Below are 107,632 nucleotides of genomic sequence, written 5' to 3' on the forward strand. Positions count from 1 at the left end.
TGCCCCCTCCCACCCACTATAACACGTACATGTGCATTACAACACATGCCAAGTGATAAGAGGCTTTTGCACACTAGGATATCTGGGGCACTTGAGGCAAATTCATTTATCCTTAAGCACGATAGCAGAAGAAAAGTTTGGGAATCAAAGACTATGGCTGAACTACTTCTACCCCAGTTTTGGCTCTAGTCCCTCTCCCTGGAGATTATAAACCAAGAGTATCTTCCAGATACGACTTTTATGACGTGGCTGAAAATTTGCAGACATCTTCATGAACATGTTTTATAAGCCAGATAACAGCTACTACTTAACTCGCAAATACCGATGTCTTTTCAAAGGAGCCACGAACAGTGCTGCTAAGCAGCAGAACCATTCAGATACATCTGAAGAGCAAGGCATTCTCTGAGGCTTCTGCTACAAGTGCTCAGTTCAGTTTATTTTCCCCTCTGCTTGAAAACAAAGTTATAAGGAGACAATTCTAATTAGCTTCTGCAGCTTTAGCTTTGTCCAAGCTGTGGACCCCGAGTTAATTCGATTTGTCCTCAGGCAGCCAATGCAATTTGGCTATCTTTTTCTTGCAGTCGTGTTATTTTACTTTGACACAACTTTTTCCCTTGGGGATTACAGATGGAGGTCTTTTTTTGCCCTCTCTTGCCAGCTTCAGCTCTTTCTTAACTTCTTTAAGTCCCAAGAGTTGATTACTTACTGGGGTGTTATTATTCCCTAGTGCTGTGTTAGGGCTTATTTCTTTACAAGTCCTTCAAGCTTTGGACAGAACAAAGGTGCTGTTAAAGGTGCTCCAACCCAAGGGGACAGCAAACAGGAGAACTGAGTTTAGGATGCTTTTATCACCTAAAAGGTGATGTCTCTTCCGACCTTAATGATTCTACGACTAGATTTGGTTGGATTTGGTTGTACTTTCATGCTGTGTCTGGAGTTTGCTAATAAAATAGTAACTGAGAGTCCAAATTGTCCCCAGGTTGGAGTTCATAGTCGTAGTTACCTAATACTTGAATGGTAAAAGCATCCTAAAAAATAAAGTGCTATCACAGGGTTAATTTTCAGAACCTTACTAAAAATTATGCAATGGATTTATCACAATTGAGTGCAACCGGTTTTGTATTTCAACAATAGGTTTATTTTAAGAAACATAACATGACATTAAGTAAAAATGCAAAATTGTGCAATTATGGCAAAATGTTTAAAAATCCACACATTTGCCCTCATAGGACTACAGTACTTCTTACTAACATACCTGAGCACTGAATGTTGGATGCCATTTCTAAACAGCCTTACGAACAGGGAGCTCTTCAGTTTCTTGTAGAACATACAAACACTGCATGTTTGGTGCACCAAAATTGCTTTTAGTTAGCCTAAGTTTTACTGATAGAATCAAGTGGAAATTACAAAATGCTTCCTTCTAAAGTAATTAATAATTCTGAAAGAGATTCACGCTTATGTAAATCCTTACAATGCTAGAAATTAATTTAATAAAAGGGCAGTAAATGAACGCAGAAAAATACTAAGGGGGGAAAACGTACAGGTTACTGTTTAAATATTATCAGTACCTTTGGTGCAATTATTTCTTTTTCTGTGCTGTGCAAGTTTACTTAAGCTTGACTCTAAAGCAAAAACTTTACCAGGAATCTGACTTTCAGCAAAATGTAGAAGCATTTAAGAATTGGCAAAATCTCACAGCTACGTTACTGTCTCAACAAACTCCTCATGCAAAAGATTCGGTATATTCTACTCCCACAGCAAGTTCCAGGATTTAGCTTTTTTTATAAAAAAAAAAAAAAAAAAAAAAGAAAAAAAACACATTACAGACTTGGATCACACCCTCAGTTTGAATGGTTAAACAGAATGGAGATCTTCGTACTTTAGTGCAGATAAACAAAATTAACAAACCTACTGCAGAATTAACCACAGCATATTGTACTTCTACACATCACATGACCAGTCAATTGCTAACTCAATTCTATTTCATAGTTTCAAGTAATATATTGAAATTTGTTCTACTAAATAAATATAGAAGATTGTCAAAAAGCAGCAAGAAGTCTTGTAAATATTCAACCAAGCTTAAAAAAAAAAAAAGAAAAAGTTACATAACACTTTGCAAAAGAATGGTTTTACACACAAATGCAACACTGTTAGGGAGGGTGCTTCAGAAAGCTTGCAGCTAGAGGCCTACAACAGCGCAAAGAGCTAGCCAAGGACTAAGGATAACTTGAAAAATGAAATTAGTTGAACTTAAAAAAAAAAAAAAAAAAAAAGCTCTTATTCTTGGCTATGGATATATATAAAACAGTATCCAGAAGAAAACTAAACAAAGAAACAACACACCTCAACACTGGTGTATAATGCAGCCTTAGCAAGTATTGTCGACTTCAACTTTACTTCAGAAAAAAAAAAAAAAAATCAGGCGCTCGCATTTGAAAGAAGCAGTTTGGTAAATCTCTGGAAGATGAGGTATGTAATGCAAAGAGGCTTTTTTTTTTTTTTTCCTTTTCATTTCACAGTTTTGTTGTTGTTTTGTTTTTGCTTTTCTAACATCTTGTGCAAGAATTAAGAAACAGAACCAGGCAAGTATTTCTGTAAATCAAAGGTTCCATTTGGGAACAGACAAACCACATGGCAAATGAACATTGTCCAAATCCTCAGCCATGCCAGGGGGATAAACATTAATGAGCTAAATATTTGGCTTACTCAAATATCAGCTGCTAAGCCAGATAATGGTAAGAACTTACAGCCAGCAGTGGCCACTGCCATTTCAAGTTAACTGGTTTACCGCGGTCAATTTGAGAAAATAGAAAGAGTAAGATAACGCACACCTCTAGCTCTGGAAAAATTAGACCTGTAGCAAATCAAACCTGGCAAACTATAGCCAGTAAGTTTTAGGATTTCTCTTTTCCCTTTTACATCCAGTTTTCAACTACTCAAGTAGAGGCCGAACTCTGTAATTATTTACTTCTGCAAAAGTAAGGTAAATGTTTAATACATAGAGAAAAGTGTTGCAATATATTGAATCCCTATTCTAAATTAGCATCTAAGATTAAGCCATGGACACTTACTGTCAATTTCTCTTTAATACACTGGGTAACGAAGACAGCTCAGTAGTGCAAGTTTTCACATTATAGATCAGAATGAATTAGAAGGTATCTGAGGGCTTGATCACAGGAAGAAAAAGATGATGTGTAAAGTTAAGCCACACATTTTAAAGTTACTGGAGCACATGCTAACACTGCACATAGCACTGCACTTTAGTGGAGACAAAATGAACACTCCACAAAAAAACTTCAATATTATTAAGGCCTTATCCTGTCACCATTCTGTGCAAGAATACCACTACAGTAAAAATGTTATGTTAAAAAAGACAATATGATGACAGAACAGGGCCTGAAAACAGACACACACTCCATGAAAAATAACAGGCTGTCTTAAACAGTAGCATAAGGTTAGCCCATTTCAGACAAACAAGTATTAAAAATGTACTAGCACCATCAACTTTTGGGTTAAAGCCCTTTATGGGATGAAAATAGATTTTAAGCAGTGTTAAAAATGTTTTTGTTTTTCTTGCAGCACTACACCTAAGTGGCAGAAAAAGAGGTGTTGGGATTTGTTTTCAGTATCTTTAAGCTCAATTTTGACAAAAATCCACAGACGGAAGTGGTACAGCAAACTGAGCAGGCCTCCTTCCAGGGCAAAGGTACTCCATGTTCCAACTCTGGCTTGAGTTTTTCTCCCAAACTGTAGTGCACAAACATTACAAACATCTTAGAAGACTTCAAAAGCAGTACAAAAAAAAAAAAAAAAAAGATCATTATGAATCAGGATCTACCATTCCTCTATGTAATTTCAATCTAAAATTAAAAAAAAAAAAAAAAACACCAAAACACAACTTAGTGATATTGCCTCAAATTTTACCCGTATTTAAAAAAAGAGAAAAAAGAAAAGTCACTTCAAAACAGCTTGGACATCCTTAGCTACTAATGCTAGATTTTCTTCCACTGTAGTGCATAGTTATCCTGGCTCTTCCACTTAATTTGCTCTTACCACAAAAACACCCCTCAAGTATGACATGATTAAGTGTTTACCAGAAAAAAAATGCTGATAATTGCACTTTGTAACCTCCTTCTCATTTCCCAGGAAAATATCAGTAAATATGAAACTGAACCAGTAATTCCCTCCCCAGACTGCAACCTTTAAAGAGCACCCATCCCCACATACAAAAAAACAAAAAACAACCTATCTGTTTCAGCTTACAATAAATACTGAATTTCTTTGTTTTCTTTTAAGACATGTTTTCTCTAGCATCAGATTACCACTGAAAGCACTAAGGCCTGTTACTGAAAAAAAAAAAATTAAATAACTTTCTGAAGACACTGCGGATACAATTTAGCAACAACACATTCAAAATGCCGGCCTAAATCCCAGAGCCTATCTGGAGTCTCGTATACTTTTTGCCATTGGTCAGTAACCTCATCGTACTGATAGAGCGAATTCTTCCTGCTGGTTCTGAAAACGTGTTCTTCAACAGTGACTTGAGTAGCTCTGACAAACAGGTGGAGTTTGTTTTTGAGGAGTACGAGTTTTATGTATGGATTAATGGATTGATCACACGGGAAGTCTTTTTTTCGAGTCCACTTATTCTGTTCAATGTCATAGGCCTCTACGGTAAACATACGTTGATGGTTTCCACAGGTTCCAGCTATGTAGTAGATGGAGTCATTGTACACAGTTGCCAAGCCTTGGATTCTAGGCACAGTCATTGGGGTCAAAAACCCCCAGTAATCCTTCTGAGGATCATAGCAGAGAAAAAATTCTCCTGCAAAGAGAGAGGAAAAATAAAACATAAAACTGATGCTTCATTTCCGTAACAGCAATTCCACCGCTACTAAGCTTTCAGTTAGGGTCTTCCACACACAGAAACAGCCTACCAATTTTTAAAAGCCCTGATCTCATGACAAAAATCTATCACCATCTGCTTTCTTCAAAGTGCAAAAAATAAGTAAAAGCTACTTAAGAGTTTCTAACCCAGCTGAGGAGAGTTTGAAGCACACCACAAATACTGTGTTTTACATGTTTCCCAGCTCTCTTTTACTACCTCTACACCACGCTTAAGAGTTTGACTCAAAACCTCTCAAGATTCCAGTCTTCAAACATCCGATGTATTTGTTTTGTTCTTTAGTATCTTCACAAAATAAGCAGCATCTACAGACTGTGGAAAATCTTGGAATTCTGTGCTTGAAAGTTGTCAAATCTGAGCAAATAGCGTATCTTCTACTACTCAGACTCTGAAGCCATTTGTATCACGTCCCTGGTTACACACTTGAGGTTCATTTGTTTAAAGGGATTTTAAACAATAGGTTGATTTGAAATTAAAAGGTTGATTTGTTTACAAGGATGCCAGGTGAAGACTCGCTTGAAGCTACTGATTCATCACTACTTTCGTGATCAGATAAGGCACCTCTTCAGTTGGGCGCACAGAGTAGTGCATGCAGACTGTAGACATCAAAGTTCAGATGCAAACTTGATAAAAAGAACATTGACAGAGCCCACCTTGTCTTTTATGAATCCCAGGGGGAAGAAAGAGTTAACATTTGCCAAATATTACCCTAATTCAACTTCTATATAAATTTCACATTGATATTTTTAAGAATATAAACTATGCTGCAGTATAAGCAAGCACCTCAATTTTGACAAAAATACAGAAATTATAATAGAGCTAAAGGGTGGAATATAACTTAAAAAATTAAGTCTTAATGCATTTTTTGATTATTCATTTTGGTTCCCAGTATAATCTCCTATGACTGATGCTTGCACTCGTTTGTATTTTACAACTCCCATCAATTCTTATGGACTACTTCAAACTTGTGAGCTTTCTCTGTGAGAATTACTTAGAATTAACTTTTTTATACACTACTCGAGTGCAACCCAATCAAGGTTTTTATCTTCCACACTCAAATGGAGAATTTGATTATTTTCTGTGGCAAATTATTTAATTCGCTGTTTAACTCAATGTTTACTTAAATAAGCTACTTCCTTGGGCTGTCATTAAAACCACTGAAACACAGAATAGCGCAGCTATGAGCTGTGAAAAACAAAATGCATTCTTATTCTATAGGTTGTAATACCTCTATAAATGTTATCCACTTTTTAGCAGTTCTAAAAAATACTTGAAGAATGAACAAATATTCTGTTAAAGACTCCTCAGTGCTCCTTTTTAAACTATCTAAAGCAGACAGTTGATGCAACAGGAAAGAAAGATTGAGAAAACTTATTTTAACACAATTTAATTTAGAGCCACAACCAGAGTCAGATGTAATATGAAAGAAGAACAACACCTGCAGGTCTTGTGGAAGCCCTCCGACCTTCCTGAATGGCAGGGACTCAACAAGAAGTCAGGCTGACTTCTGATAAATAACAAGAAGTTTACAGTATTCCTCCGCATGTTTCTTTCCTGTGGTCCAGCTTTGCATGGAGATGGACCCAAAAGAAGGGGAGTTGGTAGAGAATCCAAGACCCCAAATTCTGCAAGTGTTTACACAGAAATGAGCCTAAAACAAAACTAAGATACTCCCTGTCCCAATCTTTCTTTCTGCTTCTTGGGACTCTTACCACAGCCAGTCTTGGCACTCTTAAGCATGGACTCCTATGGAGCTTGGGCACACAGAAATATGTATTGTATACAATCTCCACAAATCATATCATTTGTTCTTCCCTTTTTTATTTTATCCATTCCCATAACAATCCTTTTTAGAGTCCTAGAAGATATAATTCCCAGTCTAAAATAACCACAAGCATCTTTTTCATCACACCGCTTTCATGTGCGTGTACATCTTGGTAATAAATCATTGTCAACATACTTACTTTAATCTTTACAGGTCATTCTGATATAAATCTTAAATATGGAACTATCACTGCTGGTGCTAGAGCTGTGCTAAGTCATTAATTTAAGAATCAAGATGCAATAAACCAGTAAGTCTGATTATTTATTGGAAGATAGGATGGAAAGACAGTGTGAGCTAATTAGAAAAAGAGAAATTGTCTTCCTTAGTTGCCCAACTCTGCTTTTTTGAAGTCAGCTAGGTAGAGAAGGAAGACCTACTGTGGCTAATCAATTTTTACAAGTCACCAAAAAAAGACAAGACACCAGGAGTTTTCACAGGTTCAGCTAAGTAAAATGCTAATTGCTTTTTCATGACAACAGCTGTTCTTCAACATTAGTGCATTTCACTCAGATAAAGAATACAGCATTTTCATTGTAAGATTTAGTGCTAAGTTGTTGACTTAGAACACCACCAAAACTGCCATTTGTGCAAGAACTCAGTACAACAACTTGATGACACATTCCCAAAACGTGAGAACTGAAGCAGCACCCTCACTGCCCTCCCTGGCTTTTCTCCCGCTCCGTTGTCCCAGGGCTCTCTTTAGATTTTCAGAAAGATTTGGGTTTTCTATGGCGCTTCTAAGAAGAGACAGTTGGCTTAAACCACCCCCACTTCCAATCAAACACCGCATAGTCAGTCAAGGCACCTTACCCTGTAAAACATAGATGTTATCCTTATATTCCACAGCACTATGAAACTCCATTGCTACCGGCATTGGACAGACAGCTGTCCAACAGTTCTCCCGGCTGTCATAACACTCCACAGACTTGAGAGAGTTTCGCCCGTCTCCTTCATAAACACGACCACCTATTGCATACAGTTTACCACAGCAATGAACCAATTTGCAGCCTATTCTGGCTCGCAACAAAGGAGCTTTCGGGATCCACCTATTGCCAGAGTGATCATACATCCAGAAATCACTCTCTGCTCTGTGGTCAATGGAGACCTCACTGCTGCTTGGTCTGTAACCACCCGCAATATAAATATCGTTATCAGGAGATACAAGAATTCCAACCTCCCTCAAGTCATTTGGTGGCTTGCATAGTTTAAACACTCTCCCTGTGACCGAATCTAAACAAGGCACTGTTTGCTTCTTTCCTGAGTGTTTGTGGGCAGCATCAAAGCATATGATCATTTCAGAAGCAGTCATTCCAAGCCGTTGTGTATAGCCATTGGCACTATGTTGTCCCTTTTGTACACAGCTTTTGGCCATAGCCTGTGCAAACATGGGAGGGATTTTCTCTAAAAATGTCTCTTCCAACAGAGGCATACGGATGCATTTGGCAAATATTTCTGGAAGGTGCACTTCTCTCTTATTTTGTTCATGCTCAAACCACCTTATAATGCTGTCATAAACATGTTCTTCTTTGTCTACATTTAAATCATCACTGTCGAGTATACTTATGAGTTGGTCTTTTCTCAACTGAAGAAACTCTTGCTCTTTGGTGACACTCAGAAACTTTTTACGAATGTAGTCTTGTGATCTGTCTTTGAGTTCCTGATGACCATAGTGATCAGCAAAGATAAACACCCCAATGGAGTTCTGTGGGTCCAAATGACTGATCATGTATTTAGCACACTGGTCTTGTATGGAAGGGATCTGGAAGATACTAGCTGCAGTGAACAAAGCTTGAACGTTGGCCTCTGTCAGCATTACTCTGGAGGTATATGCATAGTTCAATACTAAATGCATTGACTCTGCTTCAACACCAACTATACGAACTTCTTTCTGGGTACTCTCTGTAAGGCCGCTAGTGAACATAGATCTACAAAAGAAAAATATTTAGCAGTTTATTTGTAATTACCTTCTAGCTACAGGTCTAAGAAATCATATCACACAGCTAATCCCAACGCGCCTGCCCTTATATCCGCACAAACGCATTTATCACTGATGTTACACTGCTCTGGTTGGGAGCCTAAATTTTAAATCTGTTTTGGACTTACTGAAACAAATACAGCAAGCTGGAATTTCTTGCTTAATTATCTCACTAATCCCATTTTAAAATTCATTCATTTTACAGGCAAAGCTCTTGATATATCCAAGACTTTGCATTCAACTTTCAAAGTGTTATTTCATATGCATATTCCAGCATGACGGAATATACAATTTTTAAAGGGAAACAAGTAGTTTAACTATACTGTTATTATATAAAGATACTTTTAATAGGAGAGGGCTTTGTTTTTAAAATTGCATGAGATTTTGTCCAATAAAACTCTCCTTTGATAAATGGACACTGATAATTCCTTGACATTAAGAGAATAAAAAAATTTGTTTACTTGATGTACTATATCATCAATAGTCACATGGAATATTAGCATAGTTGTGTTATTTTTTATTGTCAGTTAATGAAAATAACTTATGATTCCACGTTTGGCCACCCCGAGAATAATGGACTCTTGTACCTGAAATAAGGACTGATTGCAGCAAGAACATTCCTATGACAGGAGAATGTTTTCCCATGATCCACTTCCACCACAATATCTGTCAGTTGTCCTTCATCATACATGGTTTTAAGCTGTTGAAGAATACTGCAGGCATGGAAGGGGTCCATTCCACCGCTGACTGTGTTTGAAGAAGGAATTCCATTCAGTGTTTGTGAAAACTTACTTGGTTCTACAAAACAAAATTGAAACCGATTAAAGAAAAAAAGAGAGAAAGCACACCTGAACAAATGAGAGTTAGCACAAATTAATGTTCCGTACCCCCTCAGCGCTGACATCCATCAACAGCGAATCTAACATTCCCTTGAGCAAATAAAGATATAAGAGCATCTAAGGTTGTTCCCCTTCCACCCCCTCTTCCCCAGTCTACCACATAGGTTAACCTATAAAATGTTCTCCACTAGTTTTAAGAAAAATACAAAGTGTGTGTGAATGTTTTATTAGGTATCACGATGCTGGCTGACTTGTGGAATGGGAAGAACAAAGAATGTAGAAGGGCAAACCAAGCCCACAAGCTAAGTCACCATTTCACAAGTCTGTACGCATGTGTTTAACTTTACACTGAAAAAGGAACTGGCTCCCAACTTCCACAAACGATGACTAATGGAGTAGACTCATGAAGAAACAGTAAATATGTCCAGCAACAAAGCTATTAGATAAATTCACATAAATAAATGTATGGCTACACGTTCTTCTTTACGGCTAAAATGTAATTATCATTTAGAATTACTCAGGTGTGAAGGTACTTGCATATAATTGTGACAACACACAAAGTGGAGTATAAGCTTCTATGTAACATGTGATATGCTTAATGAAGTAAATCCCAAAGTGAAAATTGAGCAATATCTCAAGCACAAAAATCTGTTTCGTAATAGCAACAAGATTTTTACGCAACAGCAACAAAGGAGAACTCAAAAGAAAAACATTAGGTGGTAAGAGCTGCAAGTCAGGTAATGTTGCTGACTGCAATGCTGAATGCCTTAATTTCGGGCGACAGAAAGGGGAAAAAACAAGCAATGAGCAACAGCGACTAGGAACAGGAGATTTAAGCTCTAACACACGGTGGCATAGAGCAGTTAGAGCTTCTCTTGCTCTGAACTCAGACACAGCTTTCAGCACAGTCACAATTAGGTCAGTAGGGATCTGCTGTGGGGCACATTTTTCACAGCAGGCTTGGGGCCAAATATTGTCAGAGCCTCTTCAAATAACTGTTAGGAAAATCCTTCAAAAAAAAAAAAAAAGAAAAAACACCTTTCTTTCAAATAAAATAGCAAGGAAGGGTAAAATTTACAACAGGGGGGTTGATCAAAGTAACTCAGCTCCAGCATTCAAAACTCGCTGATTGTGAGGGAAGAGGAGAATTTGTACTCGTACTTTTTTTCAGAAACAAACGTTAGTTGCTAGTGAGGAAGTTCCAAGGAAATAAAATACTTTGATACTTGGATGCCAAGCTTTCCTACCTAGCCGAGCCTTGACGTACAGTGAAAGTGTGATGCAGCTACCATTGCAGAAGAGTTTTGTTTACTTCCTAACATTAAAAAGGTCCAAAATGTTTTTTCTCCAGCCCTGCCTGCTGCACACGCAGCCAAGCCACCTTCCAGCACCCCCCAGGCCCCGAGGCTCACCCCCAAACCCCAGCCCTTCCACTCACCAGGCTCCCCCCTGGGGAACCCAGCTGCTCCCTCTCCCCACCTCCCTTCCCAACGTTTTATCACCCCTCAGGGCCTTACCTCCGCCCTCCCCACCCCCCCCACAACTCCCCACGTCCATTTACTTCCATGACACCCCCAAAACCCAAAACCCAAAACCCCAAAACCCAAACCCACTCGGGGGGGGTCTACAGAACCTCCCCCTTCCCCCCCAAACCTCTTACCCTCCCCCAGCTCCCCCCCTGCCCTCCCTCAGTCCCCCCTCCCTAATTGCCCCCCCCACACCCCCATTCTCCCCCTTACCTCCCCCCCCCCATTTCCCCCCCCCACCTCCCCCCTTACCCCCCCCAGGCCCCTCCCCGCCCCTCATCCCGCCCCGTGCCCCCTCCTCACGCAGCCCCCACCTCCTAGCGCTGCCATCCTCGGGGCCCCAGCTCCGGCAGCGGGAGGGGGGCGGCCCGTGAGGAAATGTCACCTGCGCCGCTTCCTCCGCGCCGCTTCCTCCCCGCCGCCCTGCCCGCCGCGGAAGCCAACCCCGCGCCGCCGCACCCCCCAACCTGGGCCGCGCCGATTGGCCGGCGCCCCCGCGGCACGCTGGGAAATGTAGTCCGAGGGGACCCGAAGGTAGGCTCTCTGCAACTCGGGGCGCGGGGCGCGCTGGGAGATGTAGTTCCGCCCCGGCGCGCTTGCGCGGTAGGTGTCGTTGTCGGGATGGGGAGGGGAGGGGGGTTGTGGGCTCGGCTCGTCGCCTAGCAACGGGGAGGCGGGAAGCGCGGGGCGGGGCCGCCATTTTGGGGCCCTGAGGCGCCGTGCTGAGGGAGGGCGTCGGGGCTCTGTGACGGGAGCCCCGCAGAAATGGCCCCGCCGTGTAAATAAATCCCTCACAAACGCTGCTTTGTGCTGCCCCTGTCCTGCCGCTCTTAGAACAGCTCCCTGAGTCCCTAAGGGAGAGGAAAGCTGGCCCCCAGCAGGCCGGGGTCGTTGGCTGCCATGGGCACTGCTGGAAAAGCGGCAAGGAAGAGAGAATACCTTACTGGTGCCACAGGGCAGGGCAGTATCATGAGCACAAGGCCCAGAGCTTTTTAGGGCTTTAATCAGGAATGTAATCAGCCTGCAAGCTCATCGTGACAGCAGCCTTTTTTTATTATTATTTATTTTCCCTGTCTTTGTGCCCCCAGTGTGCTAAACCCAGGCAGATCAGCTGTGCTAATCTGTGGAGAGAGCAGCTGGATGGCTCCAGCCAACAAGCGACCATTTTGTTGGCAACGACCTTTAACACCACAAAGCACGTTCCTTTCTCTATCCCGGTGGCAAAGTGGTCACTAGTCACCAGCTGGCTTCAGCTTTCTGCCGTGACTAGCCACCGGTTTCAGTTTTGATAATTGAATCGTTATCAGAAGTTTGCTGTGGAAGAAATAACTTGGTTTTTTGTTTTTTCCTTTATGAAATGCGGTTAACAAAAGAAAAATTACCACGTACTGGAAGAATTCAGAAGGAGAACATATTTTTTATGTTTTAAATCAAAATAGATTCAATACATCTTTGCTGTTCAGCTGCGAAGCTTGTTTACTTAAGAAAAAAAATGCAAACGCACCAAAAACAATTTAGATAAGAGTGTTTGAAATACATTTCCCTTTACCTCTCAGCGCCAGCATACAATGGGTATGTTACCAGTGCTCTGAAGCAGATGAATTTAAAGGCAAGAGTTGTACTGCTCAGTGTCATCTGACTGCTTCATACCTGGATTTGCTTTCACTTGCAAGGAATAGCTTTTCCCTAGTTTAGCAATTATCAGTGGTGTCCAGGTGCTGTCGATAATAACGCTGCACAACACAGGAATGATAGAGGCTCTGATGAAGGAGGTGTAAAAGAAAATAGAACCGCACGTCTGCAAATCGATTCTGCAGTTTTCCAATTTCCCCATTCAGCAATGGCATGGCCTGTGAAATTGTCCCGAGAAATATAAAATGAAGGGAAGGGAGAACACCACCACTCTTACCTTTTAGCAAATGATATTGCCTGATGCAGTTCATTTCCTTTGGTGTGGACACTTAGGCTGGCCTGGATTAGTGTTCAAAATGCAAGCAAAAGGGAGAATGTTTTTTAATATAGGTACTGCATCGAACGGGTACTTTGGCGTAAAAGTGTTCCTTGAAATGGCTTACCTTTGTAAGGTTTCTGCTGAAGGAAATAAATTGCCATATAAACATGCATAAATATTCTTTAAGAGGCATTGATATCAGCGTTTTCTTAGTCTAAAGTCTTTCTCAAGTGTAACAATGCACCATCATCCACTCCTGACACTCAGCGGATTTAGCACAAGGTGGCACACCCATGGGAATGCAGGGGCCAAGCATTTTCACCCAGGTGTGAATATTATTTGTCGTCTCTTTCTGAAGTGCAAAAAGCAGCAGATTGCCATGCAAATTGCTCAGAAATCTAGATTTTATAAACTGCGTTTACATTGCATGCAAATGTTAGAACCCATTCTTTCAGAAGTTACAAGATGCTGAGTTCCAGCTCCCTTTATTTCTGCTGCAGCTATTTCTTTCTTCTGTGTTTGCCCGGGAAGCAAGGCAGGCCCGGGATTCGAAAGTAGAACTATAAGTCTGAAAATTGGAGTTTTGCCTTAGTGCTGACACGAATTCACTGCACGCTGTTGATCAAATCATTTGATTGAATAGATTTTGGCTCCCCAGGAGACAACGGGGAGTTGTAAAGCCCTTTAAGACATATTGATATAAATTCCTTTATCGCTATTGTAATATTTTTTGCAGGGTGTTTTTGTTTCATTCGTTTCAGTTCTTCTGTCCAGCAATCAATTAAAACTGATGATAGCATTTAAGATTTTTCAAGAATACAAAGTGTCCTGGACATTGAGGGGCTAGACTTTCATTTCTACTTCAGTTTCACACCTAATTTATCACTTCTGCAGATAACTCTTGAAAACATACAGCTGAAAGCTCGTGGTGAAAATGTTGCTTCCCAATTGATATTCCAAAGCTTAAATTAAAAAAAATAAATAAATAATAAATTAAATCATATTGACTAAGAAGGAACACAGAGTCCAGGTCTGGTTTTTATAAGTGATTAGGAACATTGCCCTTTTTATGAACCCAGAGCTGGCACTGCTTGTTCTGGGATTCTTGCCTTCAGAATAAAGAATGTCTTTGTCATGAGCCCAAGCAAGAAAAGAGGGGAAGAAAAAAGTTTCAGGAGAAAATGAACAAAACATACACTTTTTCAGATACTTGAGAACTTAGAAGGTACCAAGAAAAAAAAAAAAAAAAAAAAAAAGCTTGACTGAACAAGGAAGTTATTGAAAACTTCTCCCTTCTTCATTACATCTACAGAACAAATTAATTAGAAAGTTTTGGTTCATCTACCATCAATACAAGTACCAAGAGAACAGCACATCTTCCGCAAATTGTTTGGTTGGGTCATCTGACAGGGACCTGCCCAAACCATCCCCGGTGTTCCTGCTGCACAAGAGGTGATGCAGAGAGTGCTTTTGGGGATCCAGTTACTGTTTTACAATATTGAGAAAGATTTTTCATTTTTTCTCCTGCTGGCAAAATGAAGACAATAGAAGTAGCTGGACCAAAATTTGAAGAAAAATATGGATTCAAGCAGCTTAAAAGAACACAACTTCCAATCCATATGAATTGATTTTCATTCATACATTTATTTTATGTCATGGTTAGTTGAAAACTTTTGAAAGATGTCACTGCATCCTCGGCTTATTTCTTGGCCTTCCCCATAGGGTGCTTTTCACTGAAAGGTGGAGGACATCACGAGAGGAAGGGCCAACCTCCCCTGACACACAAAACACAGTCCGAAGAAAACCAGAGTTTGCAAAAGCTTGACAGGACTTTTTAGTTTTCACAGCAACATTTTGAACAGTCATTTTTTCATAAATGTCTTCAATTAAAAAAAAAAAAAAAAGCCAACTGTCAGCAAAATTGTTCAACTATAGAATTTAAATACAGTCCTAGTAAAAATGGATAATATCACATGCCGTCCTCAAAATATGCCAATTACTAATGTTGACAATTGCTCAGCTATTTGTACGTGTTAATTTGTACCGCCAATCTGTGAGAAGTAATGCAGCCGATACCACCACACTCTGAAAAAAAAACCTCATATTTTAATTGGAAAAATCTTGATATTCACTGAGGAACAATCTAACCTTGGAAAACAATCTTTTACCAATTTGTCTTTAATGCATAAAACACCGCTCATTTTCTGCGGTTCTTTCACCGAGGGGCACATTAATTTAGTTGCACAATAATTTAATACATCGATACATTGATTGAAGCAGAGAGTTTTTTATTTAGCGGTTCCAAGAAATAACACATTTCTTGCAGAATCTTTAAAAAGACACTTCTTGCTGCAGTTTAAGTAGGGGGAATTGCAGATCATTAGAGGAAGTTGCCCTTCAAAGCCGATTGATCATACCACACTGAGCACAGTGGGCTTTACATCAGAACAGAGCGAAGACTGGCAGGGGGCAATTAATGGGGCAGATACTGGAGTGTCTTTTCTGATTACCCCATACTGTACAGTGGATTTGGCCTCGCTGAGACAGGCTGGTAGAAACAAGAACCCTGATGAGATATGGCTCTGCTAATGTCAAGAAGTGCCACTTCCTAGCAGCAGGAGCAACTTTATTGAAACCATCTGTTGTTTTGGAAGATCCATGCGCACACACATACGCTTCCTCCTCCCAAAGCGTTTAACCTTTCTCTTCAGGATGAGTGAAATCGCACAGCTAATCCCTCCTTAATCTCAGAATAACAGGCCCTACTGTTTTTAGCAGCTCCCAGAAAATTTGCCTGACTGGTGGTGATTAGGTGATACGACAGTGATTTAAGCAGGGGCAGTCATTTCAGAACAAAATAGCCACACGTCCACTGCCACCACAAAGTTTCGCAAGGCTTGGGTACCTGTGCAGAGGTGAGAAATCCATACCCCACTAGATCTGCTCTGCACGGGGGACAGAAAAAAAAAAAAAAGTAGGGCCAAGTGGGCTGTCTGATAACCCCTTTTGCCAGCGAACACGACCCTCATCCATAGGGCTTTGTGGCCACTGTGCAAACTAAACGGTGTGTAAGGGCAACGTGCCCCTTCTAGAGCAGGAACAGGCACTTCTCTGGGCTCATCTCTGGGACCACATTTCAGCAAGAGGTTTTATCTCATCACCAAACCCTTCTGGCCACCACAGGGCCCTGCATTGGTGGAAGAAGTGGCGGAGATGGGATGCCTTCTTGGGGCCCTTTCTCTCCTCCATCAAGTTTCGCTCCTGTGTGTGTGCCTGTTACAAAAACCCTCTAGCTCGTATGGAAAAACCCATACAAGTATCAAAAAAAAAAAAAAAATTGTCACTGAGGGCCTGGCCAGCTCCAACAGTTAAGAGATGGCTCTTTAGTGTGACAATATAAATATAAACAATTCAGTGGTAGGAAAGATGTAGGCACTCCCCTAAGACTGCAGGTGGCTAGGGAAAGCAGAGAGCAAAAATTAAACTGCCTCTTCTGTCTGGAACAAGCACAGAAGGTTGAACAAATTAGTTTTCCTTCCTACCTGGGGGAGGTGGCAGAGCTGCAACCACACTTGTTTGTTTTAAGGGAAAGTACAGTAAAATAGCATCACTCAAAGCCATCCTACATCCCTAGGCTCTTCAGAATTCATCACTCAAAGCTTCCTTTTTTTTCCCCTTCCAGTTCCTTCCCCTCTCTCCAGTAATTCTTGTTTTTAAAAGAACCTGAATATAGGGGAAAAAAAAAAACAACCCCCAGAGCCACAACTGGAAGGAATGCATCTCATTATGCTTTCAACCTAAAGAATATTGGTAGCTTAATATACTGGAGTTACTCCCATAACTTCAAGGCCTGTTGCCATAAAAAAAAAAACAAAAAAAAAAAACAAAAAAAACACACTACTACTGGGGTTGTTTGGTATTAAAGACTCAGCAAGTCAATAGGGGAAGGTAACAACAATGAACAACCCTAACATCCTTGAAAGGGTAATGGAGAGTATTTATTTTTAAATAAATCCCCCTGTATTTGAATTTATTTTTTTTTTTAATAGAGAAATAATCTCATTGTATCAGTTTTCATAAAGAAATCAGTTTAATGTGTGGTATTAGGTTTTCTAGATGTTGTAATACAGATGTCTCATTATCTACTATCATCTTACTTGGCCCATCCAAATTCAGCTGCATAACTTATACTGTGTGGATTCAATTTTAAATATATGACATTGAAAGCTTCAGTTTACCTGTTCCTTGGCACTAGCAATTTTTCCATTTGTGGATTTAGATCCTTTTCTCATTGCAGTCAATAGTTTATTGACTAGAGGGACACTAGGATGAGGTCCAGGGAGCATGCCTGTTCTGGTATTGACTGCAAAGTGTATTTAACAGTTATGTATTAATAACAAAATGTTATTGCCTCTTAAATCTGCACAACAGAATAAATCAGAGAGCAGGTCAATTCCTAAAAGTTATTCACTAATACTGTTAGAACATAGGAAAGGAAGATGAATCATACTGGTATCTAGAATAGTCAGGTGAACAATGGGGTTTCCCCCAGTGTTTCACCACTCCCCTCCCAAGATACAGTCATGTCGGTTTTGCTCACTGTAGTTTTTTTGTTTGTTTTTTTGCTAGGTAAGGCTGTCTACCTGCAGTCATAGTGCAATAGAGTGAACCTGAGGTGCTCAAATCTTCCATAGTTTTCACCTGGCTCCAAAAGCTTCAGTGGTTATGGGACCCTGGGCTAGGGAAACTCTAGCTGTATCTAGACTGTCCCCACACACCCTGCCATGGCATCTCTGAAGGAGCAAAGGAGGCCTTCTAAACAGAGTTTTTTTAGGGTCTTTATTTTACCTCTACAGTCTGTCTTGATGGTATATGGGAAATAATTATCTGTTTAAAATGCCTTTATTTTTTTTTGAACTGCCTTTTTTGAAATCCTGACACACCACAGCTTCAAAGCCCGGAACTGTGTTCTTTATACAAAAGGCCTTGAACTCTCTCCGGGCAGACCACTTTCATATCCTCTTGGATGGAACACTTTCATATCCTCTAAGCTCATATATTTCATGGTAATAAGCTGTGGGATTTAGCTGTGCTGTGACAACATGCCTACTCTTTTACCTAGCAGAATAAAGAAGAGCTTTCCTAGCAAAAATAGTTGAGATAAAATGGTTTACATGATACTTGCAGCTAGCAGGGCATTCACTTTTGTGCTACTGGGGGTGGGCTTCCAGAATTTCAAAGGTGACTATTTAAGAATGACACTGTCACCATATCTTGAGTATGGAACTTTCTTAGGCTTCTTTGATAAATAGATACATTGACATAGAAGTTGACGTCCATATACAGATACCTGAATTATCCTGCCATAACATCTATTCATATTTAATCAATTTTTTTTTTTTTTCTTTAATATTAATCTAAGAAGTTACCCAAGGCCACATTGGAGTTGAAAGCCAAGATTCTTATTAATCAGACTCAGATGGGGCCATGCTGGGCTGCAGCATATGAATTGCCAGCCCCTTGTTCCATTTGCAGCAATCATCCAGGCTTCAGCCCATCATTTTCACGTTGCAGCCATGAGAGTTTTCTCACTCTGTCCTCCTTTGAGGAATGTAAGAAAAAAAAAAATGAGGTCAGCAATTTAGAATTGCTACTTGGAGATAGTGTGACCAATTTAACTTAGAGCACATTGTGAAAGACACTTGCAAAACCCATCAGTTCAGTAAAGAAAGGAACTGGTAAGGTCTTCCAAGAGACTGCACAGCCCACAAGCCAAGATGTTGACCTGGTGTGCGAGGGAATGGGAAGCTCTTCTTTTGAGGCCTTATCTCAAAGGTCAAACTACTTACCCCAAATGATCCCTCAACTCAAAAAGGTGCAAAGGTATCATCTTGTAGAGTAATAATGTGCCTTCAAAACCAAGCCTGCTGACCAGCCTGAAAGCAAGCCTACTAACAGGGGAAGGTGTGGGGTCAGCCAGGGCTCTGCATGCCCATCAGCTCCTTGCAGAGTCTTCAGGCCCTCAGCAGCCTCACCAGTCCCTCCCAAGCATTTAATAGCATTCCTCCACCTGCTGCTGGAGCACCGCTCCTACTGCCCCCATGCACACCAGAAGGCAAAGCTTGTCAGCCACGCAAGCAGCGTGGAATTGAAGGGCAAGGAGCATCAGTTATGGTGCTCATTATTTCTTTCAGATCCATGGTGCTTGCTTGTCAGAGGCAGGGAGAACACTCAGAGCTCTGTTCTTTTACTGATATTAGCAGTATAATCACTAAAAAGAAAAGTAATTTTAATGCCACTTCCAGAGACCATTCTCATTTCTAGCATGTGCTGCTCAGGCAAGATCTCAGGACAATCTCTTATTCACCATTCTCTTTATACTTTAAGCTATGGGAAATTAGTTTTCCTCTATTTGCCAAAGAAAATAGCAAGTGTTCTTCAGGGATCTGATAAGACAATTAAGTACAATTTTTTAGCAGCTAGCATATCTGTTCACTGCAGATAAAAGATTCAGATCTTTATAAATAAGGATTGTATAAGTTCAGATCCAAATAAAGATTCATATTTTTATCATGAAAAGGTTTAAATCCAATTCTACCATAGTCAATAAGAAACGTCCCTTTGAGGCAAAGGGAGTGCTGGGAGAAAAATTCACTAAAAGACAGTCACTTTGCTGAGCGGTGGTGAGCAAACTCTGGGGCACAACTTAATTCTTTCACTGACAAAAATACCAACGCTTGGGAAAGGAAAAGCATGCATTTGCTGAGGTTTGCTTCTGTCTGCTAATGGTAATATTGTCTTCTGTAGTTTCTACAGTGTTGATATGCAGACTAATGATTACAGGCTTCCTTCCAGTCAACAGTAATGAACCAAGACATGCACACATACATGGACATAATGTGAATATATTTACTACACAATCTATTGTACATGCTTATAATTTGCCTCTAGTATACAGGCATTTTGCTAAACAGATAGACCTGGAAATAGATACTACATGCTTGTGAGCATAGTGCATCTGTTTCCTTTAATATAAAAAAGCCTTACCTTCCAGACAGAGGCCAGGCTCAGCTCACTGTCTCATTGTTCTCCTCTATCTACAGCTGAAGTGTGGGATTAGTTCCACTCTCTGAATTCAATGCATAGCTAAGCTTACCTGATGTGACTTGAGGACAGCTACTCAGCAGGGAGGTTTGAAACCTAATAGTGGAACAGGAACAGGGAAACTCCCCAGCGACTACAGTGCACCAGCGTGTGAAAGCTGGAGCTGTCATTTCAACGGCACGTCAATACGCGAGATGTGGACTGGCTCTTGGCAAGTGTGCCCAACAGAATGAGCTGCGGTTCCAGGAGAAGAGGCTTGAATATCAGTAAGAGAATGGAAAAAAAAAAAAAAACAAAAAAAACCACACACACACACAAAAAAACACAGTGCCATCATTTTGGAAAATTAGCTTGATTGGAAAAGCTCACATTACAAAGTTTGGAATTTAAGTCTTTCAAAAGCTGTTTGTGTTCCCCCCAAAAGAACCTGTGTTTTATTTCATAAATGTTAAGGAATAAAGAGTGGGGAAAGAAGTAGCAATGACAAAAAGAAGATAAGCCAACTCTGAGGGCAACGGGAAGCTGTGAAGGCTACGCTGCAGTGCTCCACATGCAAACAGCTGTGGCCATATATCAACTTTGTCACCCCTGTCCCCTGCCAGATCTCACCTGGTATGTCAGAGGATTCAGTGCCTTTTCTTTCAGTCTGAAAGACAAAATAACAGAGCAGGAATGCCTTGCAGAGACAGAATTTGTTTCTTACAGCAGTGATCTCACTCCAGCCTCTCCTTCACCAAATAAGTCCATAGAGCTCTGTACATACATCAACATTTCTGTTAAATCTGTCAGCACAACAACCCAAACATCCTCCCCTTCAGTGAAACTCTTGCCAACAGGACTTGGCTGCTGCTGCATGCCAGTGATTTCAGTTTGCTCAGACACAAGGGGCTGGTATGGATCCCTGGGCAGTCGAAGAGCCTTGTCACCAATTCTGCATCCTCCTGGACAGGAGCTCCCAGGCAGGATCCCAGACTGGTGTCAGTGGGCTGCCTCCTGCTGTCATCCCAGCAGCTAGGTGACATGGAGATAACACTGCTGAAGATATCTATACATTACCATGTCTCAGAAGAGAGCCAGAAGGATCTTTTCCTTCACTGGGCTTACTTTTTGGTGACACTAGATGGATCTACTCAGCAGTTCCTGTATTAATGTCACACCGTGCTTTTAGGGATTGTGACTGTGCCTACATATACCCTTCAGAGGCTCTCATCAGTTTTGCCTACAGCTTTTTCCGTGCTCAATAACTGCTGTTGTTCACATTCAGTCTTACCTACACTTTTCTACCAGCCCACTTCACAGCAGGGTGGGCTGGCAGGTAGTTGGTCATAATGACACGTGAACTTCAAGGTGAACTTCTTGGTTGTGTTAGAATTCTAGCAGAAAACAGGTTGCTTCTTGCAGACTGCATTTAGAGAAATACCATGAATTATATCTAATGTTATATGCTGTCTTTTTCCATACTTTTATGGAAGCTTACACACACACACCAGTGAGTTCCAACCTGTAGCCAGACCTTCAGCTTCTACCACTATTCTGTTGATTTTGAGGCTAAGTATTTCTGATCTTCAGCTGTGCACTTTAGCATCATTTCAGAGCCATAACAGAGTTTTGCTGTTTTACACCAGTGAAACATCCTATCCTGAAGGCAAAGCTCAGGAGAACTCCAGCAGGTAATGAATGCAGTCCAATTTCTAACCCACAATATTCATTTCAAGGCCAGGATCTTTCAAACTCCCTGTGCTGCTGCACATTACCTGCCAAACCTTCCCACACTTGCAGACTGGAACCAGAAGAGTTGATTAGACATAGTCAGTAAATAACATGGGATGAAAACAAATTTGGTAGTAAAAAGACCCTTGAGAATTTAGAGAAGAGTTCTATAGCCTTTCAATTTATTCATGATTTACTAGGAAGCGGTATAATAAAGCCGGCCTAAGAACTAGCCTAAATGCTTCTTAGGCCAAAATATCCCAATTTAAGTAGTGAAGTTGTATACTGAAAGTCTGGAGAACTGTTTAAAGTAAACTTAAAAAAAAAAAAAAGACACTCCCTTCCCTCAACACCAAGTCTTTGATTAAAAAAAAAAAAAGGCAACAAAAATGCTAATCTTTGCTGTTAAGCAGAAAGACTTAAAAAGTGGCTAACAAACACCATGAATTATTCAGGGACTGGGTTACTGCTATTCTACATACATTGCTTCAGAATGTGAGCTCAAAGCCACACAAGCAAAATCAATTCTGTGAACGCTACAGTGATAAAATAAATTCAAATAATCTCCTTTAATTGCATTAACATAATGTATCCTTCCTCATCTGTGAGGAGATGTAACTTAACTCTCCAGAAATGAAGGGCTCAATCCCAATCTAAATTAAACAGGTTTTATATGCACTATGCTACTCCAGTAGGACAAGTATTACTTTATTTTGTATAGATATGGTCAGAAACGGACCCGTTCTTCAGTCTAATAGTGACTAAACACCCAGGAGTATTGAAGATTAAAAGATCAGAAGAACCCATTTAACGTTTCCATTTAAAGTTTCCACAGTCATAACCATCGTCACCTTCCCTAAATCCAGAAGAAACTTTGACTCCTTGTAGGCCGAAATCTGCCCCAATTGCTTTCTGGGTTACTGCTGTAGACAGCCGGGTTGGAATAAATATACCCAACGTCTGGCCATGCTGTAGAAGTGTTTAAATAATAGAGTATCAGCGGGACAGGCCAAACTTTGGCCCTGCTAAACCCAGGGATGTAAATATGCAACAGGTAGGGGAACTCCAAGGCAGGCAGAGTAGGCCGGGATGTAGTGCCTCATCAACACCACCTCAACACAGTTTGCAGTGTGTTTGTTATGGGTACCCAAGGTCACCAGGGCCCTGGGAAAGCTTGAAAGAAAAATATAGTGTGTATATGACACATCTCTTTAGCAAGAAAAGGGAATGGGGAACATACAGGCCTGTGGCCACCCAGAGAGCCTGTTCCAGAGCAATTGCCCAGAACTGAGACCCCAGAAGGGAACCTGTGGGTTAAAGTCGCTCTGTGTGGTTGGAAGGCCTCAGTAGCCTCCACACATCTACCATTGAGCCATTTTCTAGCCTGGGGGCTTGCTGAGAGGCATTGGGGTACCTTTGATTCCCCTATAACTTTGCCACTCGCCTACAGGCCCTCTGCAGACATTTTGTGTTTTGTAAAGCCTCTGGCCTACTGGGCTGTTTGGTGCTCCACAGAACTCATTATGGAAACATACACAGACTTATTTGGGGAATCAGGATCAGAAATTCATTAATAAACTTTTTTTTTTTTTTTTAAAAAAAAAAAAGGTGGCTGCATCTGACTCAGCATCTTAGAAGCACAATTTAGAGAGGAGGGCAGTGAGTCCCCGAATGTATCTCCAGCCAAGCACCTGCAGAACCAGGGCCACACAGAGACATACAAGCCCAGCTCCGTGCTGCTGTCAGCACCCACAGAAACAGTCACAGAGATTTTGGTACACATTAGTAGTTCTGCAAGAGACTAGCCTTTACCCCAACACACAAAAAGTACTTCTAGGACTTACCTTAACTTGTGATTCACTGAGTGCCACAACACTAGCATCGGGAATTTCTGGGGGCATGGAGCCCCCCCCCCCCCCAATAGCTTTAATAAATCTACACAGCTGTGAATATAATATCAGGGGAGACAACTCATTGATAGTCTCACAAGGAAAATCACCTGATGCTTCAACTCATCAGGTTAATGAAGGAGCCAGTGTGGTAGCAAATGGCAATACCATTAACAGCGCAGCTGTATGCAATGATTTGTTTTCTGTCAATGAATTTTGGGAGGGGCTGGAAAGTAGAAAAACACTCACAGAGAAGCTCAGTTACAAAAATCCAAAGGTAAAGTTCCCAATTAAACACATAGCAGTCAAGTTAAAATTATAGGTGACAATTACTGTAACTTGATTAGGCACAATAGCAAATTCACTTCCCTAAATCACTTTCACAACTCTCCTAGGAGGTCTGAAAGATGTAGTATATGAGGTTCATTTAATTTCTAATGTAGTAATTATCACTACTGAATAAAAAAAATAGCGGTGACAGACCCAGGAAATAAATTTAGCACTTGAGGTTTTAATAAAATTTTTATGTGCAACCCCGTTGGTTAGAAATTGTTTAATCAATCTTATCTGGTTCACAGCCTTTCTGCTGAGCTTTCGCTTCATGTTATTACAAGGCAATATGCTGCAGCACCTTCTTAGCATCCCAAGCTGCAAAGCCTGAGTGCTATTGCTATCCAAGACTAGCACATGCTCTGTTTGGAGATGTGAACACCCACAGTTTTGTTCACGTGTTGCCAGTTGTTTTCAGGTTATGCAGCTGGTCATAGGTGCTGGTAACTTGAAAGCAGGGCCTAGCCCACTCTGAGTGTCTGCACGATGGAGTCTCTGCTCTAGATGGGAAATTATTTCTGTGGCAGGGGTATCTAAGGAGCTTCATCATGTTTTCAAGATGTTAGTATGTAGGAGATGCTGCCAGTCCTTTCTGAAGGAGCTTCATGCTCTCAGCTTTAGCATAACACTTCTAAAGGCATCCATTCTGGCTTCTCCAAATGCCAGGGCAGTGGTTTGCACAGGGGCAGCGGAGGGTGATAAAGAAACTAAGTCCATGATCCACAGCTACTGGAGTTTCTGAAATTTTCCTGACTCAAGTTTTTCCTTAGATTTTGAGCTTGCCTAAGCTGCTAGGCACAGGTAGAGAGAAAGAGCTGAACCCAGACCTCCTGTCCTGCTATTTGCCGTGTCACTGCCCTGTGTAAATTAAGCTGAAATGGTTTATTTCTGATTGCAAGCCAGGGCAGCTCGAGTAGCAGAGAGGTTAAAATGCAGTTATTAGTATATAAGAGAGAAAAAGGTCATTAGCTGGAATCCTGGCCTGTTTTTAGTATTTCCTTTATTTAACCTAAATAGGCCATCTCCACTGCTGAACAAAATTACTCTCACTGCCAGGCTGTTTAAAATGCTCACTGTTTTATAGAGTGCCACAAATTACATAGTGCCATTTTAGTTGGGCGTTGGTACCATTCAGAAATGAGCATGGCTGGGCAGAAAGTAATACAGAAGGTACTGAAGGCAGTAATCACTTTGCTTTCTCCAGTTTTATCCATCAGAAAAGTGGACTCTCCCCTGTAATGGGATTTAGCTGGGCTCCGGCTCCTTGCTGGCACTCTCTGCCCAAATACACACATCAGTCACTCAAGTGTTTTGGATTTGGTTTTCTGTTTGCAGTTAGTACACTAATAATTTCTGGAGTGACCCAGTGGCAGACAGGTAAATTGGTAGTCCCCCAAATTGATATAAAAATCAATAAATTGTGAATGGCCACCAAACCCCACAGCCTGTGGCCTCCTGACCCAGCCTTTGGTCTCTGTCTGCCTGGGCCTTAATGCCAGCTCCACTGGGGACTTTGCAGGCAGGGATGTACAACAGGGGCAGTGATGGGACTCAGCAGTGATGCAGCCAGCACCATCCAACGTCTTCCAAAACCTCTTGAGACCAGGGGGTCAAAGATGTGGGATGCCACAAGTCCTGAGCGCCTCAGAAAGTGGGTGATTAGAGTTAGCAGTTGCTTTAACCAGGCACCCCAAAATCCCCATGACCTTCAAAAATCCCAGTCATTGCTCTCATCTGTCAGTGCAGCACCAAAGCCGTGACAAAAATGATTAATTAAAGCACAGCCCAAGACATGAACGCTCTCTCTTGCCTTTTAAAGTTGGAGTCTGGGTGTCGTTTTGACACACCGAAGGACTCCAGCATACAGACCATTCTGACAGCCCATATGGGCAGGTTGCTGAGGGAGCACAGAGGGAAGCTGTCCTCGGGGTAGCCGGGATGCTGAGAAATCCTCGCCTGCATCTTCTCTGGGAGCTGCTAGGATCCGAAGGCCACTGCTGCCATCTGGTGTCACTGTCACCAGCCCGGCAGGACAGCAGGACGGTGCAGGCTGCAGGAATGCGTGCAGCAGGCTGGGGGAACGAGAAGAGACTTGGGCCCAGATGCTGAGGAAGGACAAAGTCTTCCCTGGCAAAGGATGGCCAGCATCCAGCATCCAGCTCCAAGACCTTTTCAGACCAAGAGACTTCTCAGGCCTGCTTCCGTCCCTTTGCCACTGCGCTGCTGCCTCCAGGCTGTCGGAGCAGTGTGTGTGTGACACGGGGCCGCAAAAGCCTGGATTTGGGGCAGCACCTGGGGGCTGAGCAGGGTGCTGGGCTCCCCGAAGACCCCCCAGCTGTGAGATCCTGGCCCCAGCACCGGGTGCTGCCCCGATCCCTATAATATCCCCCCCACACACACAGCTGCCCGCAGTGCTGGGTGTTTTGGACCCTGCCAGGGGACATCAGTGACATTAATTAGGTAACCATCTGCAGATGTCTCATGCGATTTCGCCTGTCCGTGATGCATCACTGGGCATATTTGCATCCACTTAACTCCCAGGAAAGCAAAATAGATGGCAGCAATCTGGCATTTGCCACCACCATGAGAGCTTGCAGGGCTGTGGCCCAGAGCCGTGTGGGCATTTCTCCACAGAAGTTACCCCATGTGCACCAACACGGATCCTGGGGAAGGGTCAGGTCCTGGGAGCACCAGGGACCTGCTCTGGGGCCCAGGGACCTGCTGGCTGTGGGCATCAATAAGCCCTGGGTGCCCCAGAGAGCTCACCCCGTCCTGCCGCCTGTGGGCGAGCCAGGCCAGCAGGGCTGATGTGCTCCTGATTTATGAGGAATGTTTCCTGCACATGAAGGAGTGATTTATTTCAAAGAGATCAGTGACAAAGGAGATGTCGTGCCTCTTGTCACCACAAAGGATGATCTCCCTTGGCATGGGCAAGTTACCGAGCAGACACCGCTCCTGGATGCTGAGAGACCCAGGCCACATCACGAGAGGGGAGGGTCCATGGCCTCCCATTCCCTCAGGAGACAATTATATCCAGCAGGTAATCAGGCCAACAAGCCCAGGTATAAATTTAAAGTGATGCCAATAGAAGGACTCACTCATCACAGTCCCTTTTGCTGTCAGCAGTTTGGAAAGCCGCAGCTTCTAGCTGAACTGCCTAGCACTAAAAGCAGCTAAATCAATTCGCCAGCAATTACAGATCCAGGGCACAGATTTGCAGCAGGAGAGGTGCTCAAAGATCTCTCCTGAGGGACAGCGCTAAAGCTAAGTTTAAGGATATTCCTGAAGTGTTATTTCTTAAGTGCTCTTCTCCTGGATGCCCGCTCTCAGACCTCCCCGCCTGCCCAGCAGCGATGGATGCCTGTGTTACACCCTACAGACATGGGCTTGGCTTTACACACTGTGAAGAGCCCCCCGAAATTGTGTGAAGGTGAAAAATGGGGATTACGATGTTGGCCAGGGGTGTGGGATGAGCTGTGTTCAATTCCCTGCTTTGACAAGAGCCTCATTTGCTATTTAGAGCAAGGGACACAGGGACAGTGTCCAGAAGCCCCTGGCTGTCACTTCATCACCTCCCCGCAGCCTCAGCCTCAGGCCATGGCTGGGAAATGAAATCCCCCTGCAGAAGGCCCCTGATGCTCATCTTATCATGGGACCCAGGTGCAATGCTAACAGGGCACTGGCACCCTAACTCAGGACACAGGCAGGTGGGGGGACGGGAGCAGCAAACAGCCCGGTGCAGACTGGTTAAACCAAGGAGTTGCTTCTAGAAAAGAAGAAAATATTTCCTGGGAAAGTCACGCAGATAGAAATAGGGCTTTGCTTCCATTCCCTAGCTATCTCCTGTGTCATCCCAAATCTCTGTGTGGCCAGTTCTCTGCAGCATCCCCATGCAGGGGGCTGCGCCCCCACTGGTGGGGCAGGATGGGGCAGCAGCGCTCACCCCTCTGCTGAGCCCCCCATGCTCTCTTGTGTCCATCTGAGCCAAGGAGTCCCCGGAAATAACCACAAAGTTTTCCCAGAGCTTCAATTTGCTGCAATTCCTGTTCTTTAGGCGCTGCCCCATAAAAAAAGATCCGCAAGTTAAGCATGAAATAAAGCCCGCAGGAAGGGAATAATCATTATTTGATCAGCTCCCAGGGTATCAAATAGCAGTAAATTGAGCTTCAGTTAATAACCAGACAATTTTCAGTGTCATACTGCTACATTTTCAAAGCTAATTTAACTATTCCATTAAAAAATGAAAACATATTCAAATTAAAACACCCATAAGATATGAAGGGGGGGGGGAGGAAACCTCGTTGGAGAGAGGACCTGAAATGCATCAGTAATTTCCCGTCAGGCTACAGCTCCCTTAACTGACCATGACAGTCGAAGATGAAATAGAAATTTCTATATCAAACAGGAACACAAAGGAGAGCTGACCTTTGATCAAATGTCTGCTTGTAGTTTTGACAAGGAAATTTGCATTAAAGGAATTTATGCTGGACACTTACATGAGAAGTTAGCTCCCAGCATGGAAAGGAAAGGAGAGGTCAAACCATCCTTAACCGGCCTGTCAGATGAAAGCCGCACTCTCCTCGCTGCATGGCTATGGGAAGTTTCGAGCCGTTCAGGCTCTCTGTTTAATGCCCAACGCCACAGGTTTTGCGAGGAGAGTTTTCAAAGCAGTATTTATTCAGGGCTGGGCAAGCCCGTTTCAGGCAAACAAAGGCGTTCGCGCAAAGCAAATGCACTTTTAGCACAGCGGCAGAAGGCATATAAAACAAATCAAAAAGTGCCAGCTACTTTGAATATTGGAGCTGCAGGCTTGGCTGATCCTCCTTGTCTTCCTGCAAATAAAAAAAAGGAAAGCAGGCTGAGAAGGGGAGGCTGGGTGTGCGTGGCCCCGGAGCACTGGGTTGTAGGGGTCTGCCCTCAACAGCAGTGTGAGCTCGCAGCAGAGGAGCCCTGCCTGCAAGGTGGCAGATGCTGAGACGCTCAGCTGAGGAATATCAGTCGAACAAAGCGTTTTGAGGTGCTTGTATAAATAACCAAAGCAAGGCACAAACACCCAAAAGAATGGTGAGATGTTATTTTCCTTTTTTCTCAGCAGAAAACTTCCTGCTGTTTATTTGAACACCACAAATTGCACAGTACCAGTCCTTTCTGAGACAGGTTTTTACAAAAGATCCTGCACTGTGTAGCTAAGAGAGTTACCATGTTCCTTAGGCAGAAGGTGACCTGCCCAACACATGGGATAATCTCTTGGATTGTCTCATTACTTCCTTAATCCTATTTCTTTAATATTTCTGAGGTTTCCCAGACATTCACATTCTTGCTTCCTCTTGCTGTGATTTGGGTTTTAGTTATAGTTGTGTATTGTTTGTTTGTTTCCATTGCTTAATATGCATCCAGTCCCAAATCCTTCAAAATTATAGGAGTTTTTTACTAAGTTTCAGTCTGAACCAAGCATCTAGGTCGGTCACCAGCACAGCACTGTCAGCACAGGGCCCTTCCTTCCAGTGTAGGACTGGGCCACAAATACCACATTGACCCTTTCAAAGAATTTAAGTAATAGATAGGGGATGCATGCTGGTAACAGGAACACATGCACACTCGTCGGGGGGGCTGTCACAATATTAAATTACTGTTTAGGAAGCGGAGCGAAGTGCTTCTGCTGGGAACAGGTGCACAGCCCAAATGCTCTCATGGCATTTAGGTTAGGAAAGGAAATCTGGTTAAAAGCTTACAGAAAAATCATTTCCAGCACACAGAAAGAGCGAGGCTGGGACTCGTGACTAAATTGGTGATTAATTAAATCTCAGAGGGAAGGATCCGAGCTGCGCTCCCCGAGAGCAGCAGGAGCAGGTTTGCCTTCACTGTCCTCTTTCTGCTGCTCCTTTAGAAAGCAAGACTTCAGCCGAGCAGCTTCAGCTGCTCTTGCTGCAGCTTGGGAACTAGGGGCAGCGTGTTTCGAGCAGATATCTGAGTTCCTCTGAGCTACAGCACTCCATGCCAGGGAGGAATCCCGTTCTCAAGCCCCAGCTGTCAGAGCCTCCACACAAGAAGGCAACCCATGCCCTGCTCCACCTGCTTCTTGACCCCGGGACAGGGCTTTCCATCCTGTGGCCTCTGTGCAGGAGCCCCAGGGAGGGTGTAAACAGTCCTGGAAACAGCCGGTGTGCAGCCCGGTGAGAGCTTTCCAGAACCCCCAGGGCTGTTAGTGATTGCTGGAAATCACCTTTATTACAGCAGAGGAGTCTCCACCTGCTCCTGCAGGCTTGGACATGCTCAAGGGCAAAGGAAGCCACATCCTGAGCGTCCTGACCCACTGCAGTTGATTCCCTACCATAAGCAAGAGAGAAACTCAGGCGTGAGAAATTACTGCAGTGCTTGGAAGGCAAACTCCAAGTTTAATGGCTAAAACTTGTCCATAATAAATGCATTTCCACCCTGGCTCCTGACTGTGAGCTAAAAGCAGCCAAAAACAGCTCATGAATTATTACTTGCTGGCCTCCCTGACCAAAGACCTCGCTGTTGCAGGAAAGCAAAACCATCTGGAGCAGAAGGCTAGGCAGGGTGAGGCTACCCAGGGCTAGCACAGCTTTCTGAAAGGAGCCATATAAAACCACAGAACAAGAAAAGAAAAAATATATATATTCTGCCTTAAAAAAAAAAAAAAAAAAAAAAAGCCATGTTTAGGACATGTAACAGGGTTTTTCATCCTCGTAGGCAGGTGGAACTGGAAGCAGGCTTTGCCTTCAGTGCTTTGGGGCCACGAGCAATGTCCCAAACAAGAGCGGGTGCTGGCTGTTGTGGCCAGCAGTCGCCCTCGCTGGAGGTTCCTGCCCAGGCTATGTTACATCGCTGTTAATTAGGGAGCAAGATGCCAAGTCGTAAAAATCCAGATGTTCAAATAATGCGCACACACAGAGCCTCAGCCACTAACAGTCCACAAACCGAGGGGCGCAGCACAAGCAAAGCTCTTCTGTCAAGAGCAGCTGAACTGAAATCAGGGCGCGAATGGCTCAGACAACTTGTGCTCGAGTTTGAAAGCAAAGTTGCTCAAACACCAGATTGTAGCTAAGGAGAAATGGCCACCACTGCTGTAAATGTGGAAGGGGCTCCCATCTTATTTCAAGTGCTGGCTTCTGCCCTGGTGAGGCACGTCGTGGATGCCTCCGGCGCTGGGAAGAAGCAAGCTGAGTTCATGGGAGGTAGAGGGAAGCGGGTGGCTTTGTGGCCCAAATGTCCCCCCCTCCTCGGCCACCATGATGGGGACAGCACAGCCAAGCAGTGTCAGAGCCACTTTCATGTCCTGCCAGCACAGTCCCCCCGTGGTCCAGGCTCCCTTCCCACTCTGGCACCACCCCTGCAGGAAGCACTGGGGCTCAGCACCCCTTGGCAGGGCTGTGAGCCCTCCTGTGACCACAGCGAGCATTTTACTTCATCCCCTGGATGGCCTCTGGCTGCGCAAGCTCTTTTCCTTGCACGATTAGGAAGGCGGCCAGAGACTATCATCACGCAGGAGATGTTCCAAGTAACCTCAAATGTAAAAGATTGCCAGCACGCACGCCCATAAGCACCAGTCGGGAAGAGCTTCGTTATTCCAGAAAACATTTCAGGACACATTTAAGCCCCAGCAAAGCCTGTGCTCTCCTACAGAGAGGCTGTGGCCCCAGAGCAGATGGAAAGATGTACCTGGTCCATGAATGTCATGGACTTTTTTTTTTTGATCCCTTTCACCTTGATCTCCTATTGAGCCAGAGCAGCCACAAACATCATGCAGGTCAGCTGGGAAGGAGAGGAAGCTTTGACGAACCCAAACTGACACATTTTGTAGGGAAAGCTGGCACGTTCCTTGTGCTTTGTTTTGCGAGGAGCGCGTTCACCTGCAGAAACACAGAAAGCTGAATCCTTGCCAGAAGAATAATCTGGTAAACTTCATAATGAATATTTCTGCAACACAAAGTCTCTTTGTGGATTTAAATTAATCTAAAACACATTCATTAATTCATAGCTGAGAATTGAATTATATTTTGCTGCTGACCTCCATGTTGTTTGTCTGTAACTAGATTTCCCCTAAAAGGCAGCAGCGCTATTTAATCATAATGCCAACCTTTGGATCTACTTCAGCAGCAATTACCCTGAGCTTTGACTTTGATATAGTTTATAGTTCAGAACGCATCATAAATAACTCTTTCTTCTCCTTTCAGTGCAGCTGTGTGAATGTGTGCAAACTCATGGAAACATGAATCGCTGCCCATTTATCCCATTCGGGCTGCGTGAGGGAGGGATGCTGCCCTGGCCACATGTCCCCGGCCACCCCGGTCTGCCCCGTGGGGATGCTTTGATATCCTCGTGGTGTGAGATGCCATCCCCATCACGCACTTTGGACTGGCACAGCGGGTCCCCTGACCATGGATAAGGGCTGTGCTCATATGGGACCCCAGGGATGGAGCTCACTTTGCCTTGAAGTGGACAATTTGTGTGGGCATCTGTGTGGTCCAGGACACGTGTGAGGCCACATCACGTGGAGAAACGGGCCATGAACCAGCGGTGGGGCTGTTACTCTCAGTACAAAGGGTACAACTCCCACCTGTTGAATCTTCTCTGCAGCTTCCCTGGGATGTTATTTTCCAGCTATTACAAATAACACGGCCGCTGCTCCATGATGCTCCTTCTGTCACTGCTGAGAGGGGCTTTCACAGGCCAGTGACATCAAGGCAAGTGGCTATTGAGGTGGGTGTTTCCCAGAAAACCAACTCCATCTCAGCCCCTGGAGCCCTCTGAAATTCAGGATGGAAGCTCCCAAATGCTTCAGGTCAGAAATCACCATGGTCCTCCCTACACAGCACGGTGTGTGCTCATCATCGAGCTGCTCCAGCAATACCTCCAGGGAAAGAGGTGCCATAAGATGGACCACAACCTGCCTACAGACCACAGCTGAGAAACCCCAGTCCAGGACAAGTCGCTTACTTTTCTGGGTTACAATGCCCAAATATATTAAAAAGAGAAGAAGCTTTAAGGAATATTTATAATCTTGACTGCTCATGAAACAGTCATCCTTAGACTTTGGGGTTCAAGCCAAGTTCCTGCTTCTCAGTTAAAAATGAGTTGTGAATCTTCATAGAAACAGGGGTGTTGTTACTGTTATTTGGTTTGATATGGAAGATTTTAGCCAAAGAGGATGACAGGTTGCAGAAATTATTATGCATTGAATTGTATTTTTTCTTATTTTATCCTAATGTCAGAATAAGACTAAAAAAGCACTTTTGCAGGAGCCTGGCATAGGCTTGCAATTAAATTCAAGTTGCTTTCATGAAGAATGACAACCCAACAGTGGGAAAAATAGCAGCAAAAGCAATACTTGAGATTGTTAAAGGAATCAAATAACGCCCATTAATTTCTGCTCAGCTGCAAAACTTCAGGCCTCTTCCAAAACCTCCTCAAATGATCAACGCATGTCAGATGTAGAGTAGCAGGAGCACACCTGGGTAAGGCACAAGCCAGGTTCAAGTAGTGCCTGTTGGGTGCTTCACTGCAGTATTTCCATGCCCAGGAAGGCTCAGATAGTGCCTGAAAGTGCAGAATTTGGGTGGCTACACTCAGACTTGAAAACAGCTTTCCCTGCTGCCCGTGTCCCCCATCCCTGGATGCTCCTGTGCACGAGATGTCCCTGAGGTGCTCTGTGTTGTGCTGGGTGGATGCAGAACACCACCCACAGAGCAGCGTGGCTCAGTGGCACCGCTGGCACGGTGCAGACCCCTGGAGCACATCAGTCCTGCCAGGCGTGCCTTGGCTGGCCACCACGGGCAAATCTGCATCACGCTGTGTGTAGGCTGGCACGGTCCTCAGGAGCTTTTCTCTCCATCTCTCAGTAGAAAGCCTTTGAGTTGGCATCCTGCATTTTTTTCCATTTGATTATTCTTCGCTGGGACCCTTATCAGTGAAGTACCATCCAGAGACAGTGGCCATGGCCCATAAATTTAATTACTAACCTTTAATTCATAGGTGGCAGAAACAGTTCTTCAAGCATCTGAGTTAATCAGGCTTTGCTGACAGTGGCAATCAATTGTTCAGCCGTCTACTTTTTGCTTAATTACTGTTGCACTACATCGCATTTTCAAAATGTCAAGCATCCTCTTTTAGAAATGCAATAAATCATTTCTACACAGTGTGCAAGGCTAAGGTAGGAGACTATTATTCTCTCACACCTGACCTTGGCTGCAAGGAGCAGAAATTGATCATTTACTGTAGCAGCGAAATATCATTTAAGGAGAAATGAGTCTTAACTAAGAACTTCAACTCAATAAAAAGGAGAGTTACATTCTGGCCAGGTAGGGGAGATGCTGGCGTGGTGATACGGCTCTTTTTAAGCTCTCCTGTTGATGAGGCACCCTGTGCACTGGGGATGAAGTATCAAAGTGCCGATGGCAGCAGGAAACAGCAAAGCATTGCCCCAGACTTTCATCAGGTCCCAGGCAGAGATTTCCTGAGTCTTGCTCTTCAGATATCAGGCCAGGATGTTTATGTGTCAACCAGAGTCGTCTTGGCTTCAGAAAGGATGTCTCAGTGGGGGCAATTTAGTCAGCTGGACTTAGAGAAGACAACACTCAGCTAGCTGGCCAGCGTGAGCTGTTTGCTGGAGCTGTGGCCTCCACTTTGGTCCATAGCATGGGTGGGAGGAGAAGAGGCAGCTTCTCCGTGGCACAGCTCTGCTGCTTGCGCCTCCCCTAAGGGAGCTGCACCAAGGGCTTGCTACCAGGCATAGGCCCGTTCCCATTTGTCTCCATCTGTAAGAAGTAATGGGCAATTTTTTAATTGCGTGTATTTACAGTGCCTAACACAATAGAAACCTGCTCTCTGCTCAGTCCCCGGGGACTAATGGGACAGAAGTAATAAATGGCATCTTCCTTGCGGAGAAAAGGGAGGCATTGTCAGCAACAAGGCTGTGCCCAGGTATGTTGAGAGCAGCACGTGGATCGTGGCTACTGTCAGCCAAGATGATATGAAGATAAAAGACATCCTCTGAGGATGCTGCCAGAAATGAGAAGGAAGAGGCTGTGCAGTGAATCATATGGATCAAATTTCCTCTCTCATTGTGTTTTAATAGAAAAGCTTTTTGGCTGCTCCCAAGGGTACCGGTGAAAATTTCTTTTAAACCAGAGGTGGGTTGCTTTTTTTTTTGGCTTTTTATTATTATTATTATTATTATTATTAAACATACATACATCCAGATGAAAGCATTTTTCCCTTTTGGAAAGCTGAGCTGATTCAAGCAGGGAGCCGACAGCCAACAAAGTGCGATCAAGAAATGAAAATGAAGCAATAAAATGTTTAGCACTTGTGAGACAATGAAGAGCATTTCTTAGAGGAAAGAAAAAAAGGAAGGCAGATACAAAAGAAGTCCCCAATCTAAATTAATGTTGCTGTTTTCTTAATTCAAAAATTAATTCAGCTTTTCTCCTCATTTGTGCCAATTGCAATTGTTTCATCGGGAATTCAACTGCATGTGTCAGACATCACCTATTGGTTCAAATGTGCTGTTTCAGTGGCAGCACAGTGTGGTGGGTTGTATGGACATATCCCAACACCGAAATGCCCCAAGCCCGCAGGAATCCTGGCCACCATGGTGGGGACAAGACGCGCCACCAGGAGAGGACATCCCTGCAGAGCCACCACCGATCATCTGCACACCCCAGTTCTTCCAGTGACGCTGGGGAGAATCCCTGTGTCAGATGTGTCTTTCTCCACGTCTCTCCTCTGCACCATGGTCCCACAAATTCTCCTTGGATGCTGTGGCCACCACTGATGCAGCTCTTCCAGGGAGAAGAACAACCACGGCCACCCCATGCCCTGGGTGCTGGTGCAGCAGCTCAAGGATTTGTGTCCACCCTGCTGCTGCCCAAGCCAGCTCGGATGGGGGCTTTGCCGCCCCGTAGTGATAGCAGCAATATTTCCCTGTAATATTTCCAGCGATGTCCAAAGGCAGAAGCACTAGAGGGCAGTGCCTGCACGTCGTGAGAAAAGGGGGCTGCATCTCCGGCCGTCTGCCAGGCAGAGGACACCCAGTTGTGGCTGTTTGCTGCCACCCTGCCTTCTCACCTGGGTCCTTTCCTTAGGGAAAGATGCAGTCAGCTGGGGCTGTAAATTCAGTCAGTGTTGGCTGTAAATGAGGTGGGCAACACAGCCAGTGCCTGCCTGGTCCGTGCCTTGGGGGTCTCATTCCCCGAGGAGCAGCGCTGGGGTTTCATGTTTGGTCCTTGTGGGGGCTATTTTTACTCCTCTGCCTTGCCCCTTTCCCATGCTGCAGCCCCAGGAGGGAGGGCTGGGTGGCAGGAGGGCGCCTGGGTCATACAGCTCGTATGCTCTCCTGCTCCCATGGCACGGGGTGACTGAGCATCCCTGGTGTACGAGATTGCTCCTAAAATATTGGCTTGGTAAAACAGCAGCGAGGCAATTATCAGGTGCGTTTGCTACAGGCACAGAGCAAACAGGGGCCTGGAGGAGTTGTGTCCCACCACGCCAGGGGGATTCTGCTGCTACAACCCTGCTGCTAAACCTGCCCTGTGCATAGGATTTCCCTCCCGGATCCAGCCATGCTGGTGAAAATGTCTCCTTCATGCTTGTTCATCCCGTGCACTCCTGTCTGGCAAAAGAATTTGAATTAATTCAGATTGCTCCAAAGATAAAGTCCCCAGACCTCCACAGGGCTGGCCAGGGTTACAGGGAGCTGGTACTAGCCCGGGTTGCAGCCCATGGGCAAGCTAAACCCTTCCTTGGCTAAAAGCATCCTAAAATGCTCACACTGCCAGCACGTGGCACGAGCTGGAAGTCCTCAGCGGCACAGCCAGGGCTGCAGTTTCTCTTTCTCCAAGCCAAGTTCAGCTGGATCAGCATCACCTTGCACCGGGTGCCCAGAAATCCTCACGGGCGCTCCCTGGGTATCCTCCACCATCAAAAACCCATCAGGCCGGCTGGTCGGCCGTGTTAGATGAAGTCCAGACAGAGCCAAACTCCTCCGAGCTCTCCTGTGGGGCCCTGAGCAGCTGAATCGACGCTCCCGTGACTGATTTCTTCCAGCCTGGAGTATTTCCCTTGATGATCTGCCCTAATGGAAAAACAGCTTTTCCACCTTTCAAATGCAAGCAAGATAAAAAATGCCTTCCTGGTTCGAGAAGCACGTGGAGCCCCTGCCAAGGAATATGCATGTTAATGACAGAGCCTTTGTACGAGAGGACGGCTCCGCAATTTCAAGTGATTTCCCCAGAATACAGGCAATACCCAGAGTACTGCAAGGAGATTGAAATAATCCTTGGGATGCTGTGCAATTTCCATGCCTTTTGTGAAATAAATAAATAAGTACAAATTAGTGCTGTGTTGCGATCTTCACAAAGCTCTTGTTTTCGCCCCCTAGGATTCCCGCTCCGCAGTTAATAAAAAGCAGTTGCACAGATAACAGTTCCCGGAGGCCGAGGTGCTATTTCTAAAATAAATTGCTTATTTGAAAACTTGCAGGGGAATCATTGTGTTTGGAAAGCACAAAACCTGTTGTAATTAATCTGGGGGCACGAAGGGAGGGCGTGGATCTGGCCTCGCAGCCCACGTTCAGGGGCTGACCTGGTTCAGCGGGGAAGGGCCTGGTGTTGGTGTTAGTGCTGCTCCACCAGCTGCCTAATGCATGTGTTGTTTTGCTGAAATCCAGCTCAGGGACACCATCTCAGGAAAAAAAAAAAATAAAATAAAAAAAAGAAAGAAAAAAAAAATATTTAAAAAGTTGTTTTTCTTTGCAGAAACAGCCAAATCTCCCTTTTCTGGAGAGGGCTGTGCCGCAGGGAGATGCTGCTGCCTTGACACCCCATAGGCTTTTCCATGGGTGGGAGCTGCAGGGCAAGAACAGCTTCAGAAATCTGCAGATGCTTCATGCTGATCTTTTCTTTCTTTTGGTCAAAAAAAAAAAAAAAAAAAGGAAAAAGAAAAAAAGAAGAAAAAAAAAAAAAGCAACGCTGGCATTCCTGAGCCGGGGAGGCTGCGTCCTCGCTTGGCGAAGTCACCTGCTGTGCTTTGTGAGAGCCCTTTCAGCATCCAGGGGGCTCGGTGCCGGGTCTGCAGCTCGGCGCCCGGCTCAGCCCTATAGAAGCTCCCTGGAGCTGCGGCGCTGCTATAGGGCACCGCACCACACAGCCAGATGAAAACCAGGACCCTGCCCTATAGGGATGCGAGTCCTGCAGCCCCTCCGAGACCAGGATGTTCCTTGAGGCTCTGAGCCACAATGCAAAGGCCCGGGATGTCCTTTTGGCTTTGATTCGTTAAAATGAGAACATTCTGAGTTCATTAAAAATAAAAGCAATAGTCTGGGGTGGAGCTGCCATGAGATATTCCATGCGATGCTCTCGCTGCGGGAGGAAGCAGTGGGCATATTCGGGGACCAGAAATGTCACAGAGGAGGATAACGTCCTCTTTTGGCCTGGAAACAGACAGATTCCCACAAGTGCCCATCTCCCTGGTGGCTCAGCGGAGGCTGAACGAGGGATTTGGGCCTGGGTTGAGATGGGCCCACTTGGCCATGTGGCTGTCAAGGGGCAAACACAACCACGAAACACTGCCTGCTGCTCGTGAGAGGAGGCCTGGAGCATTACAGGCCCACCATGAGAGGAGGCCTGGAGCATTACAAGCCCACCAGGAGACCACGGGCCTTCCCACACAGCTCCCACAGGCACACGGCCCCCACGGCAGCACCACCAGTCCCTCCACCACCTCCTGCTACCCCAGAACATGGCCCTGTGGAAAAGGGGATGCAAGTGAGAAGGGAACACTCGAACTTTTCCATAAAGCAGAGCCATTTCAGGATTCTGAGTCCTGGAAATGACTGTGATCTCTACTGCTTTTATTAACGCAAAATAAAATTGGGTTTCCCATTTTTAAAACCAATCTAATGAAAAAATAAATAAATACAGGGCCTTGCTTCACAAAAGTATATTTATAGAGACCACCCTCTCGCCCTTCACCCTTGCCAGACTAAACAAGCTGGTCGAGCTTCTTCTCTGGCAGGCTCCCCGCTGCCTCGCCGTCACGCAGCCTTCCTATGCATCTGTTCCAGCTACAGGGCTTTGAACGTGGGTGACCAAAACCATACGCGCTGCCTAGGTGGTGCCTTGTCCGTGGCTTCTACAGGCTCTGCACATCCTGTTCCTCCTGGAAAGAGTTGACCTGTGTTGTCTTCAGAGCAAATTTCATGCATCAGAGACTTCCTGTGAGGAGTTTTTCCTCTAAGGCCCTTCTGACACATTTTCAACTAAAAAGGACATTGAGAGCTTTGGCTTCCAGCTTGCCCATTCCTCACTTCCCTTCTGGTTTCCTTTGAATGCTGGTGACAGCCATGGACATGCAGAGGCAGTCCGTGTCGGTCTGCCATGAATATATGTCATGGGAGATGTATAGATGGACAGATGATATCATCAGCCCTGTTTTTATTTTGTGAAAATCTCGCTCTTGCGAATTCATGTCCTGTTCAAGATGCCATGTCTTGTCCCTTTCTTGGCTGGTCATCCCTTTTAGCCATTATGATCACACTAGGATTTCCCAAAATATTTTAAAATAAATGGACATGAGACATGGAGAGAGAAGGCAATATAAGTGCAGCAGTAAGAAATCCCATTGCCTCCGCTGTCAGATGGCCCTTGCAGTGGGCAGCACATTATATTTTTACTCATTAAATCAAAGTGGCTGCTCCTTGCCCTTCAATCCCCGGAGAGCAACTACTCTTGATAACAGTCAGTCCCCACAGACTCATTAAGCTTTCTTGAAGCTGTTTGCAGAGGCAGGGTGCTAATCTATGAAGATAAGAAGTCAAACCTTTCACTGTGAGGACATTTTACTACTTGCCTCGTGCTCTCCCTTGTAATTTCATCAAAGGCCAAAACCAAAAACCTATCTAATCTGTCAGAAGGGCCAATCTAATCTATCATTATTAAACACTTTTATGGAGAAAAATGGATTGCAACATTAGAGATCTTGTGATTTAGCACATGAAAGAGTTGGAAAAATATCTCTGAAATGACAAACAATACAAAATCTGCTCTCCCAACTGAATAGATTAGATGGTGACACAAATAAATAAGTAAATATAGTTAAAACAGCTTAGATTTGTAGCAAAAGGTGTAGAAAAGACCTGTGACTTGCCAGTGGTAGCCTTTTACGTCAGGAGGGGATTTTAGCGGACGTGTATCCAAACGAACCTTCACCTACTCTCTGCAGGTTCAGAGCTGAGTGCTACGGGTGCAACCTTGCCAGGTCTGTCACAGGGCCTTGAAAGACATCGCATGGGGGTGGGTGCAGAGAGAACCGGTGTTTAATGTAGGACATGTGGCAGCGAGAAGATTGGGACTCTCTTAGTGGAGAAAAATGGCTATTCTGGGAGATAAGCAAAGGTGGGGGCAAAATCTAGCAGGAATGTCCTTGTGGAGCTGCTCTCAACCCTCCTCTCTCCGAGCGAAGGCCTGGGGTGGTGGGTCTTCTAGCTGGAGGTGCTGAGACCAACAAGAATATTTTCCTTCCTCTTTTCCACATAACCAGGGAAAACAAAGGCTTGGCTGCATGAGTTTGGGATGTTCTGCAGGGCTGCAGGTGGGTTTCAAAGGCTGGGCGCTCCTTGCACCCAGGGACTGAGATGCTCTGAGGGATGCAGAGATGCCCACAGCCATCTGAAAGGCTCTGGGACTCTGGGTGCTGTGCAGAGCCCAGGGCTTCCTACTAGAAAAGAGTCAGATTTCAGTGTGGTGAAACTTTGCCATCATCCAAGACATGTTAATTAGACTTGGCAGATTTCTCGGTAATTGGAAACAAGATCAGTTACCATGAAAATGTGTGGGGAAAAAAAAAAAAGAGGTACTGGGTGATTTGTGTAGGGGATATATTTATACTGCATGGCTGGCAGCCTCAGCACGCAGGGTGGGGAGATCTTACGGAGTCCAAGGCTTGGTCTTTGCGTGACCAGACTGAAGATGGCTCCAGTGGGTGCAGGGGCAGGGCTGGTGATGGGAGCCAGCTGGGCAGAGGCCCTCTGCATCTCTCCACCATGTGCCCATCAGGAGATGGACTCAAGCTCTGCCTTGTGCTCATGATCAGGCCACCAAAGTGCAGCAAGAGTCATGCCATCATCTCTCTGCAAAGCAAATTTGGGAGACACAGAGCCTGGCTGTGCCTGGAAGGGGTCAGAAACACAGACACCCCACCTGCAAAGCGGGATGCTTGCCCCGACCCCTCTGCTGGCATCCAGGCTGGAAAGCTGCCCTTTAGCTGCGCTGAGCACTTCCAGATTTCCAGCATTTCAAGGGAGATTTGGCAGGCAACGCATGTGCTTGATTTTATTTCAGATGCCATAACATTTGGGCCTTTTTATGCAACTTTTGGCTGGTGTTGAAGCAATTTCTGTCTGTTTCTTCTTTCTCTTCCCCCTCCCCTCTGCCATCCATGGTGGGAGGCTGACAAAAGTCAGTGACTCAGCCCTGGAAGAGAATGGAAAACTCCAACAGGGCTTTGAATTGAAATGCAGGCAAGGAAGGAGAGACACAAGGGGAGGCTGAAGAAAGAAACGGAAAGAGACTGTGATGAGAAAAAATGCAGAGCAATTCAGTGCTCTACATCAAATAAATGAGGGAGATTAAGTTCTTATGGATGAGTCAGTTTTACTCCACAGACTGGGCAAAGGTGGGTTTAGACACAAGCATATCCCAAACTGTTTGAACAAACAGGGAATACCAGGAGGTGCAGACCTAAAGCCTGATTAAGCACAAATGTGTGTCCTCTGTCCCCTAACCCTCACCAGTCTCAGCACCTCCTTTCTCTGTGGATCTTATGCTTGCTTACCAAGCAAGAAAGAGACTGTCTTGGGGATAAAATGGGACAAAAATGTAGGAAAAGGGGTGTCCCAAAACTTCATGGTGTGCTGGAGCCATCATATTAAAATCCATCTGTGGGCTTTAACACCAGCCCAAGCTGTGAGCAAGGTTCCCTGTGCACCCCAGTGCGTCCCCACCTTTCCCAATCTGCCTTCTCTCTCCATTAGCAGCACGTACAAGCTGCAGAGGCCATCCCATAACCCAGCAAGTTGGGAAGGCGTCCTCCAGCACCCACAGACACAGCTTCACCCTGCAGACATCCAAGCACCGCTATCCTAATGAGCAGTCTCCTTGCAGCCACATGGGTATACAGCCTCCCCTCCACAGCTGGATCCAACCCTATAGCAGTAACTATAATGTATGGAGAGCTGCTCCAAATCCAAGGAGTTTCCTGGTGTCAGATCTGCATATAACACTTAAGAACTGTCCAAGTTTTCCAGTCTCTCTGTACAGCCAGCATCCAACCCCACGGGCTGTAAGTTATCCATATGATGGACATGAGGACTCTCTTGTTCTCCCAGGCTATCCAAGCACCAAATTACTCAGCCGTTCACATTTCTGAGCCCTTGACACACCTGCGCAGCACACCGTGGAAGCATTTCAAAGGAACAATCTGCCATTTTGGGGCTGCCATCCCGCCTCAATGCCTCATTGTGCCGGGGAAAGGCGACAACCAACGCATTGTACGGGCGAGCATTTCTCATCGTGCCTGGACCCCGGGTAAGCTGGGTCCCCTCTAAGGAGCTGTTGTCTTTTGGCTGCCACCACACCAGCGTAACATATCTCACACGTCCATGGCAGCCTACTCGCTTCCCATTCACAAATTCCTCCGCTGAATAACACCAAAGAGTTAAGGCTCTGTCAAAAGGTTGCGTTATGGGAAGGGAAACTGGAGAAAAAATGGCTTTCAATGCAATGCGAACATAGACAATACTGTTTTGTAACTGCGCCGTTTGATGTGCAATGACAGGAATTAATCATTTTACTTAACAGAATTACTCTTTGTTATGTAAACTTTGTAAAGTCAGTCTCATGTGACCTCTTTCAATTAGGAACAAATTGTTTAAAACTGTCGTCTTTCTGAAGGCGCAGCATTCGTAACAGCAACCTCAGGGATTGGTTGTCATTTCACCCTGGAGTACTCACAGCTGTGCAGTTTGACACCAAATGGAGACCAAAATGTGCAGAATTGCTCTTTTTTTTTTTTTTTTTTTTTTTCAACTGAGCGAGCAATTCCTCCGCGCTTATTCTGATCTGGGGAGAACATTTGTTTCCCATTTCATTTTCTTCAGTTTCGAGCAAGCTGGATTTGTTTTTATAGGTTTCTCATCACCTTGGTTTCCGAGCACCTGAATGGTGAGAAACGACATGGTTCCCCTGAGCCCCTTGAAGAGACAAGGAAGCATTTTCTATCTACCAAGAGAGAACCAAGACGAAAAGATGTTCGGGGCCAGGACTTCAGTGGATCAAAATCATTGCTTCAGCAAAAATAGCAGCTAGCGTCACACAGAAAGCCTGTAGCAGGGCCAAGAAGAGCCTCCAGAGGTGCAGGATTTCACCTCAGTATCTCAGCCCTCTCTCCCGATCCTCACAGCCCTCAGAGCTGCTGGAGCTGCCTTGGCTGCCACACTGCTTCCCATGAACTATTTGGCCTGCGAAGGGCTGAAAACATCCTCTGTTATATACAGTGGTGCTCAGGCTTTGCCATATTGGCTGAATTAAGCCTCTGCAGCTCAGTAGCTGCCCCTTTTCTTGCTCCAGTCCTGCCCCTGGAAGAGGAAAGCCCATCACACCCCATCGCCCCTCTCCACCATATCAACAAGACCACTTTTTGTCCTCTTAGTGCTGCCTTAAGCTAATGGCCAGCCCTGATCGCTCTGGCTGATAAAAGCATTTGCTGTCGGTCTTTGCCATGCATAATGCAACGTTTACACTCAGGTCTCTGCATTTTCAAAGGGTGGCTGTGCGCTTTTAGTTAAGAGCCCAATCAGAAGATAGTCGCTTGGCTTAAAGGCATCGGGCACACTTTGATCTCGTTTCCCCCGCTGCCCTGCCCAGCAGCGTTGGCCACATTAAGAAAAACGAAGCTGCCTTGGCCAAAGGAGAAGGCTAATGACCTCACGTCCACCGGCTTTCAAGTCGTGCTGAGCCATTAAGTCCATCTCCGCCAACATCAAACACGGTCAGAGCTTGCCAAGGACGTCGCCCGTGGCGCCTGCCAGCTGGGCTCGTCCCCAAACGGGCTGCTCACCCCTACGGCCGTCCCTGTGCAAGTCACGGACGTGACTCCAGGGTGGCCGTAGGGCTCTTTTATTACTCACCACAATGTAAAACGAGGAAGCTATCAGCCTGCAAAGGCTGAATTAACAGCTGGGGCCGCAGCCCTGTTAAGCAGCATGGTTGCCGGAGGAGTTTAACCACAGCAGTAAGTTCTTCTCTATCCTCCAACCAGGCCAGCAGGCCATAATCCCCAGGACCTACAGCAGCACACTCAAATTCCTGCCTCCTGTGCAGAAAATGGGGCCAAAGGAGCTGATGTAGGGGCACAAAGCTGTTTGTGGAGCCCGTGGCACAGCTCCTGTCACGGTGTCCCCTGGGACACTGGCCTGGGTGTTGCAGGATGGTGTCACGGGTTGGAAACCACATGGACCTTGTGATCTGCACCGAGCCACTCTGCAAAACAGCCGCCGTGAGCAGGGGTTTGTTGAGCAAGGCAAGCTGCGAGGATCTGCAGGAGCTAATAATAGTGCCTTCCCCTAACAGGCTCACGAGCTTCTGGGGCAGTGAAATCATCCCTGGCGTATTCCTCTTGATTGCTGTGGCTGTATCTAGTGTTTCTATCAAGGCATTTCTAATAGCTAATATTCATTGTGGTATTTCAAAATGGGATTTACTCCCACTCTGTGTGAAATAGCCCTAGTTCAGCCCCAGGAAATAAAACCAATGGCAGCTATCAGAGCTGTTAAATAGGAGAGAATTTTCCTCATCTGGCTGTGCCAATCTTTTCCATCATTTTGTCAGTTCTCTGTAAAACGCAGCCCTTCCCCGTTCCCAAGGACCAAGGCTGTGTGTGCCTCGGATGGCCTTGACATGGGTATATCCCTGCAAGCCTGGTGCTCTTGACCCCTCAAGCCAAGGGAATTCATCACAATGGGGAAACAAGAAGGGGTCTCGTGAGAGCCTTAAACCCGGAGACCCGACTGCTTTGCCACTGAAAACTCAAACAAAAGGATTCACACTGAAAAAAAGCATTCCTGGGCTTCCAGCATCTTTTCTCGATCCTCTGTGGGTGTATTTATTTGACATTGTATTTATACATCCAACTACACTTTTCGTGTCAAATACCAGCAAGAATTGGTGTTTTCCTGGAAAGTGAAGGCTCCTAGGGCAGTTTAGCTAACACTTCAGAGCCTCTTCTGCAACTTCTGTTTTGTATGCCTTGAAAATCCAAATCCATCCATGTAACAACAGTTTTCATAAATACGTAAAACCCAATAAAAATATTTCTAGCAGTAGCTTCTGCCCAGCATCCATTTCTTACCACCATCAACAGGTGACAGTGGCCGCAATCCAGCACAGTTTTCACAAGACGCAGGTAAAGAAGGTAATGGCACGCACACAAAACCTTGTGTGTTTACAAGAGGAGCTCCTTCTGCACTCAGAAATGTTTGGCTGGGAGGAAACTGGGAGACAAAACACCCACTGGCCCAGCTCAGGGCACAACCCCAGCCTGGAGACCCTGCCCACTGCTCAGGATGTGACCAGCATCGCTCACAAGTTACCAGCACCAGGTACACTGCAGTGTGTGACGGTGCTGTGATTTCCTTCCCCTGCAGCATGTTTTGACAGCATTAGCAGGAACTGTGGGCACTCCCCAGCCCCAAAAGGGTTCATGTGGATGGGATCGATGTTTATCACTGCAGCCTGCAGCCATCCCAGCCTCCCAGCCTGCTTTCCGTAACCAGCTCCATTCCTCCAGGGTTTTATTTTCACTAGGAATTCTTCATAACTTGTATTTATTTGCTCAGCGCCAGTTAGATGTCTGCCTTTCAGCCTGAACTATCTTTAGCTTCCAAAATATTTTGCATTTCAGGGAAGTATTTGAGCCGCTTTGCCGAGAAGAAATAACGCAGAGCGCTGGGGCGCGGACGCGGCGCCGCAGCTGCATGCAGGCACCCTTGGCAGCTCAGGGTGCGTTCCCACTGGAAACTGGCTGTTTCCTTTTCTTTCTTATCTTTGTAGGATGATCCACAACCTGTCCTGAAATGTCAGCTCGTGGAAATAGGAGGCTGCATGCTGCATTGCACAGTGCACAATGCAGCACCAGCACACAGCACAATGCAGAGCCCAGAACCAGCACAAGCACACAGCATGGCTCAGCTCAGAACCTGCTGCACTCAGGGCCAGGGAACAGCTTTTAATTAGAAAAGGATTTCCATCTCATGCCCAAGGAAGGAAAGTGAATAACACTGAACTCCAAGAAAACCTACAGAATTAGCTTCCCTTCTGTTGTCACCAGCAAAATGGTTTGCCTGTAATACCTGTTGCATGATTTGGGTTCTTTCCTTCCCAAGCATTTCCTGTAAGAATCAGCACCTGCACCATTAATGCGTAATCATTAGCACGTTAATCTTCATGTTGCATATGCAAATCAGAGCTCTTTGCCTTCTAACAGGAAAGGAAAATAGGAAAATGCTATGGGGTATTTTGGAAACTGTTCTGCACAGAGCTGCAGGCATACCAGCACTAATGGTAGGAAGAGCCCTTTGAGGTAAGTGAGCTGGAGAGGGTTGGTTGTGTCAGGTGAGGATGGGGACAGTCCTCAGTCACCTTTCCCACACGGTCTGTCACATTGCAGGGCAGCTTTGGTGAATGGAGATGGGTCTATTCAGAGGAAAGCTGACCATAAGTGTGCCCCAGGACGGGGGTTAACAAGTGACTGGTGCTTCAGAGACCTCCACCACAGATGGGGACCTTGGGATCAGGCCAAATCGAGTCCTAAACCAACCGTGATGCTACACACTGGCAGACCTGGCAGCCTCAGCACTGATGGTCCAGCCTACCGAGCCTCTCATGATGTGCTGAATTTACCTGCTCAGTGGCTCTAACACAGTCAGCGTGCTTGAGGACAGCCAGAAATCACATTATTTTTGATGTGAGCCGTGCCTTCACACCAACCAGGGAGAGCAGCGTGGCATTACAGGTTGCACAAAAGGTGTGGGCGACCCTCCTTATCCCCTCACCATGCGGGGAGCTCAATAACGACCTCCCAAATTATGGGATTGGATCTGGTAGGACCTTCTCCCATTGCTCCCCAGGGGTAAGTGCTGATGCCCAGCTCTCAGGGCTGTGGCCATAGTGCATCTCCATGCAGTGCTGGCAGGTTCATTATCTTTGCAATAAATCGTTAAAGAAAGTCCTGGCTCGTTGCGCATCCCCGGGACGGTGTGGATATGAAGTGTGCGGCAGAATGGGCTGGTGCAGCTTGTCATCACTAATGAGATTATGCTCCCCTAATCTCACAGCAAATCGGATTTTCACGCTGTGAGCATTTATCGCGGGCTGAGAGCGAGGAGGGTGGCGAGAGGCAGCGCGGACCTGGGCTGTGCTGGCTCGGATCAACAAACAGGGGTTGTGCAGCAGAGGGGACCCATTCTGTGTCCTTTAAACACTGACTTGGAGGTTAATTCTGCGGCCAGAAAGGAGAGGGCTGATTAATTTGCCCGGGACCCCCAGGTCGGCAGCGAGTGCCACTGTGCGGGAGCAGGAAGGGAAGGCAGCTCTTGGCACGCCTGCTCACCGCAAGCAGCTGTGCTGCTTTTCACGGGGTTATGCAACTGTTTTGTTCCCAAATAATATGGCCAGTGTTATGTTTAACTTCATACCAAATCCTGTTTGTCTTGTTTCGGTTTCAGGGAGGAATCGTGTGCGTAGTTTCACAGGGGTCCAGCGATCGCGCGGGTGCTCTGCGCATCCTTCACCGCGGGTCAGGGGCTGAAGCTGTGGGGTTTTCCCAGCCCTCCAGACCCACACCGGTTTGCTGTCCGTGTTTGTGTCTCTTCTAACATACAGCATAAAGGCTGCGGGCCCACAGCAGCTCCCTCATAACCCGGTGGCAAGCACCATCCCTGCATGTGCAAGGCGGTAACCGCATGGGCAAGTCGCATGGTTTTGCAACCGCGTTTTGAGAACCCGAGCCCAACTGTTCAGCTACATATTTAGGACAAAGTTGCAATAACCAGAGAGGCTTTTGAACTTAGGAACAATAGGAGCTATTTTCAATGGGTGAATAATGTTGAAAATCTGTCCCTTAACGTCAGCTCATAGAATCATCATTTTTCCCAGTAAATAATATAAAAAGTTTAATTTTTTCTCAATGGATTTCAATGCAACATTTACTCGGAGACTGTTTATTCCTCATCCAAGAATAGCAGGGAAACAGGCTGAAAAAGAACAAGATGATCTTTATCATTTCAAATAGAAGAATTCCAATATTTCTGTTAACTGTCTCGCTCTAGCTGTATGTTTATGTGCATGCCATACAAACAACTTTAGGAGGTCACTTACTTTCATTTTTCACATCACATTCCTTGATGAGAAGAAAACTGAAACTTGTGAAGATATTGCTACTGTTGGTATTATATTTTTAAAAGAGAGAGAGGAAAAAAAAAACGGTTTTCTGTACAAAATTAGGCATGCCCAAAATAGTGCAATTCAGGAGGGTGTATGGATGCTTAAAAGAAAAGCAACATTATTCACTTGGGTTCTTTTTCATGATAATAATTTCTAAATATTCACATATTGTTTAAATCTCACAGCAGATACATATTTTGACTTGCATGATGTTTTGACACTACCAAAAGCTTTCTGAATAGACACATTTTAGAAACCCAATTTGGAACGAAAACTAATTTTGAAATATTGGAATCTCTTGGATTTCAAAGTAGGTCTCTGTTACTCAGTGGAAGTAACTCTTCTTAATCAAAAGAATACATAGAAGCATTTTTCATAGCCTGGCAGCAGTGTGCTGGGCAAATAATTAATCCTGTATTGTCTTTCTGGCAGCAGAGCACTCTCCTGCAGCACTGCTGGTGCAGTAGTTTATCCCTGCATGAACCAGGAGCAGGGAAATGCTAAAATAAGGTTCTGATTCAGACCTATTACAAGGACTGTGATTTTATAGCCGTGGAAGCAGCTGTGCGCAACAATTAAAGAACAGCAGTTTATCTGGTCCTGTGTTTCATGAACGTGCGTTTTTTATTACTATAATTCAAAGATACCCCCTTTTCATGTCAGATGTGCTTGCAGTATTTGCTTTTTTTGCTTTAGCTGTACACATTTAGACATCTGCTTTCTATTACTGACCCTCTGAAACACGGCTTGCCACTGTGGCACAGGCAAAAGCATTGAGGATGGCCATGAAATCCCTGCTTTTGTTTAGAGCAGAGTTGCCGGATAAGATAATTTAAACTGATTAAAAAAAAAAAAAAAAAAAAAGGAAAAAAACACACAACAATCTAAGGGTCACTGGTGTTGGCGTTCCGGCCCACTTCTCTTTATTAGATAGTTTTGGCCAGGGGGCTTCGACTGATCTGGTGGCTGTTGCTTGCAACCTCCTGCCCAGCGATGATTTCATCTGCCTCTCCGCCATTCTTCTGCGGTTAGAAGAGATCCTCTGACAACATGTCTGAACCAGGGGGGTGGGAAAGGTTTACAAAGGCAATTAAATGAGTGGTCGGCACATGGTATGTGCTGCAATGTTTATTTCCACACCAGCATCCTCTGACACTGTCTCTGTAGGTGCAGCAGGAGCATCTCCACGTCACGGCGTGCCACCGTGCACCACCTTCACCTTACTCATGAAAAAAAAGGTTATTGTAAGAGGTAGTAAGAGGAATGGCAGTGAAGAAACCAGCAAAATCCTGCTGCTGCACATTGAAGAGGCCAGAAATCCCAGTAAGTTAAAGCAAAGGGTGAGGATGGTGATGTCGGCTCCACTGCAGCATTCATCCCTCCAGGCGATACACAGAGCAGAGCCAGAGCACAGAGCATTCTCCCCACCCTGATGACAGCAATCGCTTCCCAAAACTCAGCTCCCAGCCCGCTGCTGCCCTTGAACACCACCTGCTCGTTTGGAACGGGGCTCCTGGCCCAGCCGACTTACCGCTCCCCAGCAGCTTCCTGCCAGATTTCCACTGCCATAAGAGAAGGTTACACATGACGCCTGAACAGCCGCACACCCTGCTCCTCCGTGCTAATTAACACTGTAACTCTATGTGGTCCTATTTGGGGCCTGAGGTTTCCCACATGCCGCAGCCCGAAGCATCCCCTGCCCATCCCCTGCACGCATTTCCCCTCTGCAGGACACACACAGGGAGCAGCACGCGGTTTCCACCTCCCCTCTCGACACGCTGACACGCTGGCAAGCAGAGAGAAGGTCCCTCGAGTTTAAAACTTGCACAAAAATGAGCGAATGTGGCTGACTTTCACCACGAGTTCAAGAACATGGAAATTTTTAATGCATGTTTTGATATGTCCCGGGATAATCTATGACCTTTCGAGTCCTTTCTTATCCAAAGCAAACTTCACAGCACAACCCTGGCAGATTTCTTGGAATTGTGACGCTGAGTGATTCTGCAGATATCCCAAGTGATGCTCGGCGAGGAATGAAAATATCTTCAGATTACCTCCCGTTTACCAAGGGATGACAACGAACAGTAAGAGCGGGCACTCGTTGCATGGGAAGCTGTCAGAGCAATCAGCCTGGACGTCTGCACCGCCTGTCGTAGTCCCAGAGAAATTCCTTGCATATTTCTGTAATATTCAAATCATGGCCATTGCTCAGAAAACAAAATGTTTCACAGTCTTTCATAGGCTTTTCGCAGCGTTTTGGGGTAAGAAGTTCAGCTGTTTCTCAGGGTGGTGGAGCAGAGCCGAACTTGGCCCTGCTTTACCAGCGGGCAGGATGCTGGTGTGGGGCTGGCTCCTGCATCACAGCTACCTGCCCCTGCCCAAATGTGCTCACATGGCAAGCAGCATCCATACCGTGTCCTTCCTCTAGAGAAAACCCAGCAGCCTCGCAGGAACAGTTTCTTTCACCCCTAAATCGGTGAATTTAGATGCATTATGCCCTGGTTGCATCCAACCCTTCCTATGGCCAAGATAAGATCATTCCATCTTCCTCTAACACCAGGTACCCATCTGACCTCAGCACCTTTCCCACTGGTCATGGTTTCTGGAGCTTTTAAAGGATTAAGGTGAGCCTATCCTACATACTTCACACCTAATATTTTGGGTTGGATGGGATTTTGCTTCCCTTCATCCACTAAGGGAAGCTCACAGGTGCCTTGCCATGAAGAAGAGGAGCAGAGGACCACGGCTGAAAGAAGACATGAAGCTGTGCAAACCCTGGCATCTGCCAGAAGACGCTGTCTTGGGAAAGACAACATCTGTGAGTTTCCTTCAGAACCGCTTTGTTTGGCTGTCAAGAGGACCTTGGATGAGGAACTTCCTTTCCAAACACCATGTGCCATCAGCCCCCGCTCTTCCCTGCTCCAGGCGATCTTTTTGCATATAATTTCCAAACAGAATGAGGGGTTGGACCTCTCTGTCCAACTCGTTCTCTTTCCCATAGTGAAAAGCACATTGTCTCGATTCTGGAGCAGACAGCAGCATGTGTGAAAGTCCGTCCTTTCCATCAAAGCACTTAAGCTCATGCGTAGAGCTGAGAAAACACTTAAGTGTTTGGCTAAAAAGGGAAGATCCCCCAAATTGGGACCAAAGAGATGCTACAGTTAATCGATTTCCTTTGAGAACATCCTGTACTTTCCCCAAAGGGCTAACACTGTAGTTCTTCTATTCAACTCAAAAGCTGTTGCAAAGCTGCAGCAAGTTTGATTGGGTTGGCATTTCTTAGAAGCCATTTATTCACCCATGACCACAGTATTAAGACTGGCTCTCTGCAGTAAATATGCACAAGTGGACACACACTGGGAAATTCTTTGTCTTGTCCCCGGTTCTGCTGCTGAAGGAAGACACATGGTTTCAATGATGTCTTTGTTATCTGATCAAGCATCCAGCCCAATTTGCAATTTTAATGAAAATCAGACACCTGCACTGCAACTGATCTCTGCTCCCAGGATTAGCAACAACAAGGGAAAGAAGCATTCTCCTTATCGGAAGAACTGAAGCCACCAGTATCCAGTTACCAAAGCCCAGGCTGCGATTTCAGATGTTACCCAGAAGAAAGGAACCCTTTATCCCTCTCTGGACAGTGATCTCCTCAGATGGAGAACCACACCGAAACAAGTAGCTGGTGGTAACATTAGCTCAGATGCAGGAGCACGAGCTGGGGAGCTCTGGCTGTGCCAAATCTCTCCAGAGAGAGGCCGTGCCAGCAGCAGAAGGACTGCACTGGCCACACAGCCCTGCCTTCCCTTTCAGAAGCAGCATTTACCCAGAATATTACAAGGATGTGAAAGTTTTAGTGTTGATTCAAGAATTTTTCCCTTTTTTAAAAATCTGTACGGGGTCATTTTTACTCTGCTCATCCCCCAACCAGCTTCAGAGGAGGGTGAGAGGCATCCACACTGCTTTCATCTGCCTACAGATTCAGCTCCAAACAAGCCCCAGGTAGAAGAAGAGAGGGCTACTTAAAGCTCTGCATGTGTCTGAAACAAGCCTGAAGATGCCACACGCTGCAGGACGGAGCAAAAGCTCAGGCTGAGATAGGACGAGGGTTTGGATAGGGGATGAGTGCTCTGCCTGCGGCGCCCCCCCGTACTCAAGGAGCCCCACCAGGGGCTGAGGGATGCTTGGGAGGGAGCGTGGCATGGGGCCTTCAAACAGCAGGGCAAAAGAGCTGCTCAACGCACACCTGGCACCCGTCTGCAAAGCAAAGCTCCAACTAAAATGAGGGAAATATAAGATACATGCACAAAATGGGAAATCGCTTACTGGAGTGTATTGAGAGCATTCTCTACTTCGAGATGCAAAGAAACCTACTTCCATCATTGTTTTAGTCAGTATTTATTGAAATACATTCCAAAAATTTTCCTGATTTCTCCTCTTGCCTAAAGCCCATACTTCTCTGTCCACTGGGCTGATGTTGGCGTTTTTCATGTACTGGGAGAAGAATGGGGGGATGGATGGGAGAAAGCAAGGAGGAAATAAATCTATTAGCGAGCATTTTCAATAAGTTGATAAACTTCAAAGATTTACCCCAAATCAAGAACTTATCATATAATCAGCAATTTAGCAAACAGCCTTCAACTGTTGAAACAAATTTGTTTCAGTGGGAGGCCCCTCAGCTGCGGAGATCCTCAGGCAGCCCTGACCGCACCAGGGAAGCTTCAGGTGCTGGCGATATTGGGATCCTCCTCACTCCTCAGTAGAGCCTTATCTGCTGAATCCTTTGTCCTCTTGTTGTAGCATGAGCTCCCTCTTTTGCCCTGCCGAAGGTAAATCAGGCAGCTCCACAAAAGGGCCTGTCAAGTGGTTTCGAGCCATGCCCCTGTCCTGCGACAACGCAAATAATTTGGGGACCCCAGGTCAGCGAAGCATCGCGCGTGCTGCTGAACCGAGCCCTTTATATGTTCCAGAGAAAGGCAGTGATGCTTTTTATAGCTGGACTATTTTCTATTCAACCGCGTTGGGCTCTGCTTCCCTAAACAGGATTTTCCACCCCGTTTTGCAAAGAAAAATGCGCGTTTCGAAACTCCATTTAGCCACCCCAGCCTCACAAAATGTTCCTGAGCACGCTGTGCGCTTGAACCTCCCACCCATGAAATAGCAGAGGGAGCTTTCTCCCCAGGCTGCTCCTCCCTCTGTGTGCTGTAGGGACGGCTTCTCCACCACAGGCCAGCGGATCGCCTCCTGTTGCGGGACCCTTGAGCCCGGCGGGCTTCTGCTGCCGCTGAGGACGTGCACGCTTGTTTCTAACGTGGTCAGGGTTTGCATAAATGGATGGAAAAAATCTGCTGTTGATTCCAGCGGGCTCGTGCTGGACACTCCCGTAACATCCCTGCAGGGCATTTGGATGAGCCCTGGCAGTGCATTCATCCTGCTGGCAGAAGCGGTGCAGCGGCTGAAAGGAGAAGTTGTTCCTGGAGGGCCTGCTTGATACGGCCGCTGAATTACACCCTCAGCACTCACCTCTCGCATCATTTATCTTCCCGCCTCCTATAAACACCAAGCCTGACAAAGCCGTAAAACCACCGAGACAAATGTTTCAGCTCCACGCTCAGGTCCACGTTGAGTCTCAGGTCCCCTCTCCAAGCCCCACTGGCCCTGTGCGTTGTGATCCAGGAGCTTTGGGAAATCACACGCAGAAACACGTTTCTGCTAGCAGAATTGATGCCTCATGGCTGAGCACAGCCCCCATGGATATTTCTCTGCTCAGGGAAGGGTTGGAGCACCAGTGAGCCCGTCCAAGCACCATACACACATCCTGGGTGCCTGCAGCCATCCCCACTGCCTGCTCGCCCATCGCAGGGTGCACCCAGCATGTCCCGTGGCACAACAGGGCCACCTGGCATCTTAACCCCACCAGAGCCTCCAGGGACCACCAGGGCCCCAAACCCCATCACCACCAACAGCCCCACCTCCATCCAAGCTTCTTCATACTTGCGGTATAACAGTTGCGGAGAAAAAATTTAAAGCTTTGTTTTCATCTTCCTTTTTTCTTTCTTTTTTTTTTTTTTTTTTCTCCAAGCAGGCAAACATCTGCAGAGCACTTTTAAGATAACCATAGCAATGACATGAGGACAATTGGCAGGCACGCTCTGTGCTCATCAGCTGCTGTGATTCACGGGGCCGGCGCTTGGGGCCGCGTCCAAGCAGCCCACGAGGATGAGGAGGGACCCCTCGCACCGAGACCCGGCGCCGGGGCCGAAGCCAGAGCAGGCTGGAGCAGGGCGGGGGGAACGTGGGTGTCAGGGGAGCCTCGATGGAAATCGCAGGTGTTTCTTCCCTGCCTCCTCCCCGCGAGAGGCCCCTCCGTGTTCTGCTACGGTTTGTTTTTCTGGCAGCCGGCGCGCTCTATTTTTCTTGCCTGTGTTTTTTACGAGTTATGTTTGGTTTCTGCTAAAACAACAGAAAACAGCACAGGGCTGGATTTTTCTTGGGTCTTTTTTCTTTCTTTCTTTCCTTTTTTTTTTTTTTCTTTTTTTTTTAGAAACTATGCAAAGGGTCATTTGGAAGCCCTGATTCCAGTAAAACTTTTCAGAAGGATTGATGGAGGTCTCAGACCAGCTGGGGGTCGCAGGTCAGACAGTTTAGCCCCCCCAGAGGGGCGAGGAGATGGGATTAGCAGCCACGCGGCCACGGCTAAGCCGCAGAAGAGGCCGCGGGGCTCCACAGGACACGGAGGGTGGCAGGAGGGAGACGTGCTTGTGGCATCGGGGTGAACCTGCAGAGCTGAGCTCTGTGCGGGGTCAGGCTGAGGAGGAGATGTGGCACTGCCCCCCAGCACTGCTCATTCCCTAGCAAGGCTCAAATGCATCTGAAGACAAAGTAAATAGGGCTCAGTGTTCACAGCACGGTGTGAGCCCTCTGGGGAAGGTCTGCGAGCCACCGACTGCAAACATCTCACCCAGGACCACTCTGCCACCCCACTTCAGCCCAGAAAGTGAACCACAGCTGGCCAGAGTTGAGAGAATGGAAAGAAACAGCCGTGTGCTCGGGCAGGAGCAGGAGAACAAACAACCCAGCTTTTAAGGGGAAGAGATTTTTTCATTTGGTGGTGGGCTAAGGTATTTTAAAATATCAGATATTGCGTTTAAAAGCAGAATTGATTGCTCTTCAGAGCAGGCCCTAGTCGAAGATCAAGCGGGAAGTAACAGCAGGTGTTTAATAAATCTTTAGAGCAGTTGCTTTAAAAGATATCTATTTTTTACTCTAAACATGAGGTATTGGTATTGCTAATGCGCATTATCCACACGCCTCCATCCAACCAGTGAAAGATTTTGGCCGTGTTTCAGCAGAAAAAATCGGTGGCATATGGTCTGCATAAAGCATAAGCATGACTTGTTCTTTAGGCTGGTCTTGGCACACGGGAGGTCATGAAATCATCTTTCAGAAACCTCAGCTGGACCAAGGCACAGCCTCCTCCCGTTTGCACACTTCTCCCTACCAAGGACCTTATCCATAACCAGTACTGCCACCGTCACACCGTGCATCTTCCCAGGATTTCCCAATGATTTGCTGTCCTGGATATAGAAGCACCTTACTTTTTCCCACCAAAGGCGGAGGTGAAGATTTAAAAGCAAGCACGAACAAGAAGAACCACCAGGCGTTATTCCCTGAGAGATGCATGTAAGACCCCTGTGTCCTCTAACATTTCAGAGTGCTCCCCATCTCCAGCACCACCAGGAGATGGCTCTGGGCTCTCCAGGGGGCCCAAGGCCCAACTCACTTTGCAGACAGTGCACGTGCACAGGAGCAACTGCTGCCGACAGCTCAGCACCACCCCGTGAGCCCTGCGAGGACAGAGAGTAAGGGGCACCCCCAACTGTAATGGGTAACCCTACCTGTGAGACAGCTTCCAGGGGAGGAGGGCAGTGGAAAGTCTGGAAACAGAATATGGAAAGGGAAAGTTCAAGGCCTCCATGTTTCGTGAGATCATTAAGGCACGCTGCATACCTCTGCAAGCCAAACCTGTGGTGCTATTTGCATGAACAAGCAACCTTTCTCTGCCTCTACAAAGGGTTTGCAAAGGATTACTAGGCTGGCTACTTCAAATCATGCAGAATGGGCAAACCCTATTCCTGCGGTCCCCAAGACTGAAGAAAATATGCTAGACACCTACCCAACTGAGAAACGTGTTTGCACGATGACCACAGCATTTACATAGCTGGGAGGTGTTGCACAGAGTTCCTCAAAGGAATAAAAACAGTCCAGGCTGCCTGTTTTGTCTCTGTACAAAAAGTGATTTATGTAAAGCCAAAAGGTGTGAAGGATTATCTTCTGAACCTGCCAAACTGGCTGCAAACATCCTGAAAAGCAGATTTTATTAGTGCAATTTTTAAAAGAATGAAAGGACCTTTGGAAGCAAAAGGATGAAAACAAGATTTCCCCTGACATATTTATTTCTCAGATTAAGTCTGTGTAACTATATGCTATATATGCACAATGTAGATAATAGAAGTGTTAGCTACAGGACATTGCAACATCCAGGATGTAATTTATATCTTTCCCCATGTCTTCACTCCCAAACACAGCAGCTCATCATATTCCTTGCTGCTGCTGGACTTTGGCAGAGCTCCAGCACTTCAGAGGTCACTGGGTTCTTGAGTGGCCAATTTGTCAATAGCTGCTTTTGCAGTGTTTACCCAGGTATTATTCAGCTTTGTACCCCTAAGACAAGCTGGTACACGCTGGTTCTGCTCTGCGTATTGTTTATTCTCTGCTATTTTGACCTTAGAGTTCATCTGGGAAATGTATTCAGCCAGCGCTTCTAGAAGCTGCTGTGGTGCTGTAGGGATGAGGTAGAGAGATAGGGTAAGATAGGATGGGATGGGATAAGATGGGGTATTCAAAACAGGAGGTTCTGAATACCAGTTAGGGCAAAGCAAATTTGACTTTTAGACTTGAATTGATGTTCTCAAATTTAGCACACAGCAGAGGGATTGCTCCTCTCACTAAAACTTTCAACGTGGAGGTTGGGCATGGCTTTGGAATACCTCAGTTTTGACCCTACTGAGCATGGCGTTGGGACACTTCAACAAAGTGCTTCTTTTTGCCTTGCTTGACGTTTAAAGATCACGTACTTTATCCCAAGGAGAAAAACTGACCTTTGCTTGTGCCAACCAAGTCCAAATCCTAGGAGAACAACAGCAGCCCAATACAGCAGGTAACAGTTGTAGCCCAGTCCTGATGCCCACATGGCAGCATGACTTGATCAAAATCCATCCGAAGATGTCAGTGATGCTTCACTGAGTCCAACCTGCAAGTGAGAAAATGCCCACTTCATGGAGACCTCCAAAAACTGAGTCCTATCACTTGCCAACAGCCATTTTACAAGCCCAATTTTCAAAGTACAGCTATTCAAAGCTTCCTGAAAACCAAGACCTTTAGAAGTTTCTTTAGCTGGACACCCAATAGCTAAGGCATCCCAAATCCCTCGTTATTTCTGAACGTCTTGGCACAGCATGCTGAGCATAGGAAATGGGTGAGATTAACGACTTCAGCTCACACATCGAGCAGGATATGAAGGGCTACATGTGGTATGTACATAATATGCCCCTTTTGCCAATGTCAATCAAATCGTAAAGCACAAAAAGACATTGTACCCACTGGGAGAGCAAACATTTTGCTTCTCTGGATCAAAACTTAAAGGAAATATCCTCTTTCTTCCTGTCCTCCTACCTTCACATGAGCTGGAGAGTACAATTACTTAATATGACAAATCTAACAGCAAATTTACAATCTGAAAATAAATGGGAACTGCTTCCTCTACTTGCTTTTCATATGTTTTTTGTTTTTGTTTTTTTTTTCTTTTCTTTCTTTTTTTCTCTCTTCCCCGAGAGACGATGAAGGTTCAAGGATCTCACAGCAATGCGCTCTTGCTGCACTGGACATTTCTTATCAGCCTCGGACCGCGGGAGCCACGATAGGAAATGTGCCATTCATTCATGGGGCTGCTGCTGGGGATCTTAGGCATATCTTGAGCGTGTTATCACACACTTTGTATTGTCTACTCTGTCTTGAGAAAGAAACCCTCTAATCAGGGCTGACATTTTCTCCTTCTGGAAATCACCAGTTTGTTTCTCTGCCTTTTGCCTCGCATTGATTAAACACCTTCCTGTTGAAACAGTTAGCTAGACAACCACAACAGAACAAAAACTTGGTATCAGCTTCCCAGATTCCTGCTCCCTTTCATGTGAGAACAGAGTTGGCATGGGCAGGGAACACATGAGCCTGGACTGGGAGACGAAATTTTGCCCCTTGATTTATTAATGACCACTTTTTAGCATTCCCCTGCGTGTCGGTACGAGTGGCCTCGAGCCCTTTGGGTCTGGACAATCCTCCCAGGCACAGCCTTAGGGAGAGGGTCTCCTACACTGAAGATCTGCTGCCGCTGAGCTCAGGAAGCCTTATTCTGTGAGCAAAGCCATTCATGTTGGAAGGAATATGGTCAAAAAAAAAAAATAAATCTGATTTTAATAAGATTTAGTTAAAATTTTTTAATCTGATACCACTCATGAATTGTAGGGAATTTACAAAACACTCATTGAAATCAAGACGTGCATCTGATTTTTTTTTCCAATTGAACCCTTTTTCCATTTTTCTACAGGAGTTTTTCCCTCTCACCAGCCACACTCACCAGTTAGATTTGCTTATTATGATAAACTCCAACTTTCCAAGTACTTCTAATTCTTTTTCCCCAGAATGGGATATTTTTTTACTGCATGATAGCTAAAATGCAAAAGGATATTTTCTAAAGGGGACGGAGAAAATCGTTAAAAAATGTACACATGCAACCCACTAAGGCGGCATACTTGTAAAAGTAGTATTTATCTAATCACACTGGTATCAGCTTTAGTGTGACATTGCCTCCCAGAAAGGGAGAAAAATTACACTAATGTTAATATTGCAATAAGATAAGGAGGTTTTGTAAATGTAATTGTATCCATTCAATTAACTTCTAACACTTGTACTTCTAGGCTGCCCTACTTTATAATTGTCCTCTCCTTGAAGGCATTTTTTTCAACTTTTTACCTTGTATAATCCTGTGGAAGAAAATCAAAGTTGTTTTTCTCTTTATCTGAAAAAAAAAAAAAAAAAAGTGGATCTCAGGCTGCTTTTGTGAATATCCACAAAGAATGCTGTTCTTAGCATCCTATCTGTATGGAAAGTTAAATGTTCTGTGGATACCTAAATATTCCCTGTATTATAATATTTATCAGTAGAAAGAAAAGAAATAATACAGTCTAGAAGCTATAACAATTTCATAAAACTCAGAGAAATACTCTAACTGCACAAGGAGGATGCTTAAACCTCTTTCGTTCATGTATAAATTAAGAACAGTTGAGCACTTCTCCATCCTGGGAAAATAGGTGTGTTAAGTTATACAAAAGTTTAAGGAAAAATTAAATGGATCGCCTCTTTGATTAGCATTCCTGTTTCTTAAATCCTTATTTTTGCTGGTTTAAGGTTTTCACTGTGGCCACAATAATACGCACCCTGGTATTTTTTAAATGACAATTTACGATGAGGACATTTTTCTTGGGCATTGCTAAATATGAAGTATATTAAAATGTAGAGTCAAAATGACCCATTACTCTACTCACTGCTTCAGACAGCGCTGGAAAATAACTAATATCAAAGCAAAATTTCCTAATTAAAGGCTTATTAGCAGAAGGTTTAAATCCTTGGAAAATTCACCTCAAAAAATACCTTGCCTGAAACTATTCATCAAATTCCACTCAGATTTGCTGGAAATAGTTTACTAAGCCTTGCCTAGCAGGGCAAACAGCTGGATGTCAAGCAGGAAGACACGGCTGGTTGATGCATGCATACACACATATGGACATCCAGGGAAGATTTAAGACCCATCCTGTGCTGCAGCTGTTTTCATAACTTAGGCCCAAGGTTCTTACCCATTGCACGTAGCCATATCAGCCAGACGGACTTCAAGGCATGAGGAGGACCCAAAGATTGGTTCAAACCTAAGCTCTCTTCATCCATCTTATTCATTTTACAGGCTTATAGCAAGAGGTTGTCCTTAGAACCATACATATGAGCATTTCCTCGGTCTAACCAGAACTTTAACTTATGCCACTTGAACGAGACGATGATGTGATGACAGCAAGCCTCTACCATCAGTCTTTCTGAAAGCACCATGAAGATAACTTCTGTGATGTTTGGTGAAATTCAAAACTTTTAAAGAGCACATTTGAGTAGCACTGAAAAGGGGGATGAAAGTTTAGGTCGGTAAGAGTGACACAATTCACCAAACCTGTGACCTTATTATTATCTGCTTAGCACCTACCATAATCTCCCTGTCTCCAGGCCTCCAGTAGGAAGATGTTGCATAGGGTATTTTGCCTGCAGAGTGACAGAGAACCTGCTGTCAAAGAAAAAAAAACAAGTAATGGCATACTCTGCCTTTGCCTTATGTAGAAATGCTACGTACATGTGTGTGGAAATAGAAATATTGACAGTATTTCTAAAATTCCCACCAAAGCCTATGGGATATTCAAGACAGTTCTGTTCAGGGGAAAATAAATAAATAAATAAATAAAGGGAAAAAATAGTTATGTCCTATGACAACATCTAAGCAGCTTTTTTTCATGAATCCTTACATTCTTAACCAAAACAGACACAGGGTTTGTACTGAATCACTTACCAAATTATCAGGTGTTTCTGAATTTTGCCCCCTTCACAGGTGATGAGTTCTTTTGCAGAGCAGGAGCTGCAGGGTGGGGGAGTAATTGCTATGGAGACACCCAAACACACCAGGATTAAATCTTATGGTAAAATTATTATAAGCTTAAATGTAATTTTGAGAAGTACTAAGCAAAAAATACCACAAGAGATGGCGAAGAAGAAAGCCTTAAGAATAAAAGTTCAAGTATGAAGCAGGAGAAGCTGGTGTACGAGGCCGGACCCCATTTCTTAGCTCCCATATAGCGAAAGGTTGCATTATTGCTCTGTATTCTGATTACTTCTGCTGTTGTTGGAGGCACTATTGGGCCATAAGTCAATGCACCCAAGATATCCACAGGATGTATCGATTCACTGCAGCATCTCCTTCCTTTTGCAGAAGGAAATATTGCTTAAATGCCAAAGTTACACGGCTGGGTTTCCAAAACCACTTCACCATTTGGATAACTTTGGTCCTACTGATATGCTGCTGATCTCTTGGAACACCAGTCTGCAGATCTAGCAGACTGGAGAGGGGTGATTGCAGAAAGACCTTGTTTTTATTGTCCTAAAACTCCCAGATCATGGAAAATGCAGGAGAAGGCCCGTGCTTGGACTCTGAAGGCAGCTCCTGCCATCCCCTCTGCTGATCCAGCCCTTCTCCCTTTTTCATTGACTGCAAAGGGAGTGGAGGAGATGAAATCCCTAATTTAACATGCTAGCCCTAGCTGACCGTGTCTTCAGAGGGAGTGTGGCATGTCATGGTCTTGCAAGATGTGTACACCATGCTGCCAAGAAAAATGCTCATCAAGGACAGTATCACATCCTGCTGTTTTTACAGCTGTCAATTTTTTTCTTCCTAAAATGGAAGCAAACCTTTGCAAATTCATCCCTGGTGTAACTACACTGAAGCCAAGTTCAGTATCAATAAATCAGTGCCTTCATCAGGAAAGCAATTGCATGGTTGTTTTTATCTGCTATTATCTGTAAGTTTAATTGGAGTACAAAAAGTAAGTAAATTTTTAATGACAGCTGTATTCCCCATCCCGGCCTGTTGTGTGACCTTCAGATATTGAAAACAAATGAATAATTAAAAACAAAGCTTCGATCATGCAACTTTTAGGTGTTTTTGAAGCTCGCCTAAGAGACCTCAAAAGGCTCTTCACTCCTACCAGAAAAAAAAAAAAAAAAAAAAAAAAAAAAAAAAAAAAAAACAACTACTTTGATCAATTCTTTTAACCATTTTTCCTTTAAAAATAATTAAAATATATTACCGTACTTCTTTGGTATGACAAAAACAAAAACAAAGCAAAACAAAACAAAAAAACTATATAGGAGTTAAATATTGCTGATTTTCATGTGGGTTGCTCAAACTAATTACTGAAGATTTACACTGCCCTGCCTTTTTATATGGGAACTTCAACCTTGATATTCCTAAAATCAATCCCTATTTCATATAGAAGTACTGGATTTTGTTCCAGAAAAAGGAGGAGTTGTATTTTTTTTCCACAAAGGACTTACAAGGGCAGTGTCAGACATTCTGTCCCACCCTGGGCTGCCTTAGCTGCTGTCCCCTGCTTTTCCCCAGTGCCATTCACCATGCGCCTGCAGCACCAGGATGGGACCCGCTGTCCTGCGGGGCCACCCAGAGAGAAATCTGCAGGTGTGGTGACAGCCAACAAACTCCTGACTGCACATGAAAGCCTTGTCTTGGTGCAAGGCTGGTGGCATGGCCAGGTTGCTGCCCAAAGCCATTTTCCCTTGGCTCTGCAGCCCAGCTTGGGGCAGAGGGCGGCAGGCGCTGACCCAGCGCGTCACCCAGCTGCTCCCCAGCTGCTGCCAGCACGGCACGGCACATCTGGCAGTGTGAAGCGCTACAGAAGAAGCCCCTGAGATTTCCTGAGTTGGAAGGAAAAACATTCTCCGAATTCCCTTTTGCTTCATCCTCAAGGAAAACAGCAGGGGGGAGGGAGGGAGGGAGGGAGGGAGACTGTCCATGCTGCTGCGCCCCAGAGGACGTTCTCCTGGCCCTGCAAATAGCTGCCCATGCACGGAGCAAGGAGCAGCCTTCAGCAAAACCCATAACTGCTTGTGGTGAGAGATGACAAGCTTTTTTTTACCTGCTTGTGGCAGGTACCACAGAGCTGTTGGCAGAGGTCTGTGTGCTGAGCAGTGCCTGCAGGTCTCCTTGCGGCTCCTCTGGGCATTGCCATCCATCTAAGAAGGTGTTACTGCCTTGGGACTGCTCTGGAGTTTAAAACCTCCCAGAACGACTCTAAAACATTGTGCCCTGTGGGTAAAGGCTTTCTCTGCTGCACAACTGGAAGGCAGGCAAAGGGCAACTGCAGAGGCACTTCTGGAAACTTCGTGTTTTCACTTTCTTTTAATTGTAGGCGTATACAAATAGTGCAAAATGTTTAATTTATGTGTATTCCATTTTATGTTTGCAATCAGAAAGGAAATTATTCTTCTGCATAAAACAATCAATAAGTATTAATTTCCCAGCGTGGCACAAGACAGCTTTATCCAATACTTGCAGCAGATCAGTGCACTTTCACTTGTAATAATCTTCTGTATTTGTTTGCTCTATGTGAGCAAAAGCAAATTCACTGCTGAGTTCGTCATTGTCCTTGGCAAAGCAGTATGGGAAAAATATGAAACTGACAGTTTTTTGTTTTTTTCTTGAAAGTTTAACTTTTTTAAAATGAATATTAACTGGAGTAAACTACTGACGTTCCAGTTATTGGGATGCAATAAATGCTCCTCTTTATCTCTCTGCAGCTCTTTATGAAACAAAATGATCTTTGCACAGTTAGCAACCTCAAGCAGCATTTATCCCCAAAGGAAAATGCCACGTGTGGTATGTGAGTGATCAACAGCCCCTAAAATGAATGGAACTGCGTACTACATCCCTAAAACATCTTTGAAAAACCTCAGACTAAAACCATACTCAGATGCCTCGACCCCAGCCTGAGCGAAGCATCCAGCACAGATTTCTCCCCTTAACCTGGTTTTCATTTTGAATGTGCAGTTTAGCTTCAAGGAATTAATCTTTTATATAGGAATTGGTTTTCTTAGATGCCTGGCTATCATAAAAGGCTCCAGACACTGCCAGGAATGAGATTACAATTAATATTGATATTTGTCATGATCTGTCTGCCTCTTGCTGCTTTATTTTCTGTTTTAAACTTGAATAATCTGGGCCATGCATAATAAGCATCTGCGGCTCACACACACAGGCACACCAGGAGAAAAAAGGGCACACGTTAGTTCAGAAGTGCCCCAATACACACATCCCACAGCTATGGGAGCAGTCCTTTCCATCTGCTCAGCGGGAAATGACTCGCTCCTTTGTCAGATTTTGAGGAAATTTGGAATTCCTGATTTTGAGCACAGCCAAAGCACATCCTTCCCTTCTAGATTAAATCCTAGATTTAATCCATCCTTTAATCCTTCTAGATTAAAGCCTAGCTTGGATAAAACATTGCAAAAGCACAGGCTGCAAGTACAGCTCGGGCAATGGGCAGCACTGCAGAAAGTGGGGGGCTCCCCCTGCACCCCAATGGGGCACAGCTCACAAAACCCTTCCTGCTCACCTGCTGTGCCCGCTGCTTTCAATAAAATAGCAGAACAGGGCAAGTCACAGCAAGCAGGCTTTGTCTTGCAGTAAGAGTTGATGACAAAAAATAACATTTGTTTTTTTTTGGAAGGCAGGTGTGTAAAACCTTACCAAATGTGTCTGCTCCCAGTGTGCCCGCTGGACCTCGTGTGAGTTTGGGAGGTCTTGTTTGTACACATTGGTCTGCTATGCATTCGCTGGGATTTCTCTTGATTGAATAAAGCATTAATGAGATAATCAAAACAAATGTCACTCCTTGGTTGTCCCCTAAGTACGGCTGGAGCAACATTAAACTGTTTGATACAACTGCTGGAAAATAGGGATGGTGTAAAACTGCAAACAGGGTGCCATATGGCTTACATGCAGTTTCACGATCAATCAGCATCAAATTAAAAGCAGGAATTACTATTCAAGTTGAAACGAAGTACAGATAACAAATGTGAGTACTTACAACTTCTAGGTCACGCTTGAGCAAGGAAATGATGCTCAGAGCTATAATCGGTTCTCTTTCAAAGGATTCTTTAATAAGAGCTCAAAATATTTTTGGAAGGAAATAATCCTAGAGTTTACCCCCAAAGAGTATCAGAAGGCACAGAGCTCGGAGTGTGGACACTGAGGTCTGTCCTTCCCCAACAAGACTTTTTTTTTTTTTTCCTGGTGCTGCCTCAGTTCCTAAAACCTGTGAAATGGGCTAGCACTCCCAGCAGCACTGATCAAAGCAAGGACTCAGCAGAAAGTAAAACGTGACCATCTTTTGAGGACTAAAGCAATCCTGCAGCACCCTAAGCCTAGCCCTGGCCCCTCACCTTCTCCTTTTGGACCAGCTGGGCCTGGTGGGGCCGAGGCAGGACAGCACAGCTGCCCCCACCCCAATTATCTCTGGGAAGGGCGGTGTTGTTCCCGGCCACCCCCGCCTTGCATTGTATTGGCACCTGATTGCATTAGAGATTTTCTGGGAAAGCTCCTTTCCAGCTGATTAGCAGGTCCCTGTCCCACCCTACCCCACTGAGGAGGAGTTTTGGGGTGGGAGGGCTGCAGGATCAGGGCTGGTGCTAATTTCATCTTCTTTTCTCATTCACTGACTCCCACTCTTACTTATTTGATTAAAGTTTGACCTTTTTTTTTTTTTCCTTCTCAAATCAAAATATCTACCAATGTCTTGGGGTAACGACCTTGGAAAACCAAGCCTCTTCTGAAATGGAAGTGAAACAGAGATGTGGGGCTCAATGGGGATGGTTTGAAAAGACCGAGGGCTTGGTTTTTATTTTCAGGTATTTAAATTGGGCTAAATGAATCAGGACAAAATGAGGATCAATAATGAATGGGAAAATTAAAAAAAAAAAAAAAAAAAAAAAGACCTTTTTCATACAACAGTTTTAAAGGGAGAGTTTTGCCCACAGTTTCCTCAAGTGCTTTGGTCACCACAAACCACAGGGGAAAAAGAACAAACGAGGCTGCTGAACTAATGATGGTTGGGAAAACCTGGACTTGCTGCTGCTCTCACCAGGCTATTTGATTATGAAAATATTATCATTAATAAATGAACTGCTACCTTACATGTCCTTGTATCCCCATCCTTGTGTCACACGGCCACATTCTCAAACCCATCACAGGCTCCCCTGCAGCCCCCCCACCCTCTTCTTGTCCCCGGCAGAGTTGTTCCTCTCAGGGGTACAAACCTTCTCATTTTCTGCCTGTTTGCGTTCATTTGTTCTGCTGCCAAACTCATACAGGATTTTTTTTTTACACTATTATTTTCTAAAGAAACACAAAGTTAACTCCATGTGCCACATCCCTTTTTTTGAGCCATGCTTTGACAGGAACGCCACAGACCCCTCGCATTTCAAGAAAATGCTTGTCTGACTTTTAAAGACCTTTTTCAACAAGACCATCAATTGCTCTATCAAACTGGGAAAAAAAATAATATGTAAAGCAAACAACATGCACTTTTGCCCCATCTTTAGAAGAAAAACACACCCCATGTGCCCGGCACGGCTCCTGGCAAAAGGCCACCTTGGGGACATGGGTGAATTAGCACCTTCCGAGCAGAGCTGACAAAACTGTCCCTCCTGGCTTTGTGCGGGATGCTGGCCTCAGGCAGGCTCCCCTGGGATTTCAGGTGCGAATGTGGTTTGAGCTTGAAACCAGGAAAAACACTCCTGCGTGCACAGGCTCCCAGGCTGATGAAACCTGTTGTTTCCTTTCGTTTGCACAAGGATGGCAAATAGCTCCGGGGCGAGAGCTGCGTCCCCGCGTGGGGATGTAGTGCCCCATCGGTGTTCAGAGGTGGCTCGGGGACAGGAGGGAAGATGGTTTATAAGTAATAGATGAATAAATAAGGAGTAAAACTAACATTGCCAAGGGCCATAAGATAAAGAAAAAAAAAAAATAGCAATGCCAGAGCGTTATGAAATCCAGGCAGAATATGGGAGCGCTTCCTTCGCTGTGTTTGCATTACAAACAGCACCCAAAAAAAAAAGTTCACACCTGTGCTGGGAACCCTGCCTAAAAAAAGCCCAGCCAAGTATTTGAAACAAACACAGTTTCAGACTTTTCTAACCCCCAGGCATTTTCACAGGGACTGCCAAGGCTCCGAGTCGAAGCAGGGAGAGGAGAACAAACAAGGCAGCCCTCGGCCAAGCCTCCTGCCTGCTGCACCCAGCCGGCGGGCAGCCCGTGGCCCGGCACAATGTCCCCAAAGGCCAGGAGGAGCCCAGCCAGCTCGGCACCCCCGTGAGGAAGGGGAGAGCACACCGACTTCAACCCTCTCCGTCGCAAAATAGGACTAGATACCGCTGCTGCACGGCGGTGTCTCAAAATGTAAAAATGTGCTCGAAGCAGAGAGCCATGAGTTAAGGGAGCAAACTGCTCCCGGGGAGAGGATCTGCTCCCTTTCTCGGCGGGCTTTGACAGCAGCTTAGTAACTCGGTGTCACCAAAATATTGATAGGGTTTCCAGCCTCGCCGAGCCCGCGCACTGCGTGGAGACCGTTTGTATCAACAAACAAAGCAACCCCTCCGTGCTGCTCGCTGTTTAGTTAAGCACATCTTCCTGAAAGGCACCGAAAGGTAATTCCTCGGCTATTTATAGAGTGACTTAAGGCATGAGACGCTGCACACAGCCTGCCCAGGCCGTGGCCTGCGGGTGCCCGGGCTGCGTTTTGGCAGCCCACCTTGCACAGGGCTCAGCGTGTGCGGGTGGCTGCTGCCAAGCAGGAGCCAGCCGCCCCAGCAGACACAGACAATTAGCAGCCTCCCCGGTCGGCCGGCTGGACTTTCTGTGTGGTCCCGCTCTTCTAAGCATGCAGGCTCAACCCCAGGCCCACGCGGAGCGTAGGAAGGCCTCCGAGGTGGCTTGCTGAGGAGACAAACCTCCACAGAGCTGGGCCATGCCGAAAGCCGCCCCGTGAGCTTTCTGCCTCGCTTGGGGACGGGATGGGGAAGGCGAGCTGGCCTCCCCGCCTGCCACATGTGGGGTCTGGCCTCCGAGTCGAGCCCTTCCCACTACAAAGGTTCCCAGGGAGGACCAGGGAGAGCCCTGCTCCGCGCAAGCTGGAGAGTCCAGCAGATAAATCCGAGGTTCAGAGCCGTCCCCGATGCAGAGTTACAAGGGATGGCCGGGCCGTGAGGGATGGGTGGCAGCCCCACAGCTGGTTTTAGGTTGGGATTTGTCCTGCTGAGAGGTGAGGAGGCACCAAGAGCAGCATGATCCTCCCAGGAGGCCTCACCAGGTCAACTGCTGCCAACCAGTGCTCACAATGGGGATAAACTGGGGACAGCCACATCAGCCCCATTCCCCCTGTGGGCAATGCTAAGGTGGGAAGGCACTACTGTCATCCCCTAAACCGAGCTCCTTTTTAGCACAACGCCAGGCTCCCTGGATTAAATTCAAGCTTAAATTGCAACCTTTGGATTTAAGGACATAAAACTGGAAAAGACCTCTGAATCCAGTCTCCAACCACCACAAAAGAGCTAATAAAATCTCCTTCAAAAACAGGTTTTTAGCTGTTGGTTTTCATCCCAGGCTTGTAGGAGAGGAAGGTTTCTGAAGACAGGGCTCAGTTCACATCATCGCTCTTCCCTTTTCCTTCACGGCTCTGCTGAAGGCAGGGAAAGATGGATGCAGACAGGGTCCTCTCAAACCCTATTGCTGGGAAAACTCTTTGGGGAAATCTGGGAGCTTCGCTGCAAAGTTTTAGAGATAACTACACGTAAGGAAAAAAAAAAATATATATATATATATACATATATATATATATATATATATATATAAAAAATAATATATATATATATATATACATATATATATGTATATATGTATATATATATTATTTTTTTTTTAAATAAAAATAACAAATTAAAAAGTAGATATTCCAAAAGCTCCAAAAGCAGGTGGGAAAGGCAGATCCTGAGCAGAGCTAAGGTGACCAACAGCTCTTACTCAGAGGACAGATTGTGTCAGGCAAAAAGCTGTGTCAGGAGTCAAGGGTGAATAGTGTGAAGTAAACACCCTCCTCCCCCTGGTATATCAGGGAAGAAGCACTGATAAACCTCTTCATCTCCTGTTTCTAGTTACTCTGGCAGAGGATTCAAAGCCTTGCTTAAATTGGCCAAATTTGTCAGTATCCAGATCCCATCTTCCCCTTTGAACATCTGAAACCTGCATGCCTGAAAAGAAAGGCACTCGGCACAGGGATTAAGGCACTGTGGCTGTGGCTGTTTTGTTTCCTGGTGGCACTTTCCACCTTGGCTCCCTTGCACGGCAAGCTTGCTCACACAACAGACTTGCTATTTTCCAGGGAAGATGACTGCAGTCTGTTGCTGAGCTTCATCCCTCTGGCCTGGCCTTTCCAGGTTGATATCATGGGTTGATGTCCTTGTCCTCTGCTGGTGGTATCTAAAGTAACCTGAGTTGTGGGCTACATGGTGCCAACATGGGTTCTTCTCACATTTCTACTGAGAACGCTGTCCCCAGCCCAAGGCAGCTCTCCTGCACCCAGCATCTGCTCTTTCTCTCTGTCTGCAAATGAAATGTGATTGCATGACTGCGACTGCTGCACCCTTGCTGGAATCTCAACAACTCTGCTAGTGTCTGGGCTCCCAAGGGAATAAACAGAGAGAGGAGAAAGAGCCAAAACACCGGGGGAAATAAGAGAGGAGACAGCGAGCTGCCAAGAAAGCCTCCCTCCTGCTTGTTCAGACAAAGGTTGTCTCCCAGCCAGAAGTGGCAGAAAAATGCTGCCCTATAAAAGCAGGCAGGGAGCAAGCAAAGCAAGAGATGCCACTCGCTGCGGGCTGGACACTGGGTTTGCGTGCCAGAGGAGCGGGGTGGCTCTGCCAGACGAGGCTCCCTGCAGCCGGCGTGCTGGGCACCAGGTATTTCTGAGTGTGCACACTGGGAGGATGCCTCAGGGTGAATGCTGGAAGGAAGAAGCAGTGAGATACCCAACTTTGTCTTCTGAAAATGCTCCTGTTGACATTAAAGATGAGAGGGAGCTTTAATAAACAGCTTGTTTTTAAGTGTCCCTGTCCATCTTTGCTGGATTTCTCCAATCCAAATGTTGAGTCGAATCAGGTACAATGTGTCCACAGAAGCCCCAAGCAGAGTTGGGATGCTGCCTGGGTTTGAAAACCCTCCGTTTGAAAACCCCATAAGGCTTGAAGATCCTAAAGCAAAGCCCACTGGAGCTGCTGATGGACATCCCTCTCCTTCCTGCGGGCTTTTTGGCTCGCAGCTGAGCTGGGACGCAGCCGAGTGTCTGCCGATAACCCAGGGTCTGGGAGAAGATGGGGTGGCCAAGCCAAGGAGATGCAGCTGCAAGTCAGGAGACCCAGACAGAGCTACCAGCTCCACGGCTCTGGATGTGTTGTGTCCTTTCTCCATTTATTGCTGACAGCACGACAAAGTCTTGTGCAACATCAATCATCTTAAAACAATAAAACCCATAAAACAGACCAAACATCTTGCTTCCAAACACATCAACATGAGTGGCTTAGATCTGTATCAGCTATAAGTGCAGCTTTGCTCTGATAAAGTAGGCTCTGTCGGTCTGATACTCTTAGAAACAGTGACTTTAATGGGCTGGAGTTTATTTTCCTGGACTGCCACACACAGCCACTGCTGAAGAAAATGGAGAGGACCTGATGGGACACAGGGAGCACACAGATAATCCTCTGCAACATTCGAACTGATTTAGTGCTAGCACATATGTAAGGCTCTTGGATGGTTTTAATTCAGAGAAGTTGCCCAGACGGTTGTGCTTAGGATGTCCAGAAGACAGTTTTATGTGGGCAATTAAAACATGGAGACAACCCACCCCAACCGGCACAACATCTCTGCTCTGGAAAGACTCGGTTAAATATTACTTTGTCTTGGTGGCTATTGGCACCCCAACACCTGAACCCATAACAAGGTCAACTCCAAGAGCCCAGTTTTTGTGCCAGATGTTATTTGACAAAGCCCTGATTATTTCCCATACCTTTTCTCTCTCTTTTTTTTTTTTCTCTCTCTCTTTTTTTTTTTTTTAATTATTATTATTTTTTATTTATATAATTTTGCTTGGGAACATAAAGTTCAGCTTCTGCAAATACTCCTGCCAATGACATCGTGGCCTCAAAGCTTGCATGTTCCTGCCAGTGAAGCCTGATGTACTGAGTATTAGTGAAAAGTGGATACAAAGGGTGTGATCGCAGCCCAGACAAACTCATGAAGAAATCTCAGTCAGTACCTATGACACTTTTATGGCATTTGGCCATCACCAGCCTCTTGGACCTCTCCCGCTGATGTCACAGCCAGTTGTGGGGAGGGGGAAGATCTTCAATCTTCACACAGAAGTTATCAACACTTCATTGCTAAATTAGGATAACACAACTTCACTCCAAGTGCCTTGCAGCTCTCAGCATAGCCTATAAACAGCCTAAAAACAACCCGAAGCCCAAGATGCATCCTACAGTTGTTCTTGATGTGCTTTACCCTTGAAATATCAAAATATGGAGCAAACACCAAACCCTCCCAATCATCAAATCCACAGACACTTCTCTTACAGACCAAACGGCAAGTGGGGCATGTGATGCTCCATCCAGAGGTGACAGAGGACTTTTTGGAAAGACTTTGCATTAATGCTTAAGAAATTTAAGAAATGCGGAAACCTTTTCACAGCTCAGGCACCGAGCCACTACCTGCCTTTCTCACAGACTCTACCTTTCCAAAATCAGCTCGGGTTTGGGGAGTGCCTGGCACGGGGCAGAGAGCCCGAGCTCAGCCAGCTCCTCTGGGTGCTGCTAAAATACACTCCACTACTGACATTTGCTATCATCAGCAACAATTTTAACCATATCTTTGGATATTTGTACTTCATTGACGGGAGCTTTGTTGACTCTGAAAGAGAAAACCTGTTGTGGGTGAGGAACAGCCACGTTTTCCTCTGCCAGCTTCAATCACCTGAAACATCAACTCCAAATAAACTTCTCCATCAGGACAGATGGCATTTACTTTCTCTAGTGAATGGGATGATAAAGCCAGTCTAAACCCACCATAAAAATGAAATGATCCAACAGGTACATCATGGCTAGCACACTGCCAGGGCACTTGGTTTGCTGAATCCGCTAAGCCTTAGCAGGAAGCCTCTTAAAATCCAGTCATCTTGTGACACTGCAAGACGTGAGGTTAAATCCCTAAAATGTGCTCCTCTGACCTAGAATTTTGAACAGCCCTGACAGGGCGCGCAGCAGTGCCCAGTGAAGGATGCTGGTAGGAACATTGTCCTCAGCCCAAGCACCTGAAGGAGGTGGGAGGCATTGCAATTTTTGGAGGTCATAATCTGAGCTTTTTCCATGTCATCCACTGCTGACATTTCTCTTAATCCCTCCCCACCTCACCATGTGCTCTTGCTGACCTTCGATTCAGTCCCAAACCCACCAGAGCCTTTTTGTAGTCTCCTCTGCAGGACGTGATAAACTTGTGCTAGCAGAACCAAACACAAATGGCTTCAGTCTGACCTGATGTAGCTCTTCTGGGATCAGTCTGACTTGGCCAAAGAAAAGACAAATATTCGCTCCGCACACAAAACAAGACAAAGCTGCAAAAAGTTGTTCGACAACTTTTTGTCATACAGAGGCACTTTCAGAGTTGTCAGGACATGAAAGAAAGCACTATTAAATAATATTTGACTTGAGTATTATGTCACATGAAGTAAACATCATCTGTTGCCCTGATGGCTTGCTTCGGGTTGGAAAACAACCGTCTCTGCCAAGGCACCCAGGCAACTTTCTAAAACAGGCTCTTGCCCGAGCGGAGTTTTTCCAGCTCCGCGCTGCAGCCGAGCCGGTCGCAGAGCTCAGCACCAGCCCCATGCCTGGGGGCAAATGTGTCTGAGCAGCCCCGTGTCCCTCCAGCCAGATGAGCCGAGCTGCATCCTGCTCTGGCCCCGTTTCCTGGCTTGCACCCTCCCTAGAAAGAGCTGCAGCCGTCCTTCCTCCACCTTCCCTTCCCAGCCTAAGCCAGGCAAAACCTCCCAGTGTCTGCACCAAGGGCTCATTGCCAGCACGGGCAAGGGGACTTCTGGATTTCTTCATGGGTGAGGGGATGTGAGCCTGGTTTCCAGCAATGGGACAAGCCCAACCCATCACCCAGATGGAGACTGCAGGCCTACAGCTTTGGGAAACCCAGTGCCAAGAGTGCAGAGGCACAAGGAGAGGTAGAGGAAGATGTGCGGAGATTTTGGCTGGGGCACAAGGCTGGGTTTATTCAGTGTTAATGGATCCAAAAATCCATTCTGGAAACAACATTGCTTAACGAATAAAAAAAAGATGTAGGGGGAAGGGTCAAATCCAGCAGGTGGCATTTTGCTTGGGGGAGAAATGCAAACTGATGCATCAGGGAGGAATCGATGCCAGCCTGGAAAATAACCCCCAGGACAAAGAGCTGCTGTAACGAGCAGGCTGGGGCATGCAAGCACCAGAAGAGGTTTTTATCTCCCCTGAGGACAACTTCATCCAGGAGGCACCAGGAGGTGCAGAGGGTGGCCACCAGCCCCTCGGGACGGCTCTTTCCCCTCTGCAGCACTGAGAGATGTGCCAGGATGCAGCTACACGGGCAAGCCCTGGAACAGATCAGCTCCCAGCCGGCACGGTGAGCACCACAGGCACCCCAGGGAAAGACAAAGCTTCACAAATAATGACATCTCCTTCAGTTCAGGACGTACAAAAAACAACTGGAAAAATCAGCTTTCTTGGGAAAATTCCAGCCAAGTGCTGCTGAAGTGACTCCACCACGCAGAGGTTTTGCACAAAGACTCAGCCCTGCATGGAGAAGAGACGGTCTTGGGACAAGCACAGCTCCCCCCCCGGGATGATCCCTGCACCCCAGGAAATTCCCTCTGGCCAGGGAAGCTGTCAAAGAGTCTGAGCCGAGCCCAAGACAATGGGGTTGGCTGGGGAATTGCTGTGATTTTTACAGTGCTAAATTTGATAGATTACCAAGATTTATTCTGTTTGTTTTTTTAAGAAAAACACTTTATGAAACCCCAAAATATTTTGCTGACAAATATAAAAAAGCCACCTACAGAAGGCTTTGTTAGTCACCACCCAGACAAATGTTACAAAGCACAGTGTTTAAACAGGGATTGGAGCCGCGGACATTGAACACCAAGAGGCAGCACAACCTCCAGCATGGGAAGTCCCAGAGCCACCGATTGCCAGCACTCAAAATGCTGCCGAGGGTGGTATCAGGGCACTCTCGCCTTCTCCTTGGACATTTTCTCTTGGTGTCTGTTCCATGGTCCCAAACATGAGGCAAGGCTCAACTTTGCTCTGACCCAGGGGAACGGCCCTAATGTACGTGTAAGCACCTGCAAGGTGCAAACATCTCCCGGAGATACGGGGGCTTTTGCCTTTGGATGAAGTACAAGGGCCAGGTGGTGGTTTACAAATAAATGCCTAGAAGATAATTGCATGAGGTTTTTGTAGAAAAAGATGTTACTTACAGGAAGTGAAGGAAAAGCAAATGTGAGCTAATCGGGACACAGGCAGAATAAACTGGAGTTCACAGCCAAAAACCCCTAAATTCATTGCCATAAAAGATAAAAACTGGATGAGTAATGAGAGTAGAGCTCTGCCACAGCAGGAAGAAAGCTGGATGAGGTCTTTTCACCCAGCAAATCTCTTCTACAGGAGGAAAAAGGAGAAAACATAAGAAATACAATTATCCTTCAACTGCTTAGCCAATTTTCTCTCGGTGTCCCGAGTAATAAACGCAATTTAACACTTTGGGAATACAAAGGGAGAATTGTGTAGGGGACCTGACAAACACGTGACGGACACCAGTAATGGAAATCCAAGGCTTCCCGGCAAGGCAGACGTGCTGAGGGAAGGGGCCGTGCTGCTAGGGATGGGGGGAGAGGGAAAACAGAAGGACAAGCAGAATAAGTCGTCAGTAAAGCGAGGGAACAAGAGCAAGAAAAAAGCATCCCTTAAATGGGGCCTTGCTTGGGGCATTTCCTTGGGGCATTTGGGCTTCTCGCTGTCCTGCTGCAGGGGCATTGGGGCAGCACCCGGGGGTTTTAGGAAATGCCAGTTCAAGGGGAGGTGAGGAGAAGTGAGGGGCTTCGCCCCATTCATCTGTTTGCACAGCCCCCTCTGCAAGCTGAACGATTTCCCCGGGTTTATTTTTACATAGCGCTTTTCAGTGGCCGCAGTTGTCAGCCACTTTCCATCACAGGACACTGGGTTTTCAGCTGCTGTTGCCAAAATTCAGCCAGCGGGGCTGAAATTTTCCAAGCGAGCATCTGCCTCTGTCTACATTTTGGGGGGGAAATCATTTGAAATACATCGGGTGTTTCGCAGGGTGAGCTCATGGAAAACAGGGTTGTTTTGTCTACGCTAAAGAGAAAAAAAGAAACGAATCCTTGCTGTTCTGCAGAGAAACACCAGCATTTCCATACAATAGGCTGCGAGCCTAAGCGTTGCCAAAGGAGAGGGGTGTCTGCAAGTTCAGAGCCACGAGAAGAAAGGCAATGCTGCTGGGGAGGCTGAGCAGCAGCCAGGAGGCTTTGCACACAGCTGCAAAAAGCGCTCTGCCACCAGCCAGACCCTCTCCAGGACAAACCCAGGGCCCACCCGCCGTCACCAAAATCTTGCCGGGTAGAGCAATCTCACGTGGCCGCCAGCGTGCCCACCACATGCACGGCTCCAGGGCTCTCCCTTCGATGCCTGGCCTGAGCACATGTTGTTTTTTTTTTCAGGGCAAGCACAACATGGTCGTGGCTGCAGAGCACCGTGGAGATACTCTGCGGCCGGCCCGCTCGAGGCGCAGCTGTGATTACCTCACTCATTAATTGGTGGCACAGATGAGGATCCCATAACTCAAGACCGAGAGAGATTTCTAGTGCTCTGACACTAAAGATTAAACAGAAATAAACACACGAGTATCAGTAAAAGGGACTGCGAAGTACCAGAAGGGGTAAGTGGTTAGGAGCAGATAAAAATCAGTTAGCTTATAACAAGGATTTAACGGGAGGGAGGAGGAAGGGACATAGAGAACACGACAAATTGACAACTTCTGTGCTGTTTATGAATAAAGGATGTATCTGAACGAATAAAGAACACATTTAGAAAGGGGAGGTGAGGGCAGGAGCCTTCCCGTGTGTAGTCCATTATGCTGAGCGTGCTGCGTTTGAGACCTGCCTGTCCTGAGAAATGATTCAGAGGTGCCCCACAGCAGCACGCGGCGTTGAGCCCGCTCAGTTCATACCTCATGGCCCAAAGCACTCTGCAAGAGACGAGACGACGATGTCTCCACTAGACGCAGTAGCTGCCTCTGAGGCACACATGTATCAGTAATGAAATCCTACTGCTTTCAAAATGTTTAAAAGTTAGAAGTACACAGAAAAGGCCCATAAACAAGGACAGTAGCATTAGATACATTCTTTTGAATCTTTATAGCCTGTCTGGGAACAGTTTTATACAGCCTGCCATGTGCTCCGAAAGGGATGAAATCCTACAAAGAGCAATGCCAAAACCCACATTCGTTGCTTGGGACCCCGATAGCCAAGTCAAATCTCAGTCCCTGGGACCTGCAGGTGTCCCTGAGACCATCCTGGTGCCTGTGGCCAGCAGGGTTTGCTAACCCCAGGTACCCCACCTGCTTTGCCTTTTCATGATCAGGACTTTCAGATGTAAACTGAGGATGCCACACCATTGTTTCGGTAATGAAGCCAAGAAAATCATAGTTTTTAAGTCAATGAGTAACTGAATAAAATAACTTAAACATACCTATTCACCTTGAAGCAAAAGGAATGTTTCAGAAAAACACCCGCCTCTCCTCCCTCCCCTCTAAAAACTTCAAGTCTTCAACACATAATGTGATTTTTCTTGATTTGAAACAAAATAGCCTACTTCACATTTGGGTTACTGAGAGTTCTTTTTAAAAAACTTTCATCTTTTTCTGATTTCCTTTTATTGCTGCCCCAAAAGACTGATTCCAAATCGCTCAGATCTGAAAGATGACAAAATGAAGCATGGTGATTTTTAGAAATCTTTTGTAGAAAAATTAAAGATTTAACAATTTCAGTCTCATTTGACAGGCGCTCCAGACCTTATTTTGAAAATAAATGTGTCCTTTTCTCCAACAATCCACCTACCCCTTTCCAGTGCATTATATATAATGTGAGGATAATTGAACTCAGAAAAGGTGCTGAGGCATCAGTGTGGGCAGGGTCCAGGTCTATCTCGTGTCTGCAGGACTGCATCTCCCTGCTGAAGGACACTGCTGGCATGGGAGCAACCGCAGTAGTGTCCTGTGTGACCACCAGGCTTGGCATCCTGCAGCCACTTGCCCTAGTCAAGAGAGAGGTTACCTATAAGGAGCACATGCTTATAAAACTCTCCAAGGTTATACAAAAAATGTAAACATTCATAGGCTTCAGGAATTTCGCTGTACAAATTGGTAATACTCACATAGCTGAACTTCTGAAAATGAAAAAAAAAAAAAAGCCAAGAAGCATCTGTTTGCTAGGAAAGATCTCCATTGCTTGCATTATCAGTGGCTTCACATCCTAAAGAACTCACAGAGCGGCTGGAGAGGACGGATGAATCCCTGAGCTATTTTTAAAGGCTATTTTAAAAATAAGGCCAGCCCATAATAAAAAATGGGAACAGCTTTCATAAAAAAGGTTTTGTTCTATCTGTTCAAGTGAAGATATTTATGGTGTCTGCTGTGTCATTCCAGATTTGTCACGGGCCATTGAATATCCACCTGGATATTGCATCATTTAACTACTGGAATGCGTAAGCATTTCTGCTGCTCGTGAAAGAGCAACTATTAGCTGTATGGGGTGTAAGTGCTCTGCTATACCTCAACAAATAAATCAGAAAGTGGAGCAGATAATACAACTGTGTTCAGTTGTGGTAGACTGACAGTTCTGTGTATTTATTTTTTTTTAACCGATCATGACAAGAATGTGAGTAAGGGCTGTATATATTATTTCTGGCCTTCCCATGAGTTTGTTAATCTTTGCCGGGTGTCAGCAGCATTTTGGAGAGCCATCTGAGGGGTCCCTTCTTGTGCCAGATGTTGTGCAAATACCGTCAGTCTCTGCCCTGGCAGCCTCACACATGGGCACATGCATGGTATGGACTAAATAATTTGCTTTGAAAATGTGCTCCAAGCTCTATGTGTCTGGATGTAGAAAGTCATCGCTTTGCCAAGGCAGCTCCGACCCGTTGAGAACTGGAAGAGGATTCTGAAACTGGGTCTCAAGTTCTGCTTTTGTGCATGAAGCACCCACATGAAACCCAAATTTTCTGACAGCCACAGTGCCTCGGAGATGCAGAGCACCCTTGGTAGTGCTCCTCAGACTCACCTCTTGCCCTGGCAGAGGAAAATCAAACTTTTGGTGACACAAGGCACTGAAACACATATATCACCAAGAGAAAGCACCCGAAGCATCTCATGACTTTGGCCCCCATTGATGGCTCTGGCTTTGTCTCCAAGACAAAAAAACATATTTAATTTCCTCGTAGTGAACTAATGGGTGAGAGGTGATGCTGCAGCTATAATGCAGTTGGGTGTTGGCACGTGGTTTACAAATTAAATAGGCAGGGACAGCTCTGGAAGGGAGCTTTTGCTGAATTCAGGGGGGTTAAAGTAGTTATATTTCATTCCAGTCCTCAGTGAGGATGGTGAGAAGAAGCCTAAATCCTCTCCAAAATCGAATTGTAGTTTTAGAATATCATCAGGAAAATGAAGTGGTTCTGGGAGCCAGGGGATCAGCCAGGCTGGGGGGAGCCAGGCACGGGGCCCCAGCAGCACCACGGCCTTTGGCCATGAGCACGTCATCCCACAGCATCCCCGGGGGCTGCAGATTTTGGGAGCGTGTCAGAAAGGTCAGGAAATCTGGCAGGTCTCTGCACAAATGACATCAGCTTTGGAAGGGCTTCGTAGCGATCGCGATCCTGCTGGGGGGGGGAAGCAAACGTCTGCAGATCAGCAGTGGTGGGGGAAGGAGAAACTCTTTCTGCAGGAGGGCTTCTGGCTGCTCCACAAGTCACCCAGCTCTGCTGGCCACCCACGTAATCCCCCTGGTTGGGATGCAAGTTGCCAAGGTGCGAGGTGGTCCCAGGTAGGAGGTTTGTCCTTCCTGAGGCCTTTCTGTAAACCACACAAGTGTGAAAAATCTCTTACAGTGCTGAAGCACATGAATAGAAAGCCTCCATCCAGGACAGATGTATTTCAAATAAGCCCATCCACAAGACATGCTCCAGGTTTAGAAGAAAGCAGGACCTGTGAGATCAGCTCTGCTGTTCTCGTCTTTGGAGAGGGGGAAATTCTTTTCCTTGGCATTTTCCACCCCTTTTTGCCTCAGCTACAGACACGAGGGAAGCAAAACTCACAGGGCAGCGGTGGGGAGAGGAGAGGAGAAGAGAGGTGAAGAGAGGGGAGGACAGGGGACCAAGGTCCTCCAATAGATATTGCAGCTCACAAGCAGGGAAAGCCTCAGTAAAATGAGTGATCAGTCTGACAATGCAAGGCAGAGAGCAGGCAAACAAATAATGTCATGAAAAAGAGAAAAGTGATGTTTCCAAAAATCCCATCTAAACAATATTTCATTTTGCTACTGCTTTGCTCTCAGACAATATCACCTCACCTTGTCCAGCTACCATTAAAGCCCAGAGGGTACTTTAAATTGGTTATTCTTTTAGTCTGAATACAACAAGACTCCGCAGAGCTATTCATTACAGAGAAAGAGGGAGGTGGAAGTGGGGACGTTGGCAATGGGACCCTTTGTCGAGCAACCTGTCTCCATAGCTAAACTTCAGCTCACAGCAACAGGTAAAAGCCAGGCTGATATTTGCTTTGCTTCTTTCCCAGAGCAAGATCTGACTAGTAACAGCTGCCTACTTTATGGCTGTCTCTTTTTATTACTTTATCCCCCACCCACTCACCCCCCAAAATAGGGGGGGGAAAAAAAAAGAATGGCTAAAATTTACGGCTAGAAGAAACCGATTACTGTTGGCAAGTCAACTGAAGGGATCAATTGTTCCATACGGCAAAAGCCAAAGAACTCAGGGCTCTATTCACAAGAAAAGACTGATGTGCTAAAGGGCATGGAAATGCCACTTTTATTGTGTGGCGGAGAATTTTCACATTTGAATCCAAATTCCATCAGAAAGCGTGGTATGCAAGAGACCCAGCTCCGAGGGCTGGCCAGACGGCATGTGCAAGCAGAGTGCGCGGGGAAAGCATAATACCCTAAGCACAAAGGTTCTGTGTTCGTGTCCTCCCGGCACAATGTTGGGCTTTCACAGGCAGGGAATTATGTGCGAAATGTCTGGAAGTCAGCACCAAACGTGCTCTGAAACAGGCAAAGCCAGAACAATGTTCTCCCCTTCCCTGCCTGAGCACGGGGCGCTGGTCCCATCACCAGTGGTGGTGAGGGAAGGCTTGGTGAAACCATGAGGATCCTTGCTTTAAGGGTGGGAAAGTGAAAACCTTGCGTTTCTGGTGAACAATGAGGGGCAGGCAGAGCGTGCAGATGAGATAGGGGACGTGGGACAGAGCGGGCGCAGTTGGCAAGTCAGGAGAAGTCACAAGAGGTAGGACTCAAGGAAACATGAGACCCTTGGCTCAAGGACAGACGTGCAAAATGTTTGTGTGTTTGTACAGTGGGGCATGTTGATAGAGCAGTTAAGCACAGAGGATCCGAAGAAGCCAATTCAAGCCTTATTTTTGGACACGCATCAAAGGCGTCTCCCGATAGGGAAGCGGAGGGCTGGGGGCACGGAGCTGCCCATGCAGCAGCACCAGCACACCTCTGCCATCCCGACCCTAAAAATAGGGGTTGGAATAGGGGTGCTGCTCTGAAACCTGGGAAAGATGACTCCTGCCCAACAGCTGCTGATCACTGGAAGGTTCGGTGCTTTCAGATGGACAGCTGGGCTGCAGCACAGAGCCAGACGGGAATTTTGCTTCTCAGTTTTTCAAGCAGATTGTGGGAATTGGGCCCAAATTTAATAAACTTCCAGTGACAGCTAGGTACCTCGCTCCCCAGAAGGCCTTGGAAATCACAGCCCTTGCTCAGTTAAGCTTAAAAAAAAGAAAAAAAAAATCAGAACAGCCAAGTACAAATTCTTCTAAAGTTGACTCCAGCATTGAGGTTCCCTGGGTTTTGTTTTGGGATCCTCTATCTGTGGGTATCTGAAGCTCAGGACACGTGAATATTTATGCACTTAAAGGCTCGTGGCTAAATCCAAGCAAAGATTTACAAACCGAAGTGGTGCAAAAAATGGATTTGGGAACGATTTGGACCTGCACTAGCACCGAACCGAGGGCAGAGCAGCTCCCATCTGGGCCTCGCGCTGCGGCAGGCGCGGGATCGACGCCGCTGGCCGGCTGACAGCACAGATGTCCCGCAGCTTAGCGTGTGACTAATTTTAACAAGCTGCTCGCACGGTTACAAAAGGCAGATCTGTTGGCATTTTTACTTTCAACCACCTGGCCTCGGCAAACATTCCCTGCAAATAGCACATATGTCATCAGGCTGGGCCGGGGAGGCGTGCGAGGCGGGGAGGAGCTGAGGGCCCAAGGATGGAGGCAGGGGCTGGAGGAGGTCATGGGCGGCCTGTCCCCCACCAAAGAGCACAACATGGCCATGGGAAGAGGTGAAACTTTTATAAGATCACTGATGCAGCCTTACAAGGGCTCCTCTCGCCATTGGGTCCCCTCTAGTTCATCCCTACTAAATGCCAAAACAAGAAACAGAGCCCAGGAGAGAGAAACCCAAAAAGGAGAGACAGGTTTGACCCTTTGAAAGAGAATACATTGAACAGTTTTCATAAAAGGTTTTCATTTAAAATAGTTGCTTCTGTGTTAAAGCAAGCCGGGGAGGACAGAGCTAGCAAGGAGTGGGATAATCCTAGACCCGTTCTGACACAAGCTAGATGCCTACAAAGTGCTATTTGGCTCCCTAATTTCTCTTTTTCTATGAGATCCAGGACTCAAGTGCTCTGAGGGACCTAAACCTGCAGCGATGACCTCCACAGCCCCCCTTTTCTCACCCCACAGTAACATCCATCCCCAGAATTTAGGGTGGAGGGACCTGCGAATTAGCGTTAGAAATGAAGATAAGCCAATAGAAACGAAGATAAGCCAATTCAAGCATCATGATTAACTGCGAAGATAACAAAGGAGCTGCTAACAGTCCCTGTCCCTTGACATCTTCACTTGCAGGCCATTTTGGAGCAAGAGTTACTGGGCTTATTGCCAGGCAGGCTGGGTAAATCCCATGAATCACGAAATGCAAAGTTCCAGTTGTTGATCTTGTGATACCCTCTGCCCTTTAGAGTAATCCAGTCATTCACACGAGTTTCTTCTGATTTCCTGGAGCCTGGCACAATGAAGGGAGCTCAAGTGCAAGAGAATACAAGAGAATAATGTCAGACCAGTGGGGCCATGCCAGGACTTGACTAATTCACAGCTCCCTTTTTGCAAACAGGGATGGTGAGGGACTGCTGAAAAGCTGGTCTTTGATCACGAACGGGAGGACACCAAGTGGTGCAGAAACTATCACAATGAAATCACGTTTTCTGCCCTTTAGGGATGAAAATGGTTCTTCTCTCTGCATCTAGAACTAACTTACTTCATGTTGGGCAAGGAGGGGTGGAGAAGTAGGACAGCCCTGGACGTCTGTAAACCCTTTTTCCTGCTAAAAACCTACCCTGGCTCGCAAAGTGGCATGTTTTCAGGAAATGCTAGAACAATTTTCAAACTCCATAATGAACCAAAAAGTAAAACAAATAAATAACAATCCAAGAGCTTATGTGTCAGATCAGCTGAAATGCTGGATAAATGCTGGATCTCTCCTCCCCAGAAAGTGTTTCATATTTTTACTGCAATGTTACCAGAACGGGCCCCCACTGACCTGTTACATAAAGCTCATAGTCAAAACCAGACTGCTGCAAAATCCTGCACGCAGCCTCAGTCCCCAAAAGGGTCAACCAGGACTTCCAATAGTTTGCAAAATGCACACTCTCAGCTGCCTACACAACACACAAGCTCCTCACAGCTTGCTTTAAATTAGTCGTGGGACAGCAGAGAGGAATGAGAAGGAATTTAAAAGAGAGAGATTTAGGAACAAATGGTAATTTATGTCTTCCAGAAAATGCAAGTCAAACCTTGCCTATTCTGGCCCTTCAGCACTGCTGATGGGAACAGGATATGTGTTTAGCATATCTCCAAGGTATTCTCATATGAACATGACAACCGGGTGCCTACTGCGAGGACAGCTATAACAAATCACCCGCATTCTTTTCAAGCCAACGCTGCAATTGTTCTTCTTGCTGGATCATCTGGCTTCAGTGTGGGCTCCCTTCAATTTCTAACACGGAAAGTATTTCCAATAGTTGACAGATGTCTTTCCTCGCTTTACACTCCTTTCTTACCCACTTCAGTGTTAGCCTTACAGGAAATACCGAGTTAATTGGAAAGATTAGGGAAGGTCTCCTACAGCTATTGGGAGAGAAAGTGGGAGCAGACAGAAGGCGGTAAAGGGAGAATAATTCCTTTAACATTTTATTTTACTATTAAACTTGAAATATGAATAGCCAGAGGAAGGAAGGACTCTAAAATTATCTTGGATGTTTGTAATCACTCAGCACAAGGTAAAGTGATCCTTCTCGTACAGGGAAATTAATTTTAAACCAATGGTTTAATTCCTTGCCCAATTATAGAAGACATTTTCCAAGAAGCAAACATTTGTAAACAGTTACTAGAAGTATGATTTGATCATGCTGTGCATCACTACAATGTACAGTCCAGCTCAGTGGCCCCACACAGCCCCCAGGTTTTTTTGTCTATTAATTTATCTTTTATGGAAGATGCAGTACTCATTCCTAAGAGGAAAAAAGTCACAAAAAGCAATACACAGAAATTTTTGGATCTTGCAGATAAAAAAAAAAAACTCTGTAGAAATTGTCTCTAATATGCTTACTGGATGTGGAAGGAGACAAAGTTGACATTAAGTTTTCTAAAGGATAAGGGAGCCAGGAGTGGGATCCAGGTTTTCACCTCCATCTCCACTCCCCTCTCACAATTTCACAGGAAAAGTGAATGTCTTCACACTGGTTGTGTTTGATCTGGAGTCTGATCTGCTGCATTCAAGTGTGAATTGTCAGTGGTTCCAAAGAGTTTTCTTCCCAAAAGAACACAAAAAAACACCTTGTCCTAATTGTTTTCCTAAATGTACTGGGTTCCATCCAAGCTCTTCGAACAGCAGGAGAATACAACCATAATGGAGATAAGCATCACTCAATTAAATATATTGACACTTCTGTAGTGCTGCTCTAGCAGTAACACAGGCACTGCTCTCCTCAAAAGGAGACTTGTAACTGGGGGAAGAGAGGGAAAAGTGGACATCTCTATGCTGCAGAGACCAGCTGCAAAATCCCTGCATGAAGAAATCATTCTAAAGAGAAAAGCTTTCTGTAAGAGATGCAGAACTCAGCTCCTTAGGTCCAGTGCGAGATGATCAGGCATGCTGGAGCACTGATGTATAAACAGATAATAAATTAAAACCATTTTTTTTTCTGTTAAAACCTAAATGGGGAAGCAGAGACAGTTAGCAAAGACACAGTAATTCAAGGAACAAGCTGGTGACAGTAACTGCAGGGCTCTACAGTGTCCTGGCAGGAAATTGCTTCATTAAGGTGCAGGTCTCTAAGCTGTTACCACCATTACATTAATTTGGCATAATTTTCTAGATCTGTATTATTTGTGTCATGCCAGTCAGCATTTATCCTGCAGGTCAAAACTCAGCACTCATTTAAAAGACATTTCAAAGCATTACCTGCTCAGGCATCTGGAAGTGCTTAGGGACGTGAATGTGTTTGCTATTTATGCTGTTTAACTGTTCCCATGTTGAAGTGCGGTGGAAAGTTGGGTGATAGCAAAGAAAAGAGGAAAGTGCAAGATCCAGCACCTTTTCCAAGGCAATGGTATATTAAAAATCCCCTGGCAGCTGTTTGCTCTTTGGTTTCTCCTTAAATCAGGTCTTGAGCATCCTGAGGAGCAAGAGAAGGAAAGTGAAGAGTAGCCAGGATTTCAGGCAAGGAGGTGACATCAAGATGAAGACTGGAGACCGGGATCATCCAGAAGAGAATCTGCAAGGATGCAAGGAACAAAGCCTTAAAAAGGGTGCTTAAGACAAGGACACTGAGTGCATGAGATTCAGAGAGGAAAGTTCTTCACGAAGGAGCTACAAAGTCTGAAGGAAGCCCAAGAAAGTTGCCATGGAGGGCTGCAAGAACACCTCTGTTATGGTAATGAACTCCTTCAAGGAGAGCAGCACAGGGATGAGCAAGGCTGTGCCACCCTGCTGGGGGATGCTCCATCCCTGGAGGACACAGGGCCAGGGGGAGTTCAGAGCCACTGCTCAAACACTGAAGAAAGGAAAACATTTCCTTCTGAAGGGCTGGCACAAATTACCTTAAAATAATAAAAAAAGGAAGAGACAAATGAATCCATTCACTGTTATCTAAGAATAAAGCTGATGAGAATTTTCTCTTCTTCTTCTCCGTGACTCCAGAATGACCGGAGCAAGGCCATTTCAGCAGACAGCAAAAGGCACAGCCTCACACAATGTTGTCTTTGAGATGTAGAGGCTGGAAAATGAAGCCCCCCTGCTAGCCTCAGGAGGCAACTGCCCATGAGGTGCACATGAATACCCAGAGCTAACTACGGAGCCTAGAGATGCTGTGCAGGGTTCTTCCTAATGCAAAGGCTTAGTGCCTTTATCTAAAACAGCTCACTTTAGGGGAAAGTGCAACGTTCTGGAAAAAAAAACATCAGATTTCCCTCCCAGCCCACAACCACCCCAGCAGCAGGCCAGGCAGCACTGGGCTTTACCCCTGCCCTGGTGACACGCAGCAGCCCCAGGACTGGCACCTGCCTGCTCCCACAGCCAGCAAATTCCTGATCCAGCAGCAGGGAAACAAACAAATACAACAACGACTTGCCTCAACAGCAGCTTGGGGCAGGAGTCCCGGCTTGTCTGAAGTATCAATAAATTGTTCTTTGGAAGAGCGTGAGGTTTATCTGCTCCGAGAAACACCCACGCAAAGATTCAGGGAGCATGTTTCTCCTTGGCTTTGGAGCTTTTTAAGACTTTCCCCCATCATCATCCCTTGGCACACAGCCTGTGGCAGTGGTCCCTGCCAGCCCCCACTGCCCTGCAGGCCACAGCACCCCCAGGTGCCCACCAACCCACCCCCAAGGCCATTCTCCAGCCTGTGAATGGGTGCAAGGTGCAGCCATAGCTGAGGAAATCCTGCAGCAGCCTGAGCTCCACATCGTGACTCCAGGACCCATAAATCTGCAGGGCACAGCCCCATCCCAGACCCTTCTCATCAGCGTCACAATACCAGGACTCTGTTCCAAGAGAAGCAGAGCCACTGCAGATCCCACCAAGATGTTTTTTCTTGTTTTAATGAGTCTAAAAAAATAATAATCCTACAATTTCATCCATAACCACGCATTAACATAATTCAGATGTTTAATATGAAGGCCTCTTTTCCTGTTTTACTCCCCTTGAGCACCTCACAGGATAGTCACTCGCCTCCCCAGACCTCCCTTTTCTCATGGTTTCAAACATCAGATGTGTAAGAGCCGCAAATGTTTCAGTGGCAAATTTTATTACACCCACTCTGCTACACCAGTGGGGCACGGCACAGCCCCCAGCACCCTGCAGGATGGGCATCACCTGTCCCCACACCACCATCACACACTGCTGTGCCACCACCTGGACCAGATCTCCACGATAAGCACCCTCCATCTCCTCCTGGCCCTGTCCTCCCACCCCTTCACACACAAATACCAGAATTTCAGTCTTTGTTTTGTCATTTTTCACTATTTTTCTTCTCCAGCTAAGTTATTTTGCTGTTGGTCTGCCAAGGCAACACTGAAACCTCACTTTTCCTTTGAATCCCACCTCGTAATTACCAGTTATCTAAGTCTTCTGCAAGAGAAAGGAGTGCCCTTTGGTCTTTAAATCAGCTCAGGTTTGTGACCTGGCTTTAAATACATTCAGCTGAAAGCCATTAGCAGTTATTCAATTGCCTTTGCTGTAAAATGGCTTAAATTACTCAACTTCAGCCCACTATTTGAAGAAAAATAGCAATTAAACCTTTGGGTTGAGAGAACTCCCATTTGGGGGGGGGGGGGGGGGGGACACTTAGCTGTATTTTGGTTCTTTGTGTTTGCCACTGGCACCAAGCAGAGGCCTTCTTCCAGTCACAGCTTTCCTGGGACAGCCACATCCCATGGCCCACGTTGTGTGTAACCCCACACAAACCCTTCAGCTGAGGGCCTTGTCTCAGGGCAGGCTTTCTCCTCTCCTTGTACAGTAGTCGGGTGCCTGAAGGAGCAGGGTCAGGCACCCAAAAGGGCCGGGCTGTGTGATGTGCCAGCTCTTTCCCAACACAGGGATGGAAACAAGCCATCAGTCCTCATCCTTCAGCCCTTATCGCCTCAGTCACAGCTTTCTGCATGCTTCCATGCTCGCTGCTGCCCTTCAGCAGGCTTGTTTTCCATCCTGCTCTGAATTTGCCTCTTCTTTGGGGCCTGGGATGTCAAAATGCTCAATCCTGGCTGTTAAATCACCTGGGCATATAACACAGCCCCCCCAGCACCAGTCGGGTGGCTGCAATCTTCACACAGTCTGATTTCAGGACCTGAGAATCCCTGCGCTGTGTTCCGCCTCTATATTCCATAGGCACAGATATCCAAATTTGCCAAAAGAGGGAGCATTCCCTAAGCGCGTGGAGGCAGCCAGGCTGTCCTGATGGAGCACTGCTCCTGCCAGCTCCGGCCCGAAGCCTGTTCATTTTTGCCACGGGGGGAGCTGACAAAAGCCCACGGCCAGACCCATGCTGGTGGCGTTGCAGGCTGTTAATGCTGCAAGGCAGCCCTGCTCACAAACAAACGAACAAGAAGCTGTCTCCTAGCCCAGGACATCGCAGGGCCCACAGCACCATGCTGGAGATGCCTGGGTCTGAGCTCACCTGCAGGGCCAGGGAACCACGGCTCGGGGCAGCCAGGAGGCAGCAGCGGATGGGGATGGGGCAGGAGACGGCTTCTTACTTGATTTTTTTTGGCCACAAGCACCTTGTTTTGAAAAGCTGCTCTGAAACTGCGCTGCTTTTGGAGTAACTTCCCCCTGAATCCTTGCTCAGTGCAGTCTGAAGGCAGCGATGGTCGTACCCCGACACAGCTCCCCCGAAGCGGCACCAGCGCGATGCCAGCTGCCGATGCCACGGGTGATGCCACTGCAGAGGAACGCTTGGCTCACAGCTCCGAGCCAGCTTCAGATGTGGCTTCCAGGCGGCTCCGATGGAAAGACGTGAGACGTTCAGAAAGGGGGAATGGAAGCCTACAAGGCGCGAGCCTCCCCCTCCGCCTGCCAACTCCTTCCACACTATTTTCTTAACAGCGCTTTCTGGGCCTGAACGTCCCCGCTGCAGAGGAGGCCAGCATGAGATCCCAGCACCACAGTGGTGGTTTGGCAGCTTTATGACGTTTTACATCACTTTTGCAAAGAACACCATAGCTATAAAATTTGTAGTTTTCCTAAACCCCCAGAATCCATTTAATCAAAACAGGCAGGCGGCCGCACCAGGGCATTATGCAAGTGCATGGCTGCTTCTCCTTCGGCTGCTGGAGGAGGAATTTGCTGACAAGTCAAGATTAAATTTTCAGTTCCTTCTGCTCTCCCCAGTCATTATGTGCTGTTAAGAAGAAATTTCAAGTTAATTAATTCAATCTCAGGAGATGAAAATGCAGGCAGGACTTCTCTAACAGGGTACAGCTACGGAGGGAGATGCTGAATGTTTACTGCTAGGCAGAAAACAGTTTCTGCTCTTCGAAACTCCCTGCTCATTTTCCACTGTAAGACGCAGGGTGTTATATGGGATAGACTCAGAAATCATTGCAGTTTAAATTAATTTTTCAGCCCCAAAAAGGAATTGCACCACCAAAACTCCTGATTTGTGTGCTACTTTTTGTACTGTGTTTTGTTTTCTTCCTAGGAACTGCTAATGTGCACGGCCCATAGCTTGGCACCAGCACCAGGAGCTGTGCCTCGCCTCCTTCTGAGACAGAGACTGGTAGGTAGGTGATGCAGCCCTATAAAACACAATTAACCTTTTCCTTAAACAACATCCCCCAAAGCAAAAACCAGGCTGCGCTTAAAGGAATGGGACTGCTTTATGTTAACCGCCCGTTTCAAACCTTAAAATAAAATATTTGCGCTTGCATAAATAGTTGGAAAGGTAAAAGTGTCATAACACTGGGTGTTTGTTATTAGAGCCGGAGCTTGCCTCCTGCCTGCAGCAGAATGTCATAACAAAGCCCGCGCTGGGCTCGCTGCGTTTATTCCTCACTGCAGTGTTTAAAAGTCACAGACGAGCCTGGGCCACAAACAGATTGCAAGACAGCTTGCAAAGGCTCCTGTCAAAGCAGAGCTTATTTTAGCACATCATGGTCCCAGCATCATCCCAGGTGCTGCGAAGCTTGCAATTTTCCCCGAATCCTGCCCCAAAAAGCACCACCCTGGACAGAAAGCTGCCCTTGAGTCCTCGGCAGAGCAGCACGCTCCCAAATCCGCTTTTTGCAGAGAGCATCTTGTACAGAGCAAGCTGAGCCGGGCTTTCTAACCCGCCTGAGCCCAGGGGAGGCTGGAGGGAGGCTTTTATCACACTTGGCGGAGGAGAGCAGCTTCCCAGCTGCTCGCGGCGCTGGAGGAGCCAGGGCTGAGAGCGGGGCCCACCTGCTGCAGCGGGGTGGCTTGGCGGCGGTTCAGCGCTGAGCCGATCGATCCCGCTGCTGGGAGAGCTCTCGGCACTAACACAGCTCAGGTGCACGGCAGGGAAGGGCAGGGGGGTCTGCAGGGCCTTTGCAGAAGGTCAGATCATCCCTCGAGGACCTTGGAGCAAGGTGCAGGAAGTCAGGAGGGTCCCTGGAGGACCTCGGAGCAAGGACCATCCATCTCCAGCGGCTCTTTGACTCACCGCTAGCACACAGCCCCTGGGCTCGTGGGCGCTGTGTGTGCTCGGTGGTGGTTGCTACACCTGGACCCACTCCGGTCATTCAAAGCAAGGAGAGATGTAGCCCTGTCTCACCGAGACAGGAAAACGTGGCATGAGTTGTGGCACGGTATGAGGGCAAGTAAAGGAAAAGACATCTGTACCCAAAGAGTGTGTTGGCATCCTTTTTCTTCAAAAATGCCTTAAGCAAACTACATCTGAAGACCTGCTTTGTTAGCACAGCGAGGTACTGGTCTCTGCATCCTGTAAGCTGAGAGCAAGCAGCCCTGGAAAGCCACTGCCCTTTTCAGTGAACCCCAAAGGCAGGGAAAGCCCGTGTGGCCGTGCCTCGTCGTGCTGCAGAATCTGCTTTTGGGGCTGCGCCTGACCGATCCGCTTCTGCAGCTGTGAGCAGCCGAGGATTAACATTCAGCATAAAGCAGCATGATTCCCCCAGAACAGCTGTAGAAATACTTAGCCCAAATTAAATAAGCATTACCATAGCAGCTAGGTGCTTATTTACAAATGGAGACCTGGAGGCTGCAGCCCGAGCTGCTCGCCCCAGTCCCCGCAGACCCCCCAAAGCCAGGTCCAGAGAGCGTGTGGGTTTTGCATGGGGACAGGGCTGGATGACGGATTGGAGGATCAGGGTCAGAGGCTGTGTGCCCTCTCTGTAGCTCTCTGGGGTCCTTGCAGGGATGGGTGATGATCTCCAGGTCGCCAAAGGTCAGGGATTCTGCCCTGAAGAGCTGAGCCCGTGGCAGATGCCGCCCTGATGTCTGATGGCCTGGCGCTGTGAACGGGGCTCATGTCCCGCTGCGAGCGGCCCCATGGAGAGGCTGATCCTCCCTCAGCTGAAGCAACTCTCAGACCCATCAGAGACCCTCTCTCCTGGGCAAGGAGGTCCCCTTTTCCCTGCAACTCTGACTGTTCCCTCTCCAGCTCCCCCTGACCTGGGGACCTCCACATCTGCCAAGCTCACCAAGGCCCAGAGGGAGGCCCAGAGGCAGGGCAGAGCTGTTGGGTGCAGGATGTTCCCCTTCCCCACATGGTGCCTGCAGGTTTGGCTGGTGCCAGGCTTCTGGCACGGCCCCAGGTGGGTGTTGGGGTCTTTGGGGTGGGCACAGGTGGGATCGAGGGTGCCAGCAGTGGCGGCTCCGGAGCACACCCGGCGGGCAGGGAGCCATTGCTGCTATCACACTGGCATCAAGTTCTGCAAAACACCATGGCTCCAGATAGAAAAATGCACTTGGCTGCCCTCCAGACATCGTTGCTCCAGAGAGACACCAATAGCCGTGCCCCTGGCAGACCCCTTGGGATCGTCCTTGTTGCTCCCGGCCGGGGAAGGACGCCCCGGATTCTGTCCCCTCCCGGCCCGGCCTGCCAGAGCCTCCCATTTCTCCAGAGAAATTCCTACACAGTCGGAGGATTTTACCACTTTGTTCTCAGAATATCATAATATTTTCTTTTTTAATTAAATCACATTCCCCATCTGCCTTGCATGCATGTTTCGGGTAGTTTACTTTTGCCAAACATAAGGTCAGCAGCCACGCTACTAACTTTCTATAAAAGTGCACCAGTGCTAGAACGCTGCTTTATCTAAAACCGATGTCTGCTCACAATTCTGACCACACCCAGACGAAGGCTGTGTGACTCCACTGTCCCAGACGCCCATCGGGAGCCTTTTAACATGAAGATGCTCATTAGCAGCATACATTGTCCTGCTTTCTTCGTTAGCGGGCCGGGACCTCACAGGGATGATTTATAATATTCCCATAACAATGATGAACTTGCAGAAAGGGGTTGCTGAGCTCGATGTGGGCTGCAGGCACGCGGGCAGGGTTTATGTTCCAGAGCTGACTGAAATCAGGGGAATTCAAAGGCAAAAAGCTGCAGGGTGGGCACCAACAAGGCAAGCTGAACGGAGACGGCCGGGAAAAGTAAATCCCAACCTGCAGCATGGAAACCGAAAAAATAGAAAGTCTGTACAGTTGGTCTGAAAGACGAACCACATAAATATAGATATAGCAGGCCTTCTGTGATAGATGCACCAAAATGAAAAAGCCTTACAGTACTTCTATAGGCTTCTTGTTCAGAGTTCCCAGCCTTTTCCAAGAGAGGCCCATCCTCCTACTCTCATTTTATAGAACTGAAGCACAAAGATGAATAATTCATAGCAGCTTCCATCTATATCCCTCAGTATGGAAAGGACCTGAATGCATGCACTGGCCAGCGCATTACACAAGTCCAGAAGCTCTATTTGGTTCTCAGGGGAAGGATTTTGGACAAGAGCTCACCCTTTTTCATGCCGTTGGGAGGCAGAGAGCTTCCCCTCCCCATCCTGAAGCTGAAGAAAAGACTGCGCTCAGCAATAAATCTGGACTTAGATCTGCAAGGCCAAATCAAGATAAGCTCAAAGCAGAATGTCTGCAAGTATAAACTCATCTTCTTCAAAGCCTTTCAGGCCCCAGCTGCAAATTGGTTTATTCCGAGAACAAATTGTTGCTCAACTACTTGGAAGCAGTCTTCGCAAAACTTCGGGCTAAGCATCTTTGATTGAGAAGAACAGAATATCAGCGATAAATAATATCATGTGAGAACACAGGAGGAGGTCTCAGCCTCCTCCAAAAGTGAGATAATTAGCTGTGAGGCATGTTCTATTGCTCGTTGCTCCACACCAGCCACTAAGTTGCCCGAATTTTCCCCATGGTATCGTGCAGAGCGTCCTTCTTCCGCCGTGCAACCCCGAACAACCTTCCTCCACCGAGATAAACCCAGGCTACAGAAGGACAAGTAATCGCTGTTAGCAGTGGGTTGGCTGGCTCAGGAATTTGGGGTGAGTTTCAAGGATGCCCAGAAATATATTTTTGGTGCTTTTCTCATTAATAGAAAAGCAAAAGTGTTAAATACATGAAAGCCTCACAGAGACACCTCAGGGAAAATGCATCCTGTCAGTAACAACTCTTATTGGGTTTTTGGTGCCCTGGCACACAACTGCATTTGTTAAGGCATGTGGGATCTGATGGACAGAACAGGTAGAGCTTCTCCATGGGAGGCAGCATGAAAAGACATGAATTGCTTCACAGAGAGCTCTGTAAAAAGCCACAAGCTCTTGCTCCAACACCCAGATGGAGAGCTGCTGATTTGCTTTAGGTGAATGCTGTGGCAGGCACGTCCAACAGCACAGCCTTTTGCCTACCTCACATAGGTATCCAAGTGGGGCAGAGCTGGGAATGGTCCAAAATGCGCTCACTGAGACACCCAATAAACACACGAGGCCATATCCTTAGGTCCCGGGCCATGGTAACTCCATAGGGCAGCGCAGTACCATCTCCAGGGAAATATTCGGGTGCTTAGCAGGGAACGGGGAGGCGAGGGGCTGCGTGTGCCTGGCCCCGCTCCCCTCGGTGTCCATAGTGAGGCTGGGGGCCACATCTGGGGAGAAGCCCCTGCCTGCACCCGATTTGTGCATTTGTGCATTGACCTCCTTTTGGCTCTCCTGCTCTGCTTTTGAAGTTCCTTCACAGAGTCAGATTTAGCAAGGTCCATACCTGGGCTGAGAAATATACGTCCCGGGGGCACTTCCTCGGCAGTCCTGGCTTTCATTAACCAGCCTTCTCCACTGTCCTTTTTTCACACCCATTAAACAGCACCAAAGGGAGCTGGCAATACATTTTCCTTTGCCCTTCTCTTTTGTGCTCCCCCTTGATGAATGGCTAAAGCAGATGCAGAGTTGTCTTTGAAGGCTCTGGCGGATGAGCATGTTGAATCAATGATGGATTGGACCGAATGAATCACAGTGTGGGAGAAAGCGCGAGGCAACGATTCCTAAGTGGCCTTCACATCTTTACACTTCAGAACTCGCTTTAAAAGCCTGTTTTCTTCGTTTTATCTGTTTCCAGTTTCTGCAGTGCCTTTGCATATGTTGAGGGAGGTAGGGGGGAAGGAGGGGAACCTTTACATATAAACAGAAGATTCCACTTCTCCATCAGACAATAATGAAGCATTGTCATTTAGGGAGTTCAAATAGCTGGGAAACCACTTCAAGGCCATGCAAAACAACTGGGTAGCATCAGAAAGAACAGCAGTTGGCAACCCGAGCGGCGGAGTCCCACACTCCAGTGTAGCAAACTAACAAAAAACCGCAGCTGGTTCAGCGGCCTACCTCCCCGCACACGGCGACACGAGGGCTGCGTCGGAAAGCGGCTTTGGTGAAACAACATTTTAGGATGGGGTGAATTGCCACAGATTACCGGGTGCACAGCTGCTGCTGCTCCAACCCGGGTGAAACCCGGCATGCAGCCAAGCCCCACATGCCTGTCCGCAGTAGTGGGATGTCTCCGGTGCCATCCCGAGCATGAGCCACCTCCAGCTCAGCTGCTCCAGGGCCCTCTCTGTGACTGATGCCATGATTCTCATCAAAGGGATGGGTTTTGCCCACAGATACACCAGGGTGAGTAGAGGAAACCAAAGCCACCGGCTTTTGCTCCAGAGGTGTCAGGTTTGGATGCAGAACGTCCTCCTTCTGGCTGCCCGTGCAGCCCCTGCCCACAGCCCTGCTCCCTGCAAACACCAACCATCGGCCCCGCAGGCAGGTACACGTCTGGCTGCAGCTTTCTGCTAAATGTCCCAAATCTTTGTGGCCTGGCAAACACGGCCACAAAGGCATCTATTGCCCTCTACCCATGCAGCGATATTCATGAACTGCTGTGAGGCTGAGAAGCATTGCTTTACTCATGGATAACAAAAGTAGGGATGAGCTAAAACATGATTTCCTCAGACTGCTTTTTTTTTTTCCAGCATTTCATCAGGTTTGCAATGAAAACAGGTTAAAAGGTGGCATGAGCCTGGCTGTGGCCAGAAGCTGGTACTGCAGACCACACTGCTGAGAGAAATGTGGGAAATGGAGGTGCCTGGGACAAAGAGAAGTCTGTTGCAGTAAGAAAAGACTGAATAAACAAATTTGTTTCCACTTTCAACTTCATCCAGCCAGAGCTTAAAGATAAAGAACAAGGCACTGCTGATTTCCCAGTGGTGGAAAGACAGCTGGTGGCTTCGGGGAAGTGCTCATTCAGCACTGCACTGATCCTGCACCGACTCAGTCCCCGTGAAGCTCATGCAGCAAAGTGCTCGAGGGGATGAATTCCTCAATGCTTTGTGGACCCCTCCAACGGGGGAAGAGAAAGGAAAGGAAGAGAAGAGAAAGGAGATCTTCCCCAGCTGGCTGCTGGAGCCACATGCGAGAATGCTTCCCCTGGTAGCCCTGCAGACACGGAGCCCATGCAGTGTGCGTGGGGATGCTGCAGGGAGCAGCCCCATAAAACCCAATATCCCCCTCTGAGGGAGCATTCACAGCTCTCCCACCACATTTCTCACCGGGTGCCAGCGCCCCGACGCACACGCTGTAACCCAGCCTCAGCTTTGAAGTCCCGTCCCTCCAACAAGAGCTCCCGTCAGTATGGGAGCTCCCACCCATGCCAGGAGGTGACGGCGATTAATTACCCCCCCCACCCCCCAGGGGGGGCTCCGCAGCAGGGTCTGGCTGACAGTGATGGCTCAGGACCATATGGCCCTTCACACTCATTAGCGCCGTGCCTGCTGCACCCCAGCCGCCCCGCGCCCAGTTTCGTCTTTCACTGGGTTGGGGAAGGCGAAATACCAAAGCTCTGGGAAAGCCTCAAGGTCAGGAAGCTCGGAGAAATATGTTTATTGAAAACCAGGCTTCTTTTCCACCACGCATGGCAGCAGCATCACACAGCAGTGGTATCAGGATCCACGCCGCTGGCTGTGCACGCAGACAGCTCCTGTCTCCAAAAAGACCTTGCAGAAATGCGATGCCAAGATGCTCTAATGGAGCCCCAGCTCTCTCCCCAGATTCAGGAACACCACACCACTTCACCCACCTCTTTTTAGGGTCCAAACATTATGGGGCACCCCGCTGTCCTTCAAACAGGGAGGCCACAAACCAGGAGGTTCAGAGTTAAGAGCACAACTGGTGCCGAGGCTTTCAGGCTCTTTTTTTAGCATCTGTTAGCAGGCAGTGGGGCAGCACCTGTGGCTTGCAGGGATGGGCCCGCAGGATATTTTTGCTCCTCCTGGGACTGGAGGCGATTGGAAGCAACATGCCCCAACCCCACAGGCCCCGCAAGCCTCACGAGCAGGTGCAGGATGGAGAGGCACTGCCAAGGTGCCCGGTGCTGCAGGCTGCATTCGCAGCTCGTTCTGGATTGAAACAGCCTCAGGTTTTTCAGGTTGTTGCCTTGTTTGTTGTTTTTTTTTTTTGTTGTTGTTGTTGTTTTTTCATCCATGCAATTCATCATTTCGGGTCTCCAAGCCCAGCTGAGGGTGGTGCTGCGCTCAGACCTGCTCGGAGCGGTGCATCTGTCTGCTGCAGGGGATGTTAACGAGAGCAAATTCCCAGCGAAAGCAATTCCCCCTCCTGCTGCTCCTTGCCTGCCAGCAGTGCCGAGCATGCCGCGGGGGCTGCTCCTGGCTGCTCTGCAGCAGAGCAGGGCACCTGTGGCACCTGCAGGGCACGAAGAGGGATGCTTGGTGGCTGGGGATGGTGCACAACAAAAGCCCAGCTCCCTGGGGAACTGGGCTGCGCTCCAGTGAGCACTGCAGCCCGGAGTGAGAAAACGCACATGGGCTTGCTGCTCCGTGCTGCGCGGCCCCCTTGGCAGGCAGCGTGGAAAATGCCAGCGCTCGCAGATATGGTCTCCAAGGAGGACAGTTTCCAAAACTGAGCAGAGCAGTGGGGGCTGTCCCCAGGCCAGGGCCAGCATCCAGCACACGCAGGGTGCCAGGCACCCCTCTGCTGGTGGCTGGGGGCTGTGGCTCTGGGGTCCGCACCCAGCAGGTGCTCACCCCACAAGTGTTTTGCTCTCTTATCCCATCACTGGTTGCTGGTTTATGGGAGAAAGGGTCCAGCCAGCTCAAAAATAAATAAGCACAAAGCCAAGCAGAGGGCAGATTCCAAATGACATGGTTTCTCTTGGTTATGCAGTTCTCATCAGGGAAAGTAGTGTTATTTATTTTTATTTATTTATTTATTTTTCCAGAGAGGGAGCAGTTGGTGACTTCTGACCCATCCCCAATGCCCCTGCCCTGGAGCTGGGCACCGCAGTGGCCAGGAATGGCCACCAGCAGCCACCAGCTCTGGGACGCAAAGTGGCCCACAGCACAGCATGAGGGCACTGGGGACCAGGGTCTGCCACACCAGCACCACCCCAGGGCCCAGGACTTGTTCCTGGGGCTCACCAGGAGAGCCTGTGGCTCGTTGATGGTGGTTGAGGAGACGGGGCCCCACTGCCCAGCACCCAGCTGTGAGCAGAGGCCCCTTTGCCATGATGCTCCCAGTCCCTCCATTGGGGAACCCTCCCCCAGAGGCATTCAGAGCCACAACAGGGGGTCAGGAGGGAAGAGAGGTGCTGGCAGAGCAGATCCCCAGCGAGGTGCAGCCCACCCCCAGCACCCTCACGGCACGCACCTTCCCCAGCCCCACACATGCCAGCAGCCCCCGCCGCTGCCTATCTAATGTATTCCATATGGAGCGCACACCTCCGAAACATTACTTAAAATGGGAATAAATCCTTCACGGGACCTCCACATGACAGATACCACTTGATTGAATTGCCAAGCGAGGAACTTTTATTTTAAGGAAAAATCTACAATTAACCTATTGTCACCCCGCGGCGGGGGGAAGCAATAAACTGTGTATGTCTGCTCCCCAGCCAAGTCCGCCAGGCTTAGCCACGAGCCCTTCTTAGAAAGTCTCCTCCGCGAGTTCTTTTGATACCTTACGGATTTGTTAAACATTTATAACATGAAAGGGAATATTATATACACTGCCCCAGCATAAATCATGGGGCTGATCCTCTGTGTACACTGGCGATGGAAAGGGGAGCGGGGAGGAGAAGTGGGGTTCTAGGCTGCAAGGTGAGCAGCGGCAGAGGTTTCCCCATCCCTCCATCCAGCACTATGTGCACACAAAGGGATTGTGAGAAGCTGGTCCCCCCCCCACAGCCCCTCCAGTTTTTCAAGTTTTACACCTGGGGAAAGAAGAATGAACAATCACTGTTCGACATCAGCGAGGTGAGCGCACAGGACATTTAAGAAGTGGAAAAACATCTGTTTAGCCCAGATAGAAACCAGATGGAGGCGGAGGGGGGTGGAGGATGGAGAAACAAGCAAGAGGAAAAACAGAAACGCGGTCAGGAAGATGGCTGCAGGAGAGGAGGGCTGCTTCCAGGAGGCAAACCATCACCACAGGGACCTGCGCGTCCTTCCCAGGGCAAACAGCAGGACAGGGCTCATCCCGGTGGGACGAGGGGCTGGCGGTCACTCAAAGAGGATGTCTTTCGGAATTTGGGGGCTGCCTGGCCACCTGGGACACCACTTGGCCACCAACAGCAAGGGTCTGGCTGGTGGAGATGACAACAGACATGGGGCTCATTCCCAGCCCCAGTGGTGCCAGACCCAAAGACACTTCTGGCAGCAGACACCCAAGATGCTTTCTGCAGTAAGTGTAGGGCTTTAAACAGTAGATTTGGCACTCTTCCCTCATCCTCTTTATCCTCACGTCCACAACAGCAATCAAGTGCTCCTCTTTTGCTATAATGCAAGTTATTGTAGGGCTTTCAGAGACACCAACATGGAGCTTTTATGGGTGTAGTAGGGGCACTAAATGAAAACGATGCCTATCAGAAAGGGTGCAGCAAGCAAAACCTAAAAGGGTATGGCACAAGGCCATGGCAAGGGCATATAGTCATTCAGGGAGATGGTGGTAGTGCCTTTGGGCACAGAACAGCAAGCAACATCAACAAGAGGGCTGGAAATCCCCCAGAGCTGAACCTTCAGGATGCTGGGGAGAAACAGCATTGCAACATCGGGGGTGCTGGGGAGAAACATTGCGCAACACCAGGAACAGGCTCTCTGGGGTTGTATTTGCAAAGCAGGCAGCCAGGTTTGAAAGATCACTAAAACAGGATCACTAAAACACCCCCAGTCCAATAAACTCTGATTCCTGCTGGTTTTGTGTCTGACTTCACTATCAGAGTCCATTTCAGAAGGCAGAGTGCAAATAATAATAATAATAAAAGCAATATATTTTTTTAAGCTCAGGAAGACATCTCCAATAGTATCAAATACTAGAGCTGATGAGCAATTTCCTCACTATACAATATTTCCTAGAGGAAAAAAAAAAAAAGCCCAAACAAACAAACAAACTTTTTGCAGGAAACATTTAGTTTTCAGGCTATTTTGATCCATTTTTTAAATCCAGGTGAGGTGTCCCATTACTGGCAAATGCCAAAATTGAAGATCCTTTCTTCTGTTGCCATTCAAAATGCGTTTGCTTCCAAAGCTGCAAGTAGAAAAAGGGTCAAAATAACCCCCGTCATGCCCAAACAAAATTGAGTGTTTGAACTTGGGTTTTCTGTTCCCTCCCATGGCACGGGGTTGGAGCCAGATGATGTTTAAGGTCCCTTCCAACCCGAACCATTCTGTGATTCTAACCTGGCCACTGTGCTAAGAATTACACTGTTCAAAGGTCTCTAAAATATGGTTTGAGAAAACTATTTCCCACTCTGTTTTAAAGAAATGCATTACAAATGGCCCCGAGCTACCTCTTGGCGTGACGACCTGCTTTGCAGAAGCTGAGCAGCCCATGCTCACACAAAGCCTAACTCCAGTCCTCTGCTGTTGAGGTCTCTTCACGGTCTCTTCTCTGTCCTGCTAGTTGCATGAAGCCTATGGAAATCAATCTGCCATGGAGACATCTAGGCCAATGTTGAATTTGGTTCAGTTTGGCCTCCCTGCAAAAGCTGTATTTCTACTGAACGCGCATTAAGCTGAGCAAGGAGAGAATTTCTGTCAGAATCAGAACATGGGGTGACCAGGAGCAATGCCTTCACAGGGCCCACCTGGAGCTTCTGCCCAAAAAAGACACCACAAAGAAGGGAGCGAGAAGCCCAAAGGCCGCAGTAGCCACGAGGCAAGCGAGCACTTCTCATGTTTGTGCAGGTCCCAGGGGAGCCTGGTGCACGCTCGGAGCTGCTCTCCCGCCAGCTTCCTCTCCGGCCGGCTCCCAATTTGTCTGCAAACCACAAGTTTAATTGGAGCTGGCAAGCGCTTCGACTTCCAAACGTATGTAACACCTGGAAGACAAGGCTCAGCTTTAAGGGGGGAGGAAACGGGATGATATCCAAGGCTATTGTCACGCTCCCTGCTGCCTGCGCGGAGCTGCCCAAGGAAGGAGGAATCAGTAGCCGGAGGGTCCAGCGCGGGCGGGCGATACACAGGCATGCACATGGCTCTCCTTCTCACTGAAACAGGCTTCTGAGATCACTTTAAAAGGAGTTAAAAAGCCCTTTTGCAAAAAAAAAAAAAAAAAAAAAAAAAAAAAAAAAATTAGACACGTGCTTTAAAGTTGGTAGTGAATTAATTCCAAGAACTAGGAAGAGATGGCGATGAGCCACCCCCGGCCAAAACCAGAGCCCAGGAAGCAGCCATGGCCCAGCAGCTAAGGGAGAGAAGAAGCAGAGCCCAGCACCCCTCAGGCTGTGTACCTGTGAGTGTGGAGAGCTGGGTACTCAGAGGTACCCATTCCTCTCCCACAGGTCTGGGGGTGACAAATATAAAGCCTTAGGGGATATCCTAAAACAGGATAACACTGCTATGGCACAGGAACATTCTGCAGCGACACCGTGTTTTACCACATTGCACACACCTGAGAAGAACACAACCGCTACTTCTCAGCTTCCCACACCAAGGCTCACCTTTTATTTTCAGGTATTATGTTGTTGAAAGCCCCACTCATTCCTTCAGTTTATCTTTATTTAATGAACACCTAGATGCAGAGCACAGAAAATTTGGAAGTCTGATAGCACAAAGGTGAGTTGGCCATTTCTGCAAGTCTTTCATTCAAAACATTTAGTGAGCTTTTAATGATAGATAATAACATATGAGAAATGTTAACAGAGAATGAATGTTAAAAAAAAAAAAAAAGGCCTACAAGGTGTCCAACAACAGCCTGGTGATCAATGTGATGCCTATAACAGATTCCCTTCCCTTTGAGGGAACCAGGACTTTTTACCTGCTTGCTGCAAAAAGACACAGAGGGCTACCAATGCTTTTCTGGTGCAAAAGCAACACGCTGCAACTAGAAATCAAGTAGCTGTTTTATTTTTACCCCACTCCTACTCACATTGCATCCTTTTTTTTTTCCCCCCCCTGCTGTGTACATACATGTTTTTAGCCGTTTAGTGTTACATTGAGTGACTTTTTTAAACCTGGGCAAATTCTTCTGAGCCAGGTTTTGGAAAACATCCCATCTGGAAAGTTTGAGTGATACGTAAGATTGTGACACTGGCAGGATTGCCACGTGAAGGGGTAGACAGTTTAGTTCATTAAAAAAAAAAAAAAAAACACTCAAGAACTTATGCAAGCAAGAGCAAGTATAACAAAAGCATGCACTGAGCTGTCTCCTATTAACAGTTCAGATCAAATGAGCCAATGCAACTGCTTCTGCTTTGCCTAAATAAATGCCTGGATCAGTCATCAAAGTAGGATTGTTTTCCACAATACACTTCCTTGAGCAACCCAGATAGCCTTTGTGTTGGCCCCAGTAATGATGTAATGGGAAAAAGTTACAGGCATTCTGTCAAAGCCATGCAGATTGCTCAAAATACTATTTCCCAAGGCTCCAGCTTCGCAGGTGCGGACTCAGCAGCCATCAAGACTCGCTATGATTAATGACTTTTTCCAACGTGTTGCCTTACATTAATATAGCGAGCGAACTTTTATTAAATTATGGATGATATATTAGTGGATTCTGGTCACCTGCAGGCTCACATATGTGAGGAAGCTGTCGAAACTGATGCAATCTGGGTATCTCAGAGACAAAGCAGTCTAAGCTTTGTATTACCTTTATGCACAGCAGTACATACAGACCTCCTCTTTATACTGCCTTCTGCCCAGCTGCCGAAGGAAGATGTTTAGGAGAAACCCAACTCCAGTCGTGAAGCCATCAGCCAAACAGACACATAACCTGTTTGGAATGGCTCAGCCAGGAAGCCACAGCAAACCAGCACCCCATAACCCCCATAAATGCTGGGGAGAGATATTTTCCCCCTACTGTATGCAGGCAGCCCTGGTTCAAAGGGACGGGCTGCAGAGTGAAGGTGCTGTGTATCACCAGATGGTGCTGATGGAGAGCAGAGGGTACTGCCCCAGGAGGAGGCGGTGTTGCAGGTTGCCCCAGCTGGGCGAGGAGGCAGAGGTGGCTGGCTCTCTCCCATGTGTCTGGTTAGGGAGCTTCCAAGATGCAGCAGATGAGGCTGTTGCCCAAAGAAACCAGAACAAAGAGAGCCTGGCCACAGGGGACAGAAGAGGAGTGACAGAGACATCTCAGAACAGCATGGAAGCTAAAGAGCAAAAAAGAAATCACGTCTGAGTTTAGGTCTTCCCTGGAGCAGCACAGCTGTGAGACTAAACTCCGTTTTTTTTTTAAAGCCAAGAGACAAATGATATCATGCTGAGTTGCTGGGTTTTGCTTTAAGTTTGGGAAGGTGGGGGAAAGGAACTGGAAGCACAAGGTGTCTTGCGCCTCCTCAAACAGCGCTGCCTCTGGAGCACCGGTCGGTAACTGAGTTAACCTCGTTACTTCTGCGTGAGCTCTTGCATTACAGCGTGCCTGGCTGCTAGACTGCTGGAAACCTCCTTTCGCGGGCAGAAGAAATACAATCCTCCCGGGATATGACAGACACAGGCGTTGTGCATCCCTGCAACTTCCCATGGCTGCTCACATCTTGAGGGAGACGAAGGCATGTGCGAAGCGGGTGTCACCGAGACACAATGTGCTTGCACCAGGCCCAAACACCCACCCCTGCGTCCAGGGACAAAGCTGTCCCACTACAGCAGCGCAGGCACGAGGGTGCTAGACTCACTCATGAGCCATGGCAAACTCTGAAGGAGGTTTGAGACAGTTCCCATCTACTTGTTCCCCCTGTTTCTAATTAGTTATGGCATTGGCATAAAGCGGGATCTGTGTCTATTAAGTCTTCATCTGCTCCTCCTTATTCCCACATGAAGTCATAATCCTTCATGTCATCCCAACTGCGCACTATGGAAGTGATTTAGGATGTCTCCAAACAGAGGAGAATGACCTCAGGTACTGAATAAATCGAAGGGCTGAGGAGGAAAACAGCCCTGGTGTCACACGCTGCTGGTAACGAGCACATGCGTTAGCAGAGGGAGACGGGGAGAGAAGCTGAGGCAAAGCTGATGTATCCATAGAAGAATCCGAAGGACAATCATGAGATTTTACACATGGCAGATGTCTAAGATATTTTGAGAGATTCTTCTTGGAGGCTCTAAGCCACAGCAGGGCCCTGCCACATTTTGTTCTTCATATAATGATGCTGTGCCGTTGGTATTGCAGTATTGATGCGCTCCTGGGTGGTACCAGCAGGACAAGAAGTGTGGTTAGTAGTTGGCTTCAAGGGCCAAGCAGAAATATCAGCCTGCAGTTCAGTGCCTAGCCAAGAATGAGGCACTCAAGAGCAAGGAAACAGACGTCTTTTCTAAACAAGGGATCAAAGTGTGATGAAGCAGCGGACAAATACTAATGTCTTCCAGCCAGATGAAGCAACAAGAGGCCGTTTGGTAGCAATATCCCATGGTAATCACAGAGGCAGTAACCGAGTACCAATAAAAGCTGTCACAAGGTATCTTGCCACATTTCCAGTATGGATAAAGATCAAGTACAACAGTTGTGGAGAAAAAAATAAATAAATCTAGCTCTGACCTGCAAGACAGCGCTTGTCTGCCAGCTCCTTCCAAAGCCTGGCTGCTGTGGTCATTCTGCAATCATCTTCCTCTAATTGTTGTATGGGAGCTGGACCTTCGAGACCAGGCGTAACTTGTGCAACTTCCAGCTAAACTTGCCTTGAAAATGCTGCCAGGCATGGACCACCCTTGCTGATGGTGCTCTTCATCTGGAGCATCGAGTTTTGACAGGGAGCTACTAAATAAATGCTCAGCCTGACGGCTTCTGAGGGGGCAGCCTGCTCTAACTCTATCTGCCTGATTTGTTTTTTCTTCATAAATTTTAACCTTCTGAGCCTACAGAGATGTGTCAGTGTTTTGTTTTGTTTTGTTTTGTTTTGTTTTGTTTTGTTTTGTTTTGTTTTGGGGGGAAGTGTTGAGGTAGCTTTGTTTCCTGTGAAAGTCACTGGAAGTCCATGGCCATCAGTAAGGAAACGTAAGCTTACTCTGGAAGTGCTTAGGAGACTATTACTTTTATTACTTTTATTAAGCAAGCGTGTGGCTAATTTTCCCACTTAAATTGAGGCAAGTGTTTGCAGTAAAGGGAAGCTATTTATTATTTTTCAGATGTACCTGGATTCTCTTGCACTTTTCTAGGGGAGGCTTGTCTAGAGTGAAGAAATAGTCTCAATTTGAGGCTATCCCTATCTGAAAGAGAAATTAAACTCATCCACTCTGATACTCCCCAATCTTTTTCTGTTATTTTCTGAGCAGGGGCAGGTGCCTCCTGCTGCAGCTGGATCCCGTCTTCTTTGCTCCACTTTGATGATTTCATCTAACACATTCCTCTGGGGCTGCAAGAACTTCACACTTCAATCTCAGCCTAGAGGTGAAAGCAATGAGAAGTTACACCATATAATTATAGTTATTATGCCAGTTAATAGAGCTCTTCATAGCACAAACACTATTAGCACTAGTCACTGTCGGGAATAGCTGCGTCTCCAGCCCTGCTCTTGCCGTCAGAGGCTCGGCACGGATCTGAGTCCAAGCCCAGATGTGAAGAGCAAGCCCTGATACCTCGTGCACAAGGTCGGATCTTTCTGGGCTTGGGGAAACTTCTGGATCCTGAGCGTGATTTGGGGATGGTAACGTCATGCTGAAACGTGAGATCCACGCAGCCAGCCAGCATTCAGGCTTCAGTCCTACCAGCTCTCTTCCTGCTCTTGGCGTTGGTCCATGGCCTTGTCTACAAAAACATGCTTTTAAGTAATCGAGTGTAAGCTCCAGCTTTGAGTACCATGGATTTACCTCCAAAATCTCTGTCTCATGAAATTTGCCCATCCAAACGGCAGGCACTATTCTAGAGCTAACAGTCTGCTTTCCCTCTCAGTCTCAACAGTAAATTGCTGCTGTGGTTTTTGAGTCTATAATTAAACAGACGAGGCACTTACATTTATGCAAAAGTTTTAAAACAAGGCCTTCAGGAGAGGGAAAAAAGGATCAGAGATGGCAATGTTGTGACAGAACGTGGATTCAGTTAATTGGATCTAGCTATTTGCACCATCTTTTGCTAACTGCCCGCACCAGTCCCAGGCTGGGAAAGCAATTTAACTCATTGCCTGTGAAAAATGAAACGACAGCAGCTACTTGAGTGAACTTTCACATTAACGAAGCATGATCTGGTCTTGATCAAAGACTTCATGTTCCTGGAGGACCAGAGTTCAAGCCCAAGTCTCCACTTTTAAGGGAAGGAAAGGTTCACGTGTCACCGCAAGGCAAGCTCTAAGGAGTTTGAGCCCAAGGTAAACATTCGTGTCAGCACTGCCACTGCCCCATACTGAAGCTTGATTTGATCATCTCGTCCTTTAATTCTTGCTGTCGTATACTGCCTCCTCCTGCTAAGCCGAGCTGGCTTCGCCCATTACAGCAGCGAGAAGTGATGTTATCGGTAGTCCTTGCTGGTAGGCACTTCTGCATCACGTCATGCACCTCGCACGCTGCTCCGACCGAACAAGCTCTGAGGAGCAGGGTTGGGATCCAAGGCAGACCGAGACCAGCTCTGGGTGGCAAGCAGCCACAGCATTGTCCTCGCAGATCTGGTGTAACCAGACCAACTAACACACCTCTGGAATGCTGCTGCCTTGGCTGAGCTGGTCATACCAGGGAAGGCATCTCTCACAACCTGCCTGCCAGCAGGCAAACCGAGCAGCTTGCCATGAGCAGCTGATAGCGAAGACCACTGTCAGCTGTGTATAAATGGCACTGTTGCTGTGCTGAATGATCGCTGTGATCCTGTATGCTCTCCCCACAACGCACCTCCCGTGACCTTTTCAAGCATTTGTCACCACGATAACATCACTAGGCACATCAATGTACTGCGGGAACAACACAAGGGATCGCAGCCAGGATGCTCAGATACTTCACAAATCTCAGCACCATCGGTGTTGGGCAGAGAGCTGTCACAAGCATTGCTAGAAGATGAACTTTTTTTTTTTGCATAGAGATTTGGGGCCACGCAGCTAAAAGCACTGAGCAGGAGATAACGAAAACTGTCAAATGCAAGGATGGTCAACATGAGCTAAGGTTTGCTCTTTGCTATCTTCACTGCCTCTGACCTTCAGTCTGGCTCCAGGAGAAGCCGAACTCGTTGCTCAGGAAGCCTGCCACCAGTGTGACAGTTGTCCCTTCAGAGTGCCACATCCATGGGGGTGCTCTGCAGAGGCCCTGGGCAGGGAGCTCCTGCTCAGCGCTTGCTCTGAAAGCCAAGGCATTCATAAAACGTGACTGCAGGGACTAGACTGGTAGAAATTATTTAAAGGTATGGTTTTCAAATCCACCTAGACAGATGCACGTTTGCCAGGAAGCAGAAGAGAGAAAATAAGTTCACACTGGAGACGCAGGGTGCCCTGTGCAGGGCTTGCGTGAGCTCCTGGCTGCACCCCAGCAGCACAGGGTCGCCCGAGGTGAGTCCTCTGCGGCTCCGTTCCCCCATCTGTAAAGCGGGGATGATGCTTCTGTTCTCACCTCAGTTTGTCTTCTCTGTTTAGATTTCAAGCTCCTCAGGGCTGTGTCTTGCTACGTGTATGTACAGTTCCTAGCTTAATAGAGTCATGATCCAAACTGAAGCCTCCAGGCACTCCTGTATATTATATCATTACTAATTTCATAAGAGGTTGCAATCATATTCCTTTATCGGGCAAAAAATATCCCAGAAAAGAATAAAGAAAGCTATTAAAAACTGAGGAACATTTTTGCTGAAGTGGAAATAATGGTACTTTGTCCCAAAATGTATAAAATATGTATTGCAATTAAATTCTCTATTGGCAAATTGCTCTACAATTAAAAAACACAGCAGCTTGAGTGAGGCAATTAG

General features: G+C 46.5%; 1 protein-coding gene and 2 long non-coding RNA genes across 8 annotated transcripts; all 3 read right to left on the minus strand.

Annotated features, from left to right (window-relative positions):
• Positions 1–1,115: 1,115 nt before the first annotated feature.
• On the minus strand, positions 1,116–11,541 carry KBTBD8 (kelch repeat and BTB domain containing 8). Of its 2 annotated transcripts, none has more exons than XM_027467623.3 (4): positions 11,386–11,541; positions 9,294–9,504; positions 7,542–8,656; positions 1,116–4,825 (listed from the first exon to the last, which is right to left on the minus strand). In XM_027467623.3, the coding sequence occupies exons 1-4, from the start codon at positions 11,399–11,401 to the stop codon at positions 4,362–4,364; spliced, it is 1,806 nt and encodes a 601-aa protein (XP_027323424.1). In that variant the 5' UTR covers positions 11,402–11,541; the 3' UTR covers positions 1,116–4,361. The 2 variants fall into 2 exon arrangements, with proteins under 2 accessions (XP_027323424.1, XP_012947285.1); XM_013091831.5 differs by lacking the exon at positions 11,386–11,541 and adding an exon at positions 10,793–10,945.
• Positions 11,542–18,294: 6,753 nt separating this feature from the next.
• Positions 18,295–24,684, minus strand: LOC106014443 (uncharacterized). Of its 3 annotated transcripts, none has more exons than XR_002398435.3 (5): positions 23,681–24,684; positions 21,397–21,528; positions 20,736–20,772; positions 20,179–20,381; positions 18,295–18,623 (listed from the first exon to the last, which is right to left on the minus strand). It is a non-coding gene; the product is annotated as an uncharacterized lncRNA (long non-coding RNA). The 3 variants fall into 3 exon arrangements; XR_002398434.4 differs by lacking the exon at positions 23,681–24,684 and adding an exon at positions 22,688–23,425; XR_001185769.4 differs by lacking the exon at positions 21,397–21,528 and having other exon boundaries at positions 23,681–24,672.
• Positions 24,685–49,470: 24,786 nt separating this feature from the next.
• On the minus strand, positions 49,471–62,225 carry LOC106014430 (uncharacterized). 3 transcript variants are annotated; one of them, XR_011812548.1, is made up of 5 exons: positions 61,076–62,225; positions 60,932–60,987; positions 57,732–57,883; positions 56,354–56,507; positions 49,471–55,356 (listed from the first exon to the last, which is right to left on the minus strand). It is a non-coding gene; the product is annotated as an uncharacterized lncRNA (long non-coding RNA). The 3 variants fall into 3 exon arrangements; XR_005269216.2 differs by adding an exon at positions 60,540–60,845 and having other exon boundaries at positions 49,471–56,507; XR_005269214.2 differs by having other exon boundaries at positions 49,471–56,507.
• Positions 62,226–107,632: the final 45,407 nt, after the last annotated feature.

The sequence above is a fragment of the Anas platyrhynchos genome, chromosome 13, assembly GCF_047663525.1.
Source record: "Anas platyrhynchos isolate ZD024472 breed Pekin duck chromosome 13, IASCAAS_PekinDuck_T2T, whole genome shotgun sequence".
In the NCBI taxonomy this organism is placed as follows: Eukaryota; Metazoa; Chordata; class Aves; order Anseriformes; family Anatidae; genus Anas; species Anas platyrhynchos.

Coding starts and splice junctions, on each gene's coding strand:
- KBTBD8 (XM_027467623.3), bottom strand. Junction 8,657..9,293: donor GCAATCAGTCCTTATTTCAG/GTACAAGAGTCC, acceptor TTTCTTTTGTAG/ATCTATGTTCACTAGCGGCC. Junction 4,826..7,541: donor TAACATCTATGTTTTACAGG/GTAAGGTGCCTT, acceptor CTCTCTTTGCAG/GAGAATTTTTTCTCTGCTAT.